Source organism: Microtus oregoni, unplaced genomic scaffold (assembly GCF_018167655.1).
Source record: "Microtus oregoni isolate MIOR12 unplaced genomic scaffold, Mior012 000033F_ref0000390, whole genome shotgun sequence".
In the NCBI taxonomy this organism is placed as follows: Eukaryota; Metazoa; Chordata; class Mammalia; order Rodentia; family Cricetidae; genus Microtus; species Microtus oregoni.
In genome coordinates, this window is record NW_024543092.1 from 27,624,933 (window position 1) to 27,769,111 (window position 144,179).

General features: G+C 34.9%; 18 protein-coding genes and 1 pseudogene across 18 annotated transcripts; 8 read left to right on the forward strand and 11 right to left on the reverse strand.

Moving 5' to 3' along the window:
- Positions 1 to 1,430: 1,430 nt before the first annotated feature.
- Positions 1,431 to 2,363, reverse strand: LOC121466591 (olfactory receptor 5W2-like). The gene has a single exon (XM_041680372.1). It carries the CDS (start codon positions 2,361 to 2,363, stop codon positions 1,431 to 1,433), a length of 933 nt encoding a protein of 310 aa, XP_041536306.1.
- Positions 2,364 to 6,943: 4,580 nt separating this feature from the next.
- LOC121466529 (olfactory receptor 5W2-like) lies at positions 6,944 to 7,903 on the reverse strand. The gene has a single exon (XM_041680284.1). The coding sequence runs from the start codon at positions 7,877 to 7,879 to the stop codon at positions 6,944 to 6,946; it is 936 nt and encodes a 311-aa protein (XP_041536218.1). The 5' UTR covers positions 7,880 to 7,903.
- A 14,405-nt stretch (positions 7,904 to 22,308) lies between these two features.
- LOC121466397 (olfactory receptor-like protein OLF1) lies at positions 22,309 to 23,253 on the forward strand. The gene has a single exon (XM_041680094.1). The coding sequence runs from the start codon at positions 22,309 to 22,311 to the stop codon at positions 23,251 to 23,253; it is 945 nt and encodes a 314-aa protein (XP_041536028.1).
- A 5,203-nt stretch (positions 23,254 to 28,456) lies between these two features.
- On the forward strand, positions 28,457 to 29,401 carry LOC121466398 (olfactory receptor 5W2-like). The gene has a single exon (XM_041680095.1). It carries the CDS (start codon positions 28,457 to 28,459, stop codon positions 29,399 to 29,401), a length of 945 nt encoding a protein of 314 aa, XP_041536029.1.
- A 1,756-nt stretch (positions 29,402 to 31,157) lies between these two features.
- Positions 31,158 to 31,522, reverse strand: LOC121466629 (60S ribosomal protein L35a-like). Its single transcript, XM_041680419.1, has one exon. It carries the CDS (start codon positions 31,488 to 31,490, stop codon positions 31,158 to 31,160), a length of 333 nt encoding a protein of 110 aa, XP_041536353.1. The 5' UTR covers positions 31,491 to 31,522.
- Positions 31,523 to 33,915: 2,393 nt separating this feature from the next.
- LOC121466399 (olfactory receptor 10AG1-like) lies at positions 33,916 to 36,293 on the forward strand. Its single transcript, XM_041680096.1, has 2 exons — positions 33,916 to 33,962; positions 35,336 to 36,293. The coding sequence occupies exons 1-2, from the start codon at positions 33,916 to 33,918 to the stop codon at positions 36,291 to 36,293; spliced, it is 1,005 nt and encodes a 334-aa protein (XP_041536030.1).
- Positions 36,294 to 45,354: 9,061 nt separating this feature from the next.
- Positions 45,355 to 46,293, forward strand: LOC121466278 (olfactory receptor 10AG1-like). Its single transcript, XM_041679936.1, has one exon. It carries the CDS (start codon positions 45,394 to 45,396, stop codon positions 46,291 to 46,293), a length of 900 nt encoding a protein of 299 aa, XP_041535870.1. The 5' UTR covers positions 45,355 to 45,393.
- Positions 46,294 to 56,277: 9,984 nt separating this feature from the next.
- Positions 56,278 to 57,228, forward strand: LOC121466400 (olfactory receptor 5W2-like). Its single transcript, XM_041680097.1, has one exon. It carries the CDS (start codon positions 56,296 to 56,298, stop codon positions 57,226 to 57,228), a length of 933 nt encoding a protein of 310 aa, XP_041536031.1. The 5' UTR covers positions 56,278 to 56,295.
- An 81-nt stretch (positions 57,229 to 57,309) lies between these two features.
- LOC121466402 lies at positions 57,310 to 58,374 on the forward strand (annotated as a pseudogene).
- A 4,814-nt stretch (positions 58,375 to 63,188) lies between these two features.
- On the forward strand, positions 63,189 to 64,133 carry LOC121466403 (olfactory receptor 5W2-like). The gene has a single exon (XM_041680098.1). The coding sequence runs from the start codon at positions 63,198 to 63,200 to the stop codon at positions 64,131 to 64,133; it is 936 nt and encodes a 311-aa protein (XP_041536032.1). The 5' UTR covers positions 63,189 to 63,197.
- A 7,448-nt stretch (positions 64,134 to 71,581) lies between these two features.
- Positions 71,582 to 72,535, reverse strand: LOC121466550 (olfactory receptor 1020-like). Its single transcript, XM_041680306.1, has one exon. The coding sequence runs from the start codon at positions 72,512 to 72,514 to the stop codon at positions 71,582 to 71,584; it is 933 nt and encodes a 310-aa protein (XP_041536240.1). The 5' UTR covers positions 72,515 to 72,535.
- A 4,794-nt stretch (positions 72,536 to 77,329) lies between these two features.
- Positions 77,330 to 78,292, reverse strand: LOC121466404 (olfactory receptor 5L1-like). The gene has a single exon (XM_041680099.1). The coding sequence runs from the start codon at positions 78,290 to 78,292 to the stop codon at positions 77,330 to 77,332; it is 963 nt and encodes a 320-aa protein (XP_041536033.1).
- Positions 78,293 to 85,856: 7,564 nt separating this feature from the next.
- Positions 85,857 to 86,792, reverse strand: LOC121466574 (olfactory receptor 5L1-like). Its single transcript, XM_041680356.1, has one exon. It carries the CDS (start codon positions 86,790 to 86,792, stop codon positions 85,857 to 85,859), a length of 936 nt encoding a protein of 311 aa, XP_041536290.1.
- A 7,729-nt stretch (positions 86,793 to 94,521) lies between these two features.
- On the reverse strand, positions 94,522 to 95,478 carry LOC121466563 (olfactory receptor 5D18-like). The gene has a single exon (XM_041680342.1). It carries the CDS (start codon positions 95,476 to 95,478, stop codon positions 94,522 to 94,524), a length of 957 nt encoding a protein of 318 aa, XP_041536276.1.
- Positions 95,479 to 103,743: 8,265 nt separating this feature from the next.
- LOC121466405 (olfactory receptor 5D18-like) lies at positions 103,744 to 104,709 on the forward strand. Its single transcript, XM_041680101.1, has one exon. The coding sequence runs from the start codon at positions 103,744 to 103,746 to the stop codon at positions 104,707 to 104,709; it is 966 nt and encodes a 321-aa protein (XP_041536035.1).
- Positions 104,710 to 105,844: 1,135 nt separating this feature from the next.
- LOC121466492 (olfactory receptor 5D18-like) lies at positions 105,845 to 110,156 on the reverse strand. Its single transcript, XM_041680227.1, has 2 exons — positions 109,230 to 110,156; positions 105,845 to 105,871 (listed from the first exon to the last, which is right to left on the reverse strand). The coding sequence occupies exons 1-2, from the start codon at positions 110,154 to 110,156 to the stop codon at positions 105,845 to 105,847; spliced, it is 954 nt and encodes a 317-aa protein (XP_041536161.1).
- Positions 110,157 to 121,537: 11,381 nt separating this feature from the next.
- LOC121466586 (olfactory receptor 5D14-like) lies at positions 121,538 to 122,482 on the reverse strand. Its single transcript, XM_041680368.1, has one exon. It carries the CDS (start codon positions 122,480 to 122,482, stop codon positions 121,538 to 121,540), a length of 945 nt encoding a protein of 314 aa, XP_041536302.1.
- A 7,829-nt stretch (positions 122,483 to 130,311) lies between these two features.
- On the reverse strand, positions 130,312 to 131,292 carry LOC121466569 (olfactory receptor 5D18-like). Its single transcript, XM_041680350.1, has one exon. The coding sequence runs from the start codon at positions 131,290 to 131,292 to the stop codon at positions 130,312 to 130,314; it is 981 nt and encodes a 326-aa protein (XP_041536284.1).
- An 8,989-nt stretch (positions 131,293 to 140,281) lies between these two features.
- On the reverse strand, positions 140,282 to 141,232 carry LOC121466530 (olfactory receptor 5D18-like). The gene has a single exon (XM_041680285.1). It carries the CDS (start codon positions 141,230 to 141,232, stop codon positions 140,282 to 140,284), a length of 951 nt encoding a protein of 316 aa, XP_041536219.1.
- Between the last annotated feature and the right edge of the window lie 2,947 nt (positions 141,233 to 144,179).

Consider the following 144,179-nt stretch of genomic DNA (forward strand, 5'->3'; position numbering starts at 1 on the left):
CAAACCCATTGTTGAACTAGTTGCACCACAACCTGTATGTCAGTATAATAATTCCCTTTTGGGATAAATACGTGCATACATACATACATACATACATACATACATACGTTCTCTCTGTTATTTTCCTCTTCCTCTAAGGTAGTCTGACTAATGCAATCACTTTAACAGATAAATGGCTACACCTATGTGGATACAAGTATGGTTTACATGCCTTAATAAATAGGATATGTTGTAGTATGAGGGGTGGGGCTGCGTCCCCAACACCCCAGCCGCCTGCTCGGCTAGCTTATGTCCGAAATAATTACATGGAAACTGTATTCATTTAATCACTGCTTGGCCCATTTCTATCTAGCCTCTTCTAGGCTAATTCTCACATATTAATTTAGCCCATTTCTAATCATCTGTGTAGCGCCCCTAGGTGCGCTTACCGGGAAGATTCTAGCCTATGTCCATCCTGGGTCGGAGCTTCATGCGTCTGCCTGGGAGTTGGGAGCATGGCGTCTCTCTGAGGTGTCTGCTCCTGAGAGGAGAGCTGTCGAGTCTGACCTCACTTCCTCTTCCTCCCAGCGTTCTGTTCTGTTCATTCCTCCCACAGGGCCAAGCAGTTTCTTTATTGCTTAACCAATGAAATCAACAGATTGATATATGACGCTCCTACATCAATATGTTTATAGAATAAGGCTTATTTCCATGAATACAACATCTTCTAAGTTAGTGACGATAACTTGCCACACCATTTGTTATTTTAATGTATTCCTCTGAATGAATTCTGCCAAGAATGTCAATTGTCTCCACATCTTTCTGACTTTTTTACAGAAAATGGCATACTTGAGGTCAAGGTCGCTTTTCAGAGGTAGATCACAGTTCTGGAAGATGGTAATCTAAAGTCAGTGATCTGCACATGGTGTCAGGAGAAAGCCTGTAATTTGGTTCATAGATTTACCATTTCTTAGTGTCCTCATTTGGTATGAGACACCAAGAGTCTTTGATTTTATAGAGGAGCACAAATTTCTTCGCTAGAGGATACCTTCATGATTTTTATCACTTCCTATAGTTCTTGCATGCCAATATCATAGTTAAGTGGATTGATTGTCAACACAGGAAATTTAATATGAGTTTTGGTTAAACAAATCATATTAACGGTTAATGGTTATGTTAATAGTCTAATGGAAACAAGAAGTCCTTCACTACTAATTATTAATTCATCAGGGTTTTTAAAAATTCTACCTTGATACCTTTTTTAAAATAGAGTACTCTATATTCTGAAAGTAAATAAATGAGTAAGACACATACGTTGGTCTCAAACTGCTTCTTATTATTAAACTTCAGCACAAATACTTAGTAAATTAAAAAACTGATATTATCAATTTTGTTTTGTACAGTAGAAAGCCAATAGACATGATACATTTCTGTGTAGTCAATAAATTCCCTTAGAACCACATTTTATTTCTGAGCCTGACCAGGGCTTCTTTCACATCCTTGTTCCTCAAGCTGTAAATCAGAGGGTTTATCGTGGGAATAATGAGGAGGTAAAAGACTGATGTCATTTTGTCTTGATCTAGAGAGTAGGCAGAACTAGGTCTGAAATACATGAAGATCATGGTCCCCTGGAAAATCCCAACTGCAGTCAGGTGAGAGGCACAGGTAGAGAAAGCCTTGGAACGACCCCCAGCAGAGCTGATCTTTAAAACTGAGGAGATAATGTAGCAGTAGGAGATAAGGACCCCTGAAATGGTGCTCAGTTCAATGAAACCAAAAAGGGTGAACAATACCAGTTCATTGACCTGTGTATCAGAACAGGAAAGTAATAAAACAGCAGGAAAATCACAGAAGAATTGATTAATATATGTAGAGCCACAGAAACATAAGCTGAATGTCAATGAAGTATGTATCAAGCCATCTATAGTTCCCAACAGATAAATTCCAGTTAAGAACTGGTAACAAACTCTACTGGACATGTCCACAGCATACATCAGAGGGTTGCTGATGGCTTTGTACCTATCAAAGGCCATCACTGCCAGAAGCATGCACTCAATATCTATAAAGATACATACTAATAAGAATTGCAGGAAGCAGGCTACAAAGGAGATTGGATTATTCTCTGCGAGAAGGTCCAACAGCATCTTTGGTCCCACTGCGGTGGAATAGGATAAGTCAGAGAAGGCCAGGTGGCTGAGGAAGAAGTACATTGGTGTATGAAGCTGGGAATCCATTCTGATCAAAATGATCATTCCAACATTTGACAGCAGAATAATAATATAAACAATAAGAAACACAAGAAATAAAACCCCTTTCATGTCAGGGTTACTGGAAATTCCCAGGAGGAAAAAGTCGGGTAATAAAGAGCAGTTTTCCATTTCCATTCTTCATTTTTCGCGGTCTAAATGATTACAGAAATTTTCAGTGTCATGATATATTAGACTTTTTATTTCTCAATATGGTATTGTATAATAAAGTCAGGAAAATGTAATATAATTGCTAAATGGAATGATATGTTGAGATATTTGTGTATGATGTACACTAAGAAAACTGGCTCAGTACATAGCAGCATTTTCATTAACAAAAAACCCACTAAATTAGGTACATAATCAACATTCTTTGAAATATATACATATATTTCATTTTCTTTCTGACTTGCCTAGAAATCTGACACTCATTTTTAGGCAATGTATTTGAAATAAATAGGATATTATACAGATTTAATATAATAGAATATTTAATGACCAATAAAGCCATACAGAACATCTCGTCACTTAATCAAAAGCATCATTGTCATTATATTTGCTGCATTCACTATTCTATTTGTTACAAGTTAGTTATGAAACAAAATCAACTTTTCAGGGAGTCATAAAAGCAAATTAATGTGGAATTGTGTTACAATTCTACTTATTTGATTAATATTTAAACATGACCAGCTACTCCCTTTCACTGGAAAAAACAATCTTTCCAACTTTTCAAATTCTATGTAAGTCAAATAAAAGTAGCAGAATATACTAAACACTCACTAGAACATGTTCCTGATTATTAGGATACAGATTTTATGACACTACAGAATCAGAATAATCTATGTGTTTTTCATTCCTCAACTGACTTCCTCATATGTTCAATAAAAGCAAAATTTTATTTTTATTCTGTCTTAAGCCATAAGTGTACCTGAAATAAGGCAGTCTTGCTGTCATTTCTCTAGTGCAGATGGACCAGGTTGATCACATTTATTTTCAATAATACTATTGCAATTAAATTCTCTTGAGGTTCTTTCATCCCATCATCATATAAACCTAACATGACTAATTAGTGTCTGGGCTCAGGAGATTTTTTTTTTCCTGGGCATCCTGAGACAACCATCCCTATGGCTGTTATTTCAACTCCTCACGCGTCAATCAATTTGATAATTTATGTTGACCAGAATTTTTAGTAGAATGAGACACATAATAAAACTAAAATTGACCTTTTATTAGCAATTTCCATATTCTTTATTATTTATCACAACTTGTCCATTTCTTAGACTACTTCCCCAAAATTCAATTTTGAAAAATTAACAACCTTATAGATTCTTTACTTTATTTGATTTTCATTGCATATTCTTTTCATATAATATTTTATCAGGATTTCCTCTCCCAGAAATCCTTCGAGGTCCTTCCCACCTCTTCAGCCATGCAATTCTATGTTCTTTCCTTCTTTTTCTCATTAGAATACAAACAAGCAAAAAGTTAAAATAACAGATTCTTTAAAAACCAAAGAAACACACAAATACAAGCAAAAACCATATGAAAAAAATAATATAAAAGTGAAAGAGCAACAAGACCCTCCCCAACAAGAAAGATCAAACAAAGCAGTACGTAACAAAAGATCTCCAATAATATCATTGAATTAATTTTGTTTTGTCCATCTACTGCTGGGAATAGGGTCAACTCTTAAGAGGATTTAATATAACCAGTGAGACACTATTGGAGAAAGCTATTTTCTTTTTTGCAAGCAAGTTTCAATTGCACACAGATTCTTGGTGAAGGGCAGAAGCCCATGTATATTTCCTCCTGTCAGAGTTTGAACATCATCTGGTTTGAACCTGTGCCTGATGCCACATTTTCTGTGAGTTCAGATGTGTATCAGTCATTTTGTGTCTAAAAGACACTGTTTCCTTTGAGGCACCCATCCTGCAGAGGCTCTCGAGCTCCTAAGGGGAGAAATTTGATAAAGACTTCTTGTTTAGGAGAGTGTTTTCTAAAATCTCCCAGTCTCTAAACCTTGTCCAATTGTGTGTATCTGTGTTAGTTTCCATCTACTCTTAGAGGAAACTTCTCTGATGATGGCTGAGGGAGGCACTGGCACTGATCCCTCTCTCTCTCTCTCTCTCTCTCTCTCTCTCTATATATATATATATATATATATATATATATATATGTGTGTGTGTGTGTGTGTGTGTGTGTGTGTGTGTGTGTGTGTGTGTGATTAAGAGTCATTTTATTGCTATGTTTCTTTAGCAGAACAAAATTATTTGGTTTCACCCTAGGCCCCTGGACTATCTAGTCTAAAGGCTGATAGCTTCACAGTGTCACAGACAGTATCAGATATTTTAGCCTAATTCTTGATACTATTTGTGTGTACATTTCTCTCACAGTTATGTATTCCACTTCTCCCTAGTATATCTGTTAAGTTTTGTTTCTAGGATGTTAGGGTTTTTAATACTTCAGTTAGTTGTGTGTTTTCCATTATCTACATGCCTTATATTTGTATGTGTGTGTGCATGTATGTGTGTGTAATAAGTACTAAGTGCTACACCTAATATTAGGTATAGAAATAAAAATTTAGAGGTGAGTGTTATAATCATTCAGACATGTTTCTATTACTTAAATCATTACTACTAATAGAGTACCAGACATTTAGAATTACCTAATATGGAACATGGTGTCAGTTATCAAAACCAATGAGTTCTCTGGTTGTTGCAGCACATCATGGCAGATTTAATTTCTGGTAGGGGGAATTAACTTTCATTTCATTGACAATATTTACAATCTAAATTTACTCACTTCCATTAAAATAATGGTCTAGAACGTTCTCCAGTTCTTTTTCATAAGTATACAAGTTCATTCTTGAATGCTCTGGGCTTATGAATTTATCTTCTCCAAAAGTACTTACAATCTATCACTATTGCTTTAGGGATTGAAAACTAAATATAAAGAAAACAATCCACAATATTGCTCGTAAGTCACAAGTTTAATACAGGGTGATAAAATATGTGATACTACTGGAATCCCTAAATCATTTTCTCTCAATCAAAGTTCATCATATATTTTTACATATGATATATACTCATAAATTACCATTTTTACCAGAGGTCAATTGAGAAAGAAAAGCAGTATTTAGATTTCATTAAATTCTGAAATAGTCTTACATAGGTACACCAGTTGCTTTCATATCTATAATTAAGGGGAATAATGAACAATTTATACTTATTCTTTATGTTCACTCAAATGTATAGATGCTATCCTCGTGCTTTCAATGAACTCATTCGGTGCTTTAAGCACCAAAAAATATTATAAAAGAATAAACAATAAAGAAATAGTTCAACAAAATATATGTGTCTATATTCTTCCTTCTTCAGGAAGATAACAATCACCTCGACCGCACTAGTATCTTGAATTCTTTTTATCTATTAAAGCCTGGAAGGAGATGGGTGCATGGTATCCCGTGTGAGTGAGTGTGTGTGTGTGTGTGTGTGTGTGTGTTTGTGTAAAACACTTAATGTCTCATTACCAAGGTCTAATGCCTACTTTAAATATCATGTTTTCTGTTATTTTAATTTGTTTTTTCCCTATTTTATCTACAAATGAAATATAAATTATTGATATTACAGAGACGCAATATCCAGTCTTTCAGAAGAAATTTTTATACACTCATATGACGATAAGATTATTTTTAGAAGAGTAGCATTTAAGAAGAGATGAGAATGGGTACAAGAAAATATTTTTCACCATTATGAAAGGCTAAGAATGTTATAGAAGGAAAGGAGCAATGTTGGAATAAGTCAAACATTAGGTGACAGACATCACCTGCACATATGTGCCTAACCACACCTCTTTTCTCTCTTCTTCATAATTATTCTAGTTAAATTTATTCAATTTCCAACTTATCTGGACTGGTTTAAGATGTATTTTATTAGGCCTATGACTCATGATTATCTGGTTTTCATAAAAATGTTTTTTTCTTTTAAATAAAATATTTCATACAAAATATTCTGGTTATTGTTCTCTCCCACTTCCTCCCCCACTTCTTCTCTAATTCAGACCCACATCCTTCCTTTCTTGCATTAGAAAAAAAAACAGGCATCTAAGGAATAATAATAAAATAATATAATCATATAAATGAAAAACAAACAAATCAAAATACAACAAAAGAACTAAATACAAAACAAATGAGCCCAGTAATAGGCACAAATATATAAATTCTTCAGCCTGTATGTTGGGTATAAATATTTTCGCCAAAATCCTTTTCATTTCAGAATAAAATTAAATTTTACTCTTTCCTAAAAATTATGATTGTACCAAGGGTATAGTTAAAGTTTATGACTTTCATTTGGATATAATATACATCTTTAACAACCTAGAAATTCCTTTGTGATTCAATATGAGGCAGTAAAATATGCAAAATAGTAATCCATAAAACTCAAGATAACTTAATACAACTAAAACTGAATGGAAGGATAAATACAATTCCTTTGTTACTGAAACAATCATGAGAAATTCTGCACATGTAAATCATGTATGACCCATAGCAAATAATGAGATATGAAAAGTTGGTATAGCTACAATTTTACCTTATCAATAAACTTGTGGGAAATTCTTATGCTAATCTCTTAAAATAGGTTATACAACTTTGTTATGAATAAAGCAATATCATTTTATACAAATTACCACTATTATGTGGACATATACACATAATGTAATTATTTTAAACACCTTTTGTTTCTCAGTTTTTGCAAGGCCTCATTCACATCCTTGTTTCTCAGGCTGTAAATCAGAGGGTTCAGCATGGGAATCACCAGAGTGTAAAACAGAGAAGTCAATTTGTCTTGATCTAGAGAATAAGAAGAACTTGGCTGGAAATATGTAAAGAGTAGTGTTCCCTGAAAAATTGCAAAGGCAGTCAGGTGAGAGGTGCAGGTGGAAAAAGCCTTGAACCTTCCCTCAGCAGAACAGATCTTCAAGACAGATAAGATGATATAACAGTAGGAGACAAGGACTCCTGAGATGGTACTCAGCTCAATAAATCCAAAAATGGTGAATATCACTAATTCATTGATCTGTGTATCAGAGCAAGATATTAATAGGATAGGAGGTATATCACAGAAGAAATGATTAATCTCATTTGATCCACAAAAACATAAGCGAAATGTTAATGTTGTATAAATCAAAGCATCTGTCATTCCTACAAGGTAAACTCCAAATAGGAATTGGTAGCAAACCCTACTAGACATCTCTACAGCATACATCAAGGGATTGCTGATGGCCTTGTAGCGATCAAAGGCCATAACTGCCAGGAACACACACTCAACATCTATAAAGATACAGACAAAAAAGAATTGCAAGGCACAACCAACAAAAGGAATGGTTTTGTTCTTGGCAAAAATGTCCATCAACATCTTGGGCCCGACTGCGGAAGAATAGCAGAGATCAGAGAAAGAGAGGTGGCTGAGAAAAAAGTACATTGGTGTTTGGAGCTGGGAATCCATTCTGATCAAAATGATCATTCCAATATTGGTCAGAAGAATAACAAGATAAACCGTTAGAAACGTAGTAAATATTACCACTTTCATGTCAGGGTTAGTTGTAATTCCCAAGAGGAGAAATTCAGGTAATGAGGAGCAGTTTCCCTTGTCCATTATTTTTGTTCTTTTTCTATCCTATTGTAAAGGTCAAGAGAAAAATTTATTAGATTACTTTATCTGGACATATATCAATATATCATTTCTAAGACAAAAGACATTTTTTTAATTATATACATCCAAAAACAGTGCAGGTAGAAAGTAGTTTTAAGGTGTCTTTGGTATTTAAAAATAAAATTTTATTTCGGCAAGTTGAAAAGATGAATATTAAATGCTTATGAAATTCACAAGATATCTGACTGTACTGTGTCTCAATCACTCATACTAGTAAATGCATTTAAATGAATTAAAAGTGATTTTATAACCAAAATGATGAAAGACAGAAGGCTTACTGACCATATCTTTAGATACAAAATTGCAATTATTACATATTAAACAAACGTAATCATTTGAATAACCAACAATTTACTGAAAGACAGTTACTAAATAAATAGGACTGTGCCACCAGTTTTTGGCATATAGTTTTTGCTAAAATAAAGAGCATGATTGGTTTAATTTTACCTCTGTCATTATTTGCTGGTTTGTCAAACTACTAAAGTCTTGGGTGACTGCAAGTATAAATTTTCTAAAGAGCCAAATAGTAATTAATAACAATTAATTAACAATTAATAACAAATAACAATTAATAATTAAAACAGCCAAATAATTCATAAGAATGAAATAGAAGCCAAAATTCACAATAGATATGTTTTAAATTGTTGGCTTTTTAATGATTTCATTTAGCTAAAGCATGAAACAGTAGTTTTTTCAAAGCAGTATAGGCTTGTTTGTCTTTTATTTACGGTAGCTATTAGTGTATATGTCTGTCTCTATCCCTTGCTGCCTATCCCCCTACGTACTATCTGTTAAAATTAAAATGTAGTTCGTTAGATGTTACTGTTTCTAGAATTAAATCTGCTGATATATGGTCCATATAAGTTTAAAGATACATATTTTAATGTTTCAAATCTATTATTTTCTAAATAAAAATGAAAAGAAATAACTATTTGGTAACTTTGTATGTTTAACAGAGTAGTTAGACATAAATAAATCATTTACAAATTCACCAATTCACTTTTCCAAATAAAATATTTTTTTTCTTTTTTTCCCCTATTTTCTAGAATGTGGATTCATTCTCCCCACCTGAGATGAGACAGTATTCCTACCTTTTACCAGTGTCAGGAATATATATCTCATTAGTTTGTTTATGTTTAATGAATGACAATTGGGATTTGTACACATCAGAATCTGCCTTCCCTCGTCTGCATTATTCAAATATAGTTAGTTAGGTATGTATTTTCTCCTGAGACTAATCACAGAAACTTCAGTAAAACTGAACTTTCAATTCTTTACTCTTTTTACCAAATGATCTTTGAAGCGTTTTATGAGAATTTAGCTAAAACTGTTATTTGCTATCATGAATCACATTTTTATGAAATAAAACTTCTAATGAACCCTAAACAAGGCATAGTTTGAGTTCCATGGCTTTTTTATTATTACTTTTATTTCTGAGACAGTCTTTTTTATCTGCAATTTAGAAAATTGTTACTAATTTTATCATTAATCAATATCTCATTTTTCTATCCTATCACCTATCTAATCACAATCTTTAAACTTGATTTGTATTTTTGGCAACTGACTTTCACAAAACTTTCATTGTAACAGAAAGCCAAACCCTGTTATAATGATCAGTACAGAGGCGTTTGGATATTTAAATATTCAAAGTCACTGGTTAACAAAAAAGAAGTGTATAATTGGAGGCACAGTACAGTGTTTATTGAATGCATTTCATATTTTTGTCATCAGGTAATGCACACAGGTACACTCATGCACACAAAATCAGTAAATACAATGTAACAAGACATATCCAAAGACAAACTCTTTCTTTATATAGCATTTTTAGGGTGCAACTATCATTGTTTAACCAGGTCATGACAATTAAAAGGAGTAAAAGAAGACTTTCTGGAATAAAAGATGGAGGAGCTGACAGTGGACAATTCCAGAACACATCTGTTCATTTGTAATTATTCTTTTTACCCTAACATTGCTGGACTTCTTGACTTTGAAAACATCTCAGACCTACCCAGAGTGCCTCCATTTTCCAGGCTAGAATATTTATCCATTGAAACTGAGAACCTCAATCCAAAGATGCTTCACTCACACAATGGGCTTAGACAGTTTCTCAAAAAGATTTGTACTGCAGGATTACTTTGACACTTATGTGAACCAAGTGCTTGCTATTTAATGTCCACTGTTCTGTAACTTGCTCAACAATTTATAATGTTTCCATGAAATTCAAAGTTTCTGAATTGAATGTGTTAAAATCACAATTAAAACTGGATGTGGTGGGGGCACATCTTTAATTCCAGTGCTCAGGAGACAGAGTTGGAGGACAACTAGAGCTACATGGGAAAAACTCATCTCTAGAAAAGGAAAATCACATTCAGTAAATACTCAATGAAAGTGTACATAGTGATAAAAATTTTATGCAAATAAAAGTATCAGAAAAAATTTCTGCAAAAACAGTACCACACTTGAATTCAAAATGAAGAGTGAAATGAAAAGTTTGAGTATCATTAAAATTTAGTATAAAAGCACCTATTTTAATAGCAATAGTTTTTTATTATACCACATAATTTGCCAAGAAGAACAGTTATCACTAATATATGCAAATTTATATAAGAAATATATATGTATATATACATATATATTTTTATGTGAATGGGTGTGTGCTTACATGAGTTTATGTGTATCACACATGTGAAAGATTCTGTGGAAGTCAGAATAGGTATTATAGTCCCCGGAAGTGAAGTTAAACGAAGTTGTGAACTGACATATGGGTTTTGAGAATCAAACATATGTCAGTTGAAAGAGTAGTTGTTGTGGGATTCTCTTGTACACTTTAAAGATTTGTCACTTGTATTGGTTTAATAAAATGCTGATTGACCAGTAGCTGGGCAGGAAGTATAGGCAGAGCATACAGACTAGGAGAATTCTGGGAACAGGAAAGACAGAGGAAACATGATCTATGCAGCAGAAGTATGGATCCTATTTTTGTATCCATTCCATTAGCCTGTGTCTTTTTATAGGCAGATTGAATCCATTCATAGCAAGGGATGTTAGTGAGCAGTGATTGTTAATTCCTGATATTTTGCTTGGTTTTGTTGTTAGTGGTGGTAGTGTATATGTGTGTATTTTTCTTCTTTGGGATTTTATGGGGTGATTATTATCTATTGCCTGTGTTTTTGTGGGTACAGCTAACCTCCTGTATTAGAGTTTTCTGTCTCTTACTTTCTTTAGTTCTGGATTTGTGGATAGATACTGTTTAAATCTGGTTTTTTCATGGAATGTAGAAGTTTTCTCCATCTATGCTGATTGAAAGTTTTGCTGGGTATAGCAGTAAGAGCTGTTTTCCAATATTTCTTAGTGTTTGTAAAAAAATCTGTCTAGATCAATGGCAATGGGTTTTTGATCCCACTGCACGTACTGGCTTTGTGGGAGCCTAGGCAATTTGGATGCTCACCTTACTAGACCTGGATGGAGGTAGGTGGTCCTTGGACTTCCCACAGGACAGGGAACCCTGATTGCTCTTTGGGCTGACGAGGGAGGGGGACTTGATTGGGGGAGAGGGAGGGAAATGGGAAGCGGTGGCGGGAAAGAGACAGAAATCTTTAATAAATAAATAAATAAATAAATAAGATAACAAAATCTGTCTAGTGCTGTGGGATAATGCTCTTATACACTGTAAAGATTTGTCACTCATATTGGTTTAATAACACTCTGATTGGCCACTAGCCATACAAGAAATATAGGCAGAGAAACCAGATTAGGAGAATTCTAGGAAGAGGAAATGCACAGAGACAGTCATCAGCCAGACACAGAGCAAGCAAGATTAAAATGCCTCACAAAAAAAAAAAGAAAGAAAAAAAATGTACCATGCCACTTGACTTCACATAGAGAAATAAGCCTGAGAAACAGGCCAAATAGTTTATAATTAATATAAGCTTTTGTGTGTTTATTTGGAACTGAATGCCTGTGAGAACAGCCAGACAGAAACTTCTGTCTACAGTCTGGGAACGTCAGGCTTTTAGAGTCTACTGAGGAGTTGATGTAATTCTGATAGGTATGCCTTTAGATACTACTTGCTTTTTTCCTTTGTAGCTCTTAAAATCCTGTCCTTATTTGGTATATTTAGAGACAATTACCTTCTATGTTTTTGTTGAATATGTTGAATAGTCTTTGAATCTATTTGTCTTCTTCTATCCCTCTTATTATTAGGTTTTGTCTTTTCATGGGGTCCCAAATTTCTTGGAAATTTTTGTTAGGAATTTATTGGGTTTAACATTTCTCTGACTGGGGAATCTATTTCCTCTTTCTTCAATCTCTTGTAATTTGTTGATGATGCTTGCATCTTTAGTTTCTGTTCACTTCCCCAGATTTTTTATTTTCAGATTTTTTATTGGTTTGTGTGTTGTTTATTAATTCTATTTCAGTTTTAAAGTCTTGAACCATTTTCTTTACATGTTTGTTTTTGTTGGTTTTGTTGCTGTTGGATTCTTTGCTTTCTTTGAGATATTTTATTGATTTTGTCTTATTTTGTTTATATTTTTTCTTAACTTCTCTAAAGAAATTATTATTTCCTCTTTAAGAGCCAATATCATCTTCATAAAGTAATTTTAAAGTTCATTTTCTTATGTGTCAGCTGCAATAGAATGTTCAGGTTTTGCTGTAGTAGGATCACTGGATTCTGGTGATTCCATATTTCTTTTTCAGTTGTGAATGTATGATATGAGATCCCCCATTGTATGCTGTATGTTTTATTACCATTGTTAATAAAGAATTTGCTTCAGCCTGTGTCTGGCCAGAATAAATCCAGATGAGAAATTCAAACATAGATATATTGAGACTGTAGGTAGAATCAGAGAGGTGCCATGTATCTTCTAAAGAAGAAGAATGCCAGAGACTTACTGGTAGGCCACAGCCTCATGGTGATGCATAGATTAATAGAAATGTGTTAATTTAGAATGTAAGAGCTAGCTATGACTATATCAAAGCTATTGGCCAAATAGTTTTGCAATTAGTGTAGTTTCTATGTGATTATTCAGGTCTGGACAGCCAGGAACTGAATGAGAAGTCTTCATTTACAAATGCATTCTTACTTATCTTTTCTTCCCACTGGTTGCTTTGTGCCTGTGCTTGTATTCGCCATGCAGTAGATGGCAATTAATGAAGAAACCCTTAATTGGTCAAAATGCATAAAATAAGCCACTTTCGGTTTTTCAGTACTAAATATGACATACACATCACACTGCTCTCCTTCATCTTTACCATAAGAGAATGAAGAAAGACTGTAAGAGCCAGAGGTCATGGATAATGACACTATGAGAACAGTGCTTTCTAGACACAAGAAGGCAGATGTTCATATGAACATTTCACAATGAATGTGACATTAAGTAGAAGTCTGCACAAGCTCAAATCAAGGCAAAAAATACCACTGTAAATAGATGAATGAAAAACCAAGTTAGCTGAAAACTTTTATGGCATTTGATAGCTACATAAGAGGTAGAATCTATTTTATTTAATGATGTGGATGTGATCCCTGACAGGTCAACCAAAGCCCTGGGAAAGCTCCAGTCTATTTAAAAATAAAACCTGAATTTCATGTGGGGGGAGAACAAAAGAAAATTAATTTTTTATTGAGCTATATATTTTTCTCTCCTCCCCTACCCTCTTCATCCCTCCTCTTTTACCCTCTTCGAAGATTCCTTCATTCATTATACTCAGGAGATCTTGTCTTTTTCTACTTTGCATGTAAATTAGATTCAATTATGTCTCTCTTAGAGTCCTCTTTGTTATCTAGGGTATCTGGAATTGGGAATTGTATGGTGTTTGTTTGTTTGTTCATTTTTTGTTTTATTTCTGAAAGACACTTATGAGTGAGTACATACTATATTTGTCTTTCTGATCTGGATTACCTCACTCAATATGATCTTTTCTAGATCCATCCAGGTGCCCACAAAATTCTGTGTGCTATATATGTGTATATATGTGTGCTTATTTTTGTACGTGTGTGTGTATGTGTGCACATGCACGTTTGCCTCTGCATCTGACACTAGCAGTGGACTTTGTGTATATTCTTCAACTATTTTTGTCTGAGTTTTTTCAGTCATGATCTTCCACTGAACCTGTAGTTCACAAACTTACCTAAGTTGGATGACTAACGAGCTCTAGAGTATCCTCACTTGTCTACCTCTGTAGCCCTGAAAAGATGCCCGGATAGGATATGCAGGGTAGAGAAGCTGTGGATGGAAGGACCTAGGGAAGTCTGTTCAAAATACATTGTATGGAGTTCTTTTTTTTTTTTTTGTATAGATGCCCTTCAATGGAAGAATGGATGAAGAAAGTGTGGAATATCTACACATTAGAGTACTACTCTGCCATAAAAAACAATGACTTCTCGAATTTTGCGTGCAAATCGATGGAAATAGAAAACACTATCCTGAGTGAGGTATCCCAGACCCAAAAAGATGAATATGGGATGTACTCACTCATAATTGGTTTCTAGCCATAAATAAGGGTCACGGAGACTACAACTGATGAACCTAATGAAACTAAATAAGAAGGTGAACCCAAGGAAAAACATATAGTTATCCTCTTGGCTATGGGAAGTAGAAAAAATTGCCGGGGGGGGGGGGGATTGGGATCTTGGGGGTAGGGAGGGAGGGGGGAAAGGGGAGATGGGGAGAGAAAAGTTAGAAGGGAAGGAGGGGGGAACTTGGGGAAACATGAGGATTGGGATAAAGGAAGGTTGGACAGGGGAGCACGGAACAACAATTCTTAGTTAAGGGAGCCACTTTAGGGTTGGCAAGAGACTTGAACCTAGAGTGGCTCCCAGGAGCCCATGGTGATGTTCCCAGTTAGTTCCTTGGGCAGCTGAGGATAGGCAACCTGAAATGACCCTATCCTATAGGAATACTGACGAATATCTTGCATACCACCATAGAACCTTCATCTGGTGATGGATGGAGATAGAGACAGAGACCCACACTGGAGCACTGGTCTGAGCTCCCAAGGTCCCAATGAGGAGCAGAAGGAGGGAGAAGATGAGCAAGGAAGTCGAGACCACGAGGGGCGCACCCACCCACTGAGACAAGGTTGGCTGATCTAGTGGGAGCTCACCAAGGCCAGCTGGACTGTGACCGAAAAAGCAGGGGATAAAACCGGACTCTCTGAACGTGGCAAACAATGAGGGCTGCTGAGAAGCCAAAAACAATGGCACGGGGTTTTGACCCTACTTCATGTTCTGGCTTTGTGGGAGCCTAGCCAGGTTGGTTGTTCACCTTCCTAAACATGGACATAGGGGGGAGAACCTTGGACTTTCCACAGGGCAGGGAACCCTGACTGCTCTATGGACTGGAGAGGGAGGGGGAGAGGAGTTTGGGGGAGGGGGAGAAGGGTGGGAGGAGGGGGAGGGAAATGGGAGGCTGGGAGGAGGCGGATACTTTTTTTTTTCCTTTTCTCAATAAAAAAAAAAGAAAAAAGAAAATTTAAATTCATGTAACAAGAAAAGCATATTCAGCAAATATGTTTTAAATAGTAAATTATTAAACATTCAAACCATAAATAAAATGATTAAGTAAGAAAATGTTATATTTTTTTAAGTTTATAAATTTTTATTTATGTTTATGTTAAATCGCCTGCACAGAGCTTATTATTTTTCTAAGTTATAATAGAAAGTTAATGTGTGTATTTAGAAAATAATGACTGACACAAATTCAGATTTGAGTGGCAGAAGTCAGAAATCTTCAATATTTAAAATTTGCAGGATGAATACAAGCTATGGGATTCTTGCTCTGATATACAATTACACTGAGACTGAAGTTGAGCAAGATTGTAAGTCTTTTACAATAAATAAAAAGCTATTGAAATTCAGTTCCTTTCGTGAACCTATTATGGACTATGTATATCAGCCAATCAAACTGATGTATTTACTAACTTGTGTATGAAAAGGTTTTATGTCAACTCCCTATTCTCAGAAAGTACCTGTACTTGACAATATTTGCATTAAGAGCTCTTATATTGAGGGTGTCCTATATAGACAATATAGCCACCATCAATATATGAAAAGAATTATGAATTTACAGTACTGATATTTTTCAGTAACATTTTTACTTTTTTTGTGACATTTGAAATAATTTAGCTACAAAGATTAAAATCTTAAATATGTTGCTAACTACAAAGAACTTTTACGTATAAAAGACATTCTTTGTAAAATTGCAAGTTGTTAAAATTAATACCAAGACTAGGAAATACCTCAATGGCAGAGCACACTTTTCTATCATGTTTGACTCCCTAGAGTTAGTTCCCAGTTCTAACAAGTAAAGCAACGGTAACAACCTGAGAGTGATAATTACTTCTTCAAATAATAAATAATTACAGTATTTCTCAGTAATCACCAGTGTATTTTCAGGAACACATATCCCAGTGGCAGTGACGCCATTAGGGATCCACACAAGCCCTTGGAAAGATTCATCTGGGATCTCATTCATTCGACTCCCATTGGCATAAAAATATAGTAAAAGCCCTTAATTCCTGTGTGAAATTTTTCATTTTGTCTACTAGAAAACTATCCTTTCCTTGGTAAGTCACTTTTGTGTGGAGTTAGATGGGTTTTCATTGCATAAAAGTTAGGCTTTGTAAGTCTGAACAAAAATAAAAATAGGTGACTCAATGCAAAAATCTACCTATAAATTGCTTTTGTCTGCACAAATAGTATATTTTTTTCTGACAATTATTGTGCAGTAATCTGTAACATTCTTGTGTAAATACATTTTTGGTTTCAAATAAGAAATTACCATTCTGTCAGTCTGATAATTTGACATATTTTATGCTATAATTGAACACATTTTGCTAGAAGTGTATAAAAATTTTGTGATTTTTTTTATGATTCAGTTTATATCTATTTTCTGAGGAGTTGAGACTTTTCTGTCTTCTGCTTCTTCTCCGTGTGCCTTTGACTTTTGTTATCATTTATCTTTTTAGACAACCACAAGGAATATTTTATCACAGGAGCGGCTGCCATTATTCCAGGAAATGAGAAAACATTTTCTGCTCTTCAGCCTGTCTCAATGTGATCTAATTATACATTCTGAGCAACCCCCATGTTTGTTTCTCCTCCTGTCTTCCACTAAAAACACATTTCAATTTAAATCATTCCTGTTAACTTTTAGACTAATGTCTTTGTATATTATTTCAAACATCTATCTGACATTTGATATGAATGAGAATGTAGTTTTGTGAACTAATGCATTATACAACTTTGGAACAATTTTTTTATCTTAAGTTTTTTTTTGTCAATTTCCCCTTTCAAATCAAATTTCCTATTTCTTCATTTTTACATCTACTAGAAAATTCAATTAGCTACACCAAAAATATTTGGAATTCTTTGTTATACTTGAGAAGCCTTAAACAACTTGTAGTTACTGTTGATAAAGTAGTGTCAGCATCAGTAAAATACAGTTTTCTACATGTTATTCTGTCTAAAGGGTAATACATAGAAAAGATAACTAGAAAGTGGGTGGATTAAGAGATTATAGATAGATGATAGACAGACATATGAAAAATTGCCAGACTGACAAATAAATAAGTAGATAGTTAATTCTGTAATTTAATACAGAACCACTGAAAGATATACCATAGTAGCCTTATAGATTATAATGTTTATTAAGTTTCACAAAGTTGGAAAACGTGTAAAGAAAACAGATTATAACTTAATTTACATTAACTTAAATTTAATGTATTGCTAAAAGCAGACAAAACATAAGAAATTATTTCCACTATCTAGAGAAACTATGACACATCATCACACTCTGTTGATAAATGCATTTGAGTAGAACTTTCTGGTAACCAGGCATCTGGGCTTTGATGTACACATGTTGTGGGGATGTTTTAATCATTGAATATGAAAAACCTCATCCCTATCATCAACACTTCCTTAGCACAAATTGTTCTAATAATGGAATAAAGTAATAATCCAGAATCAGCTATGTTCCATTTATGGTTTTCTATTACAACATAATGTATTTGTTGACTACTTTGTTCATTTGTTTTACATTCTTCAAGACAATGTTCAAGGTAAAGTACAGATTTTTTTTTTATTGAAAAAAAATTTCTGCCTCCTCCCAGCTTCCCATTTCTCTCCCCCTCCTCCCGCCCCTCACCCCCTCCCCCCACTCCTCTCCCCCTCCCTCTTCAGTCCAAAGAGCAGTCAGGGTTCTCTGCCCTGTGAAAAGTCCAAGGTCCTCCCCATCCAGGTCTAGGAAGATGAACATACAAACTGGCTAGGCTCCCACAAAGCCCGAACATGAAGTAGGAACAAAACCCCATGCCATTGTCCTTGGATTCTCATCAGCCCTCATTATCTGCCATGTTCAGAGAGTACGGTTTTATCCCATGCTTTTTCAGTCATAGTCCAGCTGGCCTTGGTGAGCTCCCAAAAGATCAGCCCCACTGTCTCAGTGGGTGGGTGCACCTCTCGTGGTCCTGACTCCCATGCTTATGTTCTCCCTTCTTCTGCTCCTCATTGGGACTTTGGGAGCTTAGTCTGATGCTCCAGTGTGGGTCTCTGTCTCTATCTCCATCTATCGCTAGATGAAGGTTCTATGGTGATATGCAAGATATTCATCAGAATGGCTATAGTATAGGGTCATTTCAGGTTCACTATCCTCAGCTGCCCAAGGAACTAACTGGGGACATTGCCCTGGGCACCTGGGAGCCACTCTAAGTTCAAGTCTCTACCAACCCTAAGGTGGTTCCCTTAATTAAGTTATGTGATTCCCTGCTCCTCTATCCACCCTTGTTTTATCCCCAATCATCCCATTTCCCCAAGTTCCCCCCATCCTCTCCTTCTCACTTTTCTCTCCCCTTCTCCCCTTACCCCCATCCCACCCCACCCGCAAGATCCCAATTTTTTGCCCAGCAATCTTGTCTATTTCCCATAGCAGGGATAATAACTATATGTCTTTCTTTGGGTTCACCTTCTTATTTAGCTTCTTTAGGATCACAAATTATAGACTCAGTGACCTTTATTTATGGCTAGAAACCAATTATGAGTGAATACATCCCATGATCCTCTTTTTGGGTCTGGGTTACCTCACTCAGGATAGTGTTTTCTATTTCCATCCATTTTCATACGAAATTCGAGAAGTCATTGTTTTTTATGGCAGAGTAGTACTCTAATGTGTATATATTCCACACTTTCTTCATCCATTCTTCCATTGAAGGACATCTAGGCTGTTTCCAGGTTCTGGCTATTACAAATAATGCTGCTATGAACATAGTTGAACAAATGCTTTTTTCATATGTTAGGGCATCTCTTGGGTATTTTCCCAGGAGTGGTATTACTGGGTCCAGGGGTAGGTTGATCCCAAATTTCCTGAGAAACCACCACACTGATTTCCAAAGTGGTTGCACAAGTTTGCATTCCCACCAGCAATGGATAAGGGTACCCCTTACTCCACAACCTCTCCAGCAAAGGATATCATTGGTGTTTTTGATTTATCCATTCTGACAGGTGTAAGATGATATCTCATAGTTGTTTTGATTTGCATTTCCCTGATTGCTAAGGAGGTTGAGCATGACCTTAAATATCTTTTGGTCATTTGAATTTCTTCTGTTAAGAATTCTCTGTTCAGTTCAGTGCCCCATTTTTTAATTGGGTTAATTAGCATTTTAAAGTCTAGTTTCTTGAGTTCTTTATATATTTTGGAGATCAGACCTTTGTCTGTTGCGGGGGTTGGTGAAGATCTTCTCCCAGTCAGTAGGTTGCCTTTTTGTCTTAGTGACAGTGTCCTTTGCTTTACAGAAGCTTCTCAGTTTCAGGAGGTCCCATTTATTCAATGTTGCCCCTGATGTCTGTGCTGCTGGGGTTATACATAGGAAGCAATCACCTGTGCCCATCTGTTGTAGGGTACTTCCTACTTTCTCTTCTATCAGGTTCAGTGTGTTCAGATTGATATTGAGGTTTTTGATCCATTTGGACTTGAGTTTTGTGCATGGTTATATATATGGGTCTATTTTCATTCTTCTACAGGTTGACATCCAGTTGTGCCAGCACCATTTGTTGAAGATGCTTTCTTTCTTCCGTTGTATACTTTTAGCTCCTTTATCAAAAATGAGGTGTTCATAGGTTTGTGGGCTAAAAACCGGGTCTTCTATACAATTCCATTATTAGACTTCTCTGTTTTTATGCCAGTACCACGCTGTTTTCATTACTGTAGCTCTGTAATAGAGTTTGAAGTCAGGGATGTTAATGCCTCCAGAAGATCCTTTATTATATAAGATTGTTTTGGCTATCCTGGGTGTTTTAGTTTTTCCATATAAAGTTGATTATTGTCCTCTCAAGTTCTGTGAAGAATTTTGATGGGACCTTGATGGGGATTGCATTGAATCTATAAATAGTCTTTGGTAGAATTGCCATTTTTATTTATGTTGATCCTCCCAATCCAAGAGCAAGGGAGATCCTTCCATTTTCTGGTGTCCTCTCCAATTTCTTTCTTTAATGCCTTAAAGTTCTTGTCAAGTAGATCTTTCACTTCCTTGGTTAGAGTTACCTCAAGATTTTTATGCTGTTTGTGGCTATCGTGAAAGGTGATGATTCTCTGGTTTCCCTCTCTGCTTCCATATCATTTGTGTATAAGAGGGCGACTGATTTTTTTGGAGTTGATCTTGTATCCTGCCACACTACTAAAGGTGTTTATCAGTTGAAGGAGTTCTTTGGTGGATTTTTTGGCGTCCCTTATGTACACTATCATATCATCTGCAAATGATGAAAGTTTAACTTCTTCCTTTCCGATTCGAATCCCCTTGATCCCCTTATGTTGTCTTATTGCTATTGCTAAAACTTCAAGCACTATATTGAAGAGGTATGGGAGAGTGGACAGCCTTGTAGTGTTCCTGATTTTAGTGGGATGGCTTTGAGTTTCTCTCCGTTTAATTTGATGTTAGCTGTCGGCTTGCTGTAAATAGCTTTACAGATTTCTTTTACTTCAAGATTGAATCAAGTGAAATCATTCAAATACTTCGTGTTCTACCATTTAAGTGTGCTGAGAGCACAGAAAACATGATTGACAGGTTTCTCATATACTATTTGTTTCATAGTACAATAAAATTGTTAGCTATTTTTGTTACTTGTTTTTATTCATGAAAATTCCAGATAAAGTTATTATAAATTAATTTATGACTAAATGTTGCCCATACTTTATTGAGTAAACTACTTAGTATTTAGTAGTTATTGATTTTTGGTAAGCACTATTTACCAAAGGTATAAAACTAGATAATCAACATTATCAGCTTGTTTGATATATGAGAAACACTAATGGAATTATTCTACTTTTTTCTTACTGAAGCGTATTCTGCTTAATGTTCCTGAAAACTGATTTAATTTCACTAATAATGCTCCTGTTTTTTAGTTGGAAAATATAAGTGTTAACCTAGTATGGATTTTGTAATACTACTACATCAACACTTGCAAAAATAAACCTATGTGTTTTAGTTAGCATTAATATTGCTGTAGTGAATCACCATGTCCAAAACAACTTGGGGAAGAAAGGGTTTATTTATCTTAGACTTCTACATCATTGTTCATCATCAGAGGACGTCAGGACAGGAACTCAAACAGGGCAGAAACTGATGCAGAGGCCATGGATGGGTGAAGATTACTGGTTTGCTCATCATGGCTTGCTTATACAGCTTTCTTATAGAACCCAGAACACCAGCCAAGAAGTAGACTGATTCACAAGCAACTGGGCTCTCTCAAATAAATCACTAATTAAGAAAAATGCCGTATAGTGTTGTCTACCATTCAATCTTTTGGAGAAATTTTCTCCGAAGAGAGACCTTTCTCCTCTTCAATGACTCTAGCTTGTGTTAGGATGGCACAACACATCATGCCTGTACCTTAAATGTGTGGGGGTGGGGGAGGAACAAAAAGAAAAGGAAGTAAACTGTTCTAATTTTTTGATGCCAGAAGAAAGACATGAGATATCAATTTATATCAATATCAAATATAATTTTTATTTTAACATTGTGTTTTCATCAATGACTTCATTCTTGGCATCCGTATACTCCATTATATTTGAGTACAGAAATGTAAACAAAAACATGCCTTGTTCTGGCTTAAAAAAGAAAAAGTCAGTCTTGCAGTGTCAAAAAGAATGGTGAATCAAAATACACAAGGTAGCCTTCAGTTTAATCTTTGACCAAATTCTGAAATTATCTCTCAGATATTGTGTTTGGAAACAGCTTGATCATAGATCTTTTTGTTATTTAACTAGCCTTTATAAAATAATGAAATAAGCTTTTTCTGGAGTATTTCACTTTTCTGACCTGTATTATATTTTTAAGCTTTTACAGTTCTCCAAAAGAAAAAAAAGACAAACTACACCTGCATGGAGTTTACAACTGAAAACTATACCTTGGTCACTGAATTCATCTTGTTAGGTTTCCCAACAAAACCTGCACTCCAGGTTGTTTTATTCTTAGTGTTTCTGACATTGTATGGTATGATTTTAACAGGGAATATTGGCTTGATGTTGTTAATTAGGACAGACCCACATCTTCAAACCCCTATGTACTTTTTCCTTAGCAACCTTTCCTTTGTAGACCTGTGCTATTCCTCAGTAATTGTTCCCAACATGCTAGTCAACTTCCTCTCAGCAAAGAAATCTATTTCTTATATTGGCTGTGCTCTCCAGTTTTATTTCTTCTGTACATTTGCGGATACTGAATCCTTTATCCTGGCTGCCATGGCCTATGATCGCTATGTTGCCATCTGCAATCCTTTCCTGTACACAGTTGCAATGTCCAGGAACCTGTGCATATGGTTGGTCGTGCTGTCATATGTTGGCGGCAACATGAGTTCCCTGGTTCACACATCTTTCGCCTTTATTCTAAAATATTGTGACAAAAATGTCATCAATCATTTCTTCTGTGACCTCCCTCCTCTGCTGAAGCTTTCCTGCACAGACACGTCCATTAACGAATGGCTGCTGTCCACATATGGGAGTTCTGTGGAGGTCATATGCTTCATCGTCATCATCGTCTCCTACTTCTTCATCCTTCTGTCCGTCTTGAAGATCCGCTCGACAAGTGGGAGGAAGAAAACTTTCTCCACCTGTGCCTCTCACCTCACCTCCGTGGCCATCTATCAGGGCACGCTGCTCTTCATTTATTCTCGGCCCAGCTCGCTCTATTCCCCCAGTACTGATAAAATCATCTCAGTGTTCTACACCATCATCATCCCAGTACTCAACCCACTGATTTACAGTTTGAGAAATAAAGATGTAAAAGATGCCGCCAAGAAAGCTCTAAGATTTAAGGTACGATCTCAATGACAAGGACCACTTTAAGATTCATCTCGCTCCAACTGCAGGTGCCTAGGAGGGAACTTGCAGCAACATTAACAGCAAATGCACAAGTATTCAACTGAGACAACTGTTCAACTCTTATTTAATACCACAGTCGTATGTAATCATAATCCCAAGACATGGTATACTTTAAAGAGTTCAAAGTGAAGTTGGGTGTTACATGGTACATTTCTAATTCCAGAGTTCAGAAAACAGAGACAGACACAAAAGTACCATGAATGTGCAATCTGAGGCCCTCTCCTCTCCTCTCCTCTTTTTCCTTTTCCTCTCCTCTCCTCTCCTCTCTTTTTCCTTTTCTCTCTTCTCTCTTTTCCTCTCCTCTCCTCTCCTCTCCTCTCTTTTCCTTTTCTCTCTTCTCTCTTTTCCTCTCCTCCCCTCCCCTCTCCTGTTTTCTCTTCTCCTCTCCTCCCCTCTCCTCTCCTTTCTTCTCCTCTCCTCTCCTTACCTCTCTTCTCCTCATCTCCCCTCTCCTCCACCCTTTTCCTCTCCTCACTTTCCTTTTCTCTCTTCTCCTCTCCTCTCCTCCTCTCCCCTCCCCTCTCGTGTCTTCTCCTCTCTTCTCCTTTCCTCTCTTTTCCTCCCCTCTCTTCTCCTCATCTCCCCTCTCCTCCCCTCCTTTTCCTCTCCTCTCCTTTCCTTGTCTTTTCTCCTCTCTTCTCTCCACCTCTCTCCTACTCTCTCCTCTCCCCTCCCCTCCTCTCTTTTCCTTGTCTCCTCTCTTCTCCTCCCCTTTCTTGTCCTTCCCTTTCCTCTTTTCTCTTTTCCTCATCTCCTCTCCTCCCTTCTTCTCCCCTTTCCTTTCCTCTCCTCTCCTCCTTTTTCCTCCCTTCCTTTCTCAGGAAGTGCAGCCTGCCTATAAAGTGTACAAGGTCTAGAAAATACCTCTCTAATTAAGGCCCAGTAAACTTAAGAATTCAATACAAAAGGAGAAAACCAAGACCTGTAAATGTCCTCTGACCTCCAAACTGGTATTCTGGCATATGTATGCCCAGACACATGAATACACACAAAACACACATGCATGAGAGAAAGAAAGAAAGAAAGAAAGAAAGGGATAATTGTAAAAATAAAAAAATTACTATTTAGATAAGCAATATCCTTAGCAATTCAACCTCTCAGAAATGCAAATTAAATCTACAGTGAGTTTCAGCTGATACAAAATAATGACTATTTCCTGAACGAAAATAATAAATGCCTGTGAGGATGTGTGGAATTGGGAAAAATTATTAATTGTTTGTAGAATCATAAATGGGTACAGCCAACATAGAAAATGTGGAAGTTTCTTAAGAAGCTAAAACCAGAAGTAGGATCTGACTCATCATGCCATTCTTGGGCATCCACCCAAAGGACTACAGCCTACACAGAAATACTTACACTGCATATCCATAGTAAATACTGCTGTTTATTCACAAACATTGAAAAATGAAATCAGTATCATTCCCCCTTATGAAAGAATAGACACTAAAAAGAGTGTGTATATATACAGCATGGAATTTTATTAAAAGCAGAATTCTAAAATTCTGGGAAAATAAATTGATCTGAAAATTAGTATGTAATAGGAGGTATCTTGGTTTCATAAATATGAATACTACATGTTCTCACTCAGAAGCAGATTCTAGCTTATAATTTTGATATCCACATGTGTGTATAGATCATTAAATATCATAGCCTGCTCTGGCAAGAATCATCAAAGGATACCTGGGAGAAGGCATGAGGCTGAAGACAGAATCATAGAACAAACCAGGAGAACTGAAGGTCAATACTAAACAGTCCTAAGTTTATTTCTCAGCCAGCATATATACTGCAGACAAATGGTAGGAAAAAAGAGCAGTACAGATAGCTAACCACCTCCATGCACTGTCCTTGGGAGGAAGCTCAAACAGGTGTTTTATCTTTTTCAGCTAAGCAGCTTCTAGGGTCTAATGAGGAGTGCCTCTTGCTGGCATACACCCCAGCCCAAATCTTAATGGTAAAAATGTGCTCTTTCAACTGGGAAAAAATGCTTTTTCCCATGGGTTAATCATAACTTTCTCACAGTCATGAATGCAATAGTGACTAAAACAGTCTTAAGGTTTCTAGGTGAAAAAAAAAAACAAAAAAAACAGAAAGTTGAAGAAGGAGTGTACTAAGTGTGTAGAATGTATAATATCATGAAATTAATGTTGTGGGCATCTTCAGTGGGGATAAGAACATGATATTGCTGTAGCCAGTGAGGTATTCAGTGTTTGTAAGTGCTTATTCTGCAAGCATGAAGAACTGAGTGTGAACCTACAGCATCATTTAAAAATTGTAAGGTCCTGTAATACCAACACTGTAAGGCAGGTGCAGGTAGTCCTGAGAGCTCACTGCAGCCAGACTAGCCACCAATCTTCAGTTTTAGATTAAATTAGAGACATTTCATCCATAGAAAGAGAGTGCCAGGAAGATATCCTCTGGTTTCAAAGGAGAGTCAATGGACAAACCCACAATATCAAACACACATAGACAATGACAAACAGTTGCACACACACACATACCTACACACATAAGTACACACACACACACACACACACACACACACACAAATGAGCATGCAATTTCAAGTATAGAATGTGTCCTTAACATTGACATTCATGATGATGAATTATTTAAATAACCAAAGAGCAACAAGAAAGCCCCAATAAATTGAATGACCACCATAAAATAGATTTGTTTGTGTGTACATGCACATGTGTGAAGAATTTAGCCATTAAAGGAAACATACTCTGTTGCATGTAAACACCGCTGACATGATAAGCTGAGTGTAAATATACAAAGTCTTTTGCAAGAGGCTACATTTTGCTTAGTTATAATTTTATGTTTTGCCCTATATATGCAGGAACTTATCAACAGAAATGTGTGTTCCAGAGACTGCAGACAGCTCAGAAGGGAGAATGACTGCTAATGAACATGAATTTATTACTGAAGCTTTAAGGAGTTTCTATAATTAAATAGTGTTGGTGCCTACACAGCCAATCAGTACACTGATACCAAATAAGTTTTTGTTTTAAATGAGTGAATACTATGCTACATCATTTTATTAAGAAATAAAACAATTATGTCAAAAATGACGTATTTCTGAAATAATGGAAATGTAGTATATAGTACTACATAAAAGAAATGGGGAGGTAAAGACTGAAAGCTGTTTAAGTTTTGTTAAATTTCTACTTTGAATAAAGAAGTAAACATTAGGCTATATTTTATATTTTTAAATAGTTAATAGTTTTCCTACTGATTTATATTTATTTGGTTACCATAATAAAAAATTAGCACTGGACTTATGACATAAAATACAGACCCAGAATTATAATTAATCACACCAAAGCCTGAGGGAAATATTTTCAGAGTCTGAAATCCCAAATGTCAATGGGTAATATAAAATGCTACCTGCTTCATGCCCATCTGACAGAAACCTGTTCAACTAAGGTAAGTTCTAAATTTTCAGATCTAAACTATACAATATGTATCCTAAATATCACCTTCAATAAAAAAGAATTTGTAACTTAGTCATTTATTTTACTTTCTTAGATATTCAGTTTATGAATTTTTCCATGTAATGACTAACAATATTTATATGCAGAGAACTAGAAGAATGTGACTGAACTTAATATAGCAGTAACAGAATAAAATTTTATTTTAGTCTGGTCGCATGGCAAGGACATTATTTATAACTGTGCAAACACATGCATGAACTTAACAAATATTGATGTAAAAAGTGTGTGCAAACAACGAACAGCATATTCAAATGGAGCCCATTTGAGATCATGCCATGATTTGTTAGGTCTAGAAAATCCCTCAAATGCTCTTCACCCATATTCCAACTTTCATATACTATGAAGGACAAAGAGATACATCACACTGCAGAATAAAGAAACAAACTGTCCATACACAGATAGGAGGAAGAAAGAGAACGAGAGAGAATCAGAGACAGAGAGGAGAAAAAGAGGTAGGGACAGACACAGAAAGGGAGACTGGGAGACAGAAAGATCCTATATGTGCCAGAAATATTTTTATGTATATTGTCCAATTTCCAGAGGTTTGGCAATTTATTAAATGATATTTATATTTCGAATGGAATATTTGTCAGAGTTCTATCAATCTTCTATATCTTTTCTGTGCCCAGACATATACAGTCATAGACATTCTCTGTCTAATCCCATGGAGTGACAAATCACAATAGTTTCCAATGTTATGCAGTGTAGGAAGTGCTAGATTTTGGAAAATACTGGTGGAGAACTCTTTTATTGTTTCAGTAAGAGAAATGCCCTGGGCTAAATAGTTAAATACCTAGGAGCTACCAGAGACTCTCCATGGGCAGATGAAGAGAGCCCATTAAGCTTGGTCTTCCTTCTCTTTCTGCCTCATATGCACTACTATCAGATAAAGCAGGGACTGGTGAAACCCTTCAGTTACTGGTGTGTATGAGGTAGAAAGCTGCTGGGCATGAAGTAGTAAAAACACTGAATCTTTGTCAATTTCCAATATTATATATAATGATCTATTTTAAAATCAAGCTTAAGGCAAATGCAAAATAAAAGTTTGTTGTTGTTGTTCTGTTTTTATGGCATATGACTTTAGTCAGAATACTCACCTGTGCATAGGAGACCCTTGGCTGATGAGAACGAGCAATAAGGAAACCTGAATCAGGTATAGTAACATAAAAAGCCTATTAGGATTATTCAGTAACCTAGTCTATATACTATAACTGGCAGAAAACTCTTCACAACCATCATGATTTTTTTAAGGAAAATAATAAGATTCTTTTTTTTGTCACGTGAGTACTCCAAAACACAGAAGAAGGTCTGTTGCACTGTTTGTAATGCCAGAATTCCCTGATGTCACTTTGAATTTAAAATACTTCTGTCAGCCAAACATGTCAAAACATGACTCACAATAATTAGGGAACTTGTAGAAAGCAGCGCATTTCATGAATCTCAAGGAAATGAGATCAAATTTTCCAAACAGACTAGCTGAGATGTTAGTTCTTAAATCATTTAACCAAAGAGCATCTTTAAACTGACTGATGACTCTCTTGTAGTAAAATAGTAACATCTGAAGCCAATTGCATTCTGTCTTACAGGTGCATGGTTCATACTCAGAAAGCAAAATATACATTTTGCATCCTCTTGAACATTTTCTTAACAATTCAGAAATGCAAAGAAGAATGGAGAGGGAAAATTGCTCTGCTTTTACTGAGTTCATATTATTGGGAATTACCAACAACTATGAGGTAAAAGTGGTTCTGTTCACAATATTTCTACTGGTTTACCTCATTAACCTTGTGGGAAATCTTGGATTGATTTTCTTAATTAAAGTGGATACCCAACTTCAAACTCCTATGTACTTCTTCCTTAGTAACCTCTCTTTCTGTGACCTCTGCTATTCCACAGCAGTTGGGCCCAAGATGCTGATGGACATATTTGGCAATGACAAGTCAATTCCTTTTTTTGGCTGTGCTCTGCAATTCTTCATTGCCTGTACATTTGTAGATTCAGAATGCATACTGCTGGCAGTGATGGCCTTTGACCGGTACCAAGCCATCAGCAACCCCTTACTTTATACAGTGAACATGTCCAGCAACCTGTGCTCCTTCCTCATGGCTGGGGTTTATCTTGTAGGTATGGCAGACTCTTTGATACACACAACACTGACATTCCACTTATGCTTCTGTGGGTCTAATGAAATAGATCATTTCTTTTGTGATATCCCTCCAATCTTACTACTGTCCTGCTCAGACACACAGGTCAATGAGTTAGCAATATTCACAATTTTTGGGTTTATTGAACTGAGTACCATCTCAGGAGTTCTTGTTTCTTATTGTTACATCATCTCATCAGTCCTGAAGATCCGCTCTTCTAAGGGAAGAGTTAAAGCTTTCTCTACCTGTGCCTCTCATCTGACTGCAGTTGCAATTTTCCAAGGAACTGTGCTCTTCATGTATTTCAGGCCAAGTTCTTCCTATTCCCTAGATCAAGACAAAATGAGCTCACTGTTCTATATCCTTGTGATTCCCATGCTGAACCCTCTGATTTACAGCCTGAGGAACAAGGATGTGAAAGAAGCCCTGAACAAACTGAAAAATAAAATATGCAATTAAATAACTATTTTAAGTTTTGACCTTTCTCATGTAGAGTCATTTTGTTTTTCTAAAAATTATGTCACATGAAAAATGAAATTTCATTTAATATTTACTTAAATGTATTTAATGAATTTAGTATTGATTTTATTGTCAAATCACAGAAAATTGATCTCTAAATGTTACAATACTTTCTTTTTAAAATATACTAATGCCTGTGTGTGTGCACATGTGTGTTCAGGTATGTCCACTCACACATATATGAGTGAATGTGTATATGCAAGTGTGCTGTTTTCTTATTTCTATTATTTAGAATTTATAAGACTGCATAACCCAACAAAATTATTTTATAGAAATTTGCAAGATAAAATCTTTTTGAATTTAACAGATATAGTAAATGCTCTATTAAATATTGTGTTTTGTCCTGGCCATTGTCTTTTTTTCCTATTGTATCTCTAAGTCTCATCCTTGCGACCTACTTACCAATAATTCACAACGTATGTTTTTGTCCAAATATAATGCTATAATTGGATATGTAATTAACACTTCAGAGTAATTATTGCAAAGAGTACCCTGTATCTTGACACACTTTTTTCTCTTTACCACAAAAAGAACTTACCAAAATACTGTGTAAAAGTTCACTATATTAACATTGGAACTGCTCACTTTATATTTTAGTTTTACAAAGAAGTGTTAGTGATAATCTTCATAAATTGGTTAAAAGGGAGTAATAATATTAAGAGACTCAAAAATTAGTACGTCTGAATAAGTAGATGTAATTGCTTTTGCATGAACTGAAGTTCCCCCGTCCTCACTTCCTGTGCCTCAGAAAATGTCCATAAAAATTAAGAGTTTCTTGTAGAGTTCAGAACTCTCCCTTCAACTGAAGAAACTCTGTTAAATAATAATTAGGTTAGATGATTTCTAGGATCTTTTGCAAGTATCCATTTTCTGCTTGGAATTCTCTGTTACTATAAATTTTGAATACATTGTTATATAAACTTCATTCTGTTTGTAATAATATTTTCCATAATAAAAGTGGTGGTTTGTCTGTGTTTGAAAGAATTGCATTTATACTCTATTAAGTCTTATCTGAAATAATGGCAATGGTGATACCAGTGAGATGAGATAATATTAATTTCACAAAGTCGATTATTTTCAAACTTGGCCATGCAATAGCTTGTTAAATGGATTTAGAAAGCCTTGAGAACATAGTTGATGTGGATATTTCAATTTTTTAATGCTGAAGTAGTTAAAGCTTATAAACTTAGTAAAGCATGTTGAATCATGTAGAAAATGACTACACTTTATTTTCTAACTAAATCTGATTTTTGACAATAAACATGTGTGAAATGTTCTATAATCACTGTCATACTAATTTGTATAACTGCATGAAAGCATCTATTCTTTCTGAACATGTCAAAACAGAGTCACCCAAAAACACAATTTTTAGATACTTTTGTCTGAGACAGAGTTTCTCTACTATGTAGCCTGACTGCTGTGGAACTTAATGTGTAGACCAGAATGGCCCAGACTACACAGAGATCCTCCTGTCTCTGCCTCCTGGATGTTAACGAAGGGAGCCACTATGCTTACTCCATCTCTACCTTCTGCCTATGCAGAAATAGTGATTAAATACATTCTATAACATGTAAGAAATTTTCTCACACAGAACAACTTATGGTAGAATAAAATTTCAAGACATTAATATTTTCACATACCACTTAAGAATTTTTTTTTTTACAAATCCACTTTTATTTATTTACTTTTCATTGGTTTAAATCCGGGATGGGTACAGCATTACACGGATTCTGTGTCCAATGGCTTTTGCAGGAAGGTTGCTTCGGAATTTGGCCCTGACCATGCCACTGTTTCCATGGGCCCGAGTTACTTTCCCCCAGATCACTCTGGTTTTGTTTGGTTTGCCTCCAGGTGTCACTGTTTTGTTCTTTGCTTTATACACATAAGCGCATCTCTTGCCCAAGTAGAATTCAGTTTCATCTCGGGCATAAACGCCTTCAATTTTAAGGAGAGTCGTGTGCTCTCTCTGGTTCCGGAGACCTCGCTTATAGCCAGCAAAAGTGGCCTTGCACCACAGCCTTCCAGACATACTGTCCTTTAGAAGTCCTGTTCCTAGCAGGCCTCCACAGGCGCCAAGATCACTACTTAAGAATTTTGAAATGCTGAAAGAAGCATGAAATTTGTGATGTGGGTTTTAGTTACCATTTCTATGTTGCAACAAGCCATGTTTGCTTTATATCATAATCACAGATAGTATACTAATTGTAAGACATTGTGTACCTTTTACTACACATTATCTTGAGATAAATTAATTTTCATTTGTATTGTGGAATGCTACACAATTATGAGTAAAATCAAAGTACCAGTACACAACATGGGGAAAGTTTACATGGAATATTGTATCCAAGAACACAGACTTAAATGAAAGAAAATTGTTTCGTATCATTAGTTCATAGCTCATAAAATACAGACAAAGGTTATAGATATATTGAGGAACATGTAAATAATATGATTAAAAGCTACTTTAATACATGATCTCAGATAGACACATTAGGAGAAATAACAGACTAATGATTGTTCAGTGCTGGAGATTAGAAAGAAAAAGGAAGTGACAGGTTAATATGAGTAATAGTTTGTTCCCATGCTGATGAAAGGTTCTTGGACTGAGGGCGGTGTTTGTGGTTAGTCTGTATGTATAGCTTTATATATTTTCTGAATTTAACTATAAAGAAGGAAAACAAATAATCCCTAATGCTTTATATATAACCTAACTAGGGACTTTTGTTATCCTTGAAGATAGGAACGCATCTGTGGGAAAATTTTTTTACACACATGCGTGTATTGTGTGGCAAGAAGAGAGTATGGAATTCCCTGGAAATGGAGTTACAGGTGATAAAGAGATGCCTTATAGTGTGAACTGAACCTGGATCCTCTGCAAGAGCAGCCAATGATCTTAACCACTGAGACATTGGTAAGCCCTGAGTGAACAGGATTAATCACAATTAAATTAAAATTGCTATAACTCTTGATTGACATGGTGATCATCATGATCAAATAACTGTTCAAATGCTCAAAATGACAAAGAATTCAGTAATCTGAGCTCTGAATAAAAAAAATAATAATTGTTCTTGGTAAAAATGTTGTATTTTATCTCATTATAAAGAGTGTTTAGTTTATATATAATCAATATACTATTACTATCGTTTTAAAATTGAATTCAAAAGAATCACCTAAAAACACAAGAGATTAAAAATTTAAAAACAAATAAGAGGATGATGGGGAGGAGGAAAAGAAGAAAAAGAAAAAGAAAAAAGCATATACATGCAGTGCTTTGGATGTCATATCAGACCTGTGAGTGTCAGACAAACTAGCTCATTTCAATTATAAAATGCAATAGGAAAGTAGATGTTCCCCAGGGTAGAGAACCATTAGTACTTAAAGAACTCTCTTTATTCTGACACTGAATATGTTGGAGAATGTAGATAGACTCTGAAAAAAAAATTATCTGATTTAATTTTTTTATTATTTCTCTCATTTTATAGAATCCAATAAAAGTAAGTAGTTTATATATTTTGCTTCAAAAATTTAACATTAATTACTTTTGCATATTAAAATTTATGCTTACAAATGCATGTTTGCTTATTATCAGTAAATGATCTATAGTAATAGAATATTTTAAAATATAGATTTATTTTCTTTTAAAATTTCACAACCCTTATTCATAAATGCCCATAGTCTTCTGGTTAAAATTATTAAGAGATCAAATGAGGCCAAAAGACAAATTACTTTATTATATCGGGAGCACAGGTACTAAAATTAGGATCAATATCATAATTGTGGTTTTCATCATAATCACATAAACACCAGCATGTATTAATGGGGTACTGAGTTATTCATATACATAAGTTTTTACATTTATCTATTCTGAAGACAGTATTTGTCAAAACAATATTTACATAATACAAGAGAGAGATTACAGGATTTTAATCAAATTCCTGCACCTACTAACAAAAGGCTTTCCTTTGTTTGGTGCTTTTCCTGCATTATACTCAATTTGAAATGAATTGGAATGACTACATGAATGACATTAAATTGAGATATTGTAGGATACCTTAGGCTACATGGGCATTTTTTGAGTAAGTCACACTTGAAATCATATCATAGTTGTGTTACTATCCACAATCAAATGATTATCTAAGTAACTCAGTTATAATACTGTATGTGTAATGACATTTGTTTCTCCTAGTCTCATTTATTTTTCATTTATTTTTGGCTGGTACATTGCAATTATGAAAGTTTTGGGTACCATGCTGAGGTTTGATGTATGTTACTCCATAACATTAAAATTGGGAAAATGTTCTCTCCTTCTGAAGCATGTTTAATTATTATGTTTAACATATTCAAATTTTTCCTTAGGGTTAAGTTTAGCAAATGGTAAAATATAATTGACTATATTCACAGCTGTAGGATAGCAAAAGCAACTTTTAATTTTAAGTACAATTTAGTTCCTACTAATGAACCTTACCGTGTATCCCTCAAATACTTGTTCTCCAAGGTTCTTGTAAGTTATAAAATTTTCTCTTCTCTGAGACAATGTACACTGTTTGCTACAATGTTTAGCATCAAACCTTAATAAATAGAATTTAGGACAGAGGAAGACTATGGATATTTTAAGTAATTGTTTTGTCCAGAATATAGTAAATGCAATAACACCATAAATTCCTATTTAAGTTGTGTGTTTGATGCATGCATCTAAGTCACTGGCTTCACTTACCATTCTTAGCAAATGACTGCTTACGTGGATCTCTCTTGCAGTGAGTTATTCCATTTATCCTCCATATCATTTATGAAATAATATGTAACAATATTGTCCCTACCAAAATGACTTTAGGAATACTATTTCTGCAAGCGTTAATGGAAATAAAATCATTCTTTCAGACCTCCACTCCTATCCACTTAACATTCACAGACATGAATTTTAAAATTTTATTGAGTAGGAGAGGTTTTGAATTCTAGCTGAAACCACATCTTACACCTTGGGGGAAAGCGTGATTGAAGCAGGTGCTTAGACTTAGCAATTTCCCAATAAGATACTAAACCACTTTTGTCAAATAATGTTTCCCACACACATTAGATGCAGACTTTAAAAAAAATGCTTACAATGCCAGTCTGGATATAAGGAAATGAAAATATATGTAAACCTACCAAGAACATCCACATACAATAACACATCACAGAATGAACTAAAGGAAATGAATTACATTTGTAGGAATTAGTTAGTAGCTGAGAGGTTTAAGACTGTCGCATACTCAAGTGGCAGATGGCAATCTTTCTATAAGTAAGTAAACATGTCTGGAATGTGCACCTTCCCCTTAGAGTTATTACTGAGATTTTCAACACGTACATCACTTCAGTCATATCACTACTCACTAAAAATGTGAGCACAATTTAAGTGATGGTTTTGCAGATTGTACATTGAAGTTTAAATAGTATTTTGTTGTATTCTATTGTTTGTTATTAATGCTTAAATAATATTTGATGTATTATATTTCTTACTATCAGTTTTTAAGAATCAAGCAACCTTATTCTGTAGATATTTAATCATTAAATTACCGTAGACTGAAACTGGTGATTTGAAAATCAAATAAATATAAGCTGAGGGTCACAGAAAACATATTTGAGTAATGAGTATAAACTCAAGTAACCAATATTGAACATATTTCAAATTACCAATTATAGTCAGTTTAAGTGAATACTACAAATTTAAAAAATTTCTTACAATAAAATTAATATAATTTCTTGAGAAGGACGAAATATGAGGCTTTGAATAAGCATTTGTTTACAGTGACAAATTTTATAGAGAATGGAGTAATAAAAATGAAAGGTATTCTTGGATTGTAGAGATGGAAACAAAGCTAAAGACAAATGATTCAGACTAACTAAATCATTTCCACAGATGAAGTGTGAAGCAGAAAGCAACATTTCCACAGTAACCCAATTTGTCCTACTGGGATTCGCTTCACTTCCCAACCTCCAAGGAATTCTGTCTGCAGTATTCTCCATCATTTACATGATTATACTCATTGGTAATTGCCTCATAATATTAATAACTAGACTTGACCCTACATTGCAAAAACCCATGTACTTTTTCCTGGCAAATTTTTCCGCTCTGGAAATCTGTTACGTATCAGTGACTGTCCCAAGGATTCTGTTCAACATTTGGACACAGAATAGAAACATTTCCATGCTGGCTTGTGCCGTGCAGATGTGCTTTTTCCTTATGTTGGGAACGGATGAATGCTTTCTCCTGGCTGTGATGTCCTATGACCGCTATGTGGCCATCTGCAACCCTCTGCAGTATCCCCTGGTCATGAACTCGAGAAAATGCACTCAGCTGGCCGCAGGCTCCTGGATCAGTGGCATCCCAATCCAGATTGGCCAAACCTGTTGGATATTCTCTATGCATTTCTGCGATTCTAACCAAATAGACCATTTCTTCTGCGACATACCCCCCATTCTCAAGCTGGCCTGTGGGGACACTTCAGTGCACGAGCTGTCTGTCTATGTGGTTGTTATGGTGGTGGCTGCGCTCCCCTTCATACTGGTGCTTACATCATACAGCAAAATCATTGCCACAATCCTAAGGCTACCTACAGCCAAAGGGCGGGCAAAAGCCTTCTCCACATGTTCGTCCCATTTGTTGGTGGTGGTTCTGTTTTATGGGTCTGGTACCATTACTTACTTGAGACCAAAATTCATGCATTCTCCAGAAACTGACAAACTGCTGTCTCTGTTCTACACGATTGTGACTCCCATGTTCAATCCACTGATATACAGCCTCAGGAACAAGGAGGTGATTGCTGCACTGAGAAAATTAAAACTGCAAAAGTAGGGCCATGTGTTAGCATCAGATTGTTGTATTTCCTTGAATTACTGGTAACTAACACATTTTATAATGCTTCATCCTCATATTGAGAAGGAAAACACTTCCATTTTATAATGCAATTTTTAAACATATATTCTTATTCACTTTAGTGTATTTAGATGTTCATTAGGCAAGTTTACCCATCCTCAGTAAACCATCTTAGAAAAAAATATTTATTTTTAAAAGCAAAACTTTAGGAGACAGAGACCCACATTGGAGCACCGGACTGAAATCTCAAGGTCCAAATCAGGAGCAGAAGGAGAGAGAGCACGAGCAAGGAACTCAGGACCGCAAGGGGTGCACCCACACACTGAGACAATGGGGATGTTCTATCGGGAACTCACCAAGGCCAGCTGGCCTGGGTCTGAAAAAGCATGGGATAAATCCGGACTAGCTAAACATAGCGGACAATGAGGAATACTGAGAACTCAAGAACAATGGCAATGGGTTTTTGATCCTACTGCACGTACTGGCTTTGGGGGAGCCTAGGCAGTTTGGATGCTCACCTTACTAGACCTGGATGGAGGTGGTTGGTCCTTGGACTTCCCACAGGTCAGGGAACCCTGATTGCTCTTCGAGCTGATGAGGGAGGGGGACTTAATCGGGGGAGGGGGAGGGAAATGGAAGGCGGGTGGCGGGGAGGAGGCGGAAATCTTTAATAAATAAATTAATTAAAAAAAGCAGAACTTTAATATTTCATATTTTTGTTTTAAGTATGCAGGTAGAATTCAAAATTTTACTTTCATACCTTAAAGTTAATAGGTTCTTTAACATATTCATAAGTATATTTTCTGACAATCTTCTATGGTTCTGAAGCATATAGAAATAACTTCCAGTAGGAATAGAATAATGAGTGCTTATTGAGTAAGTATGTAAGTGATGACTGAATTATCAGCAAGTCTTCCTGACACTCTGAAAATTTTCTGGAAACAACTACAGTTGCTATTTGAGTTTATTTATTTAAGCGATTCTGCTCCACTATGGAATAATTCCATCGCAATACCAAAGGAAAAGCTGAGACCCACATCCTTTCTCCTAATTAGTATGAGAACACTTTATGGTATAACAACACTGTGAACATACACAATATTTTTTCCTTTATTTTCTCCTTTATTATAGTAACCCTAGATTACTTTACTATGAAGTTCTGCAGTTGTTGTTCTTGCTGCTGATGTTTTTCCTTTTTTTAAACTACGGTTCACAGATCCACACCTTGGCCTCTCAATGTTTACCAAAATGGATTCCCTAAAATTAAGTGTGAATGCAAGCGCTTAGTTATTTCAAGATTTGCTGAAGTCCAAACAGTTATATAGTATCTGCAGATATGTGCTTTCTTCTTTTACCCCTGATTAGGGGGGTTGCTAAAATTATTCAGCCATTGAACAGCTTTGCATGGGAAAATTTAACTTCGAGCAACATAACCATTCATTTTCATTTATCTCATCCCAGATGTGCAAATATGCACCTCGTTTTGAAGGAGGTTGTGTCTTTTTCTGAAGTGGTGGCATTCTTGGTAAATTACCCCTGCTCAGTCAATGACCTTCAGTGTATGTACAAACAAACAGCCAAGTTAAATTTAGTGATAAAAGGGTGGCGTAAGAACGGAAGGGTGATGCTTTAGAAGGAGTAAATTGTCATCAGGTGTTTCTGGGGTAAGAGTGAATAATAGAATTAAAGTAATCACAGAACATGTCATATATGTATGCAATTGGTGAAAAGGGCTGTTAAACTGAAAAAAAAATAAAAATGAATCCATTCAAAGATTTAATGCGATATTTATTTTTGCATTTCTGTTTCATATTAAAGGAGTAATTTTTAACAGATGGTAATACAAAATAGAAAAAATAAATGCACAAGACCACACACATGTGTAATTGCACAGTAAAGTGACAATATACTTATGTATTAAAGCTTAAGCTCTTGAATCAGGAAAAATAGCTAAAAAATTGCAAAGTACGTCATCTAAAATATAATGCATAAAAGGAAATGGTTTAACAGGTTATTAACAAAAGTTACAGAGTTGATTCCTAAGATAGCATTTCTTTAAACACTGGGAAATGTTTCAAAATTAATTATATAACAAAAGCAATGTTCACATAATAATATTTTCCCAAATTCCTAGTTACAGATGAAACTCCATAATAAATAAATATGTAAAATATTTGAATTTATACTCTACTACAAGTCTCAGAAATACCTAATAAAATATGATTATCATCATTAACCATTCATGTCCAAAGAGCCCCAATTAATGGCTGTAAATAGTGAAAAATAAATTACAAATGACAGACTCAAAACTGGAAAAATATATAAATTTTGTATATTGAGCCAGGTGGTGGTGGCGCACGCCTTTAATCCCAGCACTTGGGAGGCAGAAGCAGGAGGATCTCTGTGAGTTCTAGCATTCTCTTTCATTGTGTTTTTGAACTATTTTCCACGTAGTTATGTCGACATAAAGATTTAGTATATGCATTCTGTAATTTATATTCATTGCAAAATGAGAAAACACTACTATGGTTAAATTGATCTGATTATTGATTAAGAGTGTCATTCAGTAATTTTTTGAAACTTTAGATTTGATGAACTGAGGGATACTAAAAGCAGAAATTGTCTGGTCCTCTGAAGTGGTGACCAAAAACTTGCTCTGTCAAAAAACTTTTTCTGATTGTTGTGGCTTTGTGGCTAAAATTACAGAAGGAATAGTGTATAGATAGTGTGTATGTGTTTTGCAATTTTTACACATAAAATGCATAATCGGCACATCTATTATCATCCATACTCTTTCAAAACTTTATAAAATGTTATAATGTGGGGAATAAAAAGGCCTGACTTGACCACAAGCCATAGAATCGGAAGAGTCAGGCTGAAGATCACATAGCTACCTCAATAATGCTAAATCTTTGATACCTCTTTTATCAATGATAGAAAAATAAAAATATTTTTTTTTTGGTTTTTCGAGACAGGGTTTCTCTGTGGTTTTGGAGCCTGTCCTGGAACTAGCTCTTGTAGACCAGGCTGGTCTCAAACTCACAGAGATCCGCCTGCCTCTGCCTCCCGAGTGCTGGGATTAAAGGCGTGCGCCACCACCGCCCGGATAAAAATAAATTATCTTATATTAAGGCATTTTATATTTGTCACCACTAGAAAGAATTTCTCACGTAATTCATAAATCACTTAAAGATATATGTTTAATTATTCGTTCAAAAACATCACTTTTTGGTTTATTATGACACTGTTTATTCTCTATTTGTTTTTTCGAGACAAGGGTTTCTGGTTGTCCTGGAAGTAACTCTGTCCTGGAACCAGACTGGCCTAGAACTCAAAAAGATCAGTCTGCCTCTGCCCCCCAGCCCTGGGATTAAACACATGCAGTACCACACACGGCACTGTTTACTATCTTAAGAGAAATAGCCAGGTGGTGGTGGTGGTGCAGGCCTTTAATCCCAGAAATTGGGAGACAGAGGCAGGTGGATCTCTTTAAGTTTAAGGTGAGTCTAGTCAAAAAGAGCTAGTTTTAGGACAGGCACCAAAACTGTTCAGAGAAACTTTCAAAAATATGCATGTATGTATGTATTTATGCAAAATCCCTGAGTTTTGCATATGACGAGGAGTCCATGTAAGTTCAAAATTTAGCGAACAAAATTAGTGTTACTGCTAAACTAAATTTAATCTCTAGGTCACAGTTAGTAAACACTAATGTATCTATGTTAAATGATTAGAAACAAGAAATAAAAAACATCTAGAAAACATGAAAACACCATTTCAATTGGGTTAATTAGCATTTAAAGTCTAGTTTCTTGAGTTCTTTTATATATTTTGGAGATCAGACCTTTGTCTGTTGCGGAGTTGGTGAAGATCTTCTCCCAATCTGTAGGTTGCCTTTTTGTCTTAATGACAGTGTCCTTTCCTTCAAAGAAGCTTCTCAGTTTTAGGAGGTCCCATTTATTCAATGTTGCCCTTATTGTCTGTGCTACTGGGGTTATATGTAGGAAGTGGTCTCCTGTGCCCATGTATTGTAGACTATATCCCACTTTTCTTCTATCAGGTTCAGTGTGTTCAGATTAATATTGAGGTCTTTAATCCATTTGGATTTGAGTTTTGTGCATGGTGATAGATATGGATCTATATTCATTCTTCTTCAGGTTGACTTCCAGTTATGCCAGCACCATTTGTTGAAGATGCTTTCTTTCGTCCATTGTATACTTTTAGCTCCTTTGTCAAAAATCAGGTGTTCATTGGTTTGTGGGTTAATATCCGGGTCTTCTAGCGGACATTGAGCCTATAATTCAGGATCCTAGAGAAACTAAATAAGAAGGTGAACCCAAAGAAAAACATATAGTTATCTTCCTGGAAATTGGAAGTAGACAAGATTGCCAAGCAAAATTTGGGAACTTGGGGGTGGGTTGGGGTGGAAGTAAAGGGATAGGGGGAGAGAGAAGGGAGAAGGGGAGGATGGGGAGAGCTTGGGGGGATGAGGGGTTGGGATGGAGGAAGGGTGCATATGAGAGCAGGGAAGTAGATATCTTAATTAAGGGAGCCATTTTAGGGTTGGCAAGAGACTTGACTCTAGAGGGATTCTCAGATGTCCAAGGAGATGTCCCCAGCTTGTTCCTTGGGCAGCTGAGGAAAGGGCTCCTGAACTGGCCCTATCCTATAACCATACTGATGAATATCTTGCATATTACCATAGAACCTTCATCTGGCGATGGATGGAGATAGAGACAGAGACCCACACTGGAGCACTGGACTGAGCTCCCAAGGTCCAAATGTGGAGCAGAAGGACACACAACATGAGCAAGGAAGTCAGGGCCGCGATGGGTGCGCCCACCCCTGAGACGGTGGGGCTGATCTAATGGGAGCTCACCAAGGCCAGCTGGACTGGGACTGATGGAGCACGTGATCAAACCGGACTCTTTGAAAGTGGCTGACAATGAGGGCTAACTGAGAAGCCAAGGACAATGGCACCGGGTTTTGATTCTACTGCTTGTACTGGCTTTATGGGAGCTTAGTCTGTATAGATGCTCACCTCCCTAGACCTGGATGGAGGGGGGGGGGGGACCTTGGACTTCCCACAGGGCAGGGAACCCTGACTGCTCTTTGGACTGGAGAGGGAGGGGGAGGGGGAGTGTTGGGAGGGGGAAGGAAATGGGAAGAGGGGAGGAGGTGGAAATTTTTAATAAAAAGAAAAAACATGAAAACAGCATTTGTCTAAAGGCTGATGTTGTGTTGTCTGAGTGAAAGATAATAACTACAGTACTTCAATATTACTAAGTATAAGTCTTTATGTTTTGAAACTTTTAAAATGTTTAAATTATTTCAGTGTATTGTGTGTGTATATGTGTGTCTGTATCTCTTTGTATATGTGCTGTTTGTGTTTCCCTGTCTCTGTGTCCATGTCTGTGTATGTAAGGTGTGTGTGTGTGTGTCTGTCTGTGTGGTTTGTATGTTTGTAAGTTAATTGTCTGTGTTTCAGAAACATTGAACTTTGCTTGTTTATAGCCCATGAAGCAGCTCCTAACCAGAAAAGAGCTTTTATGCTACCCATCAGTAAAAACTGAGCTTTAAGCTGGAACTTGTGAAATATAGCCAGATAATCATTTTCACTACTTTTCCATCGATGCTAAACGTCAGCCAGTCTCTTAACTTTATATTAAATCCACAAAAAGCCTAAATTCTACTAAGTTTCAAAATTTTATTGTTTTTCTAAACTTTTTATTTTAAAGACATTGTTTTCTACATATATAAATTTCTGTGAAAGATAGTTATACATTATTTTAAAGAACTGTACATAGTATTCAAATATTCAGGAGCTGTGGTGTCTTTTCCCAATAGCAAACAATACATTTTTGGAAATTAATTTTACAAAATGATGATAATCAACTACACAAAAATTAAAAATTGTATTAATTATTTTAAAAAGATATAATAAGTTGATGTTATCAAAGATCCCATTACTTGATAATAAAATTGTAGAAGCTGAAAATGAAATAGATTAGTTCATTTTTCTACCATCATCACAGGAACTCTTTTTTGTCATAGATGTTAATTAATAAAGACTTCCAAAGATGGCAACATGCATAAAATAAGGGGATGTGGAATACTCAGCTAAGTGAGATACCCACATTACACCTACTCCTCTGAAGATTGTACAGAAAATTGTAAACTAAAAAGTTGACCTCAGAAGCAAATCAGTCTCTTTTGAACAGAACAGGTCTGTAGCATACATGAACTCCTGGCAAATGGGACTGGGTGCACAAGATTTGGAAAAGGTCAAGACAACTTAACTTTCACTATGGAACAGGAAAAGCTTCATGAAGCCGGAACCCTATCTGAGACATTGGTGCCAATTAAAGGCTGCTGGGGAATGAGACATGCATTTACGTTTCAGGAATGTACCCAGGCAGACATATCATAGACATATACAGAAATACCAACATGACTCAGGGAAATAAGGGGGTTTGAGTTTTGAGAACAAAAAGTGGTGGTTGGGATGGGGAGGTTGGAGAAGAAGGAGTGCAGAGAGGATCTGATCAAAACACATAAGCATGCACATCATTCTTTAAAAAAAAAAACCTCCCTGGATATTATTTTGGTTGTTGTACTTTTCTCTGTGAGTGGCAAGGAGAATTAATATATCAGTTAGAAGGTTGCATGGGAAAAGAGTTGATCCCCAGGGTAGCAAATTTTATTACTTAAATGATATAGTTAGTTTATCCTGAGACATTTGAAAAGGCAGTGAGAAACTGTTTTAAGTAAGCTTCATGAGATGAAAACTATCTTTGCCTTTCTCATATTGAAGGCAAACAATAATGGTATGTATTATATTGTGTGTAGAATAAGATAGGTGAGTGTGAAATGAAATGGAATAAATACAAGGTTATGTGTACAGTATAGAAACACCAAAAACCAATATTTAATTTCAGAGAATAAGATAAAAATTTAATGCTTATATTTGAAACACTGGTTGAGTCAGACTTTGTACATTTCTAGATATAAATACTAAGTAATCACATGAAAAAAATGGAAAGCACTCTATTGCAAGTTAAACTTGTATAATAAATATTACATCTTCACCAATATCTTCACTTAATTCTCAATATTTATTAATGAAATAATCTTCTTAAGAAATAATAAAATATTTTATGTATTTTAAATATAGAAATGAGATCTCCAAAAGGCACAATTTTACATAACCATTAAGTAATTTAGGTAATGGGTATTATAAAATTGATTTATATCCTATCATGCTTATGTTAAAATGTTTCTTTTGTTTTCCATGTTGCTTTTCTCTATTAGTCTTTTCCTTAAATTGGAATGCATCCCTGAGTGAAGAATGGTTATAGTGGTGACAGGCACATAGAGAAAGCAGAGTCTGAAGCTGAAACCTTTGCTTAGCAACATCACCACTTACTTAAATTATAGATGCTCTCCAACTCAGTTACCATATCTCCTATGAAGTGATCTATTTATCACTTTCTTCATTCTTCTTTTCATTTTATCTGATTAGTTAATCATATGAGTTCAAAGGAAGAAAATTCTGATACCATCATTTATATATTACTATGATAAAATCAGGGTAAACTGTCAAACAAATATGCATATTTTCTTTATGATGACTATGTTTAAAAACAGATTTTGTCTCGTGCATTATACAGCAGCACAATATAATTTTTTAATTCTCTGTTGTGCAATAGAGGTTTAGATTTTTACTTTTTATACACCAATGAAAGCTTCATGTCCATTGTCATCTCCTTCCATCTTCCCATGTCTCCTTGTATCCTGGATCCTGGCACTCTCTACTGCTACTATGGTGATAATATATCTTAGGTTTTTTTCAATTTCTATCACCATATTCTAATAAAATTATAATAAAATTACAAGACACTGAGAATATTTTAACCAATTTATTATATTCTAGATTACTATAAAATTGAATTTATACTTAATATGTTTTTGAAGCTTGTTCCCTTTTCACTGACCACACTAACATTTTGGACAAATGGTGATAAGGATTCTCCTTATTGTGAGCTACTTAGTTTTATTTTCCTATATTTCATAAGATTATATGATAATACAATAGCTCATAGTACATGATATACTACTTATACACGATTAAAGAGGAAGAAAATAATTCATCATATTCTTACTCCTATTATTTAATAATGAACAGAGATATATATGTAAGATGTCCTTAATGTGCAACTGGCAGGGGTCAAAACTTTCATCATGAACAATAGCATGTTTTGGCGGACTATTGATGTGAAATAAGCACTTTTATGTGTTAATAGTTTATCCAGTTGGTTAATAAATTAGCTTTGCAAAATAGTAAGCTATTTGTTACACATAATGTGTTGATAAAGCATAGTGAAAATTGATATTTTAATCCATATTTATGCATAAAAATCAGAAAAATAAAAATAACATAAACACAAACACACATTAATGTGCACAAATACACACACAGACAAATACACAAAAACAAATACACACTGTGACAATATTGAATGGAAAAAACATAAATATGATGATAGCAGAATTAGTGAGAATATTGTTGAAAAAATCAGATAAACACTAATGAACTTAAAAGTCTAAACAATATTTATGCCTACTGATCCTATATAACTTGCACTTAAAGGATAACGACTATGAAAAGATATTTAATGGCTTAATTCTATTTTGTTTTGTATTGAAATTCTACAGAACACAAGCCTAGAAAATATCTTGAAGAAACCACAGCAACATCATAGGGCTTTCAGATATTGCATTTACAAACGAATTATACAATTTAAATCATGTATCCTATCAATGCAAAAACATAATAAAATATACATCAGAAGATGAAAATACAAGTTCTAAATCATCATTTATAAATTATGAAAATATATTTGATTATACTTTTTAGAGCAATGGAATCTTAACATTTAATTATTAAAAGAGACTTGTGCTGTCAGAAAAGTATACATGAAGCTAATTAGACTGAAATCAGAAGTGATGTCTATTTGTGATTTAACATTTTCCATAGGTGAAACATGAGGGACTCAATGCCATAGAAAATGTTTCAACAGTGATGCAATTTGTTCTGATAGGATTTTCAGACCTTCCCAATCTCCAAGGATTTATATTAGCAGTGTTCTCTGCTGTTTATATAATTATCCTGACTGGAAATTTCCTCATAATAGTAATAACCAGTATGGACCCTGCATTACAGAAACCCATGTATTTTTTCCTGGCAAATTTTTCCTCTCTAGAAATCTGTTACGTATCAGTTATTGTCCCAAGGATTCTGTTCAACATTGAGATGCAGGACAGAAGCATTTCAGTGATGTCCTGTGCCACTCAGTTGTGCTTCTTCCTTATATTTGGAACGACTGAAAGTTTCCTGCTGGCTGTAATGTCCTATGACCGCTATGTGGCCATCTGCAACCCTCTGCATTACATTCTGATCATGAGCCCAACGAAGTGCACTCAGCTGGCAGTGGGATCCTGGCTCGCTAGCATTCCAATCCAGATAGGACAGACATGTCAGATTTTCTCCCTGCATTTCTGCAATTCTAACAAAATAGAACACTTCTTCTGTGATATACCCCCGATTCTCAAACTAGCGTGTGGGGACACTTCAGTGCATGAGCTGTCTGTCTATGTTGTTGTTATGGTGTTGGCTGCACTCCACGTCATACTGGTGCTTACATCATACACCAAAATCATTGCCACCATCCTAAGGTTACCTACAGCCAAAGGGCGGGCAAAAGCTTTCTCCACATGCTCTTCCCATTTGCTGGTGGTGGTTTTGTTTTATGGATCAGCTACTGTTACCTACTTGAGACCGAAGTCCATGCATTCTCCAGGAACTGACAAACTGCTGTCTCTGTTCTACACGATTGTGACTCCCATGCTCAATCCACTGATATACAGCCTCAGGAACAAGGAGGTGATTGCAGCTCTGAAAAGGTTATTTCTTAAAGCATAGTGTCATCCATGTACTCTAAATGATTTTGCCTTTTATGTTTCAGGATTTAGAGAAACTTCTTAACGATATTCAATCTTGGTTTGAAAATGTAATCACTTAGGATTTATGTATATTTTGCACTTAAATATTAAGAAGTTTTACAACGTTTGTGTATGTACTATGCATATCATGTATCTTCAATGTTCTATGTTTGAGAAAGTATTTTGTCAATAAAAAAGTTTAGTGTGGTTGCCATTCCTATGTACAGATAGATACAAAATAGGGACAGATTTTGTCCATGGAATAAATTTATTGGAAAATTGACTACTAAAAATCCATTCACAAAGTTGTAGATATTCATCTTTTGTTCTGTGCTATATTGAACAGTAGTTATCAACTGTAAGTTATGATAAAATATTTCTATGTTTAAATGAGTGTAAAGATATGTTATTCAGCCATAATTAGAGTCCAAGCAATCTCTATGGACTTTCCAGAATGAAAAGCTATTGTGCTTTGATAATTTAACTATCCACACTGATGTACATTACATATATACTAATATTGAAAGAGATATTGACACACATCCTCTCTTTCTAGTAAATCCTCATGACACACATTCACTTTCAAATTCTCACGACACTAAACTAAATAACACAGCATTCTACTGTTCAAATATTTTATCCCTGCAAGTACTTTGCCATATCTCAATACTTTTGATAATATTGTTTTCTTTATAGAATTCTTAATTACATTACAAATGCACATTTATATCTGTCTTAAATATTTTTAAATTATAGTATATATTAAACAGATTGTATTTGTGTATTTAGATATGCACACACACATGCACACATATACACACACAGACATTTGAACATTTAAAGTAAAAGATTCCCTGTATTTGCTAAAGTAACAAGAAAAGTGGGGTTTTTAGAAGAAAATAGGATTATAATTTCAAAAATAATTATTAAATATCAAAGAATTTGGGTGCCAAGGCAGCAGTTTGAACTTTTTCCTGATTTTCAGTTTCACCTCAATCTACAGTTGCTTTCATTATTCAGTTTAAATAATTCTTAGATTTTTTTTGTCATTCCTGAGATCACTAGCATCACTAAATCTTTGAAAGAACATTTGAAGGAAAATGAACAGCAACTAATGTAACCATAAATTCTCATCCATGCAATAGTATATTGTCAAGGTATTAGTTCATGGAAAGGGAATTTTCAATTCACCTTAAGCTTTCTTCTCTCTCTCTTTTGGTTTAGGTATGACTATTCATTTAGTACAAAAGTAAAAGGTACTGCAATGCACATAGTCATTTTTCTCCTTTGCCAAGCTATTTGCATCTGACTATTAGTGTGATGGATTACTTTTATGAATTAGTGTCTGTTACTCCTGAAATTGTATATGTATGTATCACTTGTTACTTTTTGTCTGATATGTTTCAATTATTTGTCATGCTATGTAAGAAAAAAGATCATGTGAGTGAAAAATACAATAATATAATGATCATGGCAGAAATTTTTCTGTGCTTGGATTGTTTTCTGAGGTTTGTTAAAGGATAAAAAATTTTTGAGTGTACTTTTATTTCATGAGTTCATATAAGAGATTTTTTCATATTTGAGTAAAGTGGTAAATAGTCAGGAAACTTTTTGATAACTTCTGAGAGTGGAGGAGTCTGAAAGCATGTTTCCTTTATCATCCCTGTGCATCTCACTTGAAACCATAAATAATAAACCAGGAAGAAAAGAATAATGCATATTTGATTAGCAACATTCTTATTTGCTGGTTATATTTAGAAACATTTGTGAATGTTGTATTGGTTCTGTTTTTATGTTTAAATATTTTCAGAAAACGTTGAATGATCATTGTAAAGGGAAGAGTCTATTATATTAAATTACCTTTCTTTTTTCTTCTGTATATATTTATTTAAAATGTTTAAGACACAACTATAAAATGTATATGCTTGTACATATATCAAAATTATATTTACCCCCAGGAAATAAAAACAATCTAGATGGTCCTCAACAGAATAAATAATGAAAATGTGGTATTTTTACATAATCGAGCATTATTTAGCTGTTAAAACTGACATCATGAAATTTAGAGGCAAGTGAATGGAATTAAAAAGAAATTATTCTGAGTGACATAACCAAACATCAGAGAGACAAATATGGTTATGAAATTGCTTATTTGTGAATATTATCCACTAAATAAATGATGACCAAGGTACAATATTTAAAGCTAGATAGGTTATGTATAGAAAAAGCAGAGGAAGGAACTCAGAGGTATACATGGTACTCCCTTGAAGGAAGAAAAAGAATCTTGAAGGAAGATGATATGTAAGGCAGGAGATAGACAAGATTGTTAGAAATAAGGGATATAAGTGGGGTTATATGGAAAGTAACAGAATCCTTAAAGTTCCAGTCTTTAAGACTTCCTTTCAGAGTTCAATTAAAGACACCATGATAAACTAAACAGGGCCTAAATGCTGAAGGTAAAGAAGTATATTCTCAACAGGGTCCATCTGTCCATATTTCTTTGTTCTTCTCTCTGTTATTCTTTAGTCCCCATTGTTCTCCCTTGCTCTACCCATTATAGATGTTCCCTGTCATGTATACCGTTAAAAACAGCATTCTCCAGCCCTACTGGGTTCTAGAGCTGAAATTCTTTTGGCCCTTGAAAATGAGATAAGAGTTTTCACACACAGAGATCCCTGTATATCAGCTAATAGGTAGGAGTTGTTAGAGCATGACTGGTGAGAAATGTTAGTTAATAAAGAAATTAAGCACATGTCCTTGTGTATGATTGAGCGTCTTTTGGGTATAAACTCAACAGAGGTGTTGCTGTGTCTAGAGGTAAATTGTTTTTTAATTTTCTGAGAAATAACCATACTGATTTCCAAAGCTGTACAACTTTGCACTCCCACCAGCAATATAGGAGCATCCTCCCTACCCCGCATCTTCTCCAACATAAGCTGTCATCAGTGCCTTTGATATTGTCTATTCTGATGGGTATAAGATAAATCTCAAAGTTGTTGACTTGCATTTCTCTGATGGCTAAGGCTGTTGAGCATTTTTTAAGTGTCTTCCACTCTTTGAGAGTCATCTGTTGAAAGTTCTCTCTTTAGGCCTGTACTCCATTTTTTATTGGATTATTTATTCTTTTAATGTCAAGATGCTTGAGATTTTTGTATATTTTGGAGATCAGCTCTCTGACCAATGTGGGGTTGGTAAAGATATTTTCCCAAGTGTAGGGGGCCATTTTGTCTTATTGAACATGTTCTTTTCTTTACATATGATTCTCAGTTTCAATTAATTGTTGCTCTCAGCTGTCCAGGATAAGCCTTGACAAAAACACCTCTTACCAGGGTAGGGGAGTGAGAATTTAGAAATATAAGTAAAGAATACAGAGACGCATCATAAAAATAACAGAATAAAAACCATAGAACAATAGAGGAGGGCATTCCAATGATTGCTGAAATTTCCACCATTTATTTTTTCCATTGCTTTTATAGCCAATATAAATGAGAGGAGAAGGTAACAAAAGCCTTTATTAACATAATATATAGGACAACTCGAATAGTCAATTGCTTTATCACTCTGCAACATCAAATCATTAGCATTCTGTTGTCTACTAACAAAGCAGCCCCTCCCCAGGTGACATCATGGTTACAAAAGAAGGAGGGTACATTTGCATATTCTGATCACCTGTCAGGATGGCATGGTCCTACTTGAATAAGCTGTTTTAATGTTAACAGAACCAAGCAATCACATCCTGAGTTGGGGCATGCAACTATGCTTGTTGATAATTTGAGCAACCTCCAAACTCTCTGACCATCAGACAAGGTGGAAATGGGCCTACATTTTTGGCCTCCATATCCATGTCTGTGCTACTATGTTCATAGCCACATTTTTTGTAGTAGCCAGAACCTGGAAACAACCTAGATGCCCCTTAACTAAAGAATAGATAAAGAAAACATGGTACATTTACACAATAGAGTACTACACAGTGGAAAATTAATAATGATTGCTTGAATTTGCATCCAAATAGATGGATCTAAAGAAAACCACATGAGTGAGGTGACCCAGACCCAGAAAGATGACTATAATATGCATTCACTCATAAGTGGCTTTTATACATAAAGCAAAGAAAAGCTGGCCTACAGGACAAAACACCAAAGAAAATAGACAACAAAGCAGACCCTAAGAGAGACATACAAGGATCTACATAAGAACGTTAAAAGTACAAAATCTCCTGAGTAAATTGGGAGAGTGGGAGTCATGAAAGAGAGTAGAAGGGGAGAGGGTAGAAAGTGAGAGGAGTGGAAAAAAACATACAGCCTAATAAAAGCAATGAAAACAGCAAGAAATTAAATCATCAGGGATTTCTAGAGGGAAAGGTTAGTATTATAGGCTACATTTTTAGGTCATTATAAAGAGCAAAAAGTTTTATTATCAGGAAAATTATGTTTTTCTGGAGATTTTTCTGTTTGTATTTTGGGGGACAGAATTGTTTTCATTTTTGTTTTTTTTCTTTTTTTGAGATAGGCATTCTCTTTAGCTTTGGGGCTTGTCCTGGAACTAACTCTTACAGACCAAGCTGACCTCAAACTCACAGAGATCTGCCTGACTATACCTCCCAAGTGCTGGGATTAAAGATGTGTGCCACCACTGACAGGCTCAGTAAAATTATGAACTGATCACAGATAGTTTAAAACAGCATCCTACTTCTTTTCTCCCAGCATGCATAGAATCTGGTAACCAAGAAAACTATGTAAACAATCAGAGAGACGCTTGGCTCTTGATCAGATAGCTAATATACCAAATACTACAATTTCTCTGAGTCTGTGTCTGGAGTTTTGCACTAGGTGGTAGAAAGAAAGTAGGGATCCAGGCTTGTAAATTATCCGTTTCAGGTGATGCTCTTTAAAGCAGTTCTGGCCATGAGTTAAATCCAGAGCAGCAGCTTGCGCAAGTAACAATTTTATGTCCTTGGATATCTGTGAATATCTTAAATGGAGTACTCATTCCTTGACCCTAAACACTGATCAAATGCCTGCTGAAAAAGATAATTGTAGGAAGGTATATCTTTGTATTTACCTAGGCAAGAGAAACAGAGGCCTATCACTGGGAAATTGCTTTCACATGTAGCTAGGGGGAAACAGTCCTGAACTGTGGGAATAAATTCCAAAATATGTAAAAGAAAGGTAGTTATCTACAGTGAAAATCTACAGAAAAAAGACAGTCACTTTATTCACAAAGCAATAATACTAAAAAGCCTTGCCTTTTGTTTAGCCTTTATCAGATCCCTTGGTTCTGATAAGTCACTCATGAAAAGATGGCTGAGTAATTACTATATAATGTTCCAACTTGTAGAAGTAAATCTAGTGAAATAGAAACTTCTTAAAATATCTAAAGGCAGTCCTAATGATAGCTCCAGAAAATGAGGGAACTGGTGTCAGAGCTGGTTGTCTTTGTTGTCAAACATCAGAACTGGACCAGAATACATCTGATTAATTATTTGTCTTAAGGGTCACGTGTTGTCCCTTAACACCCTAGACTGTTGCTATAACAATATGTTGCTCTCCACAAACTGACATCAAGGTACATTGGTGAAGACAACAGTGACTGAAAACAGAAAGTTCAAGTTGGTACCTACATAGACTCTTCACTCCTAAATTCTAGTATCTTTGGTATAGTAAGGGACTCAGCAACCCAATTAAAGAGAAACATATACACTCACCCAGAAATAAACCCTTTCATGTACAATTGTTTCTTGCCTAAAAGCTATGTTGCAGTGTTAGGGTAATGATGACATACAAAGTTTGTGGGAATAACCATCTAATATCTGGTTTAACTTTAGGCCAACAACATATAATAAAATATATACCCAACACTTCTTTGGAAGCAAAGAACCAGAGACTACATAGACCTGGCACATAGGGTAAAGCAAAATATTAATTGCCTTAAAAAAAGGAGTGATAATATGACTCATAATTATATTCTGCTATAATCATAATCAATGCCTTATTTAGCAATCATGAGAAAGCTTCGAAGTTCAGGAGATGGGAAGGATTACAGAGACCTACAACCAGACATTACTCAAAGAAGAAAAACGACACAGAGAAACAGAGAGAGAGAAAGACACAAACAGAAAGACAGACAATTAGGCTTTGAGATGCTCAGTACTAAATGGGATATCTCTATCAAATCCTTTTCCTCAGATTTCTGGTACCCCATGCAAGAGAAGGGAAAAAGAGTGTAAGAGCCAGAAGGGCTGGAGGACACTGGGAGAACAAGAACCTCAAAATTCACTGAGCAAAGCTTATATGAAATTACAGAGTCAGAAATAGAAACCGCAGGGCCTTCAGGCATCTGTTCCAGGTCTTCTGCATATATTGTATGACTTTCAGTTTAGTATTTTTTTGGGGGGGACTTCTCAGTATGTCAACATGTAATTTTTTTAAATATTCTTTTGTATTTCATTTGCTCTTTTTCATCTGTTAGTTTTCCTTCTTTAACCTTGATGTGATATTTTTGGTTTTGTCTTATTCTATTACATTTTGCTACTTTTATTTGTTGGTTTCTCTTTTCCTATTCTGTTGTTTTCTAATGAAAGGAAGGGAAAGATAGGAATGAACAGAGGGAGAAGAAGCTAATCAGACTATATTGTGGGAGAAAGAATCTATTTTCAATAAAATGAGGAAGAAAAGCATTTTGCAATGCACTAGTATTTACTTGCTAATACTTACTCAAAATTTTTGATTAAAATTTTACCATTCCTGACAGGCTGCTTCTTTCTTTTTCGTTTTTATTTTCTCTAATTTTATTTCTTATTTTCTTTCTAAGTATCTTTAATTAATTAAATTCAACTATGTAATTGATCCCCCATTTTCCTTTCAAATTTGTGGCATCTTAGTCGGCCATTTACATATGCAAATAATTTCATGTATTTACATGTGTGTGTTTGCAAATAAATATATAATTGTATTATTCATATTGCCTGAAGCCAATTTAGTATAGATTATATGTGTACTTTTCAGCATTGTCCACATCATATTGGATAAATATGTAGGGAGCTTATCTCTAGGGAAGTCTGACTCTCCTTCCCTCATTAATCCTCAATTGCCTATAAGTTCTTCCATTAGTTGAGGGGCCTAGTGAGATTTCCTTTATTCACAGTGGTATGCCCATTGGTGTTGGTATTATTCAGGTCATTTAAGTAACCATATTGTTGTGACTGTATTTGCTATCTCTCCAGTCAGATCTAGAAGACACAATCTTCCATTAGGATTCTGTTCATTTGGCTCACAATAGCATTCTTCGTCTCTTTTACTTTGTTCCTTTGTATCAGCTGGGCAGGGCACCACACAGTCAATTGTGTTCTGCATTTTGGCTATTTGGGGCTCTCTGTAACAGTCCGTCTGTTTTGGTACCAAAGCAGCTTCTTTGATAAGTAGAAAGAATTACACTTACCTCTTTGTATGAACATAAATATTGGGAAAATGTCATTAAGAGTTCCTCCCCTGAGATCTCTGATCTCACTAACCATTGGTAGTAGGCTAGGTTTTATTTTCATGCGTGATTTCCATACTGCTGAGTTGACTTAAGTCCAATCTTACAGCCAAGACTTAAGGACCACTACTATATTGCTATAGTGCTGTGCTGGAAATTCCTGTGGTAAATAAGCATCTCAGCGAGGCAGAATTTTGACTTTTTTTCTTCCTTGGGAGTAGGCATAGCAGATTCTGCTAATATGAAATGTTGTTCTTAGGGAGGAAGCTTTTAGGTCAGATCCAGCTCGAATCTTACAAGTTTAGGTAGACTTATCTCAACCTCTGAAGGAAATCCTAGGGCATAACCAATAGTCTACATTGCCTTGGGATCATTTTGGTCTCTCCTAAACTATAATAACTCAAATGTCACTCCTCTACTAATTTGTTTTTTAACTATTTTCTATAAGGTTATGTTTACATAAAGATTTTGCACATACGTTCTGTAATTTATAAACATTACTAAATGATATTACCCAAGAGATGCCCAATCATACTATAAAAGCATTTGTTCAACAATGTTCATAGCAGCACTATTTGTAATAGCCAGAACCTGGAAACAACCTAGATGCCCCTCAATGTAAGAATGAATAAAGAAAGTGTGGCTCATATACACATTAGAATACTACTCAGTGGTAAAAAAATACAATGACATTCTGAATTTTGCATGAAAATGGATGGAAATAGAAAACACTATTCTGATGAGATAGCCCAGACTCAAAAAGAGGAATATGGCATGGATTAGTAGATTCTAGCCATAAACAAAGGACATTAAACCTATAGTTCACAATCCAAGAGAAGGTAAATAATAAGGTGAACCCAAAGAAAAACATATATAGATCCTCCTGGAAAATGGAAGCAGACAAGATCACCATGCAAAAGTTGGGAGCATGGGGGGGGGTGCAGTGGGGGAAGGGGAGAGGGGGAGAGAGAAGGGAGAGTTGGGGAGAGCTTGGGGGAGTGGGATGGTTGAGATAGAGGGAAACTTAAGCTCAAACTATGCCTAAAATGTTATTCTTTGGGGAAAATTCTGAATGAGAAATGTAATTAATTAAATGGTTTCATAACACGAAAACCTTAGGGAAATAGCTTCAGAGATTTAAACCCCAAATTTTAACTGCATGAAAAAGCACACACTACCTAGTATTCATGTAAGACTGAACTGTTCACCTCAGGTAAGTTCCTGTATTTCAACATTTAAAAACACAAAGTTAAAAATATTGATCATCTTTGGAAACAGTGAGGGCTACATCAATTAATTTCTCGCTGCTTATGTTAATGCCTTATGAAGTAAAATAATTAAATGACAGTTTTTTCTCAAAAGTAGATTTTGAACTTAATATGAGCATTTTACTCAATTTATCTAATTTGAATTCATAAACAACACTCTTATTATGTAACCATCATGACGATATGATAATTACAGTCTTTGCTAGTGTTCTCTGTTGATTGTTCCTTTAACAGATAATGGAATACAACTTCATAAACAATAGCATGTGATAATTCAACTTTACTTCAACACCATATAAACCATAAGTAATACTTACTGAGCCAGTGTAATGAAAACGGCTTTCAATGTGTATCCATCCCTGTTTCCTACTCACAAGATTTCATTTAAGAGTCCTACAAATGCTAATCTATCACATATTAAAGAACACACAAAAAGAGCTCTGAAAATTTCATGTTTCCTTACACTCTTTTTATGTTTAAGATGTAATTCTTGACTTAAAAACTAAACAGAAGTCAAATATTAGTGTTAAGTCACAGATTTACCACTTTTCTTTTAATATGCTTCTTCAAGTGCCCAGAGTCTAGATGTTTGTCTCTAGACAATTCTTTGGAAAAGACACAAAGACCAGTAAGAATAAAGTATATTATTGCAAGAAATCTTATTTATTTCTTTGTTATCACATACTACAAGCTACATGGCATCTGAATACAATGATTTTAATTTTAATCAACCAGTGTCATAGACATCTATTGCTTTTAGAATTGTCAAATATTCTTTCAACCAACCATGATTTTAGAGGATCTGAATATATGTAATTAATATTTCTGCTTATTTAAATGTTTTTAAATGCAATAAATGTCTAACATTTTATTTTATAGCCTAAAATCTCTTTGAATTATGTTTTTGTCAACATATTTTTAAGATCATGTAAGATTTCAGGAAATCAAAACATGTTTGCAAAGGTAATGGAGTAGAGGGTCAAAATATTGAAAATGTAATAAGTACATTTTGCACAATAGTATATGGATGTTACATATCATGACAACAGAAACTTCAAACTATCAGGTATGTTTTATTATGATTGCTACCATAAAGATCTATTTACATAGTAGCTTATTGAACAGATTTCTGAACAAAATAAATCCAGAGAATGAATTATTTTCTTTTTTAGAGATAACTAAGAATGCACCTACTCAGTTTTGAAAATTATCTTTTAAAATTTACAAAATAAAGAAGAATGGATAGGGGAAATTGCTCTTCTGTGGATGAATTCATTTTCTTGGGAATTACCAATAATCCTGGCATAAAGGTAGGCCTATTCACCACATTCTTACTTGTTTATCTCATTACTCTTCTGGCCAATCTTGGGATGATCATTTTAATTAGAGTGGACTCTCAGCTCCACACACCCATGTACTTTTTTCTTAGCAACCTCTCTTTCTGTGACCTCTGCTATTCCACAGCAATTGGACCTAAGATGCTGGTAGACCTCGTGGCTGAGGAGAAATCAATTCCCATTGTTGGTTGTGCTCTGCAGTTCTTAACATTCTGTGTCTTTGCAGATTCTGAGTGTCTTCTGCTAGCAGTGATGGCCTTTGATAGGTACCAGGCCATCAGCAACCCCTTGCTCTATACAGTGAACATGTCCAGCATGGTGTGTTCCATGCTCATGGCTGGGGTTTACCTGGTAGCAACAACAGATGGTTTAATACATACAACCTTGGCATTCCGCTTATGTTTTTGTGGGTCTAATGAGATCAATCACTTCTTTTGTGATTTGCCTCCACTTTACCTCCTCTCTTGCTCAGATATACAAGTCAATGAACTGGCTTTATTTACTGTTTTTGGCTTCATTGAACTGAGCACCATCTCAGGAGTTCTGGTCTCTTATTGTTACATCATTTTATCGGTCTTGAAGATCCGTTCTGCTGAGGGGAGATTCAAAGCTTTCTCCACCTGCACCTCCCATCTGACCACAGTGGCCATTTTCCAGGGAACTATGCTGTTCATGTACTTTCGCCCCAGTTCTTCTTATTCCCTGGATCAAGACAAAATGACCTCATTGTTCTACACTCTTGTGATTCCCATGTTGAACCCTTTGATTTACAGCCTCAGGAACACGGATGTGAAAGAGGCTCTACAAAAACTGAAAGTGAAAATGTGGTCCTAAACAACTCTGTCACATGTGCCTGAACGTTTATTTATAACGCTTGGGAATTTTTTTTTCTGGAAAATTGTAATGATGGCATAGATGGAAGTTGTAAATTGTAGTTTGAACCAGTAAAATATGTATTTGTTCTAACACCTAAGTACATTAATGTAGTAGATATGAAAATGTTGCATGTTTGAATATATATGTATATAATACTAGTGCATAATATTCATCACTATAAAATTCTCTTGATTACCATAATTGACGATGTATATGTATTTTTGTTTGCTTTTTCTTATATTCTTCTCTCATACATTACATTTTGATCACAGTTGCCCTTCTATCCACCCCCCACACTCTCCTATATCCCCCAGATCCACTTCTTTGTTTCCCTTCAATAAAACAACAGGCTTCCCTGGGAAGGGTTACGGTTAGGGCTTATTTATTTTATCTCATTTATCTCATTATTTTTATTGAAAGTCTTGGATTTGTTGATCATTTGGATTAGAATGGATCACCAGCTTCACATGCCAATATATTTCTTCCTGAGCCACCTCTCTGTCTCTGATGACTGCTATTCTACTGCAGTTTGCCCTAAGATATTATCGGACCTGCTTGCCAGGAGCAGCAATTCAGTTCCTTTTCTTGGGTGTGTTGTGCAGTTCTTCATCTTCTGCATTATTACAGATGTGGAGTGTATGCTTCTGGCAATGATGACATTTGATCGGTAGAAGGCAATAAGCACCCCCTTGTTGTATGCAGGAGATATGTCCAGCCAAGTGTGCTACCAACTCCTGGCTGTGGTTTACATGGTAGGTATTGTAGATGCTGTGAAATACACAACATTGACATTTCGCTTGTGTTTCTGTGTGTCCAGTGAAATCAACCATTTCTTCTGTGATTTACCTCCACTTTACCTCCTCTCTTGCTCTGACACACAAGTTAATGAACTGAACTTATTTATTGTTTTTGGTTTTATTGAACTGAGCACAAAATCAGGAGTCCTTTTCTTTTACTCTTACTTCATCAGTCTTGAAGATCCACTCTACTGAGGGAAGGTTCAAAGCTTTCTCTACCTGCACCTCACAGTTAACAGCAATTGCAAGGTCCAGCGAGGAAAAGCACTGTCATAATATATTGAATACAGAGAGCAAAAATGAATAAATAAAATGTGATACTGGCTAACATAACATTGCTTGAGAAAGTACTATGTGGATAAAATTATACAAGTGTGCGAAGTCACAAACCCAAATGTACACACACACACACACACACACACACAGAGAGAGAGAGAGAGAGAGAGAGAGAGAACCACATTAAGACACACACAGAGAGACATCCACACAAAAATCTCTTTTAAGAAACAAATGTCAGTCACAGATTTCTTTGTATGATAATCTCAAATAATTAAAATGCCCAGTCTCATGGAGTACTCATCAATTTAAGAAAAAGTTAAAAGAGAGAATATAAAATGAAAAAAATACTAATTTCAACTGAAAAAAATCTGAAGAAGTAGAAACCTGTGGATCAGAAGCTCAAGGTGTAGATGATATAGATTTCAATCTATTGCTTACATTTTCTTATAAGAATTCAAGGAAAAGGAGCATTTGGATAGAATTCAATGGTTAAAGTGCTTGTTGTTCAATGATAAGGACCCAACTTTGGATTACTAGCATCCATGAAACAAATAAACAAATAAATGAAAGTATATAAAATATTTGTGAGTACCCAAATTAAAAGTGATTTACTATCTTTTAACTTTTTTATTCTTTGACAATTTCATGTGGACTTATAAGTATAATATGCATGGACCGTAGTCAACTCTCATTGCCTTCTCTCCCTCCATAAACAAATTTTTCTCCCCCCACCCCCCAAAAAAATCCCTTCCTCCTCCCAGGCTCTTTTCTTGTGATTTTTCTGACTTTAATTAGAGCTTAATGAATGACCATTGGTGGGAGTTTTTTGATAGAGCATAAGAAACTAAGCATCATCTGTATCATTGGAGAATATGACTCTATGTCCCCAGATTCTATTAAATAACAACAGTTCCTCTGGAATTGTAGAAATCTTGTAGAGATATTTCATTTGTATTTTAATGAGTAAAGCTATCCTGAAGATCAGAATGTAAAACAGCCATGCTGGTCAGCCTTACAGACAAGGCAGTGGTGACACCTTTAATCCCAGTAGTTCAACATAGAAACTAAGCAATAGTGGAGCATGCCTTTAATCAGAGCACTAGAAAGAAATAGAAGATGGGAGGAGGCAGGTCTCAGCTGAGTCTCATTCTGAGGATTTGTGGAGGCAGGATACCCATTTTGGTCTGAGGTATAGGTAGGAGCCAGTGGTTGGCTGCTTTGCTTTTCTGATCTTTGGGTTGAACCCCGATATCTGTCTCTGGGATTTTATTATTTATGCTACAAAACCTCACTTTGCCCACAAAGAAATGTTGACAGGCCCAGGTAATCACATGTCATATCTAGAACAAATCATTTCCCTACTCTTCTTCCCATCCTGTGACTCATACTTTTTTCTGTGATATTTCCTAAAACTCTGGGCTCAATTTTTGCCTGAGCACTCCACAGTCCTCCTTCCTCACCTATTTATTCACAGATGATTTTGTGGACTAATCATTGCCAACTACAATAAAAGTTTCCCAACCGAGACTGTGAGTAGCATAAATCCATTCATATAAATGTAATGATTTACAAAACAGCTTGACAGCATGTCCATGCAACCAAATAACAGTAGTTGACTCTCCCAGAGAGACTGTAATTAAAGTATTAAATTTCCATGTGTTGCCCTGTGTTTTTCTCTTATAATGATTGAAGACTGTTTTGATGGTCATATAAACTCATATGTTTAAATAAAATGGGTATGAACTAATTGGAAAGAATCCAAAGTTCTACAAACTGAGAAACAAAAACTGTTAGGCTTTCACTATGTCCTATTGTATCTTGTTTTGTCTGTTTTGTTGTGGTCTGCTCTTCTGAAGAGAAAATGGTGAGGGGAAGTGGATCTGTGGGGAAAAGAAGACTAGGATAGGTAGGACAAGCAGAGGGAGGGAAAACTGTGCTTGGGATGTATTATCTGAGGGAAGAACCTAGTGTCAATTTAAAAAAAAATAAAAATTAAAGAATAACATCTGTTGTCTATTTTAAATTGAATTTATGTGTTCTTTGTATATTCTGGAAACATTTTTCTGATGATAGAATGCTTTGTTTCTTTCTTCAGAGTGTAACTAATCTTTTCAGATTCTTTGTATATTTTTCTCATGTCATGTATCATGTCTTTTAATAAAACACAATTTACCTTGTCTCAGAAAAGTCTAGTATAAAAGGATCGAATTGTAAGTGTTATTTCCCTGAATTTATAGGTTTGATATTTTTTTGATATTGCATTGTATGGAGTTATTTGAAAATATTTATGACTGAAATATAAACTGAAAAATTGGCTAGACTTGTGTATGAATCAATGTTCTTCTTTTACAGACTTTAACTTTCAAATAACAAATCCTCATCAGTTCTCCAGTTATAATATCTCTAAACTACATATTATCTTTACCACTGTTTTAAGGCAAGCATATTTGAATACTGTAGCAGTGATTACTGTGTTGAAAGCTTTAGTGATATAACTTTTTGTCTTTATCTTAAACCACATAAATGTCCTTGTTACTGGAATATCCAAATAGAAGAATGAAAAGGAGTTAGCATATAATTTGACTATATATAATACACATTGACTTCTATATCTTAGTGTGAACGTGAATTTAATATAGATATGTATACATGTGCTTTATTTTCTCTATGGATTATTATTGTAATACCCAGAAACACATTAAGGTATAGATCATTTTGAAATATGTACATTTTTATCTTTGTTAAAAAGAATTGTGTTGCTTGATCACCTTTATTTGAGCTGAAGTAGGGAAATCAATGGTGCCACTTAAGTCATACAGTACTTGTAAAAATGTGTAATTTCAACATTACTGAAGTTGCCATAGTATCCCTTGGGGAAAAGATCATCAAGGAATTTAATTAGCCATTGATGAATAAAAGAGTGTACCCCAAGAAGAGTTTTGTCATATTTATGCTCCAGTAGCATTTGAGTGAAAATAACAGGTCATCTACATATAGTTCATGCATCACTGATGAAAACAGAAAGACTCAACTCAGGTATGTTAGTTTCTTTGTTCCATCCATCCTTCCTTCTCTCTTATTCATTCAGTAATTATTTATTTCTATTTAATCATTTATTTATATTGAAATAATTTAGTTTTCTTTGAGAAACTGACATATTGGTATTGGGTAATGTGTAAGTGAATAACTCATGAAGTTAAACATAATATACAATCTAGATGACAATGATATCTTCCGGTTTGTACTATGTATTATTAAATTACTTCACTTGCTATTTGTATGAACATTTTTAAATAGGATTTATTTGTTCATATTTATTCTGAAGTCATCAGTAAACCATTAAATTACTTAACTTGTTATTTGTATAAACATTTTAAGGATTTATTTGTTCATATTTATTCTGAAGTCATTGGTAAACCATTATGTTGCAAATCACTTTACAAAAGTAATATGCATGTAATCTAAATTGTGTTTTACTAAATAATAAGACAATTAATGATACAAATAATCATGCATATATTAATTTCAGTTTATATGCAAGAATAGAGTAATTAAGTGCAACTACTGTTGAGTATAAAAAGTAAGAATCAGACTTCCATCTACATTCCAATATTTCTACATTAAAAGACAGACTCATGTTAGGGCTCTGACATACATACACACACAAAAGTGCAAATATAAAGGAGATGACAAGACATGTATAACTTCAGAAACTGTTAGGCATCTTTCCACTTACTTTGTAACAACCCTTCTAATCTAAGAACTAGTGAGAAGCCACTGTACTTAGTAGAATCTTTATTCTATCTTGATTGATGTCATATCTTCTCATGATCCAAATAATTTATCATTTATAATTTGGAATTTGGTAAATTTAATAAATGGATAATTAATATTTTGACAAAGCAGTAAAGGTAACATGTAGAACATGTCCTCAAAACATAATTGATTATTCAACAAAACCTTCACACTAAATTAACAGAATAATTTCCATTTTATTAATGCCTATGCAACAAAATAAATAGTGTTAATACTGTTAAATTCAAATATATTTCTTTTTTATTCTTTTTTCCCTTTTGTTCAAAATAGATTCTTTTATTTTTAATTAATTTATTGTTTCAAAACAAAACAAACGATCTTCTTTGATTTTACTTACCAATTCCAGTTCCCACTCCCTTTCCTTCCCTTCTCCTAATCTCATACTCAACCTCTCATTCACTCCTCAGACAGGATAAGGCACATTATTTTGAGGAAGGTCCAGGGCCCTCCCTACTATATCTAGGCTGAGCAAGGAATCTCAAATATATGTCTTCAGCAACAAATGTGCTCTTTTTATCAAGCAAATGAATTTTGCTCCCTTTTACCTTCTAACTTCTCCTTGTGTGATTTTATATTATTTTTACTATGGAGTCAATATTTAATTTATTCAAATATGTTGTCAAACTGTGTGTCTGAATCATCAAGATAAATCACTTACATGAACTATTTATTAATGAACAACTTACATAGACTTTTATAATAATGTTTCTATAAAATAATATCTGCCTATGTTGTTTACTGAGAAAACATACACCAGTTTAAAGAAAAAAATATTGAGCCAGGTCGTTGTGCACATCTTTAATCCCAAGATTAAAGAGCCAGAGACATAAGGTTCTCTGTGAGTTTAAGGTCATCATGGTCTGCAGAGCAAGTTCCAGGACTGTCAAAGCTATACAGAAAAACCCTGTATTGAAAAAAAAATATGTATTATATATAATGTATAATAAGAGTATATAACATAATAACAATATTTTAGACATAAAACAATCCCTAATTTATCTTTTTATTTGGAAACAGCTCATCAAACAAAGAAGAATGGAGGTTGGGAACTGCTCAGCCACGGAGTTTCTTCTCTTGGGAATTACCAATAACCCTGTAATCAAGGTGATTTTATTTACTACTTTTCTATTTATTTATCTCATTATTCTCATTGAGAATCTTGGAATGATCACATTGATCAGAATGGAGCCCCAGCTTCACACACCAATGTATTTTTTCCTCAGCCACCTCTCTTTTTCTGACATCTGTTATTCTACTGCAGTTGGACCAAAAATGCTGATGGGCCTTGTGGCCAAAAGCAATTCAATTCCATTTGTTGGTTGTGCTCTACAGTTTTTCATCTTCTGCATTTTTACAGATGCTGAGTGTGTGCTTCTGGCAGTGATGGCTTTTGATAGGTACAAGGCTATTAGTAACCCCTTGCTGTATGCAGTAGACATGTCCAGAAAGGTGTGCTATCAGCTCCTGGCTGTAGTTTATCTGGTTGGAATGGTAGATGCTTTGACACACACAACACTGACATTTCGCTTGTGTTTCTGTGGATCCAGTGAGATCAACCATTTCTTCTTTGATGTCCCTCCTCTCCTATTACTATCTTGCTCAGGTACAGAGGTCAATGAACTAGTCATATTCACCCTATTTGGGTTTATTGAACTGAGCACCATCTCAGGAGTCCTTGTCTCTTACTGCTACATCATCTTATCAGTCTTGAAGATTCGCTCTGCTGAGGGGAGATTCAAAGCTTTCTCCACGTGTACTTCCCATCTGACTGTTGTTGCAATTTTCCAGGGAACAATGCTCTTTATGTATTTCAGGCCAAGTTCTGCCTATTCCCTGGATCAAGACAAAATGACCTCATTGTTTTATACTCTTGTGATCCCCATGCTCAATCCATTGATTTACAGCTTGAGGAACAAGGATGTAAAATCAAGTGTAAAAAAATACCTGCGAGGTAGCGTTGCCTTTAATTAAATAGATATTTCTCAATATGCATACATATTTTAATATAAATTTATAAGCAGATGATCTTGTTACTTTAAATTAGATACAATGAAAGATAAGCCTCATGTAACTATTTATAATTATTTATTGTTTTTTATAATATATATTTTATAACTGCTATGTACAACCCTCATGTAGTTTTAAAAAATACTCTGTATTTCACTACATCATATTTGTTTGTGTGTTTTTCTGTAAGAGAACAGTTTTGACAAGTATACCCCCTACCAGTGTAGAAGCATGGGGATTAGAAAAATAAGTAAGAACAATGAAGACACGAAGAATAATAAACAGAAGCATAGGATAATATAGGGAGGAAGTTACAGTGAACGCTGAAATTCACCTGTGTTTAATTTTGCATACACTCTTAAACTTCAATATGTAAAGCAGGAAGGAGGCAAAACACCACGTTAACATGATGCAAAGGACAACTAGAACAATTACATTCTTCAAGCTTGAGACATCAAGTCATTAATTCTTGAGAAAGGCATTCTGTGGTTTAGGCAGTGAACCCACCCTAGACCAGGAGTCTGGAAGGCAGCCACTCTCAAGGTCAAACCTCTTAATCCAAAAGAAGGAGAAGCAGCTAGAATTATCTGACCTTTAATTAGAGTGGAGTGGATTTACCTGTTTCGGCCTTCCTAAAGCAAAACATCAAGCAACCAAACTTTAGGTCAGGGTGTGTAGGCACACTTTTTGTTAACAACTTTGAGCAGGTTGAAACACTCTGAACTTCACACAAGGTGGAAAGAGGCTTGTATTTTTTGGCCTCCGCATTTTTCATTATACTTTTTTAATACTATGAATTTGAAAGGCAGGGAAGGTAAAGAAAGTTCTTTATATCTATATGCCCAAGAAGAAAGGACTCTGAAATATGCACCTTAACCTCTGGAGATATCTAGGTAGGATGATGGAATTCAGATGCATAAGCTGGAATCAGAGATGCTGAGCTGTCCAGATAAGTAAAGGTATACAAGGTAGAAGTCAGAAATGGGCCAAGTAAGCAGCAGAGTGCCTATAACTTTCACTTCCTGGGACATACTGATGTTTTTGACAATTTTATGTCCTCTGATGAAAACATCTACTTAAATATTTATGTACTCATTACTCATATTTTATGCTTAATTTTTTGAATGGAAAAGGTTGAATAAACTTGACTTTGTAGTACAAATAAGTCTGAGTAAAGTCAACTATCCTATATAACTCAAAATGAGAGATTATTTCTATCATTGAACCACACAGAAATCATAAATATTCTAGGTAATTAATATGACAACTGTGATAATTTGATTGTTATATAATGTGCATGTACCTCTTGACATTACATTGCAGCCCATAAATTTGTATACTATTGGGTCAACTAAAAATAAGACATTAAATAATTAAAAAAATTAAAAGCAAGAAGCACTGGTATTGTCCAACCAGGGCAAAACTCTCTCTACTCTGCCACTCATTCAGTTTGTGAATATCTTTTTCCTTTCCCAGCCCTGATTAAAAACATATTTCTATAATAATTTTTTTATAAATGACATTCTTTCTTACTGGATATTTTTCCCTTCTGTTAAAAAGTGACCCATGACAAATTACATTGTGGAACTTTCCAGCTGTCTTATTTATTCTCAGCATGTCAATGACTTCTACTGACCTGTAATCCCACACTAATCTTGAGAATGCTTTTAAAAAGCTTAGTCTATAATAATGCCAAGGAACTACTTCTTTGAACAAAAACTATGCTATTTTAATACTGATCTGGTCCACAATGAAACTGATAATGACCTCCATGGAAATCTGCTTCTGAAAAAGCCTCACCAGCTATCCTTCCAATGACACTTAGTCTTTGTAACACCTATGACAGAAACTAAATAACACACCTTTCAGGGCAACAAAGTTAACATATGACAGCACTTCTGTGACTCTTCTGAAGATGTAGAACACTCAGCTATTACTTCAGCACCAATCCTGTCTGCATCTCATAATGTTGCTGCCATTATGGACTGATACTGTGAACTGTGAGCAAGCTGCCACAATAAAATGTTTCATTTATAAGTTTCTCTGATCATTGTGTTTCTTCACAGCAGCAATAAACACTAAGACACTTGCCTTACTAAATGACTTTACTACGTAAATTTATGTTCAGCAAATTTTTATTGGTGGATTATAAAAAAACCAACTTGAAATTGTAAGACACTTGTACATATGTTAGGTTACCAAATTGGGAAACTGGAGAAGGGGAATGGTGAGTGGCCAAGATGCACTATACTTATATATGAGATTAAAAGGCATTTAAAATTTGTCAGCCAGTGGAAATCCTATACTATATTCATGTCACTGAAATACACTTGTTCTCCTGTAGATCAATCAGAGCTGTTCCCAGATTTCAGACACAATTTTTCCTGTGTTCATGTCTAGACAGATTAATGACTCTGATTTTTCTTGGTACCAGGGACATCCTTTGACCTTACTTGACAGTAATCATTGACTCAGTGACACACAAATATTTTTGTGAAGTGAGAAGTTTAAAAGTAGACATAGTCTATGACTAATATACCTAGAAGTATATTTTATAATTTCATAAGTTTATCTTTAGTTGGCATCTTAGTTCATTGTTTCTGATATCCTAAAATTTTACCCTAAATGTTTTACCACAGGTTGAAAAAAGCATATTCTCTATTAAAATTCAAGTATCTTTCAGAAATTCCTTGAACCAATCAGTTTTAATCATATGTTCTTCCCATGCTCTGTCTTGATATGGGCATGTAACTGGCATGACATGGGATGAAAGCTTCTTAGAAAGTGAGTTTAGAAGCTGTCAGAGTAGACTGCAGCCTGTAGAAGGATGTATCCCTAGAGGGAGGGAAGCATGGAAGAGGAGTTCAATAAAAATCAGAAGTGTCCCAGGATGACTACAAACAACCCACACACACCAAACAATTAACAAAGCTCTAGGGTAACATGCTTTATTTGATTAACATGATTAGAAAATATAGGTAGTTACATCAAATTGAACATTGCTCAATATTTCCTACAGGAATGCATTGAATATTTTAGTGTAACAATCATCATACCGAAATACAGTAGATAACTTTAAAACTGTCATATAAGTCAGTTACAAAACCACATAACCTTAGAATTTTCTATTATAAGTTTGCTAGCCCTTTAGAGAGCTAAAGAAAACCTCCAAATCAGCAAAAACATAATAGCCAGAGAGTCAGCAGGGTTTCAGAGGAAACATGAAATTGCCTAGAATATTACGTTACCTGAATTCTTTTATACCTTGAACATCCGTTCTTTTGCATACATCCTTTACATATAGGATTTGTAGCAAATGACACAGTAAGACTGACCAGGTGGAGCTAATATACGTAATAACTGAATATTTTTTCAAAATGTAAATCAAAACAGACAACTAAAATTAGCTTCACCACACCTATTTTGTACCCATACAGTGTGGCAATTGTTCATTTTTGACCCCATTTCAAAAACCAGTTTTTGATGGCTGTATTTTAGGGAGAATATTTTTTCATGCTTTCCTTTATAAATGTGTGGATATATATCAGCTTGGATTTTTTTATATGATTAAAATGTTTGCCTTTTTCTGAAGAATTTACTCTTGTTAATTAAATATAACAATTGGCAACACAAAGCAAGATACAGATAGATTTTTTTTCTGTTGGGAATTAGTCATGGCTTTGGTCATGTTAAGCTGGTACCCTAATATTGAGCTATAAACCTGAACTAAAAAAAAAGCAACTTTTCTAAAAAAAAAAAGTTTTTGTTTTTCAATTTCTCTACAAGTATGAAATTCAAGATGCTGAAACATACAATTAAAAAGTTTTATCTGTGAAAAACTAATTCGTAAGAATCTGAGACCAGGAACAGGAACAAGGTTAATGTTATTCATTTTGTATCAGTACAAGTTCTGAATCCTTAGGCAAACAGAGATTCTTCCATGAAGACATCAATCATGTTTACATATTAACAGGACTCTACCATTTTTATTGATAATTTCATTTGCATTTCAGCAAAATGTTACATAAAGGAAAGGAAATTGGTTTTTAAGACCGATATGGATTCAAATCTGTATTTGATTATTTACATAGTAAGTTGTTTTTTTGTTTTTTTTTGTTTGTTTGTTTTTTTTTTTTGTTTTTTTTTTGTGATTTTTCGAGACAGGGTTTCTCCGTAGCTTTTGGTTCCTGTCCTGGAACAAGCTCTTGTAGACCAGGCTGGCCTCGAACTCACAGAGATCCACCTGCCTCTGCCTCCCGAGTGCTGGGATTAAAGGCATGCGCCAACACCGCCCGGCACATAGTAAGTTTTTGGTCATAGTCAATTCACATAGATTTCAACTCTTAAACAAGGAGTTAATGCAAACATTATATAATATAATACTAAAACAAATATGAGAAACTACATCCTTAGTGCATACAGAAGAGATGGCATTACTTTTATCATCATATCATGAAATGCAGACTTGAGTCTCAAACACTGTCCTCTTTAGAATTCATTTCTCCAGTTGGCCATAACCAACCCATGACTTCTAGTCTCAGACCTATGTGCAAATCTGTACAACATCCAATTATGGTTTTCCTTTTGCCACCTTCAGTCCGGCGTAGAGCTGTGTATAGGAGTTCATGCAGTCCATACAAACCATCTTATATCCTTCCTTAGTTGCTTCAACTACATTGTCGTCTAAGTCCCAGATGTCATATTCCAAAGCACACTTGAGTAAAGAAGCCTAAAGCAATGCACTTTACACTAGCTTATAAAATTTTTGTCTGGGGGAAGGTTGGAATGCCACAATTATTTACAAAGAATGATCTATCGGAAACTTAAAAGCATATTTCCTCTTTGCTATTAAAGTTGAATTATTTACTGCATTCAATATTAAGGTACAAATCTTTCTTCAGTTTTTTTTTTTTTTTTTTTTTTTTTTTTTTGGTTTTTTCGAGACAGGGTTTCTCTGTGGTTTTGGAGCCTGTCCTGGAACTAGCTCTTGTAGACCGGGCTGGTCTCGAACTCACAGAGATCCGCCTGCCTCTGCCTCCCGAGTGCTGGGATTAAAGGCGTGCGCCACCACCGCCCGGCCTTCTTTCTTCAGTTTTTAAAGCCAGTGTTGGACAGGTCTTATTTCATTTCATATATATATATATATATATATATATATATATATATATATATATTGAGAGAGAGAGAGAGAGAGAAAGAGAGAGAGAAATATTCTTTATAAAATATTACATGCTGCAGTGAATAAGCGCTGGTTTAGAATCAAAACTTACTATACATTTTTAGTATCATGAGCCTTTCCTTTGAATTCATCCTCTATATTTAATCTTAAGTTTGTTTTGTTTGTTTTCTGTTATTTCTGCAAGAGTTTTCCTATTTGATCTGGAGAACAGGCAAATAAGCCATCACCTACCACTCATAGGTTCCGTTTCTTGTCTGTGCCCTCATTACCAAAATCCCCTTTGACAATTTTATGACCATAATTAGAGATCAAGGCATTTAACGCTCACTCAATCATTAAAAATATACATTTCAATCACTGGAAGAAATACATATGTTTTTTACATATTGTATCCTCTTTTCTGAGGAGCCAACAACCTGTTTGGTAATATCTTACAAAATATAAGAGTAGAAATGTCCACTCTTAGCAGTTAAGTCAAAACAAGAGGAAAATTCACCTTTTTAAATATCAGAGTTATACAAACAAACTAAATCAGTGAATAGTGAACTGATGTTTATTCCATTTAAAATGAAACCACTCAGTTTTTACAGTAAGGAAGGTACTGTAATTAACATAATGATATTAATAAGTGATTAGGAATGACTGACTCTGGGAGAACTACAGAACAAAATAAAACTACAAAGCAGGTAGAAAAGGTAAACCATATGAGTATTCAAAAGAAGAATAAAATCACATCCATTGTTCAATTAAAATTTAAAATACAAATTATCATTTTGAATTAAAAGTGTATTCAAAAAAGTACAGGTTAATATTTGAATAATTAAAGAATTAGTTCTATTTGAACAAGTAAGCTACAGTGGATACATGTTATTTGTGAGTTGAAATGAAAGAAAAAATACAAATCAAATTTTTTTATACTAATATAAACTTTTTGACACATGAAACACAATGCTCCAGTGGAAGATCACAGATATTATGAGTGAAAAATAAGAAACACACAAAGCTGACTGTATAGTGAAGTGGGATGGAACACAGAATTAAAGAAGAGAGTAAATCTATTGCAAACACATTATACCACATTTTCAAAGAACTAATAGAAGATTCAGTGACTATTGAAAATTTTAGCTATGTCCCCCTTTTCATTTATGATTTTGTTAATCTGGATATTCTCTCTCTTCCTTTTGGTTAATTTGGATAAGGGATTGTTTATCTTTTTTATTTTCACAAAGAACCAACTTTTTTGTTTCGTTGATTCTTTATATTGTTCTCTTTGTTCCTATTTTATTGATTTCAGTCCTCATTTTTTTATTAATTTGTTTTTTTTTATTTTTTGATGATTTTATTACTATTATTTCCTGGCATCTACTCCTCCTGGGTGAGTTTGCTTCTTTTTGTCCTAGAGGTTTCACGTGTACTATTAGTTCCCTAATAGTGTGATTTCTCCAACTCCTTTGTATAGTCATTGAACTGGCCTTTTCCTGTAATCATATTGGTGAATATCCCAGTTGTCATCATAGAGCCTTCATCCAGTCATTGGTGGAACCAGATGCAGAGATCCGCAACCAAGCCCCAGGCCAAGCTCCAGGAATCCATTGAAAAAGTGGGAGCAGGGAATATATGAACAAGGGAGGACAAGATCATGAAGGGGAAATCTACAAAGAGAGCTCAACCAAGTTCGTACAAACTCATGAACTCTAGACCAACATTTGTGGAGCCTCCATGAGACCAAATTAGGCCCTCTGCCTGTGAGAGATGTTGTGTACCTTGGTCTGAGGGCTCCCTGGCAGTAGGACCAGAATCTATCCCTCGTGCCTGAGCTAGCTTTTTGGAGACCATTCCCTATGATAGGACGATGCTCAGCCCTAATGCAGAGTGGGGAGGCCAGGAGTGAGAGGAAGAACTGGGGTTGGAATGTAATAAAATTAAAAAATAAATAAATACATAAAAAGAAAAGAAAATAGTAGAGAGAAGACAGCATTAGTATCATTGAAGTTAAGTGAAAATTCAAGCTTACATGAAACAAATACTAAACATGGAAACTTTAAAAAAGTAAAGTGATAGAGATAAGTGGGATAAGGAAGATCCTAGTTTCAGAATTAGGTTCAGGACTTTCTGGTTGGAACCTCATTTTTTTCATACAATTGTGGAGCTAAAATATTCAATGATTTTTCCAAATATTGAAAAGAAAAATATGAAAGTAATTGCAAAAGTCGTGAGGTTTATTTTCATTTACCTAAGACAATAATTTTTTGCCAATAATTTTTCTAAAAGCAATTTTGACATCTTTGTTTCTGAGACTATATATCAAAGGGTTGAGCATGGGTATAATCAATGTATAGAACACAGAGGTCATTTTGTCAATATCCATTGAATGCTCTGTACTAGGGCGCAAATAAATGAAAATCAGGGTCCCATGATAAATAGTGACCACTATCAGGTGAGAAGCACAAGTAGAGAACCCTTTCCTTCTTCCCTCTGCAGAACTTGTTTTAAGGATGGCTGCTATAATACACACATAAGAGAGGAGAACTGCAAGGAGACAGATAGCTTCCACCAAACTGGCAAAGACGACTAAAATGATGTCATGTGTGTAGGTGTCAAAGCAGGACAGCGAGAAGAGTGGAGAGATATCACAAAAGAAGTGGTTAATTTCTTTGGAGCAGAATGACAACTGGAAAGTATTAGTGGTGTGAATTATGGAACTCATAGTTCCACCCATGAATGCTCCAACTGCAAGCTGACCACACACCCTCTTCGACATAATTACAGTATAAAGCAAGGGGTTACAGATTGCAATATACCTGTCATAGGCCATGGCAGCCAAGAGGAAAGATTCTGTATCAACCAGAGAGCAGAAAAAATACAACTGTGTAGCACAGCCATTGTAAGAAATTGTCTTCGTGTCAGAAATCAGATCCACAAGTAACTTGGGGGCAATAACCGAAGAGTAGCATGCATCTATGAAGGACAGCATACAGAGGAAAAAGTACATGGGGATGTGTAAGTTAGAACTGGCGGTAATCAGTAAGATCATCCCAAGATTCCCCATTAGAGTAACAGAGTAGATGAAGAAAAATACAGCAAACAGAAGACTCTGGAGCTCTGGATGATCACTGAATCCCAGGAGAAAGAATTCAGTCTTCACAGTACTGTTCCCCAAACTCATTATTTGTAGGAATTTTGGTTTCTGTAGCCAAGATAGAATAGAAACTGAGAAAATAAATAAATTTCAAAATCAATAGCAGAGTTATTTGTAATCTAATTCAAGCTCATAGAGTAAGAATAACAGCATATTTATTTGATAATTTTGCAATCTTGATGTTATATGTTGAATTTATAATTTGTGTTAAAGTTTTCGTGTCTCATATTTATCCATCATGCTGGTTGTGGCTCTTAAGATAGGTGACACATTATCTTTAATTTTGTCAGCACTCTCTATCATCAGTGGCGAAAGGTTACTCTAAATAGTGTGTAGTTTTATGACTATGAATACTTTTTTTCTGTTTTCTTCTATCTCTCTCATCAATTGCTATAGTAAAGAACAATGTCTCAGTTCCAGAAGAATCTTTGCCAACAGAGGGTAGAAAGACTGTTTTTCACTTCGAGGTGTGTTTCCCACATAAAGAACAAATAAAGTCCTCAGAGTTGTTCACCTGCCATGAATAACAAAAAAAACAAAGACTAGGACTCATTCTTCAGCGATTCTCAGTTCTGTAGATTGGCACCAAGGAAATGCCTAACAAGACAAACATCCACCATGGTTGAGGCATATCATCCATAATCTGAGAATGATGGCTCATTTCTTAATTTACACAAATGAAAGCTTGTTTCCTTCCCCAGCCTCTTCAAATTATCAGTGGCAAGTTAGTAATTCTGAATGATTTTACAATGTGTTTAAATATAGAATCCAAATTATAAAAAAAATTGATCATATTTTAAATTAGTTGTATTCAGCTCAGTCCTGCTCATAAAATATATTCAAGAATGTTGTCTTGTTTTTATTAGGTATTTCAAAAACTGAGGCATGTATATTTGTCTATCCCTCTGATTCATTTTCTCTCAGTGACCTTGGTAAGGCTACAGATCTGTATAGACCATAATGATACATAGGAAACCCATTAACACGGATAGACAAAGTATTACTAAGTACTACTACATAAAAGAAAAGTTTGCATTTGGGTTTAAATAAATAGGCATTTCTATTTCTGTGATTTTGAATATTTCATTTGGGGTTTTATTTTCTTATATTCAATTTAAACATTATAGTAGTATTTGTCTACAGTACTATGTGGACATATAAAGTGTTTTCAAACCCACATTTTATATTCCAAACATTTAGTAAGTATTCATTGCCAACATACTAAAAACCAAAATAAGTTGATCTCTTTAGATATCAATATTGTCTTATTTTAACCCATGATCTATATGATTATGCAAAAATTTCTTATACAGGTTAAAAATTCAAGCTAAATTATTTCACGTAAAATTAGTAGTTGAAGTCAATTGGAGAAAGAAAATTCCATTTGGCTAGTAGCCAACTATTTTTTATATGTGTGTGTGTTATATGTTATATGCATATTTCTATTCCTAAAATATAAGTGGATTACTCACAAGAAGTGCCAAATCTCATGAAATGACAAAATGACAGTCCCTTCATTTATAACTATACACACAAGATTTCGACCTAACTAAACCTGAAGCAAGGGCATTGGCTGAGACAGCAAGGGAAAGGCAAATTTACATAAAGTAACAAGTAACTGTGCTTGAATACAATGACTTGCCTGTATTTAGTCACTGTTTTTTATATTTGTCATTTGAAGAACAACCTCAAAAAGGAGACTCAAAATTACATGCAAAATTAAATGTCATAGTGGTCTGAATAGTTATGAAAAATTGTTTTCTTTGCTAATGGAACAGCTTACCAGAGACTACCACTTCTAATCAATGAATTATAGGTGACAGAAATTCAATTTTATTGGAAAGATTAATTTTGATAGTCTTGCAAGTTTGTTTCATGTTTCAAGATTTAATAATAAAATGAAAAGTAAACTTAAACCTGGAACAAAATTGAATAAAGGGAAATAAAATATTAAATATAGCCAAAGTACAAATGAGTCATAAAAGAAGAAAATAAAACATGTTCTAGAAAAATTGTAGACAAGAATAGGGTATTTCTAACAGAGACCAAGAAATCTGCATGTAATTACCCAGAGTTCCACATACTAAATTCTAATGCTTCTTTCACAGATTTTCTTTGTATGCTATGATGACTCCAGTGGGCTTCTTACATGTTTGTCTATAAGGAATGATATCATTAAGCTAACATAAGAGGAAACCAATTTTTTTGTTTTTCTTTTTTTTAACAAATTAAATTCACTTCAACAGAAATCTAAATCTCTGATCCTTTCTTTGTTACTGTTTGGAAGTTGGGTCTCACTATGCAGTCTTGGTTGGCCAGGAGCTCACTGCTAGACCAGGCAAGTCTCACCTCTAACTCACAGAGATCTACCTATTTTAGTCACCCAAGTATTAGGATAAAAGGTGTGTTCCACCATTCACTGCTGTGTTTAATTTATTAACAAATCCCTCACAATGATAAATGCGTTCTTATTTAGATGTCACCTCGGGGTCTGATAATATGGACAGATGTCTTAAGAATATCATGTTTTAAGTGTACTTGGGTGTATTGCTGGCTTTTTGGTTTGAATAACTTCAATGGCTGCAATTTTGTTCAAAATTATCAGCTTTCTAGATAGTGATTATGAGAACTGAACCACTACAATCCGATGTAGTATCAGTATCTGAGCATTTTCATTAGAACACTTACCAGACAAACACCACTTCTTTCATTCACCTCCTTCCTCACTGTTATGAACCACAGTTCAGTTTCAACTAGAAAACATGTGTAATACTTAAACAAGAAGTATAAATCCATTGTAGAATTTGTTCATTTTGGACACACTTTCAGTGTGTTTTGAAAAAAAAAAACACCTCCCTTATGATTCTTTGAAAAAGCAGGTGTGTTTTTAGGCCTTTAATTCCTATTGAGGTTCTAAGAGTCCATAAAATAGTATCTAAATTCTCATGAGAAAATAAGTGAGCAATTAAATAGTTTCACCAAGGAATTGATTAATCACAAATGGAGTGATGAAACAAATGATTGTCTTGGCAATTCCTCAAAGGTACTTTGGTTTCCAAATTGTGGACTATGCAGAAAGCTTAATTGTATTTATTAGGCCCCTGATTTAAATAACTCTAACAGTTTTTCTAATAGCACTCAAAATATTTTGTGAAAAAAGTAGTGGAATGAATTGAAATACCGTATCTATTTATAGAAAATACATTAGTAAATATAATTGCAAGAAATCAGTATTAACTTTCACAGTTTCCCTTACTACGCTACTGCTGTATTAAGACTTCAAAAGTTCAGAGTCTTAACATTAATCATTGGAGTTCTGGTAAACTATCAATCAAGTTCTAGTAAACAATGACTATTCTTATCAGAGTCACAAGTTCAAGTTTTTAATTTTTCTTTTGGATGTCTTCTAAGTATATAGGTAAAATTGCTTCTCACTGTGATAAAAACTTTTGTTTAATCTATACAACACACCCAATCTTTTTTGGTTTCTTAAACAAAGTCTAACTCTTATTCTAACATTTTATAGATAATAGGATTAATGTGTTTATATTTTTAATTGTGAGCCTAGCTTTAAAAATGAAGCCATTTCTCCAGCAAAGAGGTTAAGACCATGATGGGGACACCCTTTGAAACAGTTTACCTGAGTTCACCAACTCTAGCTGGAGAAGGAAGAAACTAGCATCATACCAAACTAGACCTTCTGAGTGTGGGTAACAGTTGTATACCTAGAGAAGACTGCAGAGCTACTGACAGTAACACCAGGATTTTTCCCTACTACTTGTACTGGCTTTTGGGGAACCCATTCTCTTTGGATGGATACCTTGTTCGGCCTACATTTAGTAGGGAGGGCTTTGGACCTCCCCTAAAGCAATGTGTATTACCCTCTCTGAGGAATGGATGAGGATTTGGGAGGGGTATGTGGAGTGAATAAAAGGAGAGGAGGGAATGGGAACTGGGATTGGTATGTAAAATGAAAAAAGATAATTTATTTTCTTTTTAAAAATAAAATAATTATTTAAGAAATGTTTTACTTGAACAAGTAAACATGATGTGGATATCAATATAAATCATCCTGGACTATAGAAGTGAAACATGAATCAAGTCTGCCTGAAAGAAAGTTGTAAGAGAGGCAAAGGAATATTTTATTAAGGTCAACTACATACGCAAAGAACTAACAGAGGCTGGAAATGCACTTACAAGTCAAGTATATGCTTTGCTCTCACTAGATTCAAGATAATAGTAGGAAAAAGTCTGTGATAGGTCATAAATGCAGATCTTGATGAGACAGGTCAATGATTTTAAAGCCCAATACAGAGAAACACAAAGGCCAAAAAAAAAAAAAAAACCCACAAAGGACTATAAACAAAAATGGACCCAAAACTTTTTGAGTTATGATAGGCAAATAATATTTCTTGAATTCTTGTAAATAAATGTTAAAATGAATATCAAAGAGAATAGAAAACACCAAAAGGCCTAATGTATATATGACATATGCTAGTGTATAAAGTCCAGATACTTGTGTATAAGTTTGTTATTCATTGTAAAATATCAGGAAGTCATTTTTAAATGGATCATATATTCCTTAAATTATGCTGTAATAAAGATTTACAATATTTAAAAATAGTGCTTGTATTTTGTTATAACTCATATTGGCTTAAAATGCTACAAATTAAAGAACAATCATAAATACAACCATTATAAACCCTCATTCCTACAAACAGAGATTCAAAAGATATGTGAATGCTAAGAGTTATTAATTAACATCCTTGTGTAATAGTTATTTTTCTATGCTCCATATTCAACTAATATATTTGTCACTACATGGAACTTCAATATAGATCCTTAAGCTTTGTGAAATAAAAATTCCAGGAGAGAATTCTTTTTAGAAACTAACACTTTTCTGAGAGCTTCTTTCACATCCTTATTCCTCAGACTGTAGATTAGGGGATTCAGCATGGGAATGACCACAGTATAGAAAACTGTAGTTACTTTATCAACATCTACACTATTGCCAGAGCTTGGCTGACAATAAATAAAGAGGATTGTTCCATGGAAGACAATGATGACCGTGAGGTGCGAGGCACAGGTAGAAAAGGCTTTGCGTCTCCCCTCTGCAGAACGCATCTTCAGGATGGTGACAAGAATTAACAAATAGGAGATGAAGATAATTACAATGGTGAGAATCTCATTGAAGTTGACAATGACGAACAGGAATAACTCATTCTTAGTAACATCGGAGCAAGCAAGACTTAAGAGAGGAGGCAGATCACAGAAGAAGTGGTTGACCACATTTGACCTAAACGATGGGATGTCAAGGGCTAAGCAGAGGTGAATCAGAGAACAAACTGACGCATAGAGGTAGCAGCCAGACACCAGTCCAATGCGGAGCCTTGGGGACATGATGACCATGTACAGTAGTGGATTACAAATGGCCACGAAGCGGTCATAGGCCATCACAGCCAACAGAAAGACCTCAGTGACAGCAAAAGCACAAAATAAATAAAATTGCACCATGCATTCCAGGTAAGAAATAACTTTTTCGCTGTTAATGATGTTAGTGAACACCTTTGGCACAATGATGGAGGAGTAGCAGAAATCCACAAAGGACAGGTGGCTGAGGAAGAAGTACATAGGCGTGTGAAGTTGAGCGCTGACTTGAATCAGAACAGTCATGCCCAAGTTGGCTATGACTGTCACTCCGTAAATGAGAATAAACACCAGAAACAGAAAGAATGTCAGCTCGGGCACATCAGAAAAGCCAAGGAGAATGAACTCTGCAACCGAGGTGCAGTTTTCCTCATCCATGACTGCCATATGCCAGTTTAGGAAAAACCCTGTGCTACTTATGGGAAGAGAAAGAGAGAGAGAGAGAGAGAGAGAGAGAGAGAGAGAGAGAGAGAGAGAGAGAGAGACAGAACAGAGAGAGATTTATGTTAACTGCAGAAAAAAATAGAGCATTAATGTCAAGTATATATGTTTAGAGTACAATCAAAACAGAGTAATTAACATTTCAAAATATTGGCTAGTTCAGATTCATACGAAAACACTTTTTAGTAAACCTCTTTCATACCTGTCATTATAAGCAATGGATGACCATCTAAATTAGAAATAAACTGATATCTGAGGATGGCCGTACAATTTTTGCCTAAAATGCATTTAGTGCCATAATATGACATGTCGTGGGACTTATCTAATCACAAAAAAAAACTTTATTAAACATCTGACTTTACTGGTTGTGGCCTATTTTAGCTATGTTATATACACATTTATACTACTGTCACTCATTCTAAGAGTATGAAATTTGAAGCAAAATTACCTAAAATTATACTTGTTGACACTATAAAATTTCATCTGAAAAATAATCCCTTGGAAAATCCTGAAATTTTAATAATATTAAAAATTAATAGTAAAAATTTAAAAAGTAAATAATAAATTAAAAATTTATTTTCAATTTGAACGACTTGGTTTGCTAGACTCAAACTCTATAATGACTCATATAAGATAAACTTTTTTGAGAAAATGAGTAAGAAGACTTACTAAAAATATTATTATGAAAAACAAAATCTAAATTATTCTGAAGATTGTAATCTCAGTGTTCTATAATGTAAAATCATATTAAAATTTTCAAAAATCAATTTACTAATTTTTTTAGGTTATAAATACAAAAAGACTGTCAAAAGGAAAAATAGTTAAATTATAGTTCATCATTACATAAACACTGAAAAATTAGCATGTATTTTACAAATTATATCTTACACATGTATAACTGTAAAAAAATTATAGCATGCAAGGACATAAATGTAGGTATATACATGTACATATACATAATGTCATATATACATATGCTATATAATTATGACACATATATGTACTGAAATATAATTATGTAAATTAACAAAGAAGTCAATGACAACCTCTCCAGATATCTTAAGTAAGTTTTAGGGTAAAGAGTCTGATTTAAAAGAGTGTAAACCTATGATAGTCAAAACACAATACATTGTTGAGGTTATTTTATTCTCTGACTTTCTGAAAAAAAAATGGGAACTATGCATACTTTTTCAGTAATACAAGGAAAACTGAGGAAAATTCAAACAAAAACAAAAAGACTTGCATTTTCTTCTGTCTTGAACTAAGTTTAGTGAAATAGAAACCAAATAAGGTCATGTTGCCTTGATTTTTTTGTCAATTGGGAGAGAGGGGAAGAGAGTGAAGCCTGGCTTGGATACATACCTTTAACCCCAGCACTTGGGAGACAGGGACAGGTGAATCTTATGAGTACAGACCAGTCTGATCTACAGAACAGTTGGGGCTACACCAAAACCCTTGTCTTAAAAAAAAAAAAAATTAAAATAATAAAGGAAGGAAGGAAGGAAAGAAAGAAGAAAGGAAGAAATGTTAAATTGAGCAAGGAAAAGCCCATCAGGCCTCAATCCACACAATGAACTAACTCTAGACAGCTGACTAAAACTGAAGCCGGAAAGGTGGTATTTTATTATTATTAATTATTATTATTATTATTATTATTATTATTTGGCTTTTACAATACAGGGTTTCTCTGTAGCTTTGGAGCCTAACCTAAAACTAGCTCTTGTAGTAGCCTAACCTAAAACTAGCTGGCCTCGAACTCACAATCATCTGCCTGCCTCTGCCTCCTGAGTGCTGGGTTTAGAGATGGGTGCTACGCTGCTTGACCTGGAAAACTTTTCTTGATAAGATTGAAAAATCTTAGAAATCAGGTTTGTGATGTTTTCTGCTGATAACATGAAGTTATTTTATTATAAATTCAAACTAAATTGATCACAAAATATTTATCTGTTTCCAAGCAAACAAAGTTCACAAGACCTAACTGCATGACTAGTTTAGAGAGACAGTTCAGCACCTTGATTTGCATTGCCTATGGCTTAAAGAAGCTCATCCTTTGCCCGAAGTTATAGATTTTATGAAGTAAGTTGGTTAAAAAAGGAGAGAGAGAGAGAGAGAGAGAGAGAGAGAGAAACACACACACACAGAGAGAGAGAGAAAGAGACAGAGACATAAAGAAAAACAGACTCGCTGAACATAGCGGACAATGAGGACTGCTGAGAACTCAAGAATAATGGCAATGGGTTTTTGATCCTACTGCACGTACTGGCTTTGTGGGAGCCTGGGCAGTTTATATGCTCACCTTACTAGACATGGAGGGAGGTGGGAGGTCCTTGGACTTCCCACAGGACAGGGAACCCTGATTGCTCTTTGGGCTGAAGAGGGAGGGGAACTTGATTGGGGGAGGGGGAGGGAAATGGGAGGTGGTAGCGGGGAGGAGGCAGAAATCTTAATAAATAAATAAATAAATAAATAAATAAATAAATAAATAAATACAGAGAGGAAAATAGAGAGCAAAGGCAAAAGGCTTTCTTACATTCTGTAGTCTGAAACTTTTCGTGCTCAAAACGTTTGCTATCAGTAGAATCGATTCTCATTTGTCATCAACTGCCTCTCCATAAAAACCAAGTTTCTTTCCCCTGTCTATTGTAAAGTTGAAGCATTCTCATGTGCAACTTGCATTAGAACACAAGAAAGGAAGACACATCTTAAAATGAAAATATCAATAAGATGTATCCATTTCCAAATTCAGGTAACTAGAGCCTTCTGCTTTTGAACAAACCTGAGATATTTCTCACTAGCAGGGGAGATTTTAAACATTTCTCATAAGCAGAGCATTTATTCTGTAAATTAAACTCCAGGGAAAAGGATCCATTATGTAAAGCAAAGACTAACTTCTGTGCCAAAACAGAGGTAATAAAGCTGAACTAAAGATGTATGTCCTGGAAGACTAAAAATTATTCTCTGTAGAACCACTCAGGTTTAGGGAGCTGTAGCACAGCAAAGGCAATAAAGTTAGAATAAGATAAAGTGTATGTAAAAAGAAAACATTGTTTGAACTGAATTTTACCATTATAAAGATTAAATAACATTCCTTAACTGGAGATATTTTCAAATAAAGTGTTAAAATATTAATGAGTTGTACTTGTGTCTAAGTCTATTAATCCTACTAATAAGCCCCTTACTTGTTTCCTAGATAAAAAATTTCCTGGAAATTTCTGCAAATCTCATGAACAAAACACTGAAGTTTTACATAGAAAGAAAATATTTAATTTTAATAACAACCCAAGGGACCTAAATATTTATCTTTAAACAGTAAGCCTATCCAATGGATATTATTACTGGCAGTATTATCAAATCTATGTTTCCATATAAAGGATTTGCAATGTAATTTCAGAAGCCACAGAAATTCTTATAAAGACACTTGACAGAGACACTCTCTTGAACGCACCCACAGTTAGGTGTGGTTTATTCATTGTCTGAACAATAAATAAATTCCAACTCTACTTCATACTGATCATTAGACAATTCTTTTCTGCAGGTAAGTAAAGACTCCCAGCATTATCTGAGAGAAGATCACTGCAAAGGTATCTTAGGCAGCTACAGAGAGCAGTGTGACTCTGACTTCTGCCTCACTGCTGTGGCTAAGAATCAAAGCTCAGTGTTCTCACTATAAAACAAACTTGAATTGTATGCAGAACAGCTGGATTGCTCTGACTTGATAATTAAATAATGTATGTGTGCAATCAAAACATCATAATTCCCCCAAATATGTGTAACTATCATGGGTATATCAAACCAAAAATAAAATGTCTGTCACAAATCTTAAAATATACAAAGTGATCAGTCCTGGAAACATACAAGCTGCATTAAATTAAATGGGCTCAGTATGTAATGTGTGTGTGTGGTGTGTGTGTGTGCGTGTGTGAACTATAATTCACATTTCATGAGTATTTCTCATAAAGTTCTCCTTTATCATATTGTTAGGAAATATTTTAACACACAGCTGGGACCACATGCTGTTGAATAGAAGTGGATAATAATAATACACACTCAGATTCTTCTAAAATTTGTATAAATACTATTTCATTTAAACTTCATCATAGTCAACCAAAATATAGTGTAGTCTTTGTACTAACTAGACTTACAAAGGAAAAACAGTGAGAAATCATTGAGAAAATCAAAATAATTTGCTAGAAATGGCAATATTTTGGCTTCTGGAATCTCCATCTGCTTGACTCTATGGACAAAGGTATAAACTCAAAAAGATGTCAGACTGTGTTATGACTTGTGGATGGAAAGCTGTATGTCATCAGATGCGACCATGCACATCTTCTGCTCTACCTGGGTGTTCTGGCTTTAAAATGTCAATTTAAGCCTCGATGCTGTACTGTTAAATGGATGTAATGCCTTTCAAGATGTCCATGTGCAAAACGTCATGTCAAGCCAAGTAATTTTTAAAGCAAATGCATTCCAAAAACACATCTTAATGAGATTTTGGGATATCTACCAAGATGTTATATGGTGAATTATATCCAGGTATAAATGCTGATGGTGATAACAAGGGATTTTTTTTAAAGTATCAGCATTGTTGTCAGGAATGTTTTAAACTTTAAACTCAATAAATAATTATGTGGATGCTAGCATTTATATTGGAAATGTTCATTTGATGATTACCTCAAATATCTAATTAAAATTTATAAGAGAGGCCGGGCGGTGGTGGCGCACGCCTTTAATCCCAGCACTCGGGAGGCAGAGGCAGGCGGATCTCTGTGAGTTCGAGACCAGCCTGGTCTACAAGAGCTAGTTCCAGGACAGGCTCCAAAACCACAGAGAAACCCTGTCTCGAAAAACCAAAAAAAAAAAAAAAAAAAAAAAAAAAAAAAAAAAAAAAAAAAAATTTATAAGAGAACAGGAAATAGTAGCAGTAATTTGAATTGTGAATACAAAAAGCATGAAAATTTTAGATGAAACTTGAATGGAACAATAATTACTGGCATCTTTGTATTTCTTAAGTTTCAAAAATTCAGAAATATGTATATAATGCCTTTTAAAAGCATATATCATACATAAAATTGAAGGGCTTTATCAAATTATGTCATTTTATTATCTTATTAATAGGGTGAATGAGTTTTAAATCATTAAAAACCATTAGCATCCCATGAAAGGAGTATCATGGTGTCTGCACAGGAGCCTCACTTAAAGTTGTCAAAAGTATCATTGAAAGTCAATAGGTTGCATTTCCTTCTTTTAAAATTTCTTTAATTCCCTAAATATCTGGTTGATATAAGACTATCATCTCATATTAGTCAGGATAAGGTGATTTTATAACATGGAATTGTACTAAAAATTTCTTCATAGTTTTCTGGCCAATTATATGCTTTGAATACATTATATTAAGCTAACCCACAAAAATAAATATAAACATATCTAATATGAAACATTGCAGTTAAGTCTTTTATGCCTCCCTTCTGTCTTCTCTCAGGTTCTAAATTATACTTTGCATTTTGTTATTTAAGCAGGATAATTTGCCTCATGAAGTCTCATTGAAAAGATGAGGTATATTAATTAATGGTATTCTAGAGAAAGGAGAAGCTTTATCATATAATTTTCCTGTGTAGACTTTCTTTCTCTGTATCATATATTACTTAAGCGTCTCATCATGTATGTTTTATGACTGTAAACCAACAAAGGATAAACTTAGAGCAATGTTAGAGAAATAACTTTATGCTGTATGCCCAGACATAAGGAGAACAATACACTCTTGTTGGGGTGCAAACAGGTAAATGTCTTTCCTGCATTCTACACTTGAAGCCACTAAGACGTTGACTGAATTTCATTTTGTTTGCTGAGGATATTTTCAATTCATTGGGCTGAAGTAGTGGGTGGAAAGTTCTACCAAGAGCATTCCCCAGGGGTTTTCCACAATATCAAGAAAAAATAATTTAACAACAGTTTTAAAAACAGCATTTATTATAGCACTATTCACAATAGAATAAACGTGGAAGTAGCATAGGTGTCCAGGAACTGAGGAAGGGATAAAAATGACAATCTATATGCAGTGGAATTCATGTAATAGTCCATTTGTAGGAAATCCATGTAATCATATTAAGAATATTATATCAATTTCAAAAAGATAAACAGTGTATGTTTTCCGTCATATGTGTTTAGAAGCATTTATTTAGGTGTTTGTACAAACCTTCAGAAGTAAATGAATGAAAATGAATTTAATGGTAAATAAAATCAAATTGAAGACACCAACCTGGTTTCCCTAAACTCCAGTCCATTGCTTTAATAACATCATAGATACAAGGAGAAAGTCTTCTATCCACAACTGAAGGTACTTTACAAATTGGAATAAATGCTAAGGCACAATATAAGACTGTTAACAGTATAGACAGAACTGAAAATTAATGTGGCTGAGAAACATGAAAATTTGGGAAACGAAAGACATTGCATCATTATGAGAGGCTATGGGCCATATATTGACTATGCATGACTATAGATAGACAATATCTGGATAAAGATACTGTCTTCAAGTTCAAAGCCACCAATGAAGTATCATGCTCCAGTGGATAGTCTCAAACCCATGATCACATTGATGGCCCTGAGTGAACTTTGAGAGTCACAAAGGACAAGATAAAAATCATGGACATGGGAAAGAGATATGTAGCAAGAAGGGAGTATAAGGGCCAAAGAGCTTGCAGCAAATGGGTTGATAGTAATGAGAAAGCAATATATGTGTGTGTGTGTGTGTGTGTGTGTGTGTGTGTGTGTGTGATGTTTCTGTATATGCAATCAACAAAGAACAACTTTAATGAAATGGAAGCTATATGTGTATATAAGAATAGAGTAAGAACTGAGGTGACTTCAATTATTTCACCAGCAGCAGTGTTAGCATGAGCACAGAATTAGATATAAAACAAGTAGAGACATTCTACTAAATTTCTCTACAATGATAGTATTTAATAGACATAATGAAAATGAGATGGAAGCATTTATTTTCTAGGAATTCAAGGTTTCTTATGCATGTTTTATGCCCTGTAAACAGACTATTGAGCTGACTCAGCAGTTACAATGCCTTTCTTATCTTTTAGATGTCCTGAGAGCCATAATGAGGACACACATCATGTGTCTCAGAAGACTAAGATTATTTTGTTCTCTGTGGACACTACACTCATATGCACAGACCACATACAGAGTCACACACATCATTAAAATTGAAAAAAAATTACTTGAATTATTCAATATTACAAATTTTTTTTTCTTTATAAAACTGCATATTTTCCATTAGCTGCAAATTTTCCAATAGTCTAAAAGCAATTGTGGTATTTTTAAATGTTTGCTTGTAATTTAAGAGTCACAAAATGGAAAAAGAAAACCACAAAACAAAAGAATCACTCTGAAATGCCTTGTATCTGCAGTTTGTAGCAAAACCTTGTTTCATCTATTAATCTCTCTGCCAATATCTACCAGAGAATTCTGCACACTGACAATACAGTGTTCATTAGGAATATATCTTAGAGTTTACAACTTTTCTGAGAGCACCTTTCACGTCCTTGTTTCGCAGGCTGTAGATCAAGGGATTCAGCATAGGAATCACTACAGTGTAGAACACTGTGGCCACTTTATTGGCATCCCCACTGTTTTCTGAAGTGGATGGACAATAGATGGAAAGAATTGTTCCATGGAAGATGGTGATGGCTGTGATATGGGAGGCACAGGTAGAGAAGGCTTTGCGCCTCCCCTCTGCAGAGCGCATTCTTAGGATGGTGATGAGAATAAACAAGTAGGAGGTGAAGATAATCACAATACTAAAGCTCTCATTGAAGGTGGCTACAACAAACAGCAGCACCTTATTAACAGTGACATCAGAGCAAGCCAGACTTAAGAGGGGAGGCAGATCACAGAAGAAGTGGTCGATGACATTTGAACTAAATGCCGGGATCTCAAGTGCTAAGCACAAGTGAATCAGAGAACACACTGATGCACAGAGGTAGCAGCCAGACACCAGTACCATGCGGAGCTTTGGGGACATGATGACCATGTAGAGTAGTGGATTACAAATGGCCACAAAGCGGTCATAGGCCATCACAGCCAGCAAGAAGACTTCGGTGACTACACACGTGCAAAACAGATAGAACTGGACCATACATGCTTGGAACGATATGGCTTTGTCCTTATTGAAGATGTTAGCCAGCATTTTAGGCACAATGATGGAGGAGTAGCAGAAATCCACAAAGGACAGATGGCTGAGGAAGAAGTACATGGGGGTGTGCAGTTGAGAGCTGACCTGAATCAAAGCAGTCATGCCCAGGTTGGCCAAGACAGTGACACCATAAATGAGAAGAAACACCAGAGAGAGGACAGCACTCAACTCAGGGACATCTGAAAATCCCTGGAGAATGAATTGTGCCACAGAGGTGCAGTTTCCCTCAACCATGTGTTACATTTAAAAGTGGTTGGAGAAAAGAACTATATAATTCTTTATGTGTGCTTTAAAATGTAGTTTAACCTCTCTCCTAGAAACAGATTCTGGATGGGGGGTTGTAGTAAATATCTGTAAAGATATAAGAAAATGTTTATCTGTATTTAGTCTTGACTAAGGCCTTGATAATCGAAGTCCTTAAAGTCAAGAGTTTAATTCAGCAATCAAAGCATAATTAGAATCTGTGCATTATACTTAATTATCTTATTAACTTTTTTGAAATTGTAATTATGACCTTAAATTAAAAAGAAATATTAATTATTACTTGTTAGTTCACGCATTTTTCTCTAAAATTTAGTTTCCATTCACCCAGAATTCTCATCAGCTAATCTTCTGGACACAAGGACCCTGGAAAATGAGGTCTACATTTGGAGCTAGCCTCCACTATCTCCAGAAAAATTTAAATAACTGATGTTATGAGTTATTGGCTTTCCTAAGCTGTTTTAAAATAAAAGAACAGGCTTAGTTTCTAAGTTATCAGTTGTCTTTGTGAACTAATTACCCTGATTTCGTTAATTTTAGGATTTATTTCAAGCCGTAGTTCATGGAATAAATATTCTTGTGTGCCAACTTCCTTTTCATATTCATGACTCTTCAGCTGTTTAATTAAATACCTTTTAAAAACAAATATGTTGCATCAAATATTTTGAGAAAACTAATTAAAGATGTAGAGCATGTCCGTAAGACAATTGGTAGCTGATAAATGTAAGTTATTTGAGCTATTATAATTTATAAATCAAGATGAAAATAGAGGGTCATTAGAAAAAATTGTTATATATGAAAAAGAATATCACTTAATTTGATAAACTAGTTTAATTAAATTGCACAGAGTAGGAGAGAATGGAAAAAAGTTAAAAACTTAATGGATATAGAACAAACACTGTACACATAAACTATATGTTTTGGTTTTGCCATTGAACATAAATAATTTTATTCATATTATGATTCAGTAAAGGATTTATAACATGATCAGATTCTAAAGAAAACTTGCAGGCTATAGCTGTGTAGGAAGTTGGGATTATTTAAGAACTTGAAGTTCAAATATGTAGAAAGTCCCTTCATGTGCACTTGCCCTGATCCTGATAGAAACATCCTTGAGGTACCAATAAGACATTTGTGGAGGAAAGAATATAGAGAACACCAGAAACAAGCTTTTCTCAATTTATCATCTGATTTATAAAACATGAAGATATATTCATTAACATGTCTAATTTTGAACACACGCCATTGTTCTGCTTTGACGGGGATTCATTCCTCAAGGAAACATAATTTTAAAAATGCTTTACCATTAAAAGGGCTAATGATGAAAGGGTATCTTTCTGATTTCCTAAAAGCACTGCTTCTTTACTTGTAAGGAATGTGACATAAGAGGATATCTATCAGTGCCCAAGGCCAGTTTCTGCTGTCACAGCAGGAAGGGAGTCTGGTAACGCCTAATGGAAAAGGCTACTGATTTCCCCATTTACTTTAGATTTCACTAGATACATTACACAAAGGATGATCTAGACAAAACTGTCCCTCGGCCTAGAGCTGGAAAAAAATGCATAAGAGTGACATATCAAACATCTTTCCTAAAACTGAAATAAATCATCTCTTCTACTTCAGACATGGTTCTTATGTCTCCGCTCCTGCATGAACCGTGCTGAGGGTTATTTTACTGCTACTCCCAGTGTTTGATTGACTGGGAGAAAAGCACTATACAGCATCTGCCATATGGAATGGGTAAGGTTCTCATGAGTGAGAAATAAATTAAATGACAAAGAAACAAGAAGCCACTTTCATCCATTTTTTACATTGTTTCCCTCTCAGACCAGCAGCTGTCCTACGTCTTTCAGCAGAGCAAACAGCATTCTCTGTGGTTTTATCTCTTACCAAGAATGGAGTATATCCTCCTACTTGCATTTTCATAGCATGGTATGTACTAATGCATGCTCTAGAATCAAGGTATAAAACTCAATGTATCAAAAAGTTTAGAGTTTTGTAGTCCTCCTTTAACTCCAGTACGTTGGAGGCAGAGACCACCAAAACTCTGCAAGTTTCAGACCAGCTTGGTACATAAAGGGAGTTCCTTGTCAACCGGGACTGTTACACAAAGAATCTCTGACTCAGACAAAACAACAACAACAAAACAAAAAAATCAAAACGTAAAGAGTAAAACAGAAAACCCATTTTTATATGTTATAATGGTAAAATTATACAGTGAGGAAGATAATTAACCTTTTAAATCTCATACACTATTATTTTAGTGTATTCCACCACGGAATATTGTATTTATATAGATTCAGCCAACCAACCTGTCAAGCATACTTTACATGCCACCTTCTGCTCCTGGTGATATTCTGCTACTACAGAAAATGCTACACTTTTTATATGTGTGTATTTCCAAGGCCTATGATTTTAAGCTTCTGAAAACAAGCACCAATCTCTGTGGAATATCATTGTGACAGCAAGAAAATCAGTCACTCTTGAGATTCAATTATTAATATAATAAGATATAAAATGGGGAAATTAATCAGTGTGGACCAGTGTATCATAAGTTAGCATAATTTAATTCAAGTTTCTTTTTTTTTGGGGGGGGGCAGTGGTTTAGAGACAGGGTTTCTCTGTAGCTTTTGAAGCCTGTCCTGTAGCCAGGTAGACCAGACTGGCTGCAGATGTGTAGAGATTTGCCTGCCTTTTCCTCCTAAGTGCTGAGATTAAAGGTGTGCACCAAGTTTCTTGATAAACAATGAAGGCTACTCCTGAGCATTACCTCTGTGTAATATGTGAATAGGTGACATAAGACATGTTTGCCATGTTTGACCAGTCCACTACACATACAATAAAGGGTGACAAGTCATCACAGAGTTTCCCCAAAGAGCAGAGAGATGTGATGAATACTGCTGAGTCCTTCTTACATAATAAACTTATATAAACTATTGTCATAATCCAAGTTCATAAAACTGAATGAATTCAACATTTCAATGTCTCCTTTAGAGATAGGTGACTAAAACGTAAGCAGATGAAGCCTACCCTTAGCTAAAAAAAAAAAAAAAAAAAAAAAAAAAAAAAAAAAAAATGTGATCTCTGTTAGAACTCTAAGTCTTTTTTATTATTATTTTAATTTTTTATTGAGCTATACTTGGTCATCTGTATTAGTCTTTTTGGTTTTTAGCACAGCTGCTGAAGTGATACTGGGAGAGCAGACTTCACGTGCTTTCATGGAGTCCACAACACTGATACCTCTCTCTACTTACATTTGGTCTTTTCCTAAATATACAATAGTGACTTCAAAAATGCATGTTCAAAGTAGTCTGTGTGCATATAGATTCACCAAAATATCCCAAAATTTTATGAGTGTAATGAGAATAAAATCATTTTCAATTCTCCATAGTCTATATATAATTGCCTCAAACTAATATGAAAATTTCTTATGGAATAAATTTTCAGTGTCCTTTTATATTCTGTATATTTATGATTTATCTTTTCTCTTATTTTTTAGGCACACAAAATTTCCTTTGTCTATTGTCATCTGTTTAAACCACTTGAATGAAAAATCAAGAGTAAATGCTCAAAGCCTAAAGCATGAGAATTACTTGAGGGCTTCCCATTAACCTTGGCTTTTTTTTTTTCATCAAGACAATTCAGACCTGTGTCTTTCTTCTTTCTCTTTGGTACATTCATTTTATATAATATAATTTTACTTTATGTATATTTTTGTTTGTGAAGTAATATATTGAAATATGATATAACATAGTTGATGGAAATATAGTTCCTTCCCATTTGTTTTTAGTTAACATTACAGATAATGTCACACTATAGTGTGCTTCTTGAAGTACAGAGTTCCACAGTAGCAAAATGGAAAGGGGATGTATGTAGGGTAGCCGTGGGAGTTATGATATACAGCATCCTAGCAGATGCCTCACATAAGAGGGTTTTGGAATCCTTATGACATTATATCTAAAGATATAAAGAATATTATAGGACTTGATTTATTCTTTTTTATTGATTTATAAGGTGCTCTACATTTTTCTCTACTCCACTCCCTGCCTCTCCCGTCCCCTTTTCAACCCTCCCTCAAGGTCCCCATGCACCCAATTTACTCAGAAAATATTGTCTATTTCTACTTCCCATGTAGATTAGAACTATGTAAGTTTCTCTTAGTGCCCTCATTTTTGTCTAAGTTCTCTGGGATTGTGGGTTGCTTATTCTTTTAAAAATACTTGGTATCTCTTTTTTTTTGGAGAAAAATACACAATCATATTTTAAACTAATTTTTACTGACTTAGTCAAAATGCTTCAAATGGTTTGTACATTTTTAACAATTTATTTCTTAACAAAAACTTTTCTCTGGGATTGTGGTTTGTAGGCTGGATTTCTTTGCTTTATGTTTAAAAACTATCTATGAGTGAGTACATGTGATAATTGTCTTTCTGTGTCTGAGTATTAGGCAACAATGCGGACACTAAGAGAAACTTAAATAAATCTAATCAACATGGGAAGTAGAAAGTAGAAAAAGACAAATTCACCTGAGTAAATTGGGAGTAAGAAGACGTTGGGAAATGGTTGAAGGGGGGAGGGCAGAGGCAGGGAGGGGAGCAGAGAAAAATGTAGCACTCAATAAATATCAATAAAAATAAAATAAAACCACAACTTTTCTCATTTTCCATACCAATTCAATTCCCATTCCCTCCACTCCTCCCATTTCCTCCACTTTTCCCCACCTCACCCCCATCCAGTCTTCAGAGAGGGCAGCAATCAGTACTCAGTACTCAAGTGCATCATATAAATCCACCTCTTTATTGTATTTTTGCTATGGGTTTTCTTTCTGATAGTTTTATTTTTTAGTGTAGCGATGGATTTATTTAATAACGGAGATTAAAAATTTTAGAACTGATCTTTCCACTTCTTTATGATTCCTCCATTACTAATCCCTTATGTTTGTTAATAAATAAATTGGGCAAAAGTCTTAAACCCGTTTTGATACCTTATTAACTATATTCTGTTGTGTATTCCTCTATTTATAGTTCTTGAAAATTTAGTTGATCTTTTTCACTCTTGAATTTTCTCTAATATTCTACACTAAATTTCTTCTCATGTCCTCACTGTGTCTTATCTTTATTAATTTCATAGACTATTTTTATATTTTATTTAATGTCTATTGATGAGCATACAAAGTAGTTGGTTTTGTTATATTTTTATAAGTATATTTTCTCTATTTATTTCTTTCCTTTAACCTTTTGTGTCCTATTATATACACACACTTGTTCCTTTCTTCTCAGCAATGCCCGTCTTTCACTTTTATGTAGTATGTATTCCATTATCTCATTTGAAGCTAACCCTACCTAATTAATACTACTTTGTCTTATCTTATTGCTGTTATGTAGTTTCATGAAATTAAAGTCAATTTATATCTCCAAATATAAATACTGAAACTCTGAACTTGCATACAAGAGAAAAATCCAAAGTTTTATTTATGATTGATTTATTTTATTAACATCAGTCAGTTTTATTCTTCTTACTACAAAGAACATAATTACACTCTTTATGAAGAATGATATTTCATCTTATTTTTGTGCCACATATCATGGATGTAGTCACCAGTTGGCTGACATCTACCCCTACTTCTGTTTATGTTGAGGGCAGTGCAGCAATAAGCATGTATGTTCAAATATGTCTAATGTAGGATCAAGTTGGGCATTTGCCAAGATGTGGTGAGGGAAGTGAGAGAAGTTTAGAGAAGGTAAACTATTATTGTAATGTATTTTATGAGAGAAGAATCTATTTTCAAGTTTGAAATAAGTGAGTTGAATCTATGGCACTTAATAATACTACTGAGTGGGGTTTTCTATTGCTTCTTTTCTTAAAAAAATGTTTTCTATTCTGATTAGATTATTTCTCTTTATTCTTTCTACTACTGTTTTGACTTGCTGGATTATTTATCTGGCTGTAGAGAGAGTGAAGACATTATTTGATAAGTATCCTATTCTTACTATAAACTTGTAATATAGAGAAGGCTACCCTCAAACATGATCTGATTGCCCAGATAGTCTCAAAGCAAATAAAAACATAGAAAGTTACATATATCAGTATGAAAATGACACTGTAAAGATTATTATAAAGCAGAAAGACACCTTGATATATTGTTTTTGTATAAAATATGATCATCTTTAACACAAGTATGCTAAAAAATAAGCCCACATTGTTTCATATTCTGGAAAAGGTGAGTATACAAGTATTTATCTAAGAGAGAGCACTAAGGACTGACAAAATAAAACTACTCAACTAAAGTTTAGTGAATTTATTGACATTACTAAGAGGACCATGGTTGAATAGGGGGATGGGGGTATTCATCACGGGGATCACCAGTGTGTAAGCTACAGAACCCATTTTGATTGTAATCCTGGAGTTTTTAGGGATTGGCATACAAACAAAACAAGAATAAAATGGTACCATGGAAGATGGTAATCTAGGCTTTTGATTTCTACATAAATTGAAGAAAATTTTGTCAGTCAGAGAATCCCTTCTCCAAAGCATTTAATTGTTGCTGCTTGTGCAATCCTGGAGATACATTTTTGGATTTCTGTTTCCTGCATCTTCTAACAAAATCAATAGAAAATAAAAAGTGTTTAGTACAACAAAAGCCCTGATATGGGATGCCATATTTCTATAATCCAATAAATTACTTTAAATTTTGGATTAGTCTCACTTGCTATCCTTTAAAATTTACTGAGAATCAGTTATTTAAATAGCAATTATTGCACATACATATTATTACATATCAATAAATCAACACTAGCTCTCAAAAACTTTATTGATAGCCGGGCGATGGTGGCGCATGCCTTTAATCCCAGCACTCGGGAGGCAGAGGCAGGCGGATCTCTGTGAGTTCGAGACCAGCCTGGTCTACAGAGCTAGTCCCAGGACAGGCTCCAAAGCCACAGAGAAACCCTGTCTCGAAAAACCAAAAAAAAAAAAAAAACTTTATTGATTATTGATATGATAACAATATTCATATATTCTTGATTTTATACTTCTATTTTCTCCTTAGTAAAATCTATTCCTCAATGAAAGTAATATACATAATGTGTATATTCTGTTTTATAAGATAATTTTTTAAATTTTACATATTTTTGAAAGCATCCTCCTATAATTTTTAATCAATTACCACATTTTTCTCTTTAAAAATCTCTAAGGTTATTATTTTCTGTATCATGTATCATAAATAGTCACATTCATCCTTTCATAGTATTAGATGTTTGCATTGTTTAAAGCAAGTACAATTTCTCATATTTACAATGAATTCAATTTTATGTGAGAATGAAAACATTCTGTTTTTTTTTAAGATGTTCCTGTGTCCTAAATATCTGACAATAATAGAAGATAGAATAATATTTTCAGGATATACAAGTATCTTTAGAAGAAAACCATATCATCATGTAATCTGAATATTTGTATTTTGAACTATTTAAGATGATCCATTTTAGGATGAAGTATAAAAATAAATCACTGTTTTTTTTCAGACGCTATAATCATGTTTTATTTTTCCAAATTAACCCCATTAATTTAGCCATGCATAATATTAACTCAACTAACTTTAAAAGTATGTTTAAGACCACAGAAGATGACAGTTTAAATACTAACCAAAGACCACAATCATGTGATGTCCAATGAGAAATTATTTGACTGTAAATGTCTGAAATTTTTAATTGTGTCTATCATTCTTAACACGTGGTAACATTGTCATTATTTTGGTGACTGTGCCTTGGACATCTTTGTTTCTAAAACTGTAGATCAAGGGGTTCAGCATGGGGATCACCACTGTATAAAACACAGAGCCAACTTTGACTGTGAGCCTTGAGTTCTTAGAGTTAGGCACACAAAAAAGGAATAAAATAGTACCATGGAAGATGGTGATGGCTGTCAGGTGTGATGCACAGGTGGAGAAAGCTTTACGACGCCCACTGGCGGAAGGCATCTTGAGGACAGTAACAACAATAAACAGGTAAGACAAAAGGATGATGAGAAGTGTGCTGACAGCATTGAAAGTGGCAAAAATGAACAGCAGTAATTGATTGATGTGAATATCAGAGGAAGAAAGGGCTAGCAGTGAAGAGAATTCACAGAAGAAGTGATCAATTCTATTGACACCATAAAAAGATAACTGAACAATGGAACACGTCAGTGTCAAGGAACATGTAAAGCCCCATGCATATGATCCCATCACCAATGTAATACAGAGTTTCTGAGACATAACTACTGTGTAGAGCAGAGGGTTGCAGATAGACACAAACCGATCATAAGCCATAACCACCAATAAGAAGGCTTCCGTTACCACAAAGACACAAAATAAAAAGTATTGCACTATACACTCTATAAATGAAATGATTTTGTCTTTTGCAACAAGGTTCACCAGCATCTTGGGAGCAATGATGGAGGAGTAGCAGAAATCCACAAAGGAGAGGTGGCTGAGGAAGAAGTACATGGGGGTGTGCAGTTTAGGGTTAATTCTGATGATGAGGATCATGCCAATGTTGGTTACTACAGTGATGTTGTAGATGGCGAGAAACACTAAGAAGAGTGGGATTTTCAGTTCCGGGCAATCTGAGAAGCCCAAGAGGATGAATATGGCCCCGCTATTGTTTCTTTCTGACAGCCACATCATTGGTTTGTAAGAGTATGAAGATTATTCCTGAGAATGAGAAAAATTATTAGAAGATAAATAAAAATTATGTGGGAGCAGTGAGCCCCCAGATCCTGAATTTCTTGTAAACAACTTGTTTTCCCCTGATCTGATCCTACAGCTGCTCTGAGCGCTAGACCCTCAGGAGTTCCTCATGTCAGGAGAGTGGTTTCTGGTGCATTTGGTTGGGGCGTGGCTATCCCTATATAAGCTGCCCCTGGACATAATAAAGGGGGCATTCCTGAGGCATTCTGGCTTCAAGGATGACTCATCTCTGTCTCTATGTCTCTGTAAGTCTTTGTGTGTTTCAATCTCCAGCCCCTTGCCCGGTTCACAAACTGTGTGGCGGCACATAGAGCACAGACAGGCGTGGTGTGCTGCAATCAGTGAAACACTTATTCACCTATGAAACCTGGAGATCAAAGCAAAGTATGCCTTTCATCATCTATTGTCTTAGATGGACTTATTGCCTTAGATGGACTGAAGGATATTTTAAATAAGGACCAGGGCTCAAACTAACGAAAATACCATTTTTAAAATTTCTTCTTAGAAACACATTGAGTTAAAATGCAAATTCTTGACATTTTTATATTTCTTATAGAGTGAGATTGTACTATACTTATTATAAATTAGTTAATTTTTCATCATTAAATGATATAATTTCCTAAATGAAAGGGATAATGTAAATATGAGACATACATACATATTTCATACATTTCATATTTTCCGTTCTCTCCTATTCTCACATCCCATCTGTCCTTTACCTGTACTGAAGATTTTAGATGAACCCCTCATCACATCTCCACAGAAGGAAGGCACTCCACTTCTTTGTTATTTACCCAAGCACCAAAAACCAAGGGCATAGCCAGGTCTGGGTCTTCCTTCCAAAACTGTCATTCTGATTGAAAAGTAAGAAGACGGAAAACAATCTTCTGTATGAATGTTCAACCTGATTGTAAAGAATTTTAGAACATCTTTTGTCTGAGAGACTTACCTTATATTAATAGTTTAAGCCTTAGAAGCACAAACCTTTGGGGGCAATCTTGCCCCATTCTCTTGAGATCTTAAAGTTTTCTGTGGAAATTAATGACTTCATATGATGCAACTTTAAGAAATCACAGATTGTCATATTTGATGCCATAATTACATTTAACTTTTGGTTCAAACATCTGTTAAATTGTTAGTTTTTTTCTTTAAAATTTTAAATCACAACTTGTAGTCTGATTTTATAATTTCTCCATTCTAATAATATTGGATTATGCATTTTTCTTTATTATTGATGGATTTATATTTGTTTATATATATTTACAGTTGTTTTTCGTGCATGTATATCTGTGCTTCACATGTCTACAGTACTCAAAGAGCAAGAAAAATGTGTCATATTCTCCAGTAAGTGAAACCGATGCTTGTTAGCTACCATGTGAGTGCTGGGAAGTGCTCCTAACCACAAAGTCATCTCTCCATCTCCAAGTGTGTTTCATGTTTCAAGTCTGATTCCTGAATCTGCAGATAACTAACTACTCATGTGATATATTTGTGCCTCTAATATCAGCCTTCTTGTGACAATGCCCATCTTGTACTTTCACAGTATCCCAATGTCAGTGCTGGCCATCTTTGCTTTTCAGATGTTTCAAGGCTACCTTTCATTTCCTTGATTTATTGATTCATTCTGTGATTTTTCATGACTAAGTTATTCAGTTAACCAGTGTTTGATTATTTTCACCTATCCAAAGCAATCCTCAGATTCAATTTAATATCTAGTAAAATTCCAAAACAATTTTTTACAAGTCTTGGAAGAACAATTCTCAGCCTCATATGGAAGCACAAAAGAACCAGGTCTCACCATTACTGATCTGAAGTTGTACTAACAAGCTATACTAGAAAAAAAATCATGATATTAGCATGAAATAGACATGTTGCTTAATGAAATAAATCTGAAGTCCCAGATATAAACCTACATACTTGTGTTAAAGAAACCAGAAATATACACTGGAAACAAAGATAGCATATTTAACAAATGGTTCTGCTCAAACTAGATGGCCGCATATAAGAGAATCCAAATAGATCCATACTTACCAACATGCAAAAAACTCAACTTCAAATATACCAACAACCTGAACATAAAACCAGATACACAGAACTTGATAGAAGAGAAAGTGGGGAAAACCCTTGAACTAATTGGAACAAAAGAAGACATTCTGAACAGAACACTGTTAATAGAGGCACTAAGATCAATAACAAATGGGACTTTATGAAACTGAAACACTTCTATAATGCAAAGGACATAATAATTAGGACAAAGTGGCAATTTACTGAATGATAAAAGATTTTATGAAGTCCACATGTAATACAAAACTAGTATCTAAAATATAATGAATTCATGAAACTGAATATCACAAAACCAATAACTAATTAACAAATGTCGTAGAAATATAAAAGAAATATCAGTAGAGAAAACTCAAATTGTTGAGAAACACTTAAAGAAATGCTCAACATCCACAGTCATTAGAGAAATGCAAGCAAAAACTACTTTGAAATTCCACCTGAAACCTGTCAGAATGGCTCAGATCAATAACAGAATTTACAGGTCATGCTGTTGAAAAAGAGGAGCAATGAAAACACTCTTCCATTGCTGCTGGAAGTGAAAACTTGTATAACCACTATGGAAATCAGTATTGTGATGGAGGTGGGTCATTTGTCTATCTGTTGCTGTCATTGGTTAACTAATAAAACTGCTTGGCCTGATAGGACAGAAAAATTAGGTAGGCGGAGTAGACAGACAGAATGCTGGGAGAAAGAAGCCAAGTCAGGCAGTTGCCATGATTTTCCCACTCCAGACAGACGCAGGTTAAGATCTTCCCTGGTAAGACACCTCATGGGCTACACAGATTATTAGAAATGGGTTAGATCAATATGTAATAGCTAACCAATATGAGGCTGGAACTAATGGGTCAGGCAGTGTTTAAAAGAATACAGTTTCCATGTAATTATTTCGGGTATAAAGCTAGCCGTGCGGGCAGCCAGGTGCCAGGAACGTAGCCTGCTGCTCCGAACTACAACAATATTGTTGTTCTTCAAAAAGATGGGAATCAACCAATGTCAAGATCCAGCTATACCATTCTTTATCATATACCCAAAGGATGCCTTCTCCTACCACAAGGACACTTGGACAACAATGTTTATTGCTTCTCTATTTATAATAGCCAGAAATTGGAAATGATGTAGGTGTCCATCAACAGAAGAATGGATAAATAAAAAGTTGTATAATTAAGTGTAGAGATAAGTCCCACCCTTTAGGGGGCATGCTCGCCTCGGGCTAATGTTTGCCTATAAATCTGGCAAGCATGCTCACAGCGCTTGTTTCTGCTTTCCTGGTCTCCGCAGGAACCGTGGTTCTTTAAGTCTATTTCTCCATTAAAGCTGTATATATTTTTACAATCTGTCTACATTCATTTACGCCGTTACATTTTGGCATCCAGCATGGTGGGGGGGAGGGGCGGGGCGCAAGCTTGATCTTTCCAAACCATTGCGAGCAAGATTAGCTACCGCAGCTCAGGAAGCGATATTGGACTCAAACACATAGCCCTCTAGCTAACACAGCACGCTCCTGGGTGCCATTATTTTTAGTTCTTGACTTGGGCCCCAGTGCCAAGCCCGAGATACACTCGGACTTCAGATCCATAATATCCAGAGAGGCAAGTGGATCTCTGGGAGTTTGAGGCTGGCCAGGCAGTGGTGGCGCACTCTTTTAATCCCAGCATTCGGGAGGCAGAGACAGGCGGATCTCTGTGAGTTCGAGGCCAGCCTGGTCTACAAGAGCTAGTTCCAGGACAGGCTCCAAAACCACAGAGACCACCACTGACAGGAACCGGTCATTGCAGGTAAAAAAAAAAAAAATTCTTTTATAAACAAAATATCTGACCACGTTACCATTCAAGAATTTAACAGTTTTTTTCATTGTACCATGTGGAAGATTTTACAAGAGGTGTCTATCACCCCACATCTATGGATCCTTCTGGGATTCGTAGTTTTCCTTGGCATTATATGGTTTGATAATAGAAATATGATAAAGTCTTTACAAGACGAATCCAGGATTCTTAAGGCAGAGGTTGAACGCTTAAAAACAATTGAGAATGACAACAATCTTCTCAGGAATCAGTTTGAAGTTCTCCGGGAAGAGAACAGATCTTTGATTAACATGATTCGATCAACTGAGAAAAATTTAAAAAAGGTACAGGCTGATGATAAGGAGAAATTCATTACTATGGAAGAGGGAACAGCTGATTTGGATTGTAAGCTTCAGTCCCTTTCTGTAGGAACTGAAACATTAACTGAGAGAATCAAAACTGCTGAATGTGACAATCAGATTTTGTCTAAAGCTTATGACAGATTGGGGAAAGATTGTCAATACAAGAAGGCACGGTTGATGCCATAAAAATTATGTCCAAAGATGAGATGTTATCTCTAATGGACAAACTTCATACTTTAGAATCCTCAATGAAGGCTTTGGAACATAATTCTGGACAGGAGATTCAGACATTGCAGAAGGCAATGGTGAATAGAATTGAAAAGATTGAGGAATTTCTAAATTCTGATGAAGAAGAGCAAAGGGTAGAAAGGCAAATTTTAACTACATCTGTGGGTAAATCTCTCCGGGACAATTTCCACAAAGCCCTACCTACAGCTCTACCTGCCTTTCCAGTAATAACAACAGAGAAGGTGATTGGTTCCAGAAACCCTAGGTTCATAAAGGAAGATACATGGGAGCCTGTTCATATGAATGATCTCAAAGAAATTAAACAGGCTCTCATGACTTTTGGGATGCATTCCTCTTTTGTTAAAGAGATGCTAAAATCTTGGGCCACGACAAGCAGAGCAACCCCCTCGGACTGGCTCCAGGTGAGCTCTGTGGTACTTGAGAGTGGACCACAATTGAAATGGAAATGCTTATTCAGGCAAGAGGCTAGACTTTTAGAACAGCAGGAAAAAGCGAAGGGAATTGACATTTCCCTAGACAAAATTCTAGGTGAAGGGCTCTTTTCCGACTCTCAGGAACAAGCTAATTTGGATGAAAACACACTCTCCATGTCTACTACAGCAGCCTTAAGGGCTTGGGACAGGGTACAAGACCCAGGACAGAGAATGGAATCATTTGTCAGAGTTAAACATGGTCAGAGAGAACCCTTTAGTGACTTATTACAAAGACTAACTAAGGCTGTACAAATAGGGATATCTGACCCAGAAGCAAGACGTATAATGATTGAGTCTTTGCCTTATGAAAATGCAAATGTGGAATGCAAAAGGATTTGGGGGCCTTTAAAGCTCAGATCAGCGCCCTTGGAAGAATGGGTCTTGCATACACTGAATGTTGATACATTTGATTATGGCACTGAAGCATGGGTAGAAGAAGCAATTTCCAATGGTAAAAGGAGACACCAGAATACCAAATGTTTTAATTGTGGCAAAATGGGTCATATGAAAAGGAATTGTAGACAACGGATTTTCAGAAATAATAATAATGCATCTTCTAGAAATAACAGAAATAGGAGGACTCAGCCTTCAGGTTTATGTAGAAGATTTGGAAAAGGCAGACATTGAACAAATGAATACAGGTCTACAAGAGATAGACAAGGCAACCTGATATAGACAGGAAATGTGAGAGGTGGGGCTCACAGGCCACCATGGCAAACATGGTTCAGTCATTTCCAGTTTCTGCAGAAAACGTGCCTCATCAGGACAATTAGGAAGTCCCATGCCTAGATCCCCTTCAATAGAAGAATAGATGAAGAAAGTGTGGAATATATACATATTAGAGTACTACTCAGCAGTAAAAAAACAATGGCACCTTAAATTTTGCATGCAAATGGATGGAAATAGAAAACACTATCCTGAGTGAGGTAACTCAGACAGTACAGCAGCTATTAGCTCATAATCTTTTACAGCTGTTTTAACTTCAGTTATTGGAATAAACCTCAGGTCCTTGGGTTCCCTAGTAAAGTACTCCACAGACTTCTCTGTCTCCCTCTTCTCTATAATGTGTGTACATAGCTTTTATAGAGACAAAGAGACTTAAAGTGGTATTTGAAAACACAAATCTGAATTCAGCTATGTGTTATATAAATGCATGATTTGCAAAAACATGGAGCACATGACAGATAAATAGATTTTAAAAATATGCATATTTATATAATTATCATTTATTTGTAAAATGTCTATTGTTTTAAAAATTGTGATTAGAATGGAAGACCTTACTGTGAAAACATGGGCACTTAAGGAAAAGGCTACATGTAAATAAAGCTTGTTCAGGCTGAGGGAAGAAAGTTTGGAGAAAGAATGTTTTGTGAACACAGGCTATATTTGGAATTACATAAGAGATTTAACTATTAACCATGAGTAGCAGAGTAGGGTAAGTATGGGCAACATCAGCTGATAACTATAGTCAGTAACTCCTGCAGAGCCTCTAGTATGTTCTCAGTGTTAAAAAGATAATGTGCACATTTTTTATAATTACCAGTTATTCTGCCTTTCATTGTATGCTATGTATGAACACTGCATACCATACAATGCTTCATAAAACATGTAATTTATGACTCAATTAAAATATCTGTCATCTTAAAACTATTACATCCGGTAAAAGTAATTAATTTTAATTGCCATTAAAGATCAGCAACGTTTAGTCTCCAGGGTTTGTGTCTCAAAGGGTGAAACAATAAATACAAGAATGTGTTTGTCATTCACACTCACAGAGATCCACCTTGACCTGCAAAAGATTTGCTTTAAGGCTGAAAAAAAAGGTAGATATTAATTTTCATCAGAAAAATAACTTGATATGATGACAAGTCATTTTTATGTATGCCATCATCAACCAAGATGAAATATTCTTATATTTAAATACAATATATATCTACAGGTGAGAGATCCACTTATATCTTAACTCAATGTCTTATCTTGATACTGTATTCCAGTATATCCTAGTTTTAACTATGCTATTCTCATTATGCCTGATAGTTTAAAGTCTTCTTTATCCACAAGGAAAGTATGATTGTTTTAAAACAAGTTAATATTTTGACAAGAAATACAAATAGGGATATAATGCTTGCTAAATGAATGAACATCTTTGAATCTACACATGAGTACAGTAGATAGAGGTATATAGATTTGTCTGTATTTTCACATCAATGGAGTACATCTTGAACAGAAATATGTGTGTGAATGTGTGAATATGTGTGTGTATGTCTCTGTGTGTGTGTTTCCACCTTTCTGTCTTCTTTGTCATTTCTCTCTCTCAAACTCTCACACACATACACATATGTGCACATATGTGTAGAGTCACAGGATGACCTCAGAAATGTTCTGCAGACACCATCTACCTTGGTTTGCAAAATCAAAAATCTAGAATGACTAGCAAGCTAGTCACACATATGTACACAGGTCCATCTCCCCAGTACAGGGGCTACAAACTCTTATTACTATGTACAGCTGTTTTAACTTCATTTTTTGAAATAAACTAAAAGGCCACATGTTGACTAGTAAAGTACTCTGCAGACTTCTCTCTGTCTCTCCCATTCCATAAAGCTTGATATCCTTATATTCTATTCTATGTTTCTATTCTTTATGTGATAGAGAAAGAGAATAATAAATATATATTCCCTGTAAAAATTATTAAGGCTGATTTTAGAAAATAGTTTCCCAGGGTAAGATACACAATCATTTTCAGATCCAATACAGAATGACAGAAATGTACATAGTATTTCATATATATGCATATTAAATATATTATTATATGACATAAATTATGTTTAAACATTTGAGATTATTATCATTGTATAGAGGGTTACAAAAATTTGTGTTATACAGGCTAATAGTTTATGAATATATATAATGAAAATGAGAGGCTACTGTAATAGGTATATATTAACTAGAAGTAAAGGTAAAACAATTCTCTGTTATTGCAACAACAAGTACTAAAACTTACATCCTGGCATACAATTTAACTTAGTAATTGTATTGCCTTTAAGAAGCTGAACAAATAATTTGGGATTTTATGTGTGCCCTTTGGGATAAAATGTGTGCCCTTTCGTTTTCTGAGCAGCTCAAAATTGAGCTGTTCAAAGAGTAACTTGCTTTTTAATCCAAGAACTATAACGTATTGCAGCTGTATAGACATAAAAACCTACCCTGCTCCCTCATTCTCTATTTTATTTTTATTTTTGGGTAAATTCTATATTCTACAGAAGAGAAACCATGTCATTGACATATGGAAATAACAGTGGGGCCATATTCTCCCTCTTGGGCTTCTCAGATTATCCGGAACTGAAACTCTTACTGTTCTTGGTATTTCTCAGCATCTACAGCATCACGGTGGTAGGCAACATCGGCATGATCCTCATCATCAGAATTAACCCCAAACTGCACACCCCCATGTACTTCTTCCTCAGCCACCTCTCCTTTGTGGATTTCTGCTATTCCTCTGTCATTGCTCCCAAAATGCTGGTGAACCTTGTTGCAAAAGACAGAATCATTTCATTTTTAGAATGCATAGTGCAATACTTTTTCTTTGCTATCTTTGTTGTAACTGAATCCATCTTATTAGTGGTTATGGCCTATGATCGCTTTGTAGCCATCTGTAGTCCACTGCTCTACACAGTAACCATGACCCAGAAACTCTGCATCAGTCTGGTAGGGGCATCATATGCATGGGGACTGACATGCTCCTTGACGATGACATGCTCTGCTGTCCAATTATCCTTTGTTGGTGTCAACACAATCGATCATTTCTTCTGTGAGTTCTCCTCACTTATAGCCCTCTCATGCTCAGACATTCACGTTAACCAAATCCTCCTGTTCTCACTCTCCACTGTGAATGCTGTCAGCAGTTTCCTCATCATCCTCCTGTCCTATGTCTTCATCCTTGTCACCATATTCAAGATGCACTCATCCAGTGGACGCCGCAGAGCCTTCTCTACCTGTGCTTCCCACCTGACAACCATCACCATCTTCTATGGCACGATCCTCTTTCTGTACTCTGTGCCCAAATCAGAGAACTCAAAGCTCACATTCAAAGTGGCCTCTTTGTTTTATACACTGGTGATCCCCATGCTCAACCCCTTGATTTACAGCCTGAGGAATAAAGATGTGAAGGATACAATTAGAAAAGTAATGATGGTTAAATTGATAATTTTCCTCAATTCATCTTCTCGAGAACTTTGATGCTGGAATTAGTAAAGCAGTTTTAGAAACTTTAAGTGTAATATCACACTGAAATTAATAACTTAAACTAAAAAGAAATGGGAATTTTAAAAATAGAATTCCCTTTTCTCTGCATTTACTTTTCGGAAATAAAGCAGAGAATCTACTACTCATTAATATTCCACCCCCAAACTGAAATAGCACTATAATTTATAATCACATTTTAAAGATTAAAGACATATATCATGAAAGCAACTTATGTAATATACTTTCCATATCTCGTTCTATATGACACCATTTATTTGAGATTTTCAAAGAACATGTGTGATGAAAAAGTAGATTTATCCACTATGATAAGGCATAATATAATATTATGTAATAATATGTAATAATAATAATATTATTAGTTTTTGATGTAGATGGCCAGTATATAAGAATGAAAACGGAATGTACCCAAGCAATTTTGAAAAAAAAAAGGAAATAGAAAACGCATATGGGAATTTTAAAGTTTTATTTTATTATAATTTTACAAAGAAAAAGAAAACAAAATGCTTCTGAGATGGTTCAGTGGGTTAAATGTTTGCAATGTAATCCTGATTATCTGAGTTTGATCTCCTGACCCAAAGGAAATATGAAGGCAGAAAATTAGCTTTACTGAACTGTCCTCTGACTTCCACGTGGGACCATGGCACGTAGAAAACACCCCCTGAAAATAGCATATCCACCTAAGAACAAAAAATAAAGCATTTTAAAGAAGCTTGGTCTTTTTTATTGCTGTTGGGTTTTCTGTTTGTATGTTTGCTTGTTTTAATTTGGCCACAATGAAAAGAAAGAGTGGCATTTTGTAAATCTATCATATTAAGATTATAATTTATTCTAGAAATCGGATGAATATAACTAAGAACTACAAACACAATCCTGTGCCAAGGCATTCAATGAACATATTATTGTGTTGAAGTATTACTTTCTGTGTGTTTTGTATATATGTGATATGATCTATATATGAATTTGCATGAGAACAATGTGTAAAAACCTATTTGCTTTGTAATACACTTATGTCAACCAGAAATGGGTTTGAAACTGTCAATTAGAACATAGTGGATCAGCATTAGGAACACATTTTAAGCCATTACTGGCCCCTTCCCAAGAACTCATATCACCAATAATTCAGGAGAGTACTTTTCTGAAATTTTTATCTCCAAAAATTTTTATCTTTGGATTTTGTCTTGTGATCCACTGAGTTCAACCAAGTACCTATGTATAACCGCATGTTTCTGAATATCACAAGAGATTGGTGGGATCACATTGGAACACTCAAATAAAGACAACGATTATCTCTTCTCTACAATCCACCAATAACCAACAGTTCAGCAAGGTATGGTATGGTCCTATCAATCCCTCCTCACCAATGACCTGCTAACAGGCACATTTTTTTTTGTTGCAGATTTAAAGTAAGCAACATTGGTTGCTGTAATATCATGCTTGTAACCTCCTCTCAAAAGAAAATAACAAATTAAAATAAAATAATGTCACTGACTCCTCCGGGAAATGACGTGTTCCTCTATTAATTATAACCTGTCTAATAATAGCCACAGTTGTCACATATCCAATTCTTCCATACTCCTACCACTCTTCTCCTCTGTCTTTCCCACCTCTCCATCTTTATTCTTTAATTGTAATGACATTGGAAGCTTCCGTGTGTCACACAGGATACCCTTTGTCCCAGTTTATTTGCAAATGTTCATTGCAATGAGTCCTTAGTTTTGTTCAAGGTCCCTAGCTTCTGCTACCACATCAGTATTGAACTTACACTGAAGCTCCTCTTTGATATCCTGCTATTGCCCCAAGTCATGGAGATCCTGTGCCTGTGGATCTGTAGGACCATATCCTTCATGTCCTTCAGTACATCACAAATGGGGTAGATGTTGGCGTGGGCCTAGGTGTCAGTGTAATTGGTCAGCCTGGGTCTCTGCCAAGCCTCTCCTCTTCTCAGTCTACCAAGAGCCACTCTCCTCCATGCCACCATTTTCACAGCTCTGCAGTGGCTAGACAATAGCCGCCCTGGCAAGGCATAGGTCCAACTAACTCAAACTCAGTTCACTGCATATACTGCTGCACAGCTATTGGTGACGGGAGAAACCAGCTCAATGGAGACCTTGAACATCCACATGATTTCAAACAGCAGCCCAGGTCATGGACATCTGCATGGCTTTCGGTGGTAACACGGGCATATGTTGTCTACACAGACCACTGCTGTAGTAGGTCCAGAGACTCAGACATAGCTTTCATCAGTAGTGGGAGCCAGGACCTCATCATTGCCTCAGCTGGGTGCACCAGCTCCTCATATGGGCCTTTTCCTCACCACCTTTGTGTCTCCAGTTCCACCTTTTTGCACAGAGTAGGAACGGCTCTGCTTCCCTTTATCTCCCTTCTGTCCAGGACATATGCCATCTTTCTCATCACTCCATCGCACATTTCTTAATCAAAGTGTGCCCAATTTCCTGGGGTCTCAGGGCCATGGTGATGGCTTAGGTGTATATATGAAGGCATTATTCTATCTATGCCCCCCCTTCCTTCTTCATTTGGTGTCAATTGATTTGTTTTTGTTTAGTTGGTGAGATTTTGAAGTTCACTATACTTAGTAGATATAATCCTTTTGTTCTAAGCTTAGTTTACAAATGGTCTCTGGAGTAGTTTGAATGTTATTGGTCCCCATAAACTCATAGGAGTGGTACAATTAGGAAGTATGGCTTGATGGAGTAGGTGTGGCCTTGTTGGAATAGGTGAGTCACTGTGGTGGTAGGATGTGAGTTCTCCTATGCTCAAGCTACTTCCAGTGCCACAATTGATGTCCTTCCTTTTGAAAGATGGAGAACTCTTTCTGTTTATTCCACAGCACCATCTGGGCCTTCATACTGCCATATTTCACTATTATGATAATGGACTTAACCTCTGTACTATAAGCAAGACATTCCAATTAAATACTTTTCTTTGTAAATATTGCTGTGGCCATGGTGTCCTTTTACAGCAATAGAAACCCTGCTTAAGATAGTCTCCTTGGTGTGACAGACTTTTTCTAGGGACACAGTACATACCCAGGTAATTCAGTCCAGAAAGGAAACCCACTATAGAACTAAAGCAACCAATACACCCAAGTCAAACTAGAAGCATCAATAAATTTATACTGAGTCGATAAGCAAAGTTGAAGAATTGCTTACAAGAAAGATGACTCATAAGTAGCTTCATAACTGAAAAGCTCAAGCCAGTGCAGGTGAGGACTCATGAAATCTGCTACCCTAGCACTCTCTATAACTAGCAGGTAACTGACTGTACAGTTTCAAGAATTTACTGTCATTTTTTTTCAGAGTTTTATGTCCAGCAACTGTTTACTTTCCTCTATAAAGCTTGAAGGGGTCTCCTAGAACCTTCCAAGTCTCTGCTTCAGAGATACATGACATTTCATTTACTATTTGAGTTTTATGAATCTCCTCCTCCATTCTGGAAGGGATATTTAAAAGCAGAATAAACTTCTAGACAATATTATCCCATTCTAGGAGTTGTTCTTTGGAATATTTTCTTTAATATACAAGCAATGTTATATGAATTATTCCCAATATGACAGGGACTTTGTGCTTTTGCACTCACATTAACTGTAATCATTATCATAAATCTCACACAAGATCAAAATAATTAACATTTAGAAATGGATGTGGTAGGAATGTAGGAAATTTCTTAGTTGACAAGCTATTGGAGGTTAATGACTCCTGAGAGAAGCAGAGACATTAATGATTCCTAGTACATTGCTCTTGCTCCAGTTAGATGTCATTCATTCATGGTAATATAAGAGAACTAACAGGGATCAGTGGTCTTCACAAAAGGAAGAGGGAACATGAAGATGTGAGGGTGATATTTTGGTGTACCTTAGGAGGAGAAAGAGGTAGGGTCTTGGGGACTGGATATGATAAAAATACACCACATACTTCTATGAAATTCTCAGTGAAGAAATGACAATATTTTTAAAGAGTGATTGATATTTTTACATCATGAATGAAATAAATAGATAAAGTCTTTTAAAATTACGTTTAATTTTTGATCCATACTTTTGTACAGATTATAAGGTATCTCCTATAAGTTCATATAAATGTTGGACAAATAATATATAATTACCTGAAACTTCTACTGTTACTTCAGTGTGAGTGTATTAGGTATCATTCTTCTAGCTCTTTTGAGATCTGTAATATTTTATAATTATTTGTCTTCATATACTGAATGAGCTAACAACAATCAAGAAATAAAAAATTCTTAACCAAGTATGTTATTAAATAACATATTTGACCTATTTATAATAAAAGGATATCGACTGCTTTTATTTTTCATAAAATAAAGCACAAAAGTTAAATTTATTCTTCCGGAATAAAACTCAATTTGCTAAAATCTACAATATTAACTATATTACTTTTAATAGAAAGTATTTAGTCAACCTTTATAGACACACTTTACATAAAGGACGCACTTGTGTAATGTGTTCAAGAAGAAAAGACTTTAGTGTCTATTATTTTTCTTACTGTGTCCTTGACATCCTTATTTCTCAGACTGTAGATTAAAGGATTCAGCATAGGGATCACCACTGTGTAAAATACAGAGGCCACTTTGACAGTGTGCCTCGAGTTCTTGGAGTTGGGCACACAATACAGGAATAGGATTGTGCCATGAAAGATGGTTATGGCTGTCAGATGGGAAGCACAAGTGGAGAAGGCTTTGCGCCGTCCGCTGGCTGAATTCATCTTCAGAATGGTAACAACAATGAGCACATAGGACAAGAGAATGATAAGGAGTGTGCTGATCTCATTAAAAGTGGCAAAAATGAAAAGCAACAATTGACTGATAGATGTGTCAGAACATGAAAGTGAAAGGAGAGAGGAGAACTCACAGAAGAAGTGGTTGATCATGTTGAAACCACGAAAAGATAAATTCAGAGCAGAACAGGTAAGTATCAAAGAACATACTATACCCCAAGCATAGGATCCTAACACCAGCAAGGCACAGAGCCTCTGAGACATGGCTACTGTATAGAGTAGAGGGTTACAGATGGCCACAAACCTGTCATAAGCCATCACTCCTAATAAGAAAGATTCAGTTACCACAAAAGTACAGAAAAAAAAGAATTGCACCAAACATCCTATAAATGTTATGGTTCTGTCTATTATAACTAGATTTACCAGCATCTTTGGAGCAACAATGGAGGAATAGCAGAAATCCACAAAGGAGAGGTGGCTGAGGAAGAAGTACATGGGGGTGTGCAGTTTGGGGTTAATTCTGATGATGAGGATCATGCCGATGTTGCCTACCACCGTGATGCTGTAGATAGTAAGAAATATCAAGAAGAGAGGGACTTTCAATTCTGGGTAATCTGAGAAGCCCAAGAGGGTGAAAATGGCCCCGCTGTTATTTCCATCTGACAGAGACATAGCTTCCTTTTGTAAGAATCTAGAATACCTAGAAGTAAAAACAGAACGTGAAGATATAGCCAGCTTGTTTCACACTCTTCACAAAACTTGGAGAATAGCACATAGTATCTTACAAAGTTATTGTACATATAATAAAGCTGGTGCATATTATTAAAATATCATAACTGTTGTAAACAAAGTTAATATTAAAATAAGTTATTGAATAAAATCATAGCCTCTCAAATAAAAAAAATTATTGAGAGATGGCTCAGTGGTTAAGAGCATTGCCTGCTCTTCCAAAGGTCCTGAGTTCAATTCCCAGCAACCACATGGTGGCTCACAACCATCTGCAATAAGGTCTGGTGCCCTCTTCTGGCCTTCAGCATACACACAGATAGACTATTGTATACATAATAAATAATAAATAAATATTTAAAAAAAATTCTTGAGATATAAATTGCAAGATGCGTGTGGATGCACTTGACGCTATTTCAAATAAAATATTTACATACAACTTTCAGTGGTATTGGATTGTTTAGGTTCACAGAATATAAGCCAAAAATAACATCATGACTACTTTATCGGTAAGAAAGAGCCAGGAATATGTAAAGGAATCAAGTTATGCATTCTGTGCTACAATATTTGAAGTATAAACAGTTCTGATTTCTCACCATGAACTATTGCCTGTTTATTTCTCAGTAATTTGGCACAGTTTCTCTCACTCAAAGGGAATCGAATTTTCTTATTTGTATATAGAAGAGCTACTGATTTTTGTGAATTAATTTTGTATATATTGAATTTGCTGAAAGTTTGTATCAGCTATAGGAGTTTCCCTGTGAAAACTTTTGGATCACTTATACATGTTATCATAGCATTTGCAAATGAAGATATTTTGACTTCTTCCTTTCCTATCTGAATCCTCTTGATCTTCCTCAGTTTTTTTTTTTTTTTTTTTTTTTAAATTTCTCTAGCTAACACAGTTTGCTATACTGAGTAGGCATGGAGAGAGTAGACAGTCTTCTTTTGTTCCTGATATTAGCGGAGTTGCTTATAGTTACTCTCCATTTAAGTTGATGTTAGCTATGGACTTAATGTAAACTGCTTTTTTTTTATGTTGATGTATGTTCTTTGTATTCCCAAACTCTCTAGAACTTTTATAATGAATATTATATTTTTCAAAGGCCTTTTTATGTATTTAATTTAATTAAGAGACAGAAAGGAAGCATATATAGATTGGGGGAGAAGAGAGTAAAGAATCTAAGACTTGTAGAGGGAGGAAAAACCAAAACCAAGACATACTATATGAGAAAAAAAGGAATCTATTTTTAATTAAATATAAAAAAATCAAGATAAAATTTAGGTAACACTTGGCTTGATGTATAATACTCAAATTAAAAGTAGGAATTGAAATTTAAAAAATATTTTTATAAGATGAAGCAAAAGTCCTGCTCATATTGCAAATAAATTCAGAGTATTTATGAAAAATGATAGAATTTTATTTTTTTAATTTATTTTTATTGAGCTCTAAATTTTTCTCTGCTTTTGTCCCTGCCTCTCTCCTCCTCCTTTCAACCCTCCCCCAAGGTCCTCATGCTCCCATTTTACTCAGGAGATCTTGTCTTTTTCTACTTCCCATGTAGATTAGATCTGTGTAAATGTCTCCTAGTGTCCTTATTGTTGTGTAAATTCTCTGGGATTGTGGTTTAGATCTGGAGGATAAGAGGGAAAAGATATGGAATTAAGGATTAATTATTTATTAAATGTTTGTAATGTCTTGCAGGAGTTTTTCAAAGGAACTCACATTTTCTGTTTATTTATGTGATGGCTGTTATATCTTTATTATTATTTAATTTATTAAATATTTGGTAAGGATTTTTATCTTTTGAAAAAAGATAATAAACTCTTCTTTGTTATATTAATTTTATTCTTTATAATCTTAATCTCCTTTTTATTGTTTTGATTAGCTGACAATGTTTATTTTACATCACATAAATGTCTGAGTACTCATCCTCGATTTATATTCAAGATCTTATAAAAATGAGAATTTCAGGTTCATACACCTGATCTTTCTCCTACCCAATGCACCAAATTTAACAAGATTCTTAAGGTACTTACCTAGACCAGGGCACCTAAAGCCAAGTTTCACAGAAAGAGTGTACCCTGTGACTCTGGCTCACTCATAAGGCTTTAAAGAATATTCTACTCATGAATTCTGAGTTCACTTTAATATTAATATCTAGAATTTAGAAGCTAACTTGCTAAGAACAAAAAAACACTCTCCTTTTTGAGAGTGGCAGTTGGATTCTTGTATTTATTGTTACAACCTTAGAGACAGGAACCTTTAGAGACTATTGCTACATCCTCTTAAGATCATAAAACAAGCAATTAAAATTAATCACTTCAGTCTGACATAATTGTTGAAGCAATTTAGATCATAACTAATGACAGCTCATGAGTATAATGTAATATGATTAGTATATGTACATATATTATATATATGTATATTACAAACATGTAAGTAGCTCATGTTATTCCATAGCCAAAGAATGACCTCCTCAGTGTTCTAGTACTGTGAGATATAATATACTGTAGAAATCAATATTATTGCATAGTAATTTAATCTTTTTGCCAGGCATGATGTTCTCTCTCCATAGGATACTGACAATATCTGAGATATATGAATATTCTGCTCTCACGTCATTATGTTTCATGAAAGATGAAAAAATACTTTATTAAATATAATACCAAATAAAGAAAAAAACATTCCTTGTTTTCTTCATAGTAGATGCTTCTTTCCTCAGTCGATGACTCTACTGGGCCATCTAGTTAATCTTAAGCCATTTTGTTTCTTACAAAATGAGCATTTTGGGGATATGGGCTTTCATGTTTCACTACTAAGAATCCAGCTTATTTTTGAGAAATCTCTCAAGCTCAAGGGTTTGCTCTACATATTGTAGACATTACTGAATATATTTGAAACATTTAGTTTTAAATTTATTTGCCTTGTACTTATCGTTGAGTTTGCTTCTTCTTGAAAAAATAAAATGTACACAATAGCATGAATTTTATTATTTCATTTATCAATACCATAAAATTTCCTCCATAAAAATTTATTGAATTTGAAAACAACTTTACATGTTACTCGAATAAAATAAAATTTAACAATTATTCAGAGAGAAGAAAATCTACCAAAACCAATTTTAAATGTTTCTTCATGAAATGGCAATTAAATATCAATCTTTCACATGCCAATTAAAAGAAAAATGAAAAGTATTCATTCCAAAGTAAACAAAATTACTCTACACTACTAATTTTCTTTCTGTAGTCAAGTCACGGGGTTTTAAAGAATGAAGTATACCATGTTGAAACTATTTACAAATATATACCAACATTCAATCACTCTCTTTAGAAAAGTGTAAAGAAGGTTTTATCTAAGTTTATCATGCTTTTTGGTTGGCAGAGGTTGCTTGTTTGTTTCCTGACTACATCTACTCTCTTTTCCTATCTCTGCTTGTAAATCCCACCTTCCTCTATTCTGTGCTGCAATAGGTCCAAAGAACATTCTTTCTTAACCAATGGAATTCACAGCAAACAGAGAGGAATCCCACATCACTTTTCAATTAAGCAAACATATATAACTGCTATTATATGTATCTCTAAATATATGTATATGTTTGCACATATACATATATATGTAATATGTATACACATATATAATATACTATTGAAAATGAACTATTACAGAAACATTCAAGTATCTGGTTTTTCTACTCATATGAGGATCATCATTAATTATAGCGTACTATATGAATCAATACTTAGAATTATAGAAGTTACAAAGCATTTTCTCCTGATGGAGAAATTCAGGAAAAGGAGTTAAATGCAACAGGAAGATACATAAGTACTCATGCATTCATTCATTTATTACACGATCATTCATGGCAGGTTATCATGGGCCCTATACTATATTTAATAGGACACAGGGAGGAAAAAAATCTGTTGATTCATTCTGCATATGAAAGATGATTTTTAAAAGTAAATGTGGAATTGTATTCTGAGAATGCTGCAAAGACTGTTACTAGAGATGTTATTTTAAGAAGGGAAGTCAGACAAGGCCACAGTATAGTACATTTATGCAGTAAGAAATGATTTATTCAAATAACTATAAAAGTGTTGCAGAAATTTTGTCTTGTTTTATTTTTGCAATGTACAAGCACATTTCTTCTCAAACAATTTCATAATGCTGGAAGGTGCTCCAGGGCTACCAAGGAAGAAAAGATGCCAGTGGTCCAATACAGCAATATACACTGCACACTACCATACTGATCTGCCAGGAACGTGTGCTCACTCGTGCAATAGAGGTAGGATGGCTATGGGACTAACCACTTATTTCACAGTGAATATTAATCCAGGTCTGTCTGCATGATCAGTACTATAAAACTTCCCAAAAGTTTTGTTTAGATCATTGGACCTTGTGAGAGTCTATGATTACAGTAAATAGTCAATGATGTCAAACTATCTTCATAATGTTTATACATATAATTTGTTTTGCTCTTATACTTGCTCAGATAACATGCAGTAATAACAGTAAAATCAAAGAAAATCACTTTTAGGTTCAGAATTTGCCCCTGGTATATATTTTATTGCTTGGTCAATGAGCCCCATGCCTTTTATCCTATGTTAATACTAATTTAACTCAGTGAGCTTTAATAATATTTTCAAAGATATGAAAATATGATGGAAATATTTTGGTAAGTACTATAGGAATTAAAAGTAGTAGAGAACAGATAATATTCAAACATATTTTCTACATCCACAAATTTACAGAGATCAAATATATTATTACAAAGCTTACCGGCTACAAAGGCTAGAAACTTTGAACTATGTGAGTACATTATGTACTTTCTAGTGGTCTTTGCAAGGCTAATACAAGAATATTATAAATGACATTATGATTAAAGTAAATGATGAAAATATACCTGAATGCATTTATATAGATTTTAAATCAGTTTTTATGGTAGTCATAAATTGGTATTATTTAATATAATAAAATTATGAAACAATATTTTTAAAGTTATCGTCAATTTGTTTTAACTCTTTATTTATTGACAATTTCATACTTTTACATATTGAGTTTTGGTCATATCTTCCCCATTTTACCCTGTCACATTTCTCCTTTTTTGCTAAAAGCTTTCTTATTACCACAATTTCTTTAGTAACTAAAGATAAAAGTTAGATGGTTTAGCGTTAAGAGTGCTTAGTGCTCTTCCAACAAACTTGTGTTCTCTTTGCAGCACCTATAGGGCAGCTCACTACTGTCTGTTACCCCAGTACCAGAGGATCCAGTGTCTTCTTCTGACTGCTCAAAACACCAGGGACACACATGATGAAGATACTAGCATACAGGCAAAAACATACTTATCCTATAAAATCAATAAATCATAAAAAAGAATTTACTTGTCAATACACTCAGATTTACAGAAAATAAATCTGTCATGACAAAAATCAGAAAAAAATCTTAATGTTAATAAATATCTGAATTTCCTTAAGTGTTACATTAAAAGCACCTTTGATAATACATTCAAGGCAGTCAGCTTTAAAACAAATGAGCATATGACTTATTCTCAGACACTAGTGTTTTCACTTTTCAGTGTATTTTTCAACCAAACATGAATATCAAGATTTCACTTTGTTTGGAAATTTCAGAGCACTCATAAGTACTAGTTCCTGATTTCTGTTCCCATTAATTTGAGTCATCAAAACACTATTGTGTTTTTATAGTTCCTTTTTTTGGTCAATCCTTTTGTTAATTGTGGCAGACCTCTCGACCAGCGAGAAAGAACAACCACCACATCAGGATTCCACTCAGATCACGCTTTACTGGAGTGCCCTTGATTGATGGGGAGCATGAAACAAAAGGGGCAGGAAACGAGGGGCAGGAAGGGAAGGGTAGGAAGAGCAGGCGCAGGGAGCGAAGGGGCAGGGAGCTAAGGGGAGAGACAGTATGAAGCGAAGGGGTGAAGGGCACTTAGGCAGCTGCTTAAATAGGGAATTGGCACACGGGTTGCCCTGTGATTGGCTGCCACCAACAGCTGACACCAGACCGCATCGGGATAGGCTCAAAGATCCTCATCCACCGCGAATTTGGGGAAACGGGGGACACGTAGCTCTCAAAGGCATAGCCAAATATGAAGTTGTTTATTTCCAACAAGACAGGATGTCAGCGCCATCTTGTAATGGCGATCCTGTCTGGCTCACTACAGTTAATTTTCTAGAATTATTAGTTCATAAAAAGTATAAACATTTTTTTTTAATTCAAGATAGGGTTTCTCAGTGTAGTCCTGAAACTCACTTGGTAGACAAGACTGGCCTTGAACTCTGAGATCTGCCTTCCTCTGCCTCTGGAGTGCTGAGACTAGATGTATGCACCACTACCACTTGCCTAAAAATGTAAACACTTTTAAAATAAAAATTACATGAACACTTTTGACATAAATTGCCAGGCGGTGGTGCGCACGCCTTTAATCCTAGCACTCGGGAGGCAGAGGCAGGTGGATCTCTGTGAGTTCGAGACCAGCCTGGTCTACAGAGCTAGTTCCAGGACAGGCTCCAAAGCCACAAAGAAACCCTGTCTCGAAAAACCAAAAAAAAAAAAAAATTTGTATCTTATAAAAGCATCATTCTTAGTTTTTTTTAAATATCTAATTTATATTTAAATTTTTTAATTTATCTCCCAGATTCCTATTTTTTATTTTGAGTTAATTTCTAAATTTGTGTTTTTCAAGAGTTCTTTACAATTTTCTTTATCAGTCATCACCTTCTGAAGGTACATGGAAGTTAATATTTCATGATCCATTCTTATCTGCTGATTCAGGTATTGTCAGGATAGATTATTTTATTTTCAATTGATCCATCAATCTATTATCAAATGATTTAAATACACATAGAAATATTATTTGAAATTCAAATTTAATCTTTCTAATTTGGTTCTACTATTTGTACTCACTGCTTCTGAACTTCCTCTTTTCATTCACTATTATGAGATCTTGAGATCAATTAAAAAGGAAAAATATAAGCTAGGAGGTGGTGGCACACATCTTAAATGACAGCACTTGGGAGACACAGGCAGTCAGATATCTTAATTTCAAGATTTCAAGGCTAGTCTTGTCTACAAGAGCTAGTTCTAGGACAAGTTCCAAAATGCAGAGAAACCGTGTCTCAAAAAACCAAAAGAAGGAGGAAATATAAATATTCACATTCTTTATTTTCATAACAATGATCAGCATGCAGAAACATTTAATAGTAACCAAAGATTTATGTGTTTATGCCTTTATTTACCATTTTCATTTAAAATAGGATTGAACTTATTGTGCCTTTAAATCATCTACAGTGAATATTCATTTTTTGTATAAATTTCTATCTATAAACTAAGTAAAATCATTTAAAATGACACTTTTATCTCTCTGATATTATGACACTAGCTGTTTGTTGTTAAAAAACTCAAGATTATTTTTTATCTTTAATCGTCTAGACTTGAATAGCAGTCATTATCCCAAGGACTTTGATTCTGTTTCAGAGGAAATCATTGGTCTGTTGTGGAATAATCTTATTGTTCATGTGAAGAATTGTGTCTCTGATTGGTTTAATAAAAAAAAAATACTAAGCAGCCAATAGCTAGGCAGAATATTCAGATCAGCGAGACTACTGGGAAGAAGAAGGAGTCTTGCAGAGATATCAGGACACAGAGGAAGTACAGAATAAAGATAATAGATTGCAGCGCACAATGCCTGTCTGCGCTCTATGCGCTACCATCCAGTTCGTGAGCTTCAAGCAAGCTGCTGGAGGTTGAAACACACAGAGACAGACAGACAGAGAGACAGAGACACAGACCTCTAGTCACTGGTAAGAAGCTCCCTATTGAATAGCACCATGGAGGCTTGTATATTCAACACTCAAGTGGGCCCACAGGTGAAAACCTTATCCTCTCATCCTCAAGGCAAGGCACAGCTTTAAGTAACTCTAATCAGAAGGTTTTAGCAGAGAAGAGCAGCTGAAGGTCAGGATTCCAAATAGTCCCAACAATAGAGCAATGAGGAAGACAGCAACTTAATAAAAACGAGTTAATTTAAAGAGCTAGTTAGAAATAGGCCTAAACTATTGGTCTAACTCTCATAATAATAAGCATCCATGCCGTTTATTTGGGAGCTGGCTGGGGTGCGAGAAAAAGACTTCCAACCTTAGTCTTTTATAGATATTTGAGGTTAACGACATTTATTTTTACTTTTTCATTGATACTTATTATTGGAACCATTTTTTTTTCAAGGAAATTTCTAAATCAAGTTTGAGATTAAATTATTTGTGCTTAAATTCTCCAAATTTTTAGATCTAACTCTTCTCTCTTATTCTTGAAACTCTGGCCTATAGTTATACATTTATTAATATATTTTATGAAATGCTATTCTATTTCCTTTCTTGCTTTTTGAATTATAATTTCTAGTATGTAACTTATTTGTTAATTCTGAAAACTCTATTTCAAATCTTGTCTTTACTTATTTAAGAATACAACTTACATCTTGTTGATGGAGTGGTGGTTAGCTTTATCTGAAATAATTACACAGAAACTGTATTCTTTTAAACACTGCCTGGCCCATTAGTTCAAGCCTCTTATTGGCTAGCTCTTACATATTGATCTAACCCATTTCTAATAATCTGTGTAGCCCACGAGGTGGCTTACCAGGGAAGATCTTAACTCTAGAGTGGGAGAATCATGGCGACTCCCTGACTCAGCTTCTTTCTCCCAGCATTCTGTTCTGTTTTCTCTGCCTACCTAGGGGTTGGCCTATCAAATGGGCCAACGTAGTTTCTTTATTAATTAACCAAATGAAAGCAACAGATTAGAAAGAAATCACTCCCACATCAACATCTCCTTGAGAAATGATCAATGGTGAAGAGCAATTGTTTTCCCTAGGACCTGGATTAAAGTCCCACAACTCTCATGGGTGTTTACAATTATATATAATCTCGATAAACTTCCTTGAGCACCAAGAATAAAGATGGCACACAAAAAGAAAAACATTCATACACACAAATGAAAATAATAAAATGAGTATGTTTTAAATGCATCTAGGAATACAAAACCAGTATTTAAATATTTTCATATTTCATTACTCCTTGTGAACAAATTTTACTCATTTATTTTTTGGATTCCATCTACCTGGTTGCTGTTACACATTGTGTTAATATATATGTGCCTATAAATTTGTTACTTTGGCTCTGGGATTAATTCCTAGGATTAAGTCTTTTCAATGTAAGAAGTGCAAAATGAGTTCAAATAGTCTAATGGAAATAATGAATCTTGTTATCTCACTGCTAGAATGAATAAAAATATTGATTTCTTTACCATTTCACCTAAGGCTGTTGTCTTATTTCAATGATAAAAACTATGACCACAGTAACTTACAAAAGAAATGTTTATTGGGGTTTCAAACTTCTAGATGTTCAGACTTCATGACCATCATAGTGGGAAACCTGAGAGCAGAAAGACAGGTCTAATACAGAGAAGAAGCTGACAGCTCACATCTGATCCATAAGCAGGAAGAAGGGGGGCGGGGATTCATATAGACTTTTGAAACCTCAAAGCCCACACCCAGTGGCATATGTCCCCCAGCAAAGCTACACCTCCTAATACTTCTCAAACAGTTCTACTAACTAGGGAGCAAATAGTCAACCACATGGGCCTGTGACTGGAATTACCCCAGTACCACAACTATGTTATTAATTAATAGTCAACCACATGGGCCTGTGACTGGAATTACCCCAGTGTAGTATTAAGAGCAGAGGGCTGTGTCCCCAGTACCCAGCCTCCCGCAGGGCTAGCTTTACCCGAAATATTTACATGGAAACTGTAATCTTTTAAACACTGCCTGGCCCATTAATTCCAGTTTCTTATTGGCTAGCTCTTACATATCGATCTAACCCATTTCTAATAATCTGTGTAGCTCCACGAGCTAGCTTACCAGGAAAGATCTTATCCTGCGTCTGTCTGGAGTGGGAGAATCATGGCGACTCCTTGACTCAGCTTCTTTCTCCCAGCATTCTGTTCTGTTTACTCCGCCAACCTAATTTTATGTCCTAGTAAAGGGCCAAGGCAGTCTCTTTATTTAACCAATGAAATTAACACATAGAAAGATGACCCTCCTCCATCAACCCCAGTACCACAACTATGTTTTTAAAGATTTTGCTTCCTACCTTTCTTACAGAAAAGAAATGATAATAGAGATCAGTTTTTACTCCATTCTTAAAAATGGTTGTAGTTTTTGTATAAACTAAGTATATTTTATGTGAATTTATCTATGAATGTGACATTTTCTCACTGTTTATTATCAGTCTATTAATGTTCAAGGATATTTGTTATGTTTATGAAATTTAAAGATCAAATTTTAGAACTCATTCTTTGGAAAATAAATAAAAACATTATATAAAAATATTTTCCTCCTATGACTGTTTTTTCTAAAATAATGATATTTTTATAAATGAAAATGTTATAATTTCTGTAGTATTGTCTTATCATACAAATTTTATGTTAATTCATAGAAATTTTACCTTCAGATTTTGGGTTTTTCACTCATTTATATAAACTATGAAATATAAATTACTATAAATGATGTTCCTAGATAATGTTACTACTAATTATTCTGTGAATGAAACTTTTTTCCCAATAACATCTAAGTGCTAACTAGAAATAATAAAATGATTCAAATATGCTCTTTTATGAAACACAGAATTAATTTCCATGTCCTCTAACACTCAGGGTCTAATAATCATTTTATATAAAAGGAAGTGGATATCAATTATAGAGTTAAGATTAAGTTTGTAACATTTTCTACCAAAAATATATAATTATCATCATTATGCCTTTCAAAAAAAGGTGACTATTGAATTCAGTCTACTTTTTATGTACTATTTGTAGGACACAAAGAATGAATATAAGATGTAAAGTTACTTCCTTGTGGTTTAATAATGTAATATAATAACAAGTCTCTCTTAACAATGACAGCATTTCTGATAGCTTTAGAGCTAGAAGCTTATTGTGGCCCATGCGACAAAACCAAACATGTATTCTCTGTTAGTTACAAACACTCTTAGAAATACATTCTCCATACAATGAACCTGTGATGCTCTCTAGTGCTTTATGATTTTTTTAATTGTATGCTTCAAATCAACATTGTTCACCAAAATATTTTGCACTTTCTCCAAATAGTAAACACCTTTGGCTTCTACTTAGTTGAATTTATCAATCTACATTTCATCACAATCTATAGAACGCATACAAATATGGACCATAGCTTAGCAACAGTCATTTTTCTGATTTTATACTAGTACTGAATACACTTTTTGATGATTCAGTGAAGTGCGACCTTTGTTCCCACTAATTTCTGGACAGCCTCTTTCACATCCTTGTTTCTCAGGCTGTAGATCAGAGGGTTCAGCATGGGGTTGACAACTGTGTAGAAGACAGAGGCCACTTTAACTGCCTGCCTAGAGTTTTTGGAGTTGGGTACACAGTATAGGGAAAGTATGGTTCCATGAAATATGGTAATAGCAGTCAGGTGAGAGGCACAGGTAGAGAAAGCTTTGCGACGTCCACTAGTCGATTTGATTTTTAAGACTGTCACAAAAATGAATACATAAGATGTGAGAATCATTAGTAGTGTACTCACTTCATTGAAGGTTGCAAAACAAAAGAGTAGCAGGCTGGGGATGTGTATATCAGAACTAGAGACAGCAATGAGGGCAGTATATTCACAGAAAAAGTGGTTGATAATATTAAAGCCAGAAAAATTTAGCTGGAGAGCATAGCAGAGGAGAATCAAGGGGGAAAAAGTACCCAAGAAATATGATCCAGTTACAAGCAGGATGCACAGCCTCTGTGACATGGCCACAGTATACAGCAAAGGGTTACGGATAGCCACAAAGCGATCGTAGGCCATCACCGCCAGTAAGTAGGACTCAGTCACCACAGCCACACAGGACAGGAAGTACTGCAGCAAACAGCTGAAGTAGAGGATGGTTTTATCAGCCAGGATCAAGTTCTCAAGCAGCTTGGGCGTGATGATGGTTGAGTAACAGAAGTCAACAAAGGAGAGGTGGCTGAGGAAGAAGTACATGGGAGAGTGGAACTTGGTATTGGTATTGATAAGCACTATCATCCCAAGGTTTCCCACCACGGTGATGATGTACATGAAGAGAAAGATCAGGAATAGGGGGATCTGAAGCTCAGGATAGTCTGTGAACCCCAGAAGGGCAAAAATAATCTGCACACTCACATTTCTTTCAGTTGGCATCATCGTTCCAATCAGTGAGCATTTGAAGCATAAGAGTCTCCTGTTTAATTCAAAATTATGTGACAAATGTCAAACAATTCTCAAATAACAATAAAAATGACATTGTAGTTTGATTATCTGCACAAATCTGACATTGAGACTTTTTTTTAATTCCAAGAAATAGAAGATTAGAGAAATCTAACAGAAAAGATATAGCAATATCATTTTGATCATCTTTTGTGTTACTGTGTCACTGAAGCCCAGGCAGATTCAAAAGAAGTTTAATGTTTTCTTTGTTAGTAGATTGCCAAATATTGAGACAAAATATCTCTATATGTATACACTACTCTCATGAATATTGCTGTGTCTGCATTAATGACTTTACATAGAAAGAAAGATCAAAGAGCATCTTAGTAAAGTAACACTTTCACAGCAATGAAAAAATCTGGATAAACTTACTTGCTACAGAGAAAGAGTCACCATGCTTCTGGTGCTTTGTGAATCAAGTACAGCAGAAAGAGAAGGCCGTTTATGTTCATGTGATATCACTGGGGACAAAAACTCTAGAGAAAATCCAAGAAAATATATTCCACACAGGCCTCAGAGCAGACAATTAGGATGAACACCAAATCTCAACTTAATGAAGCTTTAATAGTGAGACTTTCCTTGAAACGACACAGAAAACATTGGACTCCCAAACTCTGTTAGTATATAATTAAGACATTCTCAACACTGACATTAAAATAACACCCAAACACTGCCTCATCTCCTGTTACTCTCAGTGGATCTCTTTGGATTGGATAAGAATATATAGCACAGGCAAACTCAATCCCTTTTGTGAGACAGTTCAAAAGGCTATGTAGGTCATGTAAGAAACAAAACATAAGAAAACTGTCTGGCTTGCCCAATGTATTATGCAAGTTGCCATTCCATTTGGGCTCTATAACCCAGAATTCATTTCCTAAGGTCCATTTGGCAGATAGAACTTGTTCAGAACATTGGGTAGAAACACAACAATTTATCGAGTATATCTTCAGGATCAAGGTAAAACTTTTGAAATATAATTTTTTCATTTTAATTCTTTTCAGTCCAGCATTTTTCATTTTATTGAAAATAGCCTTTTTCCTCAAAATATGTTATGAGTATGTTTTCCCCTCCATTTATTACTCCAAGTTACTTCCTACCTCCCCTCCTATCCAGATCAACCACCTTTCTTTCTCTAACCAGAAAACAAAATGCTCCTAAGGTATAAAAATCAAACATAAGATAAAACAAAAACTACTGTATTGCAATAGTATAAAACAAATAAGCAAGGGAAAAGAGCCCCCAAAGGCAAAAGAACAGATATAGATACAGAGGTCCACTCATTCAAACATTCAGAAATCCCATAATAACACTAAACTAGAAGCCATAATATATATGTATGGTACTGGTATAACTGGATATCAAAATGTAAAAGAATGTAAATAGATACATATCTATTGCCCTGTAAAATACTCAAGTCCAAGTGGATCAAAGACTTCAACACAAATCCAATTACAGTGAACCTGATAGAACAGAAAGTGAGACGTAGACTTGAACACATTGTCACAGGAGATTACTTCCTGAATATAACACCAGTAGCATAAACACTGAGATCAAAATTTAATGAATGGGATCTCCTAAAACTAAAAAGCTTCTGTGGACAAAGGGACATTGTCAATAGGGCAAAACATCAGTCTACAGTATGGAAAAAGATCCCTACCAGCCCCACATCTGACAGAGGACTGATCTCCAAACTATATAAAGAACACAAGAAGAGCTGGGCGGTGGTGGTGCACGCCTTTAATCCCAGCACTTGGGAGGCAGAGGCAGAGAACTCTGTGAGTACGAGACCAGCCTGGTCTACAAGAGCTAGTTCCAGGACAGGCTCCAAAACCACAGAGAAACTCTGTCTCAAAAAAAAAAAAAATAAATAAATAAAAAATAAAAATAAAAAAAAATAAAAAAAAAACAACAACAACAAAAAAAAAAACACAAGAAGCTTAAGTAATGTCGTTCAAGTGAAAAATGAACTAGTAAGGAATTCACAGATTAGGGAAGAACCAAACTGATCTTAGGTACTTTATCATCAAAAAATTAGAGTTCAAATTGCAATTATAAAAATATGTTTATAAGAACATTATGGGCATAATTAAAGTCAGGCCCCATACTTCCAGCTGAGTTTGTGGCTGCACTACATTTGTTGTGGGTGACAGGTGCATATATTTGTTTGTATTTAGACACATAGAGCCAAACTATAAGTCATCATGGAAAAAAGATAGACAAACCACTTCTTGTTATTACCGATTTGCAGGAATCTAAGGTATAGTTTTTTTCAAACTTGAGATGCACAAGCATCTTCTCACTTTAATTATGCATGTTAGCCTAAAGTACAAATATGAGATTTTTTTTCAGTTCTGTTAAGTGTAGAATTAAGCTTAATATATTTCATTATATTAATGATTTGCAGGTCTGGTGACAGGAATTAAGAATAAAATGCATTCAATCCTAAACATATATTATATGTTCCTAACTATTAAAATAGCATTTTAGTATATAAAATCATTGGTAAGTATTGCTCATATTAACAATTAACAGGACATGAGTTTAACTTTTTTTATGTCATGGTATTGTTGCATCATTGTGGGACCTACTGTTGTTGGAGTTTTTTCTAATCTAGCCCCACGTGGGAATACAAAAATGTTGAATTTCTTTTATTGTAGTCCCATGCTGGAATGTCAAAATGTTGTTGGTTATTTTTTCTCTTTAATATTTTGGGGGACCTACCACCCAGCTCTCAGATTAATCAAACATGGAGGCTTATTATTACTTATAAATACCCAGCATTAACTTGGCTTGTATCTAGACAGCTTTTCTTAATTTAAATTATCCCATCTACATTTTGCCTCTGGGCTTTTCCCTGTTCTTACTTCTGTCGTCTTCCTTTCACTCTGACTCCACTGCTGGCTGGGTGGCTGGCCCCTTCTTTTCTTACTCCTTAATCTCCTTTGCTCCTTCTTTCCCTCCTCCCAGATTTCTCCTTCTGTTCATTCTCTCTGCCTGCCAGCCCCGCCTATCCTTTCTCCTGCCTCACAATTGTCCATTCAGCTTTTTATTAGCCCATCAGGTATTTTAGATAGGCAAAGTAGCAAAGCTTCACAGAGTTAAACAAATGCAACATAAAAGAATGCATCACATCTTTGCATTTGTTTATGCTGTGGAACATTAAATAAATGTAATACATCTTAAAATAATATTATAACAATCTACATAATTAGTCTCTCAGAGAAACAATCAGAAACTCAGAATGGCATTGTATGAGCATCATCACTAACACATTTGTACATGGGGGCCAACATTATCCTTAGAGCCTCTATAAGCTAACAGACTTTTGGGTCAACTCATATATTAGTTAGAGATTTAATAGAGTCCCAGTCAAGAATCCCAAGCCATTCTTTATAGAAATAAAAAAAAAAGAACTCCTATGGAAACATATACATGATGGGAGCCCATTCTTTATTAGGCAAGCTACAGTCCCGCTCTGAATCTCAATAAGATGATTAGAATAATTACATGGACGTTCAATTACATGTCTTCAGTCCAACTCAAAAGGCACAGTAACACAGCTTTTATGAGGAAGTTTTCAAAGTACATTCCCTGTGAATGCTGATCTACACCACAGGATATGTGTGTATTGTGCAATATATAATATATAATATTAAATATTGTATAAGTGTGAACTTGCTGCTCATATGTTACAAAGCACAATTATAAACAGAATAAATATGACATAATCATATCACATATTATGAATAATATTTCCATTAATAAAAATTACAAAATCATTTGTTTCCCTCCACTGTTTTTGAGTTCTTTCTTGATAAGTTTAGAGAGAAACTAATGTTTGCACAACAAACATTTTAACAACCAATCAATCTCCCTACATTTCATTTACATTTATTTCATGGCAAGCTTTTTCAAATAATAAAACATTACCCCAAATTTTAATATAAATTGATCTTTTCATTGTTTAATACTCTGTTATTTTGCATTTTATCAAAAATGTGCACCCAAATTTTTAAAACACTCTATTACTTATGCTAATATTTTATGCATTTTGTGTATACACTCAAATATTCAAGTGTATATTTGAGTATGATATGAAATATAACTCATATCTTTTTTTACCTAGTTGCAAGTTTTCTATTATTGTCATTAAAACAAATTGTATTTTCTCAATGAAATTATAATGAATGTTTGAAACTTAGAAGACAGGAAATATGTGAGTTTATTTCACAATTCTGTTACTTAAACATTCCAGTGCCTTTATTATTCAAGTATTTTTTTAACAAAATTGAGCATCAATTTAGGGAACACAGAACAACATTCTTTTATCTTTTTTCATTAATTAATTTATTTATTAAAATTTTCCTCCTCCTTCCCTTCTCCCATTTCCCTCCCCCTTCCCCTTCCCTCTCCAATTCTAAGAGAAGTCAGGGTGCCCTGCCCTGTGGGAAGTCCAAGGCCCTCTCCCCTCCATCCAGGTCTAGGAAGGTGAGCATCCAAACAGACTAGGCTCCCAAAAAGCCAGTACATGCAGTAGAATCAAAACCAAGTGCCATGATCATTTGCTTCTCAGTCAGCCCTCATTGTCAGCCACATTCAGAGAATCCGGTTTGATCACATGCTCATTCAGTCCCAGTACAGCTGGCCTTAGTGAGCTCCCATTAGATCAGTCACAGTGTCTCCTAGTCAGCATCATTTCTGATAGAAGAACCATGGCTTGTTCTAAGAATGAAATCCATGCCCCAGTCAACTCCTAACTCCCCTACAATACACATCTTCAGAAACAGAGCAATCATGTGCTTAAGTTATAATACTCACAAACCTAAATAGGTACTATATATTTCATTATTGTAAGTGTTCTGATTTTTATTTACATTTTTCATGCAGAAGACTTTTGATTTTGTAAAACTGTAAGGATAAAATTTAACTAAGACTGCCTACATGATCTTTCTTCAAGTCTCAATATAACTATCAATATAGTTGGCAAGTTTTATTTATTTATTTATTTATTTATTTTCCCATTTATTTATTTATTAAAGATTTCTGTCTCTTCCCCGCCACCGCCTCCCATTTCCCTCCCCCTCCACCAATCAAGTCCCCCTCCCTTGTCAGCCCATAGAGCTATCAGGGTTCCCTGTCCTGTGGAGTTGGCAAGTTTTAAAATCATAGAATTATTGATTTTTTGTATGTGCTGTTGCCTTTATTAGTTATGTTACTTCTATACACTTGAAAATTAAAATCCTATAATCACATCTAAAGTCCCCCTTCAAACATAGTATAATACTAACTATCACAGGTAATTCCATATTTAAGAATGTCTGTATTCACAATTTTTGTCAGTTTTATATTCTGATATATTTATTGTTAAGAGTTTGTTTAATGAGTTTTAAAGAACCTACATATTGTATTTTAGTTTATGCTTTTAAATATTTGAAGACATTTAAGATGTTTTGGTTTCCCTTTACATAAACATCATTATACCAGTCAGAATTAAAAAATATCATAACATTTACCTTCCTAAACAAGAGTCATCACTAAGAGCTAGATTCTCTATTCTCGGTAATTTCATGTAGGTCCCGATTCAATGAAGTCAAAATGAAGACTACTTTTTCTATAAGTGATAATATGCAGTTAATGAATTGGCCATAATAACTTCAAGTCACTACCACCCTAGAATCATCCTGAATCTGTCTGAAGTTTACTAGAGAACCAGAAACTCAATGCTTATCCACTAAGAGTTTTTGCTTGAGTGATTGATTAATGAAGCATAGGACTATGTATTTATGGACAATTTGTTAAATCAATATGAAATCTTCTTTTATTTTACTTATAAATTATTCTGATACATTTCTGAATTACTAAGTATAAGAAACTTATACTTAGTATAAACTTATACTATATACTTAGTGTAAACTGCAGCAATGTTTTCAAGAGACTTGTTGATACCTCTTCGTTAATCATCTAATAAGCTTTTATGAACCAGGTTTGAATTAGACATTAGTTCTTGCAACAACAAATATACTATGCAAACAAGTAATTTGCAAGTAAAATCAGAGTGATAATTTTGTGAAAATTGTCACATAGTTATCTAGAATTAGTTAAACCAAGAACTTTGGAGCATTAATTATTGGGACTTTGTGAATAATCCTAAGATTTCATATTCTATTGTTCTTTAGTAGTTAGGATTTTATGAGATTATAATATAGTCACAGAATCTGTCTCCTGTCAGTTTTAGGTCTGACTTTCATTGCTTTCCTTCTTCACTGTTGGTATCTTCACTTTCCTACTTCTCACCACTGTCTGTCACTTTCTGCCTGTTCCTTCATGATTTCATGTTATGACCATTATAAAGTCAAACTACAAAAGTGAAAAGGATATTTCAACATTTCTGTCTTTGTTTCCACTCTTTCAGGAGCCGTTTTGCTAGTCTATAAGTTCATATTCCAATTACACTTCATTTGTATTTTCCACCTTATTTATCCTGAAGTTCTTTAATTCAGGAGAATAAAAGTTTAATTTTGCATTTCATGTAAACATCTACAATATGCAGTACAACCATGAGGGCAACAATTCAAATTGTCTTTGCACAATGGCTATGGAGTTTAGCACCTGAAATACGTTGTCAACACCTTGACTAAGAATGACACCCTGTTACTCCAATTACCTTGTGAACAAAACTTTTTGTTCAAAAAAACATCATTACTAGATTTCTCTATAGATATGGGGCTTAGACTTCCAATTTCTTCTGAGTTCTAAAATGTTAGTAGATGAAACACAGTCTGTGACATGAGGTGAGTTAGATTTCTCAAGTCTGACTCTGTTTACAACCAGGTGAGGAGTCTAATGTTCTATGGATGTCTTCATGCACTTAGGCCTAAACACTAAAATTTACTAGTTTAGGAGACAAGACTTGAAACTCTTGTTTCAAGTAATTCAGTAAAATTCAGTTTCAGTTATTCAGTAAAGTCACAGGTGCAAATGGATGGTCTATAGCATATAAGTAACTACAATTCTAACTAACAATTGTTAAATAATTGCTCTTTTTCAAATAGTCAATGTCTGCATCAGATGTATGAATTATGTCAATATCAATATACTTGCTGTTATGTTAGATAGTTATGGTAGAACCTAAATAAAATAATTACATCAATATGATTCTTTCCAAAGAAAATGAAACTAAAATAATTTCATTCAGGTATCACACGAATAACAATAAACAATAGCCATTGAAAGATTACACTATCACAAAGGACAAACTGCAAGATTAGAATATACTTTAAATCCTATCACTCTTTTCTCATACAGCAGAGAAAGTGTTTAATTTATAAAACTGGAATAAATTGAACTATATCATAATATACACTATGGAAGTAATAGATATATGTGTATATTATCATATTTTATTTGGTAAATTTATCAATATTAGAGTTGTCTGATTAAAATTAAATACATTTTTGTTCATTTAGGTATTCTGTGTTCATGTCTGGACATCTCAGTACTGATATATATTAGGAAAGTCAGTTTGTTATTAAAAATACAATTTTTGAAAAGATTTTAAAACTCCACATTATTTATTAAATTCTGAGAAGACCATAATGATAATTTCCTTTCTCTACTTCCTAAATCATACTTAGATTTATTCATTATAGGTGTACAAAATTATATGCGCAATTTAGCTCCTCAATAAAGTCTTTTCTTGATAGAAATAGCTACAAATTATCAATAAATATATAAAGTATATTAAAATCATTAAAAAACCTGTTTGGTTATAAGGAATGAAAAATACATTTTAGGTAGACTAACTTCCTCACAGTCTCTTTAACATCTTTGTTTCTGAGGCTGTAGATGAGGGGATTCATCATAGGGATGACCATGCTGTGGAAAACTGTGGCTACTTTCACGAGAAATAGTGAGCTTTTAGATTTGAGCACGCAATATAGTAGAAGAACAATTCCGTGACAGACACCGATAGCTGTGAGGTGGGAGGCACAGGTGGAGAAGGCTTTTCGGAGGGCCCCCTTCGTGGGAATTTTGATGACCGTGACAACTATGAAAACATAGGAGGTGATGATGATCAGGAGGCAACAAGCCTCATTAAACATGGAAATGACTAGACAAGCCATTTGGCTGAAGGAGGTATCCGAGCAGGACACAGAAAGGAGGGCAGAGTACTCACAGCAGAAGTGATTGATGACATTAGGTCCACAGTAAGAGAGCTGCAAAAGGACATATGTAAGGGTTGAGGAGAAGATGAGAGCCCATATGTAGGTAACGACTACTAGGAGAGAACAGAGCTGGCGAGACATAGCAACAGTGTAGAGCAGGGGGTTACAAACAGCCTCGAACCTGTCATAGGCCATCACTGCCAGCATGAACATCTCTGTAATCACAAATGTACAGCCAAGAAAATATTGTGCCATGCACCCTTCAAAGGAGATAGTCTTGTCTTCTACAAGCAAGAGGCCTAACAGCTTAGGTGCAATTACAGATGTGTAGCAAAAATCAACAAAGGATAAGTGGCTGAGAAAAAAGTACATAGGAGTGTGGAGTTTGGGATTAATCCTGATGACAAAAATCATACCGAGGTTTTCCAACACAGTGACTGTGTACATGATCAAAAATCCCAGGAAGAGAGGCACCTGGAGGTACGGGAATTCTGAAAAGGCCAAGAGAATAAAAGAAGACACCATGCTTCCATTTCCCTCATTCCACCTCTGGCTTCTGTTGGAAGAAACCACAGAGTTCATCCTGAGCAGCAGTCTGCAGCAGAGGAGTGGGTATTATGGAAGGCAGGCACGCTTCCAAAATGAGCTGCTGGAATTTCATGTATCAAATCTGTATCAATGACTTCTTTTTGACATGCTTCATCTCAATCATGGCCCACTTTCTATTTGAACATGTCATGTGTTTCTCACTGAATGACTCATGTCTTTTCTCTGTAAATAACAATTCAATCATTATAAAGCCTTATAAATTATTTATATAAAAATAACAAGATATACTAAAAGGTGAAATAATGGCACAAATATTTTTTAAAAAGTCACAAAAAGCCATGAAATTGTACTTACATCTCAAACAATAGTAGAGAAATCATGTCTGGTATTGCAAACCTATCCTGCTTGCCCTGGCTGGTGAGGCCATGGACCTTAGAAGAGAAGCTACTAATACTAATTCACTGAGTCAGTATAATTTCTAATTGCTTTCTAATACTTATCCTTATTTTCACAGAAAAGCATAGTTCACACCTTCATCAAAGGAACTTGTTTTGCAGCAGATGGAGATGATTATAGAAAACCACAACAGATCAGAACACAGACAATAACTGACCACAGGGTGTCTTATCCTATTTAACACAATTGTGGTACTTATAACTAATTCTAAGTCAGTGGTTCTCAGCCTTCCTAATGATGTAACTTTTTAATAGTTCATCCTGCTGTGGTGACCCCAACCATAAAATTATTTATTTACTTTTTCAAAACTACAATTTTGCTACTATTGTGGAAAGTAATGCAAGTAACTAATATGAAAATATCTGATAAGCAACCCCCAAAAGGGTTGTGATCCACAGATTGAGAACAGCTGGTAAAAGCATATTATAGAAGAGGTGACAGAAATCGTTAGAGGCAGAGAACGAGGACAATAAGTCAGTTGTTAGGATGAGTCTTTTATATATGACAGAGTATCTGCAACCATGAAATTTCAACAAGATCTAAAATAAAACACTATTTTTTATGCCTACTAAGATGAGGGAATTCTCACAAGGCTACACTCCTAGAGGACAAGTTACTGACAATTAATGGTTACTGAGAGAAGAAGAATCAGTCTTCTCCAGGGACATACTCCCTGATAGTTTAGCCAATCCCAAGAGGTCAGTTCTAAATAAGATTGAACAATACTAAATGATCTTAGCAGCTTATATTTATAAACTTGAATTAAATATATATATATAATATATATAATTATAACTAAAGAATAATAGACATTGAGTTTCAACGGAGGAGGAGGCACCCAGGAGAAATTGGAGAAAGGAGAGTGAGAGTGAGAATGATGTAGCTATAGAATTAGATTTTGGTTCAAAAGTTCTAATTTTAAATGCCTCTTGTAAATTGTTTCAATATTTCACTTGACATTGTTTACAATGTCATATTTTTTTTTCAAGGCAAGGTTTCTCTGTGTAGCCCTGGCTATCCCGGAACTCACTCTATAGACAAGACTGGTTGGTCTCCAACTCACTCATGGAGATTTGTCTGTTCTGCTGGGTTTAAAACATGTACCACAACCACCCAGTCTGCATTGTCATATATTTTAATGTGGTATCTTACTTAAGGTTTGTACTGCTGTGAAGAGACACATTACTAGGGAAACTCTTACAGATAAAACATTTATTTGAGGGGGTTGACATTTTCAGAAGTTTAGTCCACCGCCATCGTGACAGGATGGAATGTAGAGTGCAAGCAGACATGGCGCTGGAGTAGTTGAGAGTCCTACACCTTGTGTGTAACTGGAAGTCGACTGGCTCACTGGGCAGTGTTCAAAGCATAGGAGCCCTCAAAGCCTTCCCCCACAGTGGCACATGTAGGGATAGCACACTTCCTCCAACAGAGTCGTACCAACTGAAACAAAACCTCCTAATAGTGGCTCTCCCTATGAGATTATGTGGGTCAATTACATTCAAACTACTGCATGTGGTCTGAAAACAGATTGTATGTGCTGAACACCATGTGAAAACCCTCACAATAAACTTCAAAAATGTTCTCTTAGTTTCCATTTTCATAACAGAAACACTGTGGGCAAACTTTCAACACATGTCCACAAGTAAGGTTTCTAAATGATGTCTGAAGGCAAATGAATCATATCTCATATTTATGTTGACAAAAGTGTAAGTTGTGGTATTATATCTATTATGCATGTCAGAGTCAATTCAGGGTTTCCATCCAGGTCTGTCTCTCACTTAAATTAACGTGAAAATTTGCTTTATATGTGCTCATACCTCCATAAAGCCTATATTAAGTCAAGATGTGGTGGCGCATGCATTTAATCCCAATACTCAGAAGACAAGGCAGATGGACCTCTGTGAGTTTGAGGCTAACCTGGTCTACTGATCTAGTTTCAGGACAGACACTAAAGTTGCACAGAGAAACACTGAATTGACTGAATTGACCCCACCAATACAGCTACAGCTTTCAATAGAAAAAAATAAAAATTTTAAACCAGGAAAATGAAAGAAAATGGAGCTACATGTAATTTGTTCTATGCTTTATGACCTAACTTGTTATCTACCTAAACTTGCTACATTATTGTTGTTCATATACCTATACCTCTAAAGATATATAATCTTATGAATACTGTCATTAAATATATAATACTAAATACACATATATTAAACTATATACTAATTTAATATGCAACATTCAATATAATATATTGAACTTTGTGTGTATGTCTGTGTATGCGTATGTGTGATTCTAGTGGCCAGATTTGGTTTCATATATATATATATATGAAAAATAAAAGTATTAGTAGGAGGTAATGGATCAAAATACATAAGAAAATTTATAACTGACATACTCCTTGAAAGAACAACTAGAATTAGTTTAAACCTCACTTATTATAGTGATCTTTGATCTAAATATACTTTTGAAACAAAGAGTATCTACTTCTCTGGCTACAAACTGACATGTGTGACTCCAGTCCATTTTAGCCAGTCTCCTTTCTAGACTACAAGTAGGATCTTGGATAATGTTGAGATACTAAAATATTTATGATGTGTCTAGCCATCCTACTAATGTTGCTATCTTCATTCAAAATACATTTTTTGTACCAAAAAAACAAGTTCCTGTATTGAGATGCACAGTTGATCTTCCTGTTTTATTGTTTTGTGTGGTTGGTTCTGAATGGATTTTGTTCATTTGTTTGAAGCAGGGTCTTTCTACACAGCCTAGGCTGTAATGTAATCACTATGTAAATGAGGCCAACTTTGAACTCAAGAGTTCCACCTGCCTCTGCCTCTCAAGTGCATCACTACAGCCTAACCTTGTTACTGAAGCCTGTGACAGAAATTATCAATTTCCCAAAAATAAGTAGCCTCTATCTTCAATCATTTCTTTGAAATTTAGACATACTTAATTTTATTTTATGTGAATGGGTGTTTTGCTTGAATACTTGTCTGTGTACCACATGCACTCCTGGAGCCAATTTGAAGTCAGAAGAGGAGGTTTGATATCTTGGAACTGGAATAACACATTGTGGTAAACTACCCTAGGAATGTTGGGCATCAAGCCTGGTTCCTCTGCAGTAGTTGGCCAAAGCTCTTAACAGTTGAGCTCCTGGGGATTTCATTTTGAGCCTATTTCCTTAACAACAGCACCAATACCATCAAAATACTGCTTTTCCCCACTTAGTATAATGCTGACTGAAGTTTTGGGTAATTTTTTTTTTTTTACTGTACTGATATCTGTCCCTTCTCTTTCAAATATCCAGAATTACTTCTCATTAAATAGCTTTAAACATTATCAAAGGAAGTTCCTCATTTTGTCTACTAAGATTACCATATATTTTCTTTCATTGAGTCTATTTGTGTTCTGTAGTTCACTTATTCATGTTCCTATTTGGATATGTGATTTCTTTTCAATCTATGTTTCAAACAAATGTGATTTGGAGAATTCAGCATCTGAGCATATTTTGATGAGTGCTGTGTTTAACTCTTCAGGAAATTGAATGCAGTTCAATAGTTTGCTATTACATTACCTAGTTTTACTATCAAAGAAAATCTAGATGAGTAGAATTAGTTTAGTCATGAGCCTGTTCAAATTTTTGAGCTGATTTGGAAAGTATAGGTGCTAATTCCTGTGTAAAGCTTTGGGAGAGCTCTACAGTGAGTGATTCAGTATCAGAGCAAGTAAATTATCACATTATCAACAACAATAATTAAAGTATCATTGAAAATAAACTATTATTTATCAGTAAATCATATCCAGAGCTATGTAGTTGATTGAACAGAGGAGAAAGCAAAAACATATTCTCTCTTACATTTTCTCATATATATGCAATAATTCAAACTATTTACATTTTCAGCAAAATCTAATTCGGATGTCAAAATATCAAACAATTACCATTTATTATTAACCTTTTAAAATTGATCTATAACAGATTACAGATGCTTAAATATTTAAGAGTTTAATAATAGACATTCTAAGAGACAGTGACAAAAAATTATAAAAATTTATATTCGAAATCTTGAAAAAATTGAAAAGTGTAGTGATAGGAGCAGTGGGGCTGCGTCCCCAGCACCCGGCTGCCCCTACGGCTAGCTTTACCCGAAATAATTACACCAAACTGTATTCATTTAAATACTGCTTGGCCCTTTAGCTCTAGCCCTTACTGGCTAATTCTGATATCCGGATCAACCCATCTCTAATAATCTGTGAGTACCGGTCTTACCAGGAAGATTCAAGCCTATGTCCATCCTGGATTGAAGCTTCATCGCATGTGTCTGCTCAGGAACCGGGAACATGGCGTCTCTGCTGAGGCATCAGCTCCCGAGAGGAGAGCTGTCGAGTCTGAGCTCACTTCCTCTTCCTCCCAGCATTCTGTTCTGTTTACTCCACCCACCTGTGTTCTAAACTATGAGGGCCAGCCAAGCAGTTTTTTTATATTTTAACCAATGACCTTCCTCCATCATTTCCCCTTTTTCTGTTTAAACAAAAAGAAAAGAAGGCTTTAACTTTAACATAGCAAAATTACATATAACAAAACAGTTATCAAGTAAGAATTACAGTTACAATATTTATATCTACATTATCTTTTATCATAACTAAGGAAAACTATAACTATCTATTCTTCAACTCCATCAAAGACTCCAGAAGGATATAATATTACCTAAGCAAACAAGAAATCAAAACTCTAGAAATGACAGAGACATCTTGCTGCCTGGACAGTCACCCAAAGTTCCTCTGTACCGTTGGGGCATCTATCTTCGGCCTACAGGCCCATTATATCCAGAGACATTTCCACAAAGCAGGAAATTTCAAAGTCAGTCACTATCTGCTTGTCCTGAAAAATGTCTTGCAGACTCTTTCATGAATCAGGAACCCCGAAAGATCATCTCACCTTTAGGCAAGTTCAGTAGTCCTCTCTCTGCGGGTTCTCTGTGTCCAGTTTATGCAATGGTCCAGGCAAGAGCAGTTTCTTGCCCAAATGGCTATCAAACACCATAAGGTGCCTCTTCGATGCCCATCTTCCTCTTGAAGTAGATTAGTGCTGCCAGGAGCAGAGTGTCTCATTGTCATGAAAAACCCTAAGTTATTAAAAGATTTAAAATGCCATATTCTATATTCTTTGAAAGATATGAAGAATGCTTATCTAAAATATATCTATATACATCTAGAAAATCTTAACTAACATGAATACAAACTTGACTATTATGATTATTATCCATTAACCTATATTTCTTAATTATACATTACATTTTTAATGAACTACACAATCACAATATCTTAATCAATAACAGAAATATGCATATACATATAACAAAATTGACCTTAAATCTCTATCAATAAAGTAAAATCCATGTCAATGCAAATTATTCATATCTATTTCATATCCCCCTTTAAATGTAAAAGAATATTTATAAACAATATTTTGGGAACATGGGCGCAGTTTTTTCTCTCAAAACTGCTTCCTGCTGAATGGGGGCATTATTAATTATGTCTTTCATGGTATAACCTGTGTGCCAGGGTCATCTCAGTTGGCAGTTGAACGAAATAATTTTTTGAGGGTGTTACAGCAACCTTTCAGGAGGGTGTGGTCTATCATAACAAATCGGGATAGAAGAAATGAACAAGGTCTCATCCTCTGTGAAAACAAAATAAGAAACTCCTTTCCAAAGCATCATGTCCTTAGATCCAAATTTCAAATTCAAGGCATTTTCAAAATATCTATGTTGGATTAGTTCAGCAGCATTTATAAACAAATATCTTTTGGCATCTGTTGCTCCTTCCTCAGCATTCAAACAATTCGAAGAGAGCTATCACTATCAAAATTCTCTGTCTATTTTCCATCTTTGTACAGCTTTGTTTTAACCTCTATTTCGTTTATTTTTACTTTTAACTTTTTGCTTTTTGAGACAGGTTCTCTGTATCTTTGACCTAGAATAACTCTGTAGACCAGGCTGTCCTTGAACTCTCTGAGATAAGCCTGTCTCTGCAACCCAGTCATTGGGATTAAAGGTGTATACTACTACACCTTGAACTCACAGAGATCTGTTTGTCTCTGCCTTCTAGGCACTGGGATTAAAGGTGTGTGCTACCACACCTTGAAGTTACAGAGGTTAATTTCCCTCTGCCTCCCCAGTGTTGGGATTAAAGGTGTGTACTACCACACCCAACAACTCTCTTCCATTTTTTTTAACTTTAAGAACTTCAACTTTTAGCCTGCACATATATTTAACACACTGTAAATCATTTAAAAATTTTCTTTGTCTTTGAATCTCTTGTTACTCTATATCTCTCTCTGTTTTACTGAACACATGAGCCTTTAATTTACCAAGCAATCTCAGTAGGACTAAAGTGGTGGCTTTGCCGGCTAGATGTAGCCCATTCCTTAGCTTTCTGCCATTCCAAACTTGTGGCTGAGGTACCGGCCAGAGCCGCATTCAGTGCCACAAGTCTACAGTATTTCAAGGTCCTTGCCACCAAACAAGCTGCAACAGACAACACTCAAGCCCTCTCTCTGTAGCTGGCCCTCCTGCCTCAAACAGTAAGAGTTTACCCTGGGAGGACGGCCCAGAAAGCAGGCATTTTAAAACAACACAGGTTTTTTTTCCTGCTACTGCTGAAAACAAACAAGCATTCAGTTGCCTTTTATCAACACCATTTAAATGTTTCATGGCAGGAACTCTTAAGAGCTACAGGGTTTTGCAGCTGAAGCTGAGTCAGGAAGCCTCTCTTAGATGAGAGTGCTTGCTTGCTTCTAGCAAGCAGAGCATACCCGAGAAATAGCTGCTACCAAGAAAACATGCTTTACTCTATCACAAGCTTTCTCACGCTTTCAGTGGATTCAGTTGTCCACACGTTTGAGCGCCATTCTGTAGTAATTTGAGCAGCGGGGCTGCATCCCCAGCACCACGGCCGCCTCACTAGCTTATGCCCCGAAATAATTACACACAAACTGTATTCTTTTAAACACTGCCGCCAGTTTCAGCCTCTTAACCCATTTCTAATAATCTATGTAGCACCACGAGGTGCACTTACTGGGAAGATTCTAGCCTACGTCCAGTCCATCCTGGGTCGGAGCTTCATTGCGTGTGTCTGCCCAGGAGCCGGGAGCATGGCGTCTCTACTGAGGCATCTGCTCCCGAGAGGAGAGCTGTGGAGTCTGAGCTCACTTCCTCTTCCTCCCAACATTCTGTTCTCTTTACTCCACCCACCTGTGTTCTAACCTATGAGGGCCAGCCAAGCAGTTTCTTTACTTTTTAACCAATGACCTTCCTCCATCAGAAAAGAAAGAGATAATCCCTAGACACTTGTAACTAACCACAATTAAATGTAGAGAACTTGTACAGGTTAAACATGTTTTAAAAAAAAAAAAAACAATGATAGGAGAACAAGAACAAAGATCCTAAATAAAGAAGGAATATGTTTTGTGTTGACCAACTACTTCTGTACATGGAAAATATCTTGAAATGTGATTGATATGCCCAATGATACTCAATTAGAATATGGCATAATATGATTATTAAGGACATATTTTTAACCCACAGATCAGTTCATCATTCAACATCAATATGAAAAGCTTCTTCCTACAGTAGATGTGAATTAACAAAGAGATTTAAATGAGACAATGTGTAAAGAGTAAGAAACTTTGGAGTTCACAGTCCTTAACTTACTTTCATCAAATTCCTCCCTTCAAGGTGTGGGGGGCTATTCTGTTTGTAATAGCACAGAGAACAGCTTGGTCATATCATATATTTCACAAGTAAAATGAGTCATAGAACCTGATCTTCTAAATTTTATGTAGAATTAATGTATAACAAAATATCATTTGTACTTTGAATATCCATAAGATAGCATAATCACCTATTATTTTTGATGGTTCTATCAATCATTTATATATATATATATGTATATACATACATACATACATACATATATGGGTATATATAGTATGAATAGATAACTTTTTTATATTGGCAATGTCACAATACATTTTATTGATCTTAGAATAACATGTGGACACTCAGAGCAAGTTGTGTACTTAGCTAATGTTTTCAATGAACACTAATTTAAATTAAGACAATATGTTAGTATTGTGAAACAAGATTTTACTTTAATACAACATTAAAATGGAATTAAAATAATTTATATCAAAGCTACTAATTCACAAATAGTTATCACAACTTCAGTTTGAGAAATATAGAAGCAATTATCATTTTGTATGCATTATTTATCTATTTAAAACAACTTAAAGTATAATATATCTAGAAGGAGTTGACTTGGTAATTTCTCTTTGTCAACCTAACTTCCACAGAATTCAGAATAGAAAATTAAAAAAAAATGTTTGATAAAGAAACTTCACAAGTTTGTGCAAGGAAATATGTTGTTAGCAAGGTGAAAAATATTGTATATTTAACACAAAGTTAAATAATTGGAATAATCAGAGCATAATTTCAATTATCACTAAAGTATAGTAACTTGTAAGTAAAATATTCATGTATAAAAAGTAGAGTTCATGTGTGAGTTATTTTGCATGAGAATGCAGTTTCAAGCTGAAGAGTCTACTGACTGTCCCTTTCACATCCTTGTTCCTAAGGCTGTAGATGAGGGGGTTCAGCATGGGGATCATAACAGTGAAAAGCACAGTGGCCACTTTGACCACAAGCCATGAGTTTTTGGAGTTGGGCACACAGTAGAGAAGGAGAATGATCCCATGGAAGATGCTGATGGCAGTCAGATGGGAGGAGCAAGTAGAGAAAGCTTTTTGGAGACCACCCTTTGAAGGCATCTTGATGATTGTGACAACTATGAAGACATAAGAGGCCAGGATGATGAGGAGGCTACAAGTCTCATTGAATATAGAAATTATTAAACATATCACTTGACTGAAGGTGGGGTCAGAACAGGACAAAGAGAGAATGGCTGAGTACTCACAGGCAAAGTGGTTGATGATGTTAGGTCCACAGTAGGAAAGCTGTAAAAGAGAGTACGTGATCATTGAGGAACAGAACACACCCCACATATATGTTCCAGCTACAAGGAGAGCACAGAGCTTAGGAGACATTGCAACTGTGTAGAGCAAAGGGTTACAAACAGCCACAAACCTGTCATAGGCCATCACTGCTAACATGAACGTTTCTGTGATCACAAATGCACAAATGAAAAAAAATTGTGTCATGCATCCTTTGAAAGAGATAGTCCTGTCTTCCACAATCAAAATTTCTAACAGTTTAGGTGTGAAGACACTGGAATAACAAACATCCAAAAATGAAAGATGACTGAGAAAAAAGTACATGGGAGTGTGAAGCTTGGGATTGATCCTCCTGACCACAATTATGCCCAGGTTTCCGATCAGAGTAACTGTGTAGATGATAAAAAACAGCAAGAAAAGAAGTGCATGTAGATGTGGGTATTCAGAAAAGCCCAAAAGGATGAATGTAGTCACAGAACTCTGGTTTCCCATATCAAGCATCATTCCTTTATTGAGGAAAATAGAATGGAAAAAACATAATTTAAAGCAGGAAACTGGGAAACTGTGATTTGGTAGAATTTTAGCTGAGGCCCATTGAAAATAGGAGGTTGTCCATTCTAATTCATGATAATTTTACTTCAGTTTGAATCTTTCTTGTATTAATTTCTGATTATTTTCATTGATATCGAACTTCAGTCATATAGGATTTTTAATCTAAAATTTAAACACAAGTATCAGATAAAATTATAACTGTCAATTGTATATACATAAAATCTTACAAGGTTTTCTATTAAAATACAATTTTAAGACCCAAAGCACACATCAAAGGCAAAAAGCATTAAACAGGATGTTTTAGTCATACAATCATGTCAGAAGAATCTTTCAGACATAATGCTTTTATCTCATATATTCAAATGCAATGTTAAAGCTACTAGATTTTATCAATCAAGCCATGTGTCATATTTCCACAGCACTGTTTTTATCCATCCTATGGATGTTACATTGTTACCTATTTTTAATTCACATACATTTTGTAATTTTAAGTGGTCTTTAAAGTATATTGATGACATTGTTGTTGAATTTAGGTTCCATCTTCTGATAGATTAGAAAATTCAAGGATCTCAGCACCAGCAAATAAATTTTTTTAAACATGAAATTAAACTTGTTTGGCCAAGTGTAGTACATATCTCATCAAACAGAAAAACAAACACCTATTTACTAGAAACAAAACACAAGTAAAGATTTGCGGAAGAAAAAATATTCTCTCATATTAAAGAAACTAAAATCCTTTTTTATGTAAACAGAGAAAATAAAACATGTGATTTGTTAATAAAGATTAAGCTTTTTGTGCTTTTCTGTTTTTTTTTTGTTTATTTTGTGTTTCTTTGTTTTGTTTTTGTTTATTCTTTAGTTATCCATAAAGAGTCAAAGTATTAAGTGTTCATATGATCAAACCTGAGGGTTAATTCAGGGAGTAAAGTTGGAAATTATATGAATATGATTAAGCATCATGAATGGAAGAGAAAACCAAACTTTTCTATTATTTCATTTTAGAGTTTAAATGAACTATGTCGCTTACCTCAGTCAGGTAGTGTAATTAACATCACCGTCTCTTACAGTAGAAATCCTGCACCACTTGAGACTTTTGTTGACTCATCATACTCTGTTGAAGATTTAGACATGCCATATCTTTCTTTGTAGGTCAATGAAATCATTTAAAGCCTCTTTAACTTGGTGTGAAAAAATAATTCCTGGAACGGTCATATTATACTGTCATAAACATTTTTTGAACTTCTCAATCTACTCCTTAATCCTTCATCTTATATTATGTTTTTATATCAAAACTCTCCTCACTTCTAACAGTCTTCCTTCAGTACTCATCACTAAAATAAGCTGCATATTATTTTTACTAGCATAATTAATAACTAAATGCTAATGTAGAGCATGACAGGTATAGGGGACCATCAGAGATTTTATTATAAAATATATGGCGATGTGTATGTTAAAGTATTTCCAACAAAGAGTCAATTTGGAAACATTTTCCCACTCAGTACTGCATCAAGTAGAAATAGAAAATCTGAACAAGTCAAAATCAAGAAATAAGACTGACTTAGTCATAATTGATCACTCATCAAGAAATAATCAAAAGAGATGCCTCTACTGAGTTCTTCTAAACACTTAAAGAAAAAAATCAATTCTCCTTGCAGTATTATAGTTGTTGAGACTAGGTAACTATTTCCTACCGCATCTCATTAGATCAGCACTCATTGCATTATTCACAAGTCCGATGCTAGTTCAACAGGAAGACTCTATGAGATAACACATTTTGTAAATGTAGGTGAGATATTCTTATTGAAATGTTTGCAAGTTAAATTCTAAACTACACTGAGTATATCACTAAGCAAGTGATACCCATGTCAGATTAAAGCAAGATTTGGTGTTCAATTGAAAACAAAAAGCAACACAACACATGATAAGAATATCTCACAACACTGATTCATACAGAAATGTTTCTAATAAAATTTACTACCCTTTCACATTTGAAAGTAGGAAAGAAATAAATTTTCATATGCAATGAATATTCCTTACCATAGAACATTTTGTATAATATGAATAATTAACAGCTATCATAATATAAAATATTTAAAAATTCAATAATCCCTTTAAGAAAGAACGAAGAAAATGTGCTAAGATTGAAAACTTTTATTCAACATTGTACTAGAAGCCTCAGCCAGAAAAAGTAGGAGAAATAAAAAAAAACATAGTGAAAAAGCCACATTTTGCAAATTATATTGTACTATATTATATAATGTTGCAAATAGTTCACTAAAATTCACTAGCAGTCAGTATTTTATATAAAATATAATGAATTAAAATCAGCATGCAATCTTAAGTATTTTTCCAAAAGCTAATATCCACTTGTATGATATAGGAATGAAGAAAACAATTTTACTCATAAGACATGAAAGTAAAACATGCAGATAACTGCAAATGAAAAAATGAAATAACTTTTTCCAACATGAAGAATTACAGAAGGCAGAAAAGAAATGGAATATTTTCATTGTTTATAGATTCATAGTATCAACATGAGCAAAATGCCTTTCCTACACAGGATAATCTACAGATTCAGTGATCATCCTTTCAGAGCATGACTGACAAATTTTATATAACTGAATGTTAAAGCTAACACACAGAAATAGGGAAGGGACCTATATTTTTCAAAGTAATATTGAGTGGAATGGTAAGGCTAGAGGCAAACTCCATGATTTTCAAATAATACTGTAAAATTCCAGTCATCACACAGCATAGACGCTACACAAAACAAAGCAACTAATGAAACAAATTACACCACTTGAAATAAAACAAACATGATAGTAAAATAAATTATTTCAAATTTTTATTAACATGAATGGAGTAAGATTAGCCAGGCCAATAAATGATGCTGGAAAAT

Bases quoted from the DNA above. Each gene is read 5' to 3' on its own strand.
- LOC121466404 (XM_041680099.1), bottom strand. From the start codon at position 78,292: ATGGATGAGGAAAACTGCACCTCGGTTGCAGAGTTCATTCTCCTTGGC.
- LOC121466398 (XM_041680095.1), top strand. From the start codon at position 28,457: ATGCAAAGAAGAATGGAGAGGGAAAATTGCTCTGCTTTTACTGAGTTC.
- LOC121466405 (XM_041680101.1), top strand. From the start codon at position 103,744: ATGTCATTGACATATGGAAATAACAGTGGGGCCATATTCTCCCTCTTG.
- LOC121466569 (XM_041680350.1), bottom strand. From the start codon at position 131,292: ATGAACTCTGTGGTTTCTTCCAACAGAAGCCAGAGGTGGAATGAGGGA.
- LOC121466586 (XM_041680368.1), bottom strand. From the start codon at position 122,482: ATGATGCCAACTGAAAGAAATGTGAGTGTGCAGATTATTTTTGCCCTT.
- LOC121466563 (XM_041680342.1), bottom strand. From the start codon at position 95,478: ATGTGGCTGTCAGAAAGAAACAATAGCGGGGCCATATTCATCCTCTTG.
- LOC121466492 (XM_041680227.1), bottom strand. From the start codon at position 110,156: ATGTCTCTGTCAGATGGAAATAACAGCGGGGCCATTTTCACCCTCTTG. The intron at 105,872-109,229 runs GTCTTTTCTTCT...TAAAAATTTCAG, and splicing joins GAAAAATAATAGACACTAAA to AAAAGTACTCTCCTGAATTA.
- LOC121466629 (XM_041680419.1), bottom strand. From the start codon at position 31,490: ATGTCTGGAAGGCTGTGGTGCAAGGCCACTTTTGCTGGCTATAAGCGA.
- LOC121466530 (XM_041680285.1), bottom strand. From the start codon at position 141,232: ATGATGCTTGATATGGGAAACCAGAGTTCTGTGACTACATTCATCCTT.
- LOC121466400 (XM_041680097.1), top strand. From the start codon at position 56,296: ATGGATAGGGGAAATTGCTCTTCTGTGGATGAATTCATTTTCTTGGGA.
- LOC121466591 (XM_041680372.1), bottom strand. From the start codon at position 2,363: ATGGAAATGGAAAACTGCTCTTTATTACCCGACTTTTTCCTCCTGGGA.
- LOC121466278 (XM_041679936.1), top strand. From the start codon at position 45,394: ATGCAATTTGTTCTGATAGGATTTTCAGACCTTCCCAATCTCCAAGGA.
- LOC121466399 (XM_041680096.1), top strand. From the start codon at position 33,916: ATGAACCTTACCGTGTATCCCTCAAATACTTGTTCTCCAAGGTTCTT. The intron at 33,963-35,335 runs GTAAGTTATAAA...CAAATGATTCAG, and splicing joins ACTTGTTCTCCAAGGTTCTT to ACTAACTAAATCATTTCCAC.
- LOC121466529 (XM_041680284.1), bottom strand. From the start codon at position 7,879: ATGGACAAGGGAAACTGCTCCTCATTACCTGAATTTCTCCTCTTGGGA.
- LOC121466403 (XM_041680098.1), top strand. From the start codon at position 63,198: ATGGAGGTTGGGAACTGCTCAGCCACGGAGTTTCTTCTCTTGGGAATT.
- LOC121466397 (XM_041680094.1), top strand. From the start codon at position 22,309: ATGGAGTTTACAACTGAAAACTATACCTTGGTCACTGAATTCATCTTG.
- LOC121466574 (XM_041680356.1), bottom strand. From the start codon at position 86,792: ATGGTTGAGGGAAACTGCACCTCTGTGGCACAATTCATTCTCCAGGGA.
- LOC121466550 (XM_041680306.1), bottom strand. From the start codon at position 72,514: ATGAGTTTGGGGAACAGTACTGTGAAGACTGAATTCTTTCTCCTGGGA.